This window comes from Miniopterus natalensis, chromosome 7 (genome assembly GCF_054644295.1).
Source record: "Miniopterus natalensis isolate mMinNat1 chromosome 7, mMinNat1.hap1, whole genome shotgun sequence".
Classification (NCBI taxonomy): domain Eukaryota; kingdom Metazoa; phylum Chordata; class Mammalia; order Chiroptera; family Miniopteridae; genus Miniopterus; species Miniopterus natalensis.
This window is the reverse complement of record NC_142087.1, coordinates 65,548,680-65,674,477: the sequence shown is the minus strand read 5'-3', so window position 1 is coordinate 65,674,477 and position 125,798 is coordinate 65,548,680. Positions and strand designations below refer to the sequence as shown.

General features: G+C 38.4%; 3 protein-coding genes across 4 annotated transcripts; 1 reads left to right on the top strand and 2 right to left on the bottom strand.

The window, feature by feature from the left end:
- Positions 1–10,051: 10,051 nt before the first annotated feature.
- Positions 10,052–30,264, bottom strand: POLI (DNA polymerase iota). 2 transcript variants are annotated; one of them, XM_087819102.1, is made up of 10 exons: positions 30,156–30,264; positions 28,610–28,732; positions 26,272–26,436; positions 23,710–23,862; positions 21,310–21,546; positions 19,537–19,715; positions 18,668–18,759; positions 16,015–16,145; positions 13,646–13,851; positions 10,052–11,346 (listed from the first exon to the last, which is right to left on the bottom strand). In XM_087819102.1, exons 1-10 carry the CDS (start codon positions 30,262–30,264, stop codon positions 10,528–10,530), a joined length of 2,214 nt encoding a protein of 737 aa, XP_087675228.1. In that variant the 3' UTR covers positions 10,052–10,527. The 2 variants fall into 2 exon arrangements, with proteins under 2 accessions (XP_087675228.1, XP_087675229.1); XM_087819103.1 differs by lacking the exon at positions 30,156–30,264 and adding an exon at positions 29,254–29,296.
- A 31,413-nt stretch (positions 30,265–61,677) lies between these two features.
- MBD2 (methyl-CpG binding domain protein 2) lies at positions 61,678–119,914 on the top strand. Its single transcript, XM_016225097.2, has 7 exons — positions 61,678–62,213; positions 74,306–74,465; positions 88,916–89,053; positions 112,396–112,486; positions 113,779–113,956; positions 118,116–118,253; positions 119,440–119,914. The coding sequence occupies exons 1-6, from the start codon at positions 61,678–61,680 to the stop codon at positions 118,240–118,242; spliced, it is 1,230 nt and encodes a 409-aa protein (XP_016080583.2). The 3' UTR covers positions 118,243–118,253; positions 119,440–119,914.
- On the bottom strand, positions 70,596–72,315 carry LOC107546654 (metallothionein-3-like). Its single transcript, XM_087819268.1, is given in 3 exon segments — positions 70,596–70,635; positions 70,637–70,828; positions 72,296–72,315. Coding segments are annotated over 3 exon segments (252 nt in total).
- Positions 119,915–125,798: the final 5,884 nt, after the last annotated feature.

Sequence of the window (125,798 nt, the reverse complement as noted above, 5' to 3'; positions counted from 1 at the left end):
CTTTTTTCCCCTGGAAAATGTTCTGCAAAAGAATCAATAAGAAAGTGTATACAGCCAGAGGTCAGCATTAATTAAAGATTAAAATATATTTTATATTGGTTTTCCTTCACTTACTGTTTAAAATTGATAATTGTAGGAAGCATGAATATAAAAATTGAAAAGAATTCCACTAGAATTATGACCAGTGATATCTAGAATTTAAAACTGAATGAATCATGAATAAATTCCCAGTTCTAGTTCCTCCCAAGTCCTTCCTCTTACAAGTAAAAGACCCTGCACATAACACAACAAACACGCATAGGAAGACAAGCATAGAAGGAAAGAAGGCAAGCTTCCTAGGGACCTTTGGGACTTGAGGCATGACATGGCAGTGAGCTCTCTGAGTTTCCTTATTGCCTCCCGTATATTCTGGGCAGGGCGCTACAGGAGGCTCCAACCTGGAACCACCAATAGGAACAGAAGTTTCTAGAAAAAGCCTGTTCCTCCTAGTCATAGCAGTGGCTATGAATGAAAGGGCGGCCTACCAGAACAAAAATCTTTTTGATAATACCCTACACCAGCCAAACAGCAGCCTAAAAACTGCACCCACCTCATCCTATGGTTTCAGTGGGGCCAAGCAGAAAAGCAGGAGGTGTTGGCAAGGTTGAGCAAGGAGCTAATCTTCCCTCTCCGACCTGCCAGAAGCAGACAGCACTCTGATCACCCTTCCAGGTGGCGCAGGCTGACCAAACAGGGAGCTGATTTTCTACTTTCCACCCAGCAGAAGCAGTCAGCAGTGCTTTGATACCCCTGCTGGGGTAGTGTCAGTGGAGTCCCATGGCAAAGTGAGCTTCCACCTCACCTAGCAGCGACAAAACTTAACCAGCTAGTGCAAAGCAGGGCCACTCACCATCCAGCTTCACTGCCCTCCTGATCCCCAGTGTCACCCAGGCCAAGCAGGATGCTGAGCCTCCATCCCAACCAGCATCAGTGTTTTCCCATCTGTAGTATGTTGAATGGTGCCCCCTCCCCCCAAAGATATGTCCGTGTCAAATCCCTGGAACCCTGAATGTGGCCTTATTTGGAAAAAGGATCTTTGCAGATGCAAGTTAAGGACCTCAAAATGAGATCATCCTGGGTTACCTGGGTGGGCCCGAAATCTAATCACATGCTTATGAGATGCACAGTGGAGAGATGGGTGGAGAACACCATGTGGCAGACACTGGAGTTCTACAGCTACAAACCAAGAAACACCTAGTGCCACCAGAAGCTGGAAGAGACAAAGATTCTCCCCTAGAACCTTTAGAGGCCCTGATGACACTTTGATTTCAGACATCTGCCCCCCAGAACTGAGAGAGAATAAATTTGTTCTTTAAGCTACCAAATTTGTGGTAGTTATAGCAGTTGTAGGAAACTAATACACCCCTTTTGGTGTCTGAGCAGAGTTCAGTGGCATCTAGACCTCCACTCCCACCTGGCGTCAACAAGGTGAAACGAGGTAGTGGGGCATGGCTAGTCAGCACTCTACCCCCCCCCCACCCCCGCCCAGGTGTCCTTGGGACCCTGTAGCAGACTTCAGTCTAGGATCCTGTGATATATGTCGGGTGCAAATGCAGCTCCCTTTGATCCAGAGACCTATGAAATAAAAAGGCAAATGATCTGCCCTTCTGCGCGCGCGCACACACACACACACACACACACACATACACGCACGCTATACAATTATAAAAAAGGAATGGGATAATCACAGTAAACACCCACTGGAAGGGGTGAAGGATGGGAAGCCTACGGTCACTGGTTCGTGACAATTCCGACATCCCACTGGGCCGCCCAGATCCTGGAAACGGGGAAATGCTCCCAAATGAGACAGGGCTCCTGCTCCCTGGGAGCTGCCCCCGACTCCGTCCCCACAGCTTTCCGTGACACGCAGACCTCCTCCTCCTCCCTCCTCTGCTTCGGTTCCTTTTGAAATGATCCCTGTTTGCAGCTGATGGACGTTTTCAGGCTGCTTCCTACCCAAAACAGTCAAGGACCAAGAGGCAGCTCTATAGCTTCATCCATCTCTTAGGCTAGTACCTCTCTTTCAAACTTCAGCTCTCTGTATCTGATTAGGGTCCGCGACGCACCCCAAAGCCACACCTATAAGCGGGATCAACATACACCTTTCTAGATTTTCTGACTGCCCCTTTGATCAGGCTTCTGTGGGACCACGGCCTTAGGCTTTGTCCACTTGACAGGTCTGCTCACCACCTTAACTCTCAGAAGTCTCATCGAAGTGTCTGATAGTCACAATCTTGATTTCATGCTGGGCATGTGCTCATGTCTTACTTTGAGACGCTGCTATCTGGGAGGCTAGAGGTAAGACAGAGGTTTTATTTTCCAATTGAGTAGCTCTGGCTTTCTCTATTACCTTCAACTTCTGCTTGCGACTGAACCAAGGTTTTTTTAAAGCTCAGCTCTTTTGTGCGGTACTTCAGCCTATGCAGCCACCAGGGGGCGCGTTCTACACTTTACAGCAGATACCTTTGCCCAAGGCCAAAGTTCTTAGGTCTATTTTCTGTTCCCCAAGGGCACAGGCAACTGTTTTATCAAATGTTTCATAACAGCTTTTTTTTAATATATATATATCTTTATTGATTTCAGAGAGAGGAAGGAGAGAGAGAGATAGAAACATCAATGATGAGAGAGTCGTCATTGATCGGCTGCCTCCTGCACGCCCCTGACTGGGGATCCAGCCTGCAACCTGGGCATGTGCCCTGACGGGGAATCGAACCCTGATCGCCTGGATCCTAGGTCGATGCTTAACTGCTGAGCCACGCCCGGCCGGGCAGCTTCTTAATAAAGCAGTTTCCTTACCATAATTACATTTTCTGCTAACAGTTTTCTCAACTCCCTACTGCTCAAAAGCCAATACTGCCCTGGCTGGTTTTCCCAGCGGTTAGAGCATTGGCCCTTTTTGTTTTTGAGGTTATAATCTGTTTTTTTAATTTTTAAATTTTATTTTTGTTTAAAATATTACAGATGTCCCTTTTTCTCCCCAATGACCCATTCCACCCCGTCCCATCCCCCTCCCCAGTCCCTCTCCCCACCACCGTTCATGAAGTAAGCCAGGCAGAGAAAGACAAACATCACATGATCTCACTTATACGTGGAATCTAAAGAACTTAATAAACTGATGAACAGAATAGATTCAATGACATGCAAGCATGGATCAGACTGACAAATGTCAGAGGGATGGAGGAGGGCGGCTGGGTGGAGGGAGAGTAACCAAAGCATTGATACGCATATATGCAAAACCCAAGGACACGGACAGTGCCTTATTTTAATGACTGGGATCATTAACACTGATTAGATACGATGGTGGCCTATATAATCACATGACTTCAGCGATGCCACAAAGGATCCTGAACTGATTATTCAGCTACCCAAAAGGCAAATAACTGAATCTGGCTGAGTACCAAGAGTAAAGCTAAACCTCGGTGTATCCCTAGTTAATATGCAGGTATTAGGAGTGTGTACCTCCCAATTCTTCTCACTGTTAGGATGTTACATCAAAAAAGTTGTTTACAATGAACTAGAATATGACAGTCTGGCTAAGTCTATAGATGGAATATTCTATTAATATCTCAAATTTTTCTATCAGTATATCTGTATCCACATTAGTTTACATAAATTAAATGCAGGCTCAACTGTATTACAAATTTGTAATATAGGACAAAAAGAAATTGCCACTATGACACAAATATACTGTAATAACCACTTTTAAAAATTCCGCAGTAATTTTATGCAGACAGGCTCACACACACACATATAGTTGACAGCTTGTGTATTGGCCGCTTATCTCCATTCTACCTTGCTTCTAGTTAGAGGGGATGGAAGCCTGAGAAAACACGCATCCCAGGGGTGGATTGTACCTCGTCTTCTGGTTGCAAATTAGGTTATACCTATTGGCAAAGTCTTGTGTCAGGAGGCAGAGACCATTTTTCTTGTATTTCTTGTTTCTGCTGGCTATCAAGGACAAGGAAAAGTGAGGCTTTTTCCCCTGTGTTCGTGTCCACCTGCCAGATTCTCGTATGCCAAGGGGTGGGTGCGTAACGACAGAGGGAGCAGTAGCTTCCTAATTCCTAGTTCCTGATTCCTGGGTCACAGTGCTGGGTGACTGTCCTCCAGCCTTCTACATGTAGAGCAGCAGTGGCAGTGGTGACAGCGTATGGACTCCAGCTTCTGGAGTTCATAGTTCCGCTGATGGTCTCAAGAGACAGCTCACCTGGTACACTGGTTGTCTAGTCCTCAGATTTGTTTCTGGAGTCCCAGCCTAGAACCCACACCTTCAGCTTCCCCATGATTTTGTAGGCACTTAATTCACTATATTAAACTTCTCCTTGCTTAAAATATCTATAGAAGTTCCACTTTCCTGACCAAAACATTTGAAAGTTTACAGTTTTCTCAAAAGATCTTAACATATTTTAAAAATACTTTATTAGTAGTATCTTAAACTTTGGTATATCTAATGTGTAATAAATATAATTTAGGAAAGGAAGGATACCCCAAGGATCACCAAATTATGAGAGCCCCACCTCTATATATCAAAAGCAGGACTCTCTTTGTGAACAAAAATGACACATCATCGTTTACATGAGTCAACTTTATAGAACAAAGTTATAAAGATTACAGGAAAAAAATAGTGCAAATAATACTGTGAGGTAACAGGATGAAAGTGAATTTCACACAGCTCAATAATTTATTTACAAGTGGTGGTAGTATGCAAAACAGAGGAATGTGATAAATAAGAAAACAAAATAATTAAATCTAAGTTTGTAGGCAGAAGACAAAACCATGGCCTCCCACAAGGTAACTTGGATGAGATTGACCAGGAAACTCAATGAACTAGTCTCTCAGTAAAATGGTGAACTAGAAAAAATAATCCAACCACAAAATAAAAGACAAAATTAACGGGGTCAGTGGAGGGGACAGGAGTATCCCCTGGGAATCTCATCCCACAGTCTGCCCAGATCTAGGGTTTAGTTTTCAAGATGAGAAATTAAAATGGTCCAAGCTGTAGTTCCCAAAATGCTGGCAGAAGCAAGTGCAGATACTTTCTGGAGGGACACATGGTATGCAGACCTTATGCGAGTCCCACAAATAAAGCCCAGCAAATATGAGCCCACACTCCAAAACCACAGAACACATGAAGGAAACAGCCAGCATGAATTAGTTGCCAGGAGAAATAATAAAGACAAAAAATTAGTCTTCCACCCAAAAATTTAAACTTATTACCTAATACAGAATAAAAATGTTTAAAATAATAAGTAAAACAAAAACATGACTAATAAACTGTGTTTAATACAGATAGCATAAGAAAAAGACCCAGTAGATTTTTAAAAAAATGAAATAGAACTTTGTGTCATTCTAGGAACAGGGCAGAACAGACACAACCTAAGTGTTTTAAGCAGAAGGGGACAGATTTAATACAGCTAATTAGACACGTAGAGCTTTGTTGGAAGAGTAGGAAGGGTGGGATCTAGGCCATCAGGGATGTCTACCAGAATACTGTGGAGGCGACTGGCCAGGAAAGATACTACCTCTAAGTCTACACTGGAACTGTTATATGCAAGAACATATATTACAGCTGTAATCCTATTATCAGGAAATCATTACTTTTACTTCCATAAATACTTCTTGACATCCATGAGCTAGTGACCAGGCACCATCACCCTAACAATTCTCCCTCCCAGAGAATAGACTAAAAAATGTTATAAAAACGGCTCATTTGCACAACCTTGTCACCCCAAAAAAGTCAGAAGTGTCAGGAAGATAGACTTCATCTCACCTTCACTATGTAAAATTTAATGCACTTTCACCTTTCAATAATCATGGGAGCACATCTAACTGGCAAAACCTAATTTCCCCCCACAGGACCCATGCTATACTAATGACGTGAGGCAACATGAGGAATGGGTGAAACTAATTGAAAAATATATTCCTAGATTCTCTACCCAACTCCAACAGAAGACTAGAGATTTATTCTCCAGAGAAGAATAAAACAAGATGGTCTTTGAACTGGACAATGCCAAGTACAGTTGAGAACGTAGGAAGTGTACTAAAAGGAGGATTGAATGACTATATGTATACTGAATGGTGAAACTTCCAATCCCCTTCCCCCACTCTGGTCCCACAACACAAGAACATCCATAATTCACATAGGTTATCTCAAGCATCATCATTGAGAAATACAAACAGTCCAAGAGGAAAGACCTAATGATACTGACATCAGGAGTTTCCCCCCAAATGGCCCAGGCAGATCATCCTGCATGAAATTTAAAGTTGACAAGTCCTTTTCAAGCTACCAGAGCGTCCAATCAGATTTTTAGTCACACACTCTTAATCGAACAACTAACAGCAAATTCAAATACGAGAAATCTTTGGAAGTTCTATGACTAACATCTTTAGAGAGATAATAAAATATTGTATCCAAGAAACAGGATGCTATGGAAAGGAACATTTAGAGAACAAGAAATTACCTGTAAAAGTCAATGAATGAAAAAGACACGCGCACACACACAGTCTATGAATGAGCCCTATCTGGTTCTGCTCAGTGGTTAGAGCGTCAGCCCGCGGACTGAAGGGTCTCGGGTTCGATTCCTGTCAAGGGCATGTACCTTGGTTGCAGGCTCGATCCCGGCCCCGGTCTCTCTCACATTGATGTTTCTCTCTCTCTCCCCCTTCCACTCTCTCTGAAAAGCAATGGAAAAAAATATCCTAAGGTGAGGATAAAAAAGTCTACGAATGAGGTCCTACAATTCCTTAGTTCACTCATTTGAAGAGTTTCCAGGGTGCAGTACTGGGTGGAGAGAGCCAGAGAGAACCTAGCAGTCTGTGAATTGAGCAGACAAGAGCTAAGAGTCTGGAGACACCAAAGTGGCCAGAGTTCATAGGGCAGAATACTGGAGGAGAGAGGCTGCCCAGAGAGCTGCAAAGAATAACCCTCGAGTCTTCAGCGGAGTACTGATTAGTACAAGAAATTACCCAAGTGTGGGAAGGAACCACTTGAAAGGTGCAAAGGGAAAAAAATCTCCTGAGACCACACAGGACCAGAAATATTTCACGCTATGACCAACCAGAGTAAAAAAAAAAAACAACTCACAAATCACAGGGCATGTGTCTTCAGGATTTTGTCTCAGTAGTAGGGTAATATTGTTCCTAGACTAAATGCTGCTTTGGTCACATGTAATAAAGTAACCTTTTAAAGCACAACTCACAAATACTTATAAAACAGAAACGATTATCTAACAAGTTAAAATTCACAATGTCTGCAATACAATTTTAAAAATTACGAAGCATGCATAGAGCAGAAAAATATGACCCATAATAAAAACAAATCAATAGAAATACATGCAAAAATGAGCTATAGAAAAAGACCTTGAAACAATTACTAATATTTCATATGTTCAAGAGGATAAAGAAAAACTGAGCATATTAAGTAGAGATATAAAAGATACAAAAATAACCCAATTCAGGTATCCAGAGAAATAAAATGTCTGTAACGAAAACTAGTGAAAAGAAATAACAGATGATACACTATGGAAGAAAAATTAGTGAACCTGAAGACAGAGCAATAAAAACTATCCAAAGAGAAAGAGAGAGAAGACTGAAAAAGAAATGAACAGAGCATCAATGAGCTATGTGTTAAAAACATGATAAAAAGAAATCTGTAGCAGAGTAAAAACTGCATAGCTCCAAAGATAAAAGTATTTTAAAACAGCCAAAGAGAAGTCCACAGTTCTAAAGACATTTCAGAAAGTAAAAACAATTCTACTTTGAAATGTCTGAGATGTAAGAAAAAAGGTGAGCCTAAATAAATAAATAACGTGAGCAAACTTAATGACTATATAACATACGAATACTATCCAATTTGAGGGCTACATAAAGAACTAGAGGAATTTGATTAGAATTAATATATTTGAACATCCTCGTATTTGCAGAGAGGGTACAGGTATTTGCCATTTTTAGATGTTAAACATGTTAAATTTTTAAAGGTAATCCAAAGTGCTTAGACTGTTTAAATTTCACATCAGTAGAGGTAAAACATGATGAGTAGAAAACCCAACCAATCTGAAAAGAAGGAAAGGGGATGAGGGTGGGAAAGCAGCACAGAACAGGGAACAATTGGGAGTAAAAGATAACATGGAAAAACTAAATTCAAATAGACTTGTACTTCCACACCGTGGTGGAAGAGATATGCTTAATACAAAATAGATCTCATAATTCATTGATTGGTTTTACTATATAAATCTCTAACCAGGAAAGGAGCAGGAAGCATGAGGCAAGAAGCTTGGAAGGTAGAGTTTATTCTAAAGGCAAGTGGCCTGCAAATGACCTCTGGAGAGAAAACCTTAGGGCAGTAGCAAGGTCAGGCAGCTCAAAGATGACTCCACTGCCAGGACCTAGAAGGGGTTCAAGTGGTGCCTGTGGATTGTTGTTGCCTCACTGCAGCAAATGCAAATCATACCTGAAGGGAAGCACCACAGTTTAGTCCTCTGTCCTCCCACAGATTAAGCTGGGCCACACGCTCAAGGACACAAGCCAAAATGGTACACACCAATATCAGAAAATTTAGACTTATGAAAACTTACACTAGTACTGAAATAATCAGAAATAAAATATAAAATATTTATGAGGTTTTTTTTATAAGAGACCATAATGAATAAACAGGAAGATTAGAAAAAGAATCAAGTGAAAAATATACTTACTAAAATTAAAACCATCATTAGTGTTTCAAATAGTCTATCAGACACAGCTGAAAAACAAATCAGTGAAGAGACAGAACTGATGAAATTAGTCTAAATGTAGCAGATAAACAAGATAATGAAAAGCAGCAGAGATTAAGGGACATGAAGGATAGAGTAAGAAAGTCCGTGTGTGCAATCGAGAGTCCTAGAATAGGGAAACAATACTCCAAGGGCCAGTGGCTAACAATTTTTTTTTCCTTTAGAAATTAACATGAAATATACAGGATATGAGCATATATCAAGAATAAAAAAAAAACATTCACAATTCCAAACATTATACATTTGTAGAACACTAAAGAAAAAAAGATTATCTTATTAAAAGCAGACAAAGATAAAAGATAACTTAAAAAGTCAGATACTGATTTCTGGCTGAGATAATTATAAGGATTATTAGAACTTTTTAAAAAATAAATTATCTAAAAAAATAATAAACTCCGTTTGAGTTTAACAACCTTATCAGAATACTACATATAGAAACTTCTATAGTTATTTGCATGATGAATAACTTCTGATGTTCTTGCTACAAGTTGTTTTTGATAACCCCAAATTCCCTGTTAAAAATCCTTGGTGGTTAGGGAATTTTCAAATTTCAAGGAATCTGAAACTAAGTTCACACTTCTTACCTAGAAGAAAGTAATTTTAAGCTACTCTTTATGTTTGTATCCTTTATTTTTATTGTCTTTTCTTTAAGTTATATCTGCAAAGGTTATAAACAGGACTCCTCCAAACAGTACTAAGGGATACCGCGACGTGTTCTAGAAACATCCTCTACCTCTTACAAATTAAAGGTGTCTACAATCTTATATCCAATTTTTAATCTAGCAGGCAAAAGATGAAGGCAGTAACATGTAAGAAAGAGGACATCCATCAGTTTAGTAACTGTGCATATTAGCTCTGGGTGTGAAATTCTTAATCTCACCTCCAAAATGTAGAGAAGATGCAAAAACATATAATGCACTGCTTTTAGACCCTACAGACTGGACAGAAAGAAATGTTCTTCCAACTATCTTGCATTCTTAGAGACCCACACCACCTTGCACTTCTGGTGTCCATCCTTCCCTTAATCTTTCTGCTTAGAGTTCCTTCTAGTTTTCTACATGTATATACACTCCCCTGCCCAGCTCCCCATCTGGCCCCTGCCACACAATTCACTTATTCAACAGTTATTGAGTGCCCTCTGTGTGTCACGCATTGTGGTAAGTTCTAGGTGTAATAAGAGGCATTAACTGAATTTGCATCACTTTGCTATTTTTAAAAAATTAACTTAATAAATGATAAAGCACTTCAAAGATATCTACATTTTTAATAGGTGAGTTGGCAGAATTTCTTATTTGGCTGCTTCTCAATGGGCTGAATTTCATAAGCCATTCCATATTTCAGAAAAAAAAATTCTTTGCTATAGCATAGTAATGATTTGGTCAGTCTATTTTTTTATATGTAGGCATATACAGTATACCTTTCCCCTCAATTTATGGAAAATGAACTAATGCTGACCAAGATATATTTTTATTGAAAAGCATTATAAAATAGTTTTAGAAATAAGAGGAAGGTAATGTTTTACATTATTTCTTCTATTATGAATTTTTTATACTTTGTGCCAGAATTTACTTCCCATAACTATTCTTGCTTTATTTGGAATATTTTATATTGGATTGTGACATTATTGAATATTAGTGTTTAATTTAGATGAGCTTAATAAACTGCTAATCTGAGAACAATGGTCTTTCCCTTGCTTTTTAGACCTTTCTTCTGAACATGCTTATTTATGTACAATGTGGAAATCTGATCCTGTTCTCTTCCAATCAGCCAACAGCTCTTTTTGTACCTCTTCTGGTAGTTCATAGAAAACTTCAGGATCAACATCAGAAGGAAAGGTAATTTTCTCAGCAGAATCTTGCTCTATATTTTCTGCAAGTCCTTCAGGATGAGACGCTGTTGCTGGTGGTTGCTTATGGCTATCTGATGTGAGGTTTTTGGAGAAAAGCTGCTCACTCTGCAAATTTGGAAATGAATGGAAAACAGACACAGTGGGGTTTGTATTTGAAAAGTGGAATCCTTGAGATTCTGTAGGTCCTTGACTCATTCGTTCATCTTTTAAACTATTGTCTAGATAATGTGAATAATCCTTTTGGCTAGACAGGTAAGAGGAACTATTGCTATTTAAGCCTGAGGTTCCAGGTTCACATGGAGATAACGACGGTATCTGTTTGCTATTAGATAAATGATCTCTAGAACTTAAGGGACTATTTTGCATTTGTTTTGTAGAAAAGAAAGATAATACTCCTCTAGAGGCATGTAATGGACAACTCAAACTTCCTTTCCCTTGAACTTTTTCTCTAGATTTTCCAGACAGGATTTCTTCTTGAATATCTACTGGAAGCTGCTTAAAGACTTCTTGGTCAATACCCTCAGGAAGTGAGCAGGGTAGAAATTCATCACTGTTTTTATCTTTAGAAAAATTTAGAGTATCTAGTGGAGACTCCCCAGTTCTTGTACTTTCAATTCTTCCAGTTGGTAGGAAATCACAATTTGTTTCTTTGTCTTTGGAAAAATCCTCCATATGAGTATCTTTCATTTTCTAGAACACAAGGATAACATAATAATTTAGATATCTAACATCTTTAAATATTCATGCTGCTAAAGTGTGAATATACCTATTATCTGACCAATGTTTTTCTATCCTACTCAATAACTTCAATCCTTCTGGCCAATTCCCAACAGCTAGAGATGACTAATCCACCACAATTAGTCACACTATTGTGTGGATCTTTACTCACTATTTCAGGCAGAGATTCCTTCCTAGACAGCTCTGAGCCAGAAGATAAGTATTCATTTAGAGACCTGGAAAGGATCTTAACAATCATGTATGCAAACTTCCAATTCTGTGGATAAAAGAATGATGGCCTAGAAAAGGAAATGACTCACTGAGCGGTATCTAAATACTTAGATATATTATACAAGGTGTCCCAAAAAAATGTATACACACTTTAACAGCTGATAGCTCAATTTTGAAAATGAAAGGTATTTTAATAAACGCTGACTTTATAATTATTCTAAGTGTGTGTATACATTTTTCAGAACGCCCTACTTGTATAAATATATATAGACAGGCTTATCTGTATGTGTGCATAGAACATCAAGGACTAGTTTTCTGAAAATCCTTATTCTAAATTGTAACATTTAACAGAAAGGAGAAAAAAAACTTCTTCGGTAAAAATCCAACAACATTATTAAGATATAACACTTTTTTAAAAATTAAATTTACTGGAGTGACATTGGTTGGTAAGATTATATAGGTTTCAAGTGTAAATTCTGTGATACATCATCTATATACTGAATTGTGTGCTCACTACCCAAAGTCACATCTTCTTCCATCACTATATATTTGACCCCCTTTTACTACCCCTTTTATATATACATGAAATAAAAATTTAAAAGCACCTTCAATTCTAAGTTGTATTTTTTTTGCTCTTAAAAAATTTCTCTAATTTTATTGAAATGTAATTGACAGATAAAAATTCTACATATTTAAGGTATACAATGTGATGTTGATTACTTTAATCAGGTTAATCCACATATCCATCACCTCACATTATTTACCACTGTGTGTGTTTGGGGGGGGTAAGAACACAATATCTATTCTTATAGAAAATTTCAAGTATTCAATACATTATTATTAATTATAATCACCATGTTGTACGTTAGAGCTCTAGAACTTTTTTATTAGCATAACTGAAACTCAATACTCTTTTGGGGGGGCAATTTTACATAAGGGATCTCCTTTTCTTTTTTAAACTTATCTTTATTGTTGAAAGTATTACAGATATATTTTTATGTAAAACTTTTCACTTAAATTTTTAAGCAGCATAAAAATGTACACACAGTCAAATATAACTCAGGAAACAACAACACAATAACTTCAAAAAAGTTAAAGAAGTGATTCGTGTCATTGTATTTATTGAGCACCTTTTGTGTGCCAGACACACACAAGGCACTTTCACTTATATTTACCTCTCTAATACCACTGTAAATTAAAGACCTTTAATTCTCATTCTACAGATTAAAAAGTAAAAAGTCAACACTTTTTTAAAATTTCAGTTAATAAATGGAATAAAATTGGTCAGAGAAAAAAAGTAATTTGAAGAGGACACTAATTCATTATTTCTATAATACTATTCTGTTCTCATTTTAATCTTAAATGTAAATAAAATATTACTAAAAGTATACTGATTAAATAATAAAAAATAAAGAAAATAAAACACTTTTGAATTAATTGTAGGTATGCACAATTTACTAGAAGATGATATTTTTAAAAAAGAATCCCACATTTAGTAAATACAGGTTTGCCAAATGATCATACACAGGGCTTTGTTTTAGTCATGTGAAAATATGCCTGACCTTTGCCTCTACTGCCACACTCTTATTTCTATAATTGTAAAACGAGCAGTCATATTCTATCAATACTGCTATCCAAATTCAATTTAATTTAAAAACCAAGAAAATTTAAATACTTTAACAAAACACTGAGGAAGTGCTGGTAGGTTATGTATAAATTAACAGACAAAATAATTTGATTTCCAGTGTCTGAAAATACTTTCATATTTATGAGCTAATCATCATATTCCTGTATATGGTTATAAATGTTTCAATACTTCCAAAACAGGGAATCTCTATAATGATTTTCTCTTTTACCCAGTGATGCTTATGCTTTTTTCTTGATCACAATACAGTATACTTAAGGCTGGCAACTATAATATGATAAGTATTAAATACATGTAAGTCATTCAAAAAATATAACCCAAACTCTAAATTGTATCAGTTAAACACAAACTGAGATTTGTAATTTAACTACACAAATCCAATAACACTGTACTTACAAAACTGCGTTTGCCAGAGCGTGAAGTTGTTGATAGTGATGGTGTTAAATAATAATCAATAGTCCCTTTCTTAGCAGTATTTAGTGACTTAAGGTTGCAGAAGCACACACTTAAAAGGGTTAGGTGAAATGGCATCTTCACATTCACCATGTTGCGAAAAAGTTTCATAAGTATATCAACCATTGGTGTCATCGCATCATAACTTCCTAAATAAAATGTTTAAGAAGACAGCATCTAAACACATTATATAATAATTAAGAGCTTAATCTAATTTAAATTAAAATCCTAAACAGATATCATTAGGACTTCTTGACAGTATATATAAAACTAGGACATCTCAATGCTGATACTAAATGCAAATGAGTAAAAGTTTTGAAAAGATTTGAAATATGAGATATTGGTCATGGTAGAGTGATGACATCAGAAAATCTCCCCCTGTGCTATGCTCTCATGTCGATGTTTCTCTCTTTTAACCCTTCCTCTCTCTAAAATTCAATAAACTATTCTTTTTTTTTTTTTTAATATATCTTTATTGGTTTCAGAGAGGAAAGGACAGGGAGAGGGAGAGATAGAAACATCAATGATGAGAGAGTCACTGATCCGCTGCCTCCTGCACGCCCCCGACTGGGGATCGAGCCTACAACCGGGGCATGTGCCCTGACTGGGAATCGAACCCCGATCGCCTGGATCCTAGGTCGACGCTCAACCGCTGAGCCACGCCCAGCCGGGCGCATTAGGTTTATTTTAAGAATAGTTTAGCATGGCTCAGCGGTTGAGCGTCGACCTAGGATCCAGGCGATCGGGGTTCGATTCCCAGTCAGGGCACATGCCCCGGTTGTGGGCTCATCATTGATGTTTCTCTCTCTCTCTCTCTCTCTCTCTCTCTCTCCTTTCCTCTCTCTGGAATCAATAAAGATATATTTTTAAAAAAAAATTTTTTTTTTTAAATAAAAATAAACCTAATGCAAGCAGAAAGAAGAAAACAACAACGAATCAGAGCAGAAATAAAAAAAAATAGAAAGTATAAAAGCAGAGAGAACAATGACAACAAAAGTTGAATCTTAAAAAAGATCAACAAAATTGGCAAACCTTTGCTAGAATGACAAAGGAAAAAAGAGAATACACAAGTTACCAAAATCAGGAATGAATGAGGAACATCACTACACCTCATTTCTTCCCTCAGAAGAATTATAAGGAAATATTAACAACTTCGTGACAACAGATTAGACAATTTGGATGAAATGCACGCATATTTCTAAAAGATACAACATACTGAAGCAGACTCAAAATAAACAGAAACTCTGGATAAACATATAACAAACAGAGAAATCAAATTCCTACTTTAAAATCTTTCTACAAACAAAAGCCCAGGACAATGAAGAGCCAAAACAATTTGGAAAAATTAACGCTGGAGACCTTACACCACCTCATTTCACAACTTACAACGAAGTAGTAAGATGGTAGAACTGATATAAGGATAAATGTATAGGTCAATGCAGTAAGAATGTCCTCAAAACACACTTTTACATTTATGGTTAATTAGGTTTTGGCAAAGGTACAATGACAGCTCAATGGGGAAAGAATAGTCTTTTCAACAAATTCTGCTAGAACAAATGGATACCTACATACAAAATAGTAAATTAAGGCCCTTACCTTACACCACACATAAAAATTACTCAAAGTGGATCTAAATTTAAAGCTGAAAACTTAATATTTTTAAAAGAAAACATAAGAAGTAAGATCTGTGACCTTTGATTTTGGCAAAGAATTTTTAGATATAACACTACAAGCACTATCCATAAAAGAAAATACAAACACAATGAAATACCACTATACAGCCACAAGAACGACTATCATATAAGAAACTTATAGTACTAAATATCAGTAAGAATATGAAAAAACTGGAATGCTCATACACTGTTGCTGAGGATGTAAAATGTTATGTTCACTTTGGAAAAAGTTGGCAGTGTCTTGGAGTTCAACTTACCATACAATCCAGCAGTTTCACTTCTTGTAACCCACACCCAGGATAAACAAAAGCATACATCCACCCAATGACTTGCCAGTGTCATTTTTCATAATAGCGAAAAAATTGGAAACAATCTAAATGCTCATAAAGAAGTTATCTCATGCCATATAATGATAGTTTTGTTTTCTCTGAACTTGGGAAACATTCTTAACTGAGTCTTTACTTTTATAATCTATTAAAAAACAACAAAGTTTTTCTTGTGAAAATTTCTGATAAAGGGATTTAATAGCTCACTAACTCCCTGTGAAGACCCTCTACCTATGGATTGTATTTCTAATTCAAAGTTTGCTTTTTTAAGAGTCCAACCTGCCAATTAAATTATTAGGAAATTAGTCCATACCTGTCCCTAACTTCTGAATTATGTGGGATGGAATAGGGCACTGACGACTCTCACGGCTACAGTGCTTCCCAGATGAATACCGACGGATTATTAATCTCATTGTATGTGGCTTCCTTCCATCTTGGCATACTCTAAAAATAACGAGAAAAGGGAAACAAGCAATTTGAAAAAATATTACCTAAAGATTTTAAAAAGCGTCTAATCCACAATCTATCTAAGGGTGTCAGATTTAGCAACTATAACAATTATAAACACAGTTGATAACTAGGCAGTAAGCAATAAAGGTCCCTGAAGAGCCCAAATAAATTTTGTAGTCTACATAACAAAGCTCTAAAATTTTAAGTGCAAGGCTCTCAGGCCTCACTCAAAATTGAGTGCTATCAGAAAAAGAACAGAAATAAGACATAATTATAACAAGCCATTTTATAATCCAAGTCCAAAAAATAAAAGCAAAATATTAAAATCAGCACAAAATTAAAGAAACAGAGAATCATTCACTGACAGAAGCAAATATATGAAGTGACAAATTTTTTACACATATTTTAAAAATACAAGATTACAAAAGAAAAAAAATTAATATGATTATTTTTGTCAAAGAGCACTCCTCCCCCAAACAGACCCAAGAGAGCCAGGAGTAATACCACCACTACGTGGCGTATTACAGCAATAACTTGAAAGACCAATTATATACTATACTTAGGAAGATAAGTATATTTACATGTATTTTAAAAAGTGTTCCAAGAACCCTGGCTGGGTAGCTCAGCTGGTTACAGTGCCAAGGTTGCAGGTTTAATCCCTGGTCAGGGCACATACAATAATCAACCAATGAGTACATAAATAAGTGGAACGACATTTCAATGTTTCTTTTTCCCTTTCTCTCTCTCAAATCAACAAGTAAAAAATTTTTTTTAAAAAGTGTTCCATTCAAATGGTCTTGGTTTTGGGGTTAAAAACAAAGTTTTAATGATATAGAAAATTCACTTAAAAAGCAGAAAATCTAATTAGGAAAAAAACAGGTCATTAAAGAATAGCATTTTCCTTTTTATATGTACGGCAATGCATTTAAAATCACAAATACAAAATACAAATACTGTACACTTAAACATACTCAAATTGAAAATTTTGAATTAGAAAATTTAGATTTTTATAGTAAATAATTTTTTCTTTTACTGCTTTATCACAAAATTTCTTGATTGCTGCTTCACTAAAGTAATAAATATCTTAAATAGTTCCTGTAAACCTGTTACTAGATTAAGTATCTTCCAGTTAAACTTATTTAAGTCATTATGCAATTCAAAGACAATGATGTGGCTCCTATAATTAATTAAAACATACTAGAAAAAGTTTATATTCTAAGCAATCTTAAACTATTGCCCAGATATTGGATTAAAAGTTAGATGATTTTATACTTCTTACATACCTAGAGTGTCGTCATGTTCTCTAGAATGAAAATACATTCACACACGATTATTTTTTGCTGGTCGCTTAAACAGTATTACACCTCAACCACTGAAATAAAGGACCGTGGCACAGGAAAGGCAATGGCAAGCAGAGATGAGGACAGTGGTTAATAGTTGGTACTCCACAGGTTTAGAGCACCTATTCTCACTTCTGGGTTGATTCTTAAAGAAGAAAACCTATAAAGTTTATAATTCTTGTCATTTTCCTATGGGCGGAACTATTACCAATGACAAGGCTTTTCATATTAGACTTATATTTAGTTGCTACAAAGCAGATGTCTCTGTTTCACAAGCACTTTCACAGCCCAGCCTGAGTCATATCACTGGAGCTGGGTCATACAGTTGGCCTCAGTTGCATGCAGCAAATGAAGAGCTGCATGGCTTTGCTCAGGACAGGAGAATCACACTGCATGTAACAATAAAGTTGTAGGAAATTTCACTTCATCAGTTTCTGATACTTCAAGTCATCCAAAAACCTTTTTCTCTAGTCAGCTAGCCACTCAGGCATCATTACAGAAACACACCTATCCAAAACTGTTAGATCCCTGACATCATTTTGAGAAATCAAAGAAATGAGAAGAAAAGAGATAATACTCTTACGGAGCATTGAAAATAAATATATGATGGCAAAGGAGCATCAGAAACATGTCTTGTTCCATTTATGCCATGCTATTTGTATAGTCATAATCCCAACAGACACTGCTCATGTACTTACAGACCAGTTAGCCTGCACATACCCATAATCACTCTCACTGTTCACAAATAGCCCCATTTAGCTATTCTTTTGTCTGACTCAATTTTCTTGGACATAGTCTATGGCAAAGGAGATTTAATGGTTCTTCTGCTTTCTCCATCTTTGTTGCTCTTAGTAACTACCTATCCTCAACCATTATAAATTTATAGGTGTAAGGATTCTAGAGATATTCATAAAACCCCCTTAGGTAACTATCAGCAACTTAACATCCATAATATAACCACAATGTTACTAAAAACCAATGGAACTAGATGGATTAAATTTAGTTAAGAGCATCTGTTACTACCTTTGCAATAGTTTATAAAGAAATTTAGTAATAAATGATCTACAATTACACTGTTTAGACTCCAGTTAATCTGTAGGTTCCAAGACAAAACATTTAGTATTCTTTCCATATACTATGTACAGAATATATAGGATATGGCAAACAGAAAATCACCTGTTCAAAAGACTAGAAAGTAATTCTTCGATCTTACTTTTAGCTTCAACTTCTGATGAACATTTTCTAAGTGACTCTTCTTCACTGAAGGACTACCAAAGAAGCACAAATAAGAATTACTGTAAACCCAAATAAGCATATCCAATTATCAGTGTATATGTCAAGTAAATCAACACATTCTTGACTAACTTACCTCTTGTGCTTAGTATGAGTCATTTAGTTCACTTTTATACTAACTCTTTTTATCTACAAGTTACTGGACTCCACTAGAAAGTGCACTATATGTCAAGAAAATTATAAAGCTCTAGCAGCAACTCCAAGCTTTACTGTATAATTACAGCTAGGCTCTTAATCTCCTAAGACTTGAATTTGATCTTGGGTAAGTTATTTAAACTTTCAAAAGTACAGTATCCTCACCTTAAAAAAACAATGAGGGAAGGGGACAGAGGAAAACGTACAAACAATAGAACCTACCTCAAAGGTTTGTGAAAATTAAAGGGGCTAATGTATATAAAGTACTTAGTAAAGTGCTTGTCACATAAAAAAATAATCGATGTGAACTGGGCAATTATACTTTTCTCCATTTCCTAAATCATTAAACTACTCTAAAACTAAGACTTTTTAAAAAATTAAAATATTTTGACTCATATATGTAATATAGGCTATGGCTAACTTGAGATTTAAATACTAATTCTTAGATTCAATTTAAGAATACTTTTAATCTATTATAATAAATTAGCCTCCTCATAGGAAAGGGATCATATACTAACCTAACAAGCAAACTAGAATAATAAAAACAGCAATAAACTAGAAATCTTTATCTCAATTACTGTGACAACCACTATTCAAGTAAAATCATTATCATGCACCTGAGGTGGTCCTGAGGGTGTTACAGGAGAGTTATCCTCTCCAAAACTGAGCTGCTGGATACGCTGAGCAACTGAAAGTCCTAATTCCTTTTCTAATATTTTGGATGAAAAGGTTTGAAGATCATGCACACTACTGATACCCAGAGCTTCAAGGCGTTTGGTAGTTTTATAGCCAATACCTAAACAAAAAGAAAGGCATAATGTGTTACAATAGTTTTTCTCCTTAAAATAAAGCTAATTAAAATATTATAACTACTATATCAACCATATCTTTAAATTCCATAATTAATATTTTGCTAAGATCAAACTTTATTAAAAATTAGATTTTTCTTCGCAGATTGTTCTGCTCAAAGCCTGTGAGTTACATGAACCACTTTGAAAACCTAACAGCCCTAATGTACCTAATAAAATATAATGAATACAAAGACAACCGATAAATTCGGTCTTGATAAAACGAAATGTTTACCTGTTATACACCACTGTGGAAGTACTCAAGAATCACGGTGATAATTCATGTAAAGAACAACTGTCACTAGGCAATTAAAATTAATTAGCATGCACTTATTAGCTAACATAACTGATTTCTATACACAACATGACACATATCTGGCAATATTTACCATCTGAATACAACTAAGAGCCAGAAAACAAACCAAAAAAAAGTACTCTCATTAGCAAAACTCGTATCATAAAGTTTTGTGCAGGAAAACTCAGTCATATTTTATCACAGGAAAAATGCTCAATTTAGGGCCTCTTTACTCCTCTCACTTTTAAAAAATTAATTCTACAGTTATCTGGTTTCCTTGAAGAGTAAAAGAAATAAATCAAAGGCGATGGGTGTGTAGGGGAAATTATTAAAGTAGAATGACAGATATTTTCACAGCTGTAATAAGAGGGTTGGCAAGCTGGCAATAAGGAAGGAAAGAGAAAGCCTGTAAAAAAAAAACCACAACAACAACAAATACAGTAATTCAAAAAGTAATGCCAAGTAATGGTGTTAAATATCAGTATACAGTCCTCAACGTATTACAACCTGACACAGTAATTGTTCCTCAGAACACAGACTCAGGTCATTCAAAAGGTTACAACTGTATTACTTAAGGAAGGCAGGGCAGTGTGTAACACATTTGGGCATCACATAACCATGGGTTAAAAATGTGAAGTTATGACATCTAAAGGTTAAGTTTCAGTTGTCTTAGAAATTCACTTCCATAGAATTCTATTATAACATCTTTATCCCCAACAATGCCATAGAAATGAAGTTTAACATATCCATTATTGATAGTCTATAAAAGCGTAAGTATTTGATCTTCAATGATACAAACATGCCTCATGACCTGAACAGCACACTGAACCCTTCAAGAAAATCAGTTTCCTCATCTTTAAAATAAAAACTAAGCCTAAATACTTTGAAAGGTCCTGTGTAGCCCTAACATTTTATATATAATCCCCAAAATAGAGTTAGTAAAAGACCAACTCACCTCTTTAGATTCAATATACAGTATAAGAGTATGAACCAGGGATTGGAAATAAAGGACTATATGCTTCCAGGTTATAACTTTCATCATCATATTCAAACTACACAAAAGTAGATGAAACTAGAGAAAAGTACTTTTATATATTTCCTCATACAGATTTACCTCCAGAAAACATTAGGTTGTTTAGTTTTCTCCAAATGCCAAGTACATAGGCTCTAAGAATAATTACATGTATCTATATAATTTTTTAAATTAAAGAAATACAATATATACTTTTCAAATATATTTGTCTTACCAGGCATTTCCTTTATGTGTTTCAAACTATGAATGAGATCTTGAGAACTTTCAGGTAATAAGACTGTTTGTTGATTTGGTTTAAAGATGCCAGAAACTAATTTTGCCAGTAGTTTATTGGAAGCCACTCCAGCACAGCCAGTGAGACCCAGCTGATTGTACATGGCTTCCCGCATCTCTGCTGCAATCTGAGATCCCACAAGCAGTCTGATGTGCAAGACATCATGCAGGTTTATAGCTATAAAAACAGCCAATGTCATTAAAAGTCACCACAAAAAAACTTAATTTCCTTTTTTACAAATAAGTTTTAAAAGGGTAACTGAGTTTATTTATTTAACCTATATTCAACGCCCCCACCACCACCATCATACTGCCAACCCACTTAACTAATCTGTTTCGTTCTTCACCGGAATTTTGTAAAGTAAATAACCAAGGGAAGTGAACTCCAAGGGACTGTGAGAGAGAATGCACAGGAGTGCTTAATGATGAATAGATTATGAAAATTGACCTCTCATAAAAAATTCCTACTGACATTGGTAAAATTTTTATTCATGTTTACTTGTAAGCATAAAAGTATCTTATTACATTAATAAGAAAGCAAACATTACAGTTTTAAATATCTGAATCTAAACTTAACACACTAGCTATACGAAAATTTTAGATCTGTCCATATTTAAGAGATCCTTTATGAAAAGTGTAGGGAAATTATCTAGAAACAAATTTTCTTAGGTGTGAAAATGGCATTACAGTTATATGAGACAATCCTTATCCTCAGGAGTATTTAAAAATGAAGTATCATATCTGCAATTTACTTTCAAATGGCTCATCAATCATGTCAACCAATCATTAAAGAGCAAGATAAAGCAAATGTGGAAAAATGGTAGCAACAGATATATCAACAAGGAGAGTATAATGAGTGTTCTCACTGTATTATATTTTGTCAATTTTTCTGTATGTTTAAAAATTTTTTAACATAATCTTGTGGGGAGGAGGAAGAATTCATGAAGAATTAGACATTTTCTTTTTAAGATATAAAACCTAGCTCTCTGTACTATGTTCTATCCAAAGTCTGAGTTTGCTTTAAAAATTACATAGAAATATATCTGCAATCTTCTTGCTACTTAGTCTTTGTGACAAGAGACCACAGATACAAAAGACAGGGAAAGCTTCATGTCTTCTTCTAGAAGAGAATTTTAGGTCCCCCCTCCCTTTTCTTTAATAAGGGAGATGGAGAACTAGATGGGAGAGTGATCATCAGCTCTCAAAAAAGAGGGATAAGAGGAAGCATGTGCTGAGACCCAGGAGCAGGATGGTCAGGGCCAAGTCTTTTTTTTCTTTTTTTAATATATTTTTATTGATTTCAGAGAGAGGACAGGAGAGGGAGAGAGAGAGATAGAAACATCAATGACGAGAGAGTCATTGATCGAGCCCGCAACCTGGCCATGTGCCCTGACCGGGAATCGAACCCCGATCGCCTGGATCCTAGGTTGAAGCCACGCCTGGCCGGGCAGGGCCAAGTCTTACACAAAAGCAGAGTAGCCTGTTCTCTATGTGGTATGATGTGGAAGTCACCAGCAGTCACAAGATGTTTCAAAGTCTAATTGCAAAGTCACTAGAGCTTATTGCAGCTTATTTTCAAATGCAAATATCCCTGGAAATACCACCAGTCATTTAAACTTTAACATGAGAAGGAGATGAACCATTCTGCTTTCATGCTAAGAGATGGCAAAGATTATCTGAACTAATTAACTAGGAGCTTACAAAAGATGGAAGGTGGGCCTGGGCAAGCTTCCACAAGGGTTAACTGGGGAAGTCAGGGGGCAACAGGAGGGTCTTGGTGCCTTGGGGGAATAGAAGCAAGAGGCAACAAAGTTAAATTTAGTCTACCTCAAAAGGTTGCTTAAAGATAGTTTTAAGAGAATCAAAAATTATTCTAAAAAGCATATTATCAAGCCAGCTCCTCTAAATTAAGGATGACTTAAGAGAGGTATGACACTTAAATAATATTGGACAGACTGTGTCAGAGAAATGAAAAGTGCACAGAGCATTGAGCTACATAAGCAACACCTAATTTTAGTCATCTTAGATTATTAAATTTGGCTATACCTCCTACAAAAGCCATAACATTTTTAGAAAGTCAATTAATTCACTGAACTCACAGAATATTAAGCTAAAGAATGTATAGGCATAATCCATAGACACAGACGACAGTACAGTGGTGATGGGCGAAGGGGGGGCTTAGGTGCAGGAAGGCAAGGGGGGGGTGTAATGGGGACATCTGTAACAGTATCAACAATAAAAAATAAATAAAAAGTAAAAAAACAGAAGGTATTCCAGAAAAGAAATAAGAAAAAAGAAATGTATATACTTTAAAATACTTAATAGATAAGAAACCACTTACACTGATTATTGTACACATGACCAAACACAGTCAGTGCTGAAAGTTCATCACTCTGAAGCTGCTGTAGTCTCTTCTCAACCACTTCTGTTAGATCCACAAAATTTTCATCAAATCCAAGTCTCTCGACAACTGGACTAAATTCCTCCAATAACTCTAAATTTAAATAATATTGGAGCACAGATGTAACTAAGGTTATAACTAGAATAAATTGAACTATTTTATGCTTACCTCAAATATGTTGTTAAAGGTTTTACATATATTCACAGTTCCACAATACATTTAATAAAGTCCTCAGTTAACTGGGATTTTTTCCCCTGCATCACATTTTGAGTGAAGACAACATTTTTCCAACAAAATAAATCCAAAAATGATATTCCCTGGGCAGATACTCATAGCAGTAGATTTAGCTCAATCTCCTATACTTACAATTTCTGTATTTGTAGTACATTAAATATCAATGCTTATAGTTAATTATGATCTTGAAGCAGTAGGTCAAAGAATAAATTATAGTCTGCCTAGAAAAGTAAAAACAAGTAATAATGTATTCTAGCTATATTTTCCACAGGAGTTTTTAAAGGCAAAACAAAACAAAATTTATAATTTCCAATTGTTACTGAGCCAAAAAGAAAACTTACTTAATTTTCAAAATATACAATTCAATGTTTTAATTAGTCATTTCCCCAGCTTATTCCTCAAGGGCAGAGATGGACCATAATTTACATGAATTTCAATGTCTGGCATCTAGCACAAAACCTAGTCCTTAAGTAAAATGTTCACTAAATTTAACTGAACCAAGATTTGATATCAATTCAACAGGACCATCAACTCTCATTTTTAGGATTAATACTAATAACTTTGAAATCACTGAAAAATTTCATTTCTCTCTGTATTACCTATTGATACCAGATGGATGGCAGAAAACATTTACTATTTTTTTCACATGAGGTAAATCTTTACCATCTGAGAATAGCTAACACTCTCATATATACTAGCAATATGTTGGGAACAAAATCAAGTGCAACATATAGCAGTATTCAAAATTTTAAATGCAAATTACCTCTGATCTAGCAATTAACCTCTTTCTTACCTTATGGATATCCCCCAAAAAGTATGCCAACATTTCCATATGAAAATGTCTACTGAAGCATATATTAGTAAGAGCAAAAAGTTGCTAACAGCCTAATAATCCATTACTATCAGGGAAACCATAAAATTTATCATTCAAAACAAGACCTTTTTTTTAAATAAAACGAGCTGCTATTTAAAAATATGCAGGGGCATTAGGCATAAAGTGGGACATACTATATTCATACCACTCTAGAGGACTGGTTAAATAAGTATGAAACAAAACGCAATGGAATACTGCAGGCATTAAAAACAATGAGGAGCTATATGAATGACAAGAACAAAGGCAAGATGCACAATTCTATGTATCATGTAATTTCTTCTGTGTACACTAAAAATCAACTTAATATCAGACACACACAATTTTGCATAGATGCACAAGTGCTATTTTGAGAGTGTAGTATTGTACCGCCTCTTCCCCTACAGAAGGTAACTAGTATTAAAAACTTAGTATATATCCTCTCATGTGTCTATTCTTGTTCATGTACACACATATACATATATATGAGGGAGGGTTTGTGCTATTGTTTTATACAAATGGAAAAATGTGTTACACTTTTTTGCATCTTAGCTCTTGCTCACTCAACAACTAACAATGTATATATCTGAGTTCTCATCCTGATGACCATTTGTTTTCATTCCATGCTTACCAATCAGGAATCATGATGCAATATTCATTTTTGTAAGCATGTCCATACAATTTCTTAAATTCCCAGAGGCTGTATCACTGGGTTAAAGAATATAATATGTAACTTTAACTTCAAAAAAAGTTTCTACATTGCTTTTTCAAAAAGGCTGTAATACTTTGTTTCTACTTTTTCTCACATTATTTTTTGCAAGTCTGATGGATATAAAATAGTATCTTACTAATTCAAATTTCCTTAGCCAATAATGAATTTAAGTTTCTTTTTTTCAAGATAATTATTGGACCTTGTGTTTGCCTTTTTTGTCAACTGCCTATTAATATTCTTTGTCCATTTTTCTTGAGTATTTTTTTCCTGTTAATTTGTTACCACTTTTGGTTATTATACTTAACCCTTTCACCTGAAAACTGCTACAAATAACCCAACTAACATCAATGCATTAGCCTATAGTATATTTCTTCATAATTCATTTAAACTAAAAATTAAAAATATTTGGCTTTCTTTAGTATATCTTCCCATTTTCTCACTGTTAAATTTTGTTTTACATTTTTTCCTATATTTACATGACACCGGTCATGACAGACTTCAAACTCCTTCTAACTTTACATTTTTTGTCAATATTACTTATATAGTCATCCTCATAAATATTTTAAAAAGTGGGTAAGACCCAAAATAAAGTTATTAGCAAAAAGGAACTGACTTATGGCATTTTACATTTATTTAAAAATTCATGTAATGAATAGGCATCCTATATAAAAAGTAATGCTAAAATAACGTTGCCTATAATCTGTACCTGTAACCTTATATGACATCTCTCTGTAACGAGTCAAGTCTTCTCCATTAACTAACACCAGCTGTGGACACTTTTCTTTTGCATCTCTAACATTCATAAGTTTCTTTACTCCAAATTCCCTAGCTTCATAGTTGCAGGTAACCACCAAATATTTCTGTTGAACGCCTATAAGAAATAAATATTTTATGAGAAAACTGAGAATTAAAGAAACATCTTAAAAATATAACTTACTAATTCCATCTTATAACTGTAAGTTGTAATTCAATCTGTTTTGATAAAAATAAAACGCTAGCCCGACTGGTGTAGCTCAGTGGTTGAGTGTCGGCCCATGTACCAGGAGGTACTGGTTTGATTTCTGGTTAGGACACATGCCCAGGTTGTAGGCTCAATCCCCAGTAGGAGGCATGCAGGAGGCAGCTGATAGATGTTTCTATCACTTTATTCCTCTCCCTCTCTAAAAAACCAGTAAAAACATATTTTAAAAAAATAATAAAAATAAAAAGCTTTATCTCAGTTAAAAAATATAACATCCATTCATCAAAGTTCCATAAGTAAAATTTAACAGAAATTACCACAAATCAATATATTCTATGAAGTCTTCACCAAAAAGACACATATAAAATTGTTCTGGAATTCCTTTTCAGACAATACAAAACCAGAATAATCTATACTGAATTAACTCTATACAATTCTATATATAACTCCAGACCATGTTTTACCAAAAAATAAAGCAGATAAAAAGTAATTGAGTACAATTACTGGTTACTGCTAGAAAAACTCACGGATCTTCTGAGTAACTGTCCAATGAATATAAAGCAATGCTCTGTTACAAGTGCCAACCTATAGCAATTTTCAGGGATCTCTCCCAATAAATGTTCTAATTATTAAACTACTATTTCTAGAAATCTGCAGAAAAGATTAAACAGTGAGGAGGCATACTGAGCGCCCTCCTTGTCAAATGATTAAATTATGATCTACAGAATGTATAAAAATTCTAGTTGACTGGTGGCTTAAGATAGCTAAAATTTGCTATTCTCTTTAAGCAAGTTGACTAGTTTACCACTATAAAAGTAATGTTCACCTAAAACATGTAAACACAAACATGTAGAAGAAAAAAAGGTTATATTCATTCCCATAATGTAAGACATGTTTCTAAAACTTTAATATAAATAAGGCAAAGAAAGATTATTTCACATAAAGATTTTTGACATATCAGATTATGCCCCAAAATAGAATCACTGGGTCAAAAATAGTAAGATTCATTAGTGAACTACATACAAATTTAGATTGACAAATTTAGATTGGTAAATTTTTAAATGCAGAATTAAATAATATGGAATCACTACTATGTCACCAGCCCGAGTTATGTAGTCATATATTTGAGTATAAATAAAAAACTATTTTGCTTTCTCCTAGAAACTTTCAGCAACACACTTCTCACTTCCCAACTATCATTTATTCCTGTCTTAAATACTCAATGTCTTTTTATTAAGCATTATCTACAGAGCACCTTGTGTTACAATGCTACCAATTGAAATGCCTTCAGGAGAAAACTTAGGTCCCCTAATCCTAACTCCTTGACACCCTCAGGAAAGTTTAAAGATTCTACACCAACCTTGGCAGACCAAAAACTTAGTTCTTCAGTAAATCAACTAGGCTGGGTTGAATTAGGATTTATCAAAACCAAACTAAGCACAAGAGGGTAGCAGCAAGTGAACCAAAACTGCTCTTTATGCTTATACTAAAAGGTAAATCCTTACTACATTTATAAAAGAAATTTGGGTGAATTTACTTTTTCCGATTTAAGATATAACAAAAATGTTAAAATGAGCTAACATGTTAAAAGAGAATCCTCAAAGTAAAACTTCTTTTCACCTTGTATTTAAAAAGATATTTGTGTTTTTATGGAAAGTATGCTATATATGCCTTAGTATTTACGATTCTGTTCAAACTATTTTGTCAGACGTTACACAAATCAAGAGTTGATTTCAAAAAGGGGAGGACAGATGAAAACTTCTATTAAAATGTAATAAAAAGAGGATGTTTTGAGATAAGAGGGTTGTAAAATTTCAAACATGGAGAAAAAAACGAAAAGTTTATTATGGGCTTTCTGTTCATCTATTCAGTTGTTTACACTACTTGTGTCAAATTCATCATTTATTAAATGAGGCTTATAAAGTTTACACCTGGTAGTGAAGCAAATATTCTGTCTATAAAGCACCTTAAGAAACTGCTTCCAAAACCTTTCTTAATGGTTAACACATCAGAACACAATAAACATAATAAACGAGTGCTAATCCTACCATACAACAAAAACACCATCAACGTTCAAAATTACCTAAAGGTTTGCCCTTCAGTTCCGGATTTGAGATCATTTCTACTTGTGCATAAAAGCAATCCAGATCCACGTGTACTATGACTCTGGATGAAGAGCTTCCTGCTGGCACCACCTGATCATGAACTGGTGCACAATATGCAAAGAAATACAAAAATATATTCAGGCTGCTTATCATCTCTGAGCAATGGCCAGTTCCTTAAAACATGGTAACTGAGAAAAAGAGAATGCAGAGTGATTTTTAAAGCTTTTCCCTGGATTTATTGTATCTGTCAAAGCACCTAAAAATTACAGGCATAAGAGCAACTCCTCCTACAGCAGGGTCATCGGTCCTGTTCACTTAGCATTTCTTTGTCTCATAAAGTAATAAATTTCGGGGGGGGGGGGAATCTTGATCAATAATGAAAGATGCAAGAGGCAATCCTCTCACTTGGAAGTTGATAGTAAAATTTAGGTAAACAGGAAGGGGCAGAAAAGTTTAAACACTGATTCCAAACAACTTAAAAACTATTCTAAGTTGGCATGTCCTTACATTTTAAAAAATCAGAAACAGGAAACTGCAGAAGACAGAACTATGGGTTTCAGGGGACTGACTATATTTAGCTCCCATATGAAAGGGTTATGATTCAGCGCTGAATCACCAGTACCTGTAACAGTGCCCGGGCATACAATCGACTACCAATAAATGCTAAGTTGCAAGAATGAGTCAATATTTCTTGGATTTTTAAAAAGTAGCTCATGTCTTGGGGAATGGGGAGGTGGGGATGGAGACACGAGAAAGATGAGATTCCAGCTGTTAACACCAGTTTAAAAATAAGGCCAGTGAAATGCAATACGATATTCTGGTTTGGATCCTGGAACAGGAAAAAAAAAAAAAAAAAATTTATATAGTGGGAAAAAACTAGTAAAATGTGAATAAAGCTTGTCCTTTAGTTAACAGTATATGCCAATGATAATTTATTAGTGTTGACAAATACACCATGGTGATGGAAATAACATTAGGGGAAACTATCTCTCCCACCTCTGTAAATCTAAAATTTAAAAGTTAAAAAAAAAGGGGGGGGGGGGGGAGAGCCCAGGGCTCGGGCGATACAAGGTAAAGCGGAGGCTGGAAGGGGTTCCCCGCAGAGGCGATCCCCGCACACGGGCCTCGGCCTCCGTTCGAGCCCGGCCGCGCCTTCCAGGCCTAAGGCCGGGCCGCACCCCCTGCCTGGGCCACACGGCTCCCCGCTTCTGAGCGTCAAACCGCCGGGCGCCTCTTGGGCTCCCACTGGGCCCTTCGAGGGGCTACTACACTTACACCCTCGACTAACGCACTGACGCGCCTCCCGACTCCCCCTGGGCGAAGCGCCCCCTGTCCTAGTCTCCGCCACAGAGCGCCAGGCAGCGCGGGGCCGCCCTCCCCGCAGAGCCAGGAAGACGAAAGTAACCCAGCGGGGCGGGGACGGTCGCACCCCAACGGCCGCCGCCACCGCCCGGGGCGTCCGCCCGCCCCGCCCTTCTCGTGTACACCAGGAGAGGCCGCCAGGCTCCTCCGGCCCCGGCGCACCCCGCCAGCCGCCTGACACCCCCGCCTCCGCGCGTTCCATGGCCCGAGCCGCGTCCTCCGCCTCGGCGCAGCCGCCTTCCTCCTCCGGCTCCACCCCCAGCTCCGCCATCCCGCGGCGGCCAACCGCAGCGCAGCTTCCGGCGGCTTCCGCCCGGTCTCCAGGGAAACCGTGGGCCGAGCGGCTCGCGCCTGCGCAGCCTCGGCCGACTCGCCAGTGGCCCGGATGGAAGCGCGGGCCGGGAATCGTGTGGGTCCACGTGCGGAGGCTTCCTGCCCCGGGTCGAGGCCGGAAGTGAGGGGTTGCCGCCCCAAAGCGCGCATTTTTTTCTCGAGCTCTGCGCTGCTAGTCAAGGTTGTCGTTACCCGGAGGACGGCCTGTTCGCCCCATCGATTGCTAGGAAAGTCAATAACCGTTAGACACCAAGCGATTTATGGTGATGGGGGGGGTGGGGAAAGGGTGAAAATTACGGTAATAACAAGGCAGCCATATAAACTAATATGATTAGAAAGTATGTTAAAGTGCATTGCATTTTGTTCGTTTTATGAGTCAACGAAACTGTGCCAAACTGGGCCCCTGAATTTTTAATCATCTAAACTGAATAGAATTTTAATACGTGAGTTTTGGAGTCAGATAAAATCTCTAATAGAGACCCATCAACTTGCTGTGTGACTTTGGGCACCCTGTGTAACTACTCTGAGCCTCGGTTTCTCCACTGTAAAAGAAATAAAGCCCTGCCCTGGTCCAGTGGCTCGGTTGGTGGAGCGTGCCCACCAGAGGGTTTCAGCGGGTCCCGGTCAGGGCACGAACCCGGGTTCAGGTTCCGTCCCTGGTGGGGCCCATTCAGGAGGCACCCGGTCATGTTTCTCCCTCTCTCTTCTTCTCTCTCTAAAATCAAGAAACATATCCTTGGGTAGGAATTTTTTAAAATAATAAAAGTGAAAGCCTGCCCGCCGGGGGGTGGCTCAGCGGTTGAGCATCGACCTAGGATCCCGGTTCGATTCCCATCAGGGCACAGGCCGGGGCTGCGGGCTCGATGCCCAGCAGGGGGCGTGCGGGAGGCAGCCGATCAAGGACTCATCATGGATGTTTCTCTCTCTGCCTCTCCCTTCCTCTCTCTGAAATCAATAGACATATATTTTTTTAAAAAATCCTTAGAATAAAGGAGTAACGAAATGAAAATTAGCATATACTTTAAAATTGCAATGTCTATAACACACCTGCCTTCTCCTAGATGTCTTGTGTGCCTGTGTGTGCGTGTGTGTGTTTCCTCCAACAGAGGCAATTTGGAAATTTCTCTGTGTGTGCATACATATATACATATATTCAAACACATATGTTGTCCTTTTCACAGGATCCTGCTCTTACAAATAGGATGTGAGAACCTCCAGAACACCTTTAAAGGCCGTGTGGATAGATCCATAAAGGAGAAGAAATAGCAGGCAGAGCCGGGACTCCGTGGTTTGGAGACCAGGTCTTCCTCTTAGACCTCTGGACCAGTTCCCTAAAAGCCTCCAGTCTAGGACCTAAGAGACTCATTAAAGCCCTGCTGCTTTCCCTGTGAATGCTGTTTGATACGTCTAGATAAAGAGCTTTTGAATTAAGTGCCTTCTTGGCCACTAAGTGCTTCTTGGGCTATATTCAAGGGTCCAATTACTTGTAGAAAACAGTGGTGTGTGTTTTTTTTAATTCCTCCATGTTGCGAATTATCCAAACCATGGAAATACCATGGCAGATTAAAACTGGTCCTTTGTGAGATCCTTATGCTCACAACACTCAACAGCCTCAGGAAAAATGAGTCAGCATGAAAAAGCAACACACATAATAAAGCCCTCCTTAGTTTCATTTATTTACCTGTTAAGTGTCAAACCGAAGAGTGGCTTTTAATTTAGTAGAAGAATAGGCACGTAGAACCTGGACAACCCTAGGGGAGGGAGCAGGGCTGGCTTTATGAGTGTGTGACCTAGGCAGGAACACAGAGCCCCATGCTGAGGAGGGCCCCACGTTTGGTTTAATGTTCTGCTTTAGTCATCTTGAAATTCTTAATAGTTGAACAAGGGAGGCTGCGTTTCCATTTTGCACTGGACCTTGCAAATTATTTAGCCAGTGCCAGGAAGAGAAGTGGCATAGAAAATGACAATTACAGAAGACCTGCATGTCAGGCACAGGGCTCAGAGCTTAAAACAGATCCTTTTATTCAATATGCCACAGACAATAGATATCGTCATTCTCATTTTACCAAAGAAAAAATAGGCCAGCAGAGCCTAAGCTGCTTAACTCAAGGTTATGACTCTAGTAATGATAGATCCACTTTTCAGTTTTCCATAGAAGAGAATTCATTAATAAGGTTTCTTCCATGAAGGGAATCATCCCCTCTGCCCATTTCCATTGGTGCTTGAAACACGAGACAACCTGGAGTAGGGAGAATTAACACCCCTCAAATATATTAAAAAGCATAGAAATAAAACTCGTAGAAGCTAATATGTGTTGTTTTGTTGTGGGATGAATTAGGGAAAGTAGGGGGCTTTTTGGTTCATTTATTTTTTTTAATTCTATAACCTTCCTCCAGTTTAATTAATAGGCTCTAATCTAAGATAATTTTAGGAAATATTTTAAAGCTGGATCATAATTGTATAAGTGCAAAAACAATTGCAAGGCAGAAGACTGTGAGGGTATTTAGGGCGTCTGTATTTCATGTTGGTAGGTCGCTAGGTAGGTAGAGGTTGTCCATGGGATCAAAGGAACAATTTGAATTGGCAAACGCACAAAGAGCTTGGTGGGGTTTTTTTCATTTTGTTTTATTTTTTAAATATATATCATTATTGATTTCAGAGAGAGGAAGGGAGAGGGAGAGGGAGAGTTGAAACATCAATGATGAGAGAGTCATTGATCGGCTGCCTCCTGCATGCCCCCGACAGCGGATCGAGCCCACAACCCAGGCCTGTGCCCTGACCGGGACTCGAACTCCGATCTCCCGGATCCTAGGTCTATGCTCAGCCACTGAGCCACGCCCAGCCAGACAGAGCTTGGTTTTGTAAGGTCTTTGGCCTAGTTGCAGTGGTTCTCAATCGGGGTCAGTTTTGTTCCTTAGGAGACATTTGGCAGTATCTTGAACATACCTTTGGTGATCACATTGGGGAACTGAGCTCTGCACTGCTGGCACCCAGTGGGTGGAGGCCAGAGATGTTGAATAGGCTACAATGCACAGGACAGCCCTTCCTTCACTGTAAAAAATTATTGAACCCAAAGTGTCAATGGGGCCAAGGTTGGGGTGCTCTGGCCTAGTAGTGTTTATGCCACCCTGCTCCCCATTCCCTAAATTCCTCCTCAGCTTAAGGTCCCCAGTTGTAATAAAGAATTGGTCTTCAGATATGTGTTTTTAATTATAAATGACATTTTTTAGAGAAAGAAGTATATAAGAGAGGGAGACAAGTGTTATTTAATTGCTTTTCACTGTGGGAATCTACATTCTGAGACTAAAAAGCAAACGAATGCATTTGCGAGAAGAGATTTAAGAAAAATATGCACATGTTTATGGAGCGTGTGAGTTGCCCGTAGGGGTGAAAGGCTAATGAGTCAGAAGTAATTTATAAGGCTTAGACGCAAAACCCAGAAAGCACAGGAAGGCTTCGGATGGTGGAAAGCAAACTATAATTACGATACGCTGTTGTACAATGTACATGTCATGCAGTATTTAATAACTTTCATCCAAGGATATGAAACCCTTTGCATAAAAACTTCAATTGTCCTGAAGAACCTCCCTCCCTCCCTAAGCCCCCCTCTTTCCCCCTCTCTCCCCCCTCCCTCTCCCACTCCCGCTCCCGCTCTCGCTCTCACGCTTGCTCTCCTCTCTTTCTCACCAAAGCTGCAGTTTCAAGCTTCTCGGTGCAACCTAAAAATATTTGCTGCACACCGTGTGATTGTGGCTAACAGAAGGTGTAGGAAGCTGGAGTTTTTCTAACAGTCAGCTCCTCTTTGCTTTGACCTTTTTGTGGTTCTGTAGTTCTGATGAAAAGCCTGCCTAGTCACTTTAGTATTGACATTTAAAATGTTGCTTGTCAAGGTGTACTCAGTAGAATTTGCCTCATCATTTTGGATAGAGAGAGGTGGGAACCAATGTGATCACAATACAAATCATTTAATCTCAGCCTGCAAACTTCAGTCATTGAGAAAAAGAGAACTACTTGATGTCATATAGAAAGTGCAGGCAGCCCTGGCCCGTTTAGCTCAGTGATTAGAGCGTCAACCCACGGACTGAAGGGTCTTGAGTTCAATGTTGGTCAATTCCCATCAATGTTTCTCTCTCTCTCTCTCCGCCCCCCCCTTCTACTCTCTTTGAAAAGCAATGGAAAAAATGTCCTCAGGTGAGGACTGAGAAAAAAGAAGAAAGTGCAAGCAGATTAACATAGGTCAGGTATAGGGTGTTAAATTATAGACACCTAACTTTAATGTAGCAACTTTAAGAACGTCTTCTGATTGCAAAAGTAATTGTGGTTATTATGAAGAATTTGGAAAAGATAGAAAGGAGGTAAGAAGCAGTGGAAATAATCACGATAATCCATAATCTTGGTGCTCAGAGATAAGCATACTTTGTCTTTTCATAAAGCACAACTTACAAGAAAGTTTTTGTTTCATTTCAAATTTCTGTATCTATTTCTTTACCAAACCACAAAACCACTGAGATGCATTGCCTGAATAAATGACATAGAAGATAAAACTTTATATACTTGTTTTTTATGTTATTTGAAGGACATGAATTAATATGGTATCAACATCATCTTGGAAATGGTAATTTCAATTTAACCAATAATCTCCATTTTTTTGGTTTAAATTAATATAAACTCCCTATAAAGGAAAATAATATTCATATTTATAGGATTTATTTCTTAAAGTTAACCCTAAAAGTATTTGCGTATGCCTCTGATAAAACAAAACAATTTTGTCATCCATTGTTTAAGACATTGTAGTGAGACAAAAAGGCATCAGGTATAAAGTGAAAATCCATCATAATTCCCCACTGCACTTATAATACTTAACACAGGTGGACATAGTGATAGTCATTTCTAATTCACAAGAGTGGGATCATACCATGCAGACTCTTCTCGCAGACTCTCCTTCATCAGGTTTTTTCATTTACTTTATCCTGAACATCATTTCTTTTCCCTGCAGGAAAATCTGTTGCATTCTTTTTAACGGAGGCACTGTTTTACCAGTTCCACACTGATGACACTTATCCCTGATCTGCTGCTGCAGTGAACATCCTTGTACACTTTGTATATCTTCCTGCCCTTCTTCAGGAGTTTGACCCCACCCTTCTCTAGGACAAAGCTAATCTCCTAAAATTCTATAAGAATATTATTTGTAGCTTTTTCAATTAATGAAAACCACAGGCAAACACACCACATTACAGGAGTCCTGCGGCTCTTCTTCCAATCGTTCTCTCAAACGCCTCCACTTCTCTGCATCTGTGTAGATGTATTCCTCAGCCAGGCCACACAAACAGTCATCTCTGGCTTAGCCTACAGCAGTGGCTTCCTAAAATCAGCCCTTACCATCTGTGGGCCCTAGAGTGATCTTTTAATAAGGTATGACATAGTGTAATTTTCCTGCTAAGAATCTTTCAAAGGCTTTCAACAAACAACCTTTGGAGTGAAATTCAACCTCCCCCTCTTGCTAAGATCCTCAAGGCCTCACCGGGGCAGGCCTCACCTTTCTTCCCTACTTCTTCTCATAGCAGTTTATTATTGTTCCTTGCACTGGGCCACACCAGAAGCCAGCCCCCTTTCTGTTCTGCTGATATATATTTAGTCTGCAGGCAGCAAGCTGAAGACCCAGGAGAGCTGATGATATAGTTCCAGTCTGAGCCTAAGACCTGGGAACCGGGAGAGCTGATGGTGTAAATTCTAGTTCAAGTCCGAGTCTGAAAGCAGAAGACAGGCAGAGAGAGTAAATTCTCCGTTATTCAGCCTTTTGAATCTATTCAGGCCATGAGCAGATTTGATGAGTCCCAGCCACATTGGAGAGGACAATCTGCCTTACTCAGTCTATTTGAATGTTAATTCACCCAGAAATGTCCTCATAGACATACCCAGAATAATATTTAAACAAATATCTGGACTCCCTGTGGCCCAATCAAGTTGACACATGAAATTAACTACCAGAGGACAGTTTCCTGACTTCAGACCACTCTGTTGTTCAAAAGGTCCTTCACAGGACTGGCTTGCTGTCTTTCTCTAGTTCTCAATTCAAATGCCAACACCTCTAACTGACCTTTCCAAACCACACTCTCCCAGATGGCGTCCCCCAGAATCACCACATTCTCTCACGACATACTGAGGATCACAAAACATATTTCAATAAGTAATGTTATATTTGCTGTTTACTTGTTTTTAATATCTCTTACCCACTAGAATATAAACTGTATTAGGGCAGGGACCTCATATCCCTTGTATTTTATTGGTATCTACCAAAAACATATATGCAATAAATAAATAGCATTATTTCAAAATCTACTGGTTAACTTAATAAGGTTAGATTTTTAAAGTCCTCTATGGACACATCTTCCTGATGAAGTATTCCAAATAATATACAAGTAAGTAGATAAGATCTCCTCCAGGAAATGGAGCTTATTCTTCACGCTCTTGCATGTGGACTAGACAGTGACTTGTTTTCAAAGAATAGAGGGTGGAAAGAGAGAAGTATTAAGCTTACTATGGAGACACCCGGCAGTGACTGTCTTAACCGAGTTATGTGGACATCATGTCTCCCTGATAGGATGCATTCAGATGGGCACATTGTCACTTCTGTGGGATTCTTGCCAAAAATGCATAACCTGAGTGTAATCCTAAAAAAAAACCTCAGACAAATCCACCCAATTGAGAGGTGTTTTACAAAACAGTTAACAAGTATTGATCTAAAGTGTCAAAGTCATGAAAGACAAGATAAAAGCAACTGTCACAGGTTAAAAGAGACTAAGGAGACATGACAACTAAATACAATGTGGCACCCTGGATTGGATTCCAGAACAGAAACAATAGAAATGAAAAACATTGGTGAAATCCAAATAAAATCTCAAGTTTATAGAAATGTATCAAAGTTGATTTCTTGTTTTGACTAAAGTACCATGCTAATGTAAAATGAACAACAACAGGAAAAACTGGGGAGGGGTATGTGAGAACTTTTATTATCTTTGCAACTTTTTGTAAACATAAATTTATTCCAAAATACAAAGTCTATTTTAAAAATAGGTAATCAGGAACCAGAAACTAAGTAAGTTGCAATATTTTTTTCTAATCTTTATAAATAAAAACCCCCCAAAATATGAAAATAGTCCTTTACATTCACCCACACTCATAAAGAAGGTTACTAACTATGTGAGGTAATGAATGTGTTAGTTAACTTGATTGTGGTAATTATTTCACAATGTTTATGTATAGTAAATTACCTCAGTGTATACCTAATTGTATATAATTTTTATTTGCAATTATACCTTAATAAATCTGGGAAAACACTTTTTTTTATATTGTTTACTTGAGACTTTTTGTTGTTGTTGAGGTAAGCCTCTATTGCTATGAATTTCCCTCTTAGGACTGCTTTCACTATGTCCCATAGATTTGGGGTTGTTGTTTGTTCATTTTCATTTGTTTTTAGGTAGCTTTTGATTTCTTCCTTGACCTCATTGTTAACCCATTCATTATCTAGTGACATGTTATTTAGCCTCCATGTGCTTTTGTGTTTTTCAGGTTTTTTTCTTGTAATTAATTTATAGTTTCATACCATTGTGGTTGGAGAAGATGCTTGATATAATTTCAGTCTTCAATTTATTGAGATTTGTTTTGTGGTCTATCCTGGGAAAATGTTCCATGTGCACTTGAAAAGAATGTATATTCTGCTCCTTTTGGCTGAAATGCTTCAAAAATATCAATTAAATCCATTTGGTCTAGTGTATCATTTAAGGCCCCTGTTTCCTTGTTGATTTTCTGTTGAGAAGACCTACCATTGACGCCAATAGGGTGTTAAAATCCCCTACTATGACTGAACTACTGTCAGTCTCTTCCCTTATGTCCATCAATATTTGCTTTATATATTTAGGTGCTCCTACGTTAGGTGGGTAAATGTTTGCAAGGGTTATATCTTCTTGTTGGACTGACCCCTTTAGCATTATGCAATGTCTTTCTTTGTCTCTTATTATAGCCTTTGTTTTAAAGTCTATTTTGTCTGATATAAGTATTGCTACCCCAGCTTTCTAAAATGTCCATGTGCATGAAATATCTTTTTCCATCTCTTTACTTTCAGTCTGTGTGTGTCTTTCAATCTAAAGTGGGTCCCTTGTAGACAGTATATATATATATATATATATGAGTCTTATTTAAAGCTGGGGAAAAACTTAAATGTTGCTACTGATATTCAAAAGTGCAATAAAAATTCTTTTTATTAATTAACATGATTGATAGGTAGATAGGTAACTATTAACCTTTGAATTATGTTTACAAAATTTTTAAACCTCCTAGATCGCAACTATTATTTTCCATACTTTAAAATCCTTAAAAGATGCTGTCTTTGCAGTTAATGCCCATTTAATGTTTATAACTGAAGGATATATTTTTTAACAGACTGCTACCAAAGAGATAATTACTGCTGTTAAAATCATCACTCCTTAAAAAAGAGTTTCTATGTGAGATGATTCTTACTTGTCTGTAAGATTTAGCTTATTTTCTTTTGAATAAAAGCCAGAAAAAATATTAAGAAATCAATGGTAATGATACTTGAAGTCAGAATTGCTGAATCTCCCATCCACGTGACGTGTTAGAAGTGGAGCACCACCCACAGGCTCTCCCACCAGTGTCGGACAAGGCTCCTACCGGATGGCAGTAACTAGAGCAAGAGCACGTTGTTCGTTTTGGTATCACTTGCGCAGTTACATTCACTCAGATAATGGCATCTGTTACCTTCACTTGTGTAATGACAAATTGACAAATTAATAAGTAACCTGCTGGAGAAAATATTCTGGTTTTGGATTTACACAGAATTTCCTAAGAAATCAATACCTACTTAAGACTTTTTAAAAAAATCTTGACTTGATACACTTTTCTCTGCCTTCATGGAATCACAGACCAAAGTCATGAGAGACAAAGAAAGACAAGCAGCTGTCACAGATTGCAGGAGGCTAAGAAAATGTAACAAATAAAAGAAATGAAAGGTAGGATCCTGGATCAGATCCTAGACACTGGCAGGAAAGGACAGTGGGGAAAAACGGGCAAAATTTGAATAAGCTTTGTAGTTTAGTTAATAATTTTGTACCATGTTGTCTCTTGCTTTGGATAATTATAGTTATGTAAATTGTTAACATGAGAGAAACTGGGTAAAGAGTAAACAACAATTTTCTGAACTATTTTTGCAACTTCTGCAAGTCTAAAATTATTTCAAAAGATTTTTAAAAATTGCATTGGAAAATTCCTCAGGAAGTTGTTACCTCAGAGAGAGATATAATGTTTCTCAATAACTCCAATAGAGCCAGTTTTCTCTCCAGCTTTGAAACAAAGCACTGTTTCTCCAGTTGAGCAGCAGATAAAGTGCAGCTGTTGGCTTGTGCTTCAGGAATGTTTTGTACAGAAATATATATTTTAAGATACAAGAATTAAACTTTGTACAGCAAAATGTTCATACTGTGAGAGGTCCATTGGAAGTGAGGCTAATTGAGAAAAAGATTTACATTTCTCATCTTATATTTGTGCTAGAATATTTGCTCATTGAGTGGAATATTGAGCTAAGTTGCCTCGATAATTTAAAATTGGGGATTTTTTTTTTCTCTCTTTCCATTATTTTTCCTTTTTGTTAAGTGCATATAGTTAAATTTGAATGAGTAAAATGTAGATATCATGTGACTTCACTGTAAGCCAATGGAGGGAGTAAATAGTAGGAACTTTGCTAAATAGGTGACAGGGGAATTCATTCTTTGAGATTACCTTGTAATTGATAATTATTCAAAGGAGGGCCTTTCATCAGTTCAGCAATTATACCCTGTTTTATAATTACCATTTAGTAGTCATCTACCACATGCTTGCCCATTTGTCTGTCTCTAGCCTAATGCTTAACTCAGCAAGGACATGTCTCTATTTTACAGTTGAGGGAATGGAGGCTCATAAAAGTTCAGTAACTGGCTGGAACTAGGCTTCAGACTCAGAGTGGGCTGCCTCCAAATGTCTATTTATATTGGTTGACCTACCCTGCAACAAATTCTATGCTTTGTGAATTATGTTATAGTATGATTTCAGTATATGTCTTTTGACATATTTGAAATAGCCTGTTAATTTTAAGAGGAAATGTGGTATTTCATTTGAAAATCGTCATCTATAATTATATTTTCTTCAAAATATAGAAATATATAAGAAACTCCAATGTCTTCTAGTTATTAAGTTATTAGGTTTTGTTAGTAACAGAATGTATTTGGCTAATAAATTATATATTTTGTAAGTACATTAACTTAACTATATCAAGACCCTAGAGCTCCTTTTAATAATGTATAATAATGTAGTACATTAAATGTGATTTTTAAAAGCCAGAAAAAAATCAGTAATCTAAAGGAGAACTCAAAATTTACTTTAAAATGTCTACTTCTTGGGCCCTTTATTTACCATTCAGAACGATAGTGAAAATCTTATGATAATCTCCTTGGCACAAAGTTACCCTTTCAAAACAGAGATAAATAATCAACCTTATTCTGATCTCATTGAGAGGTCTTACTAAGAAATTTAATTATGGACTTCAGGTATGGAAAATATCATTCAGATGAGCTTTTATTCCAGAATACAGATGCTCTGTAATTGGATTGGTATACAAAGATCATTCACTTGATAAAGAGAAAAAGAAAACTTGTGGCTGTTGTTGCTTTCCCCTTACAATTAAAAGTGAAATAATTAGATACTGTACTTTAGCACCCTGTTATAAGATACAGGTTTAAACCTATCCCTTACATCATGAAACCAGCAAGTTTCATTCCGTGTGCCCCAGCAGCTCTTTTCAGTGAAGCTGAAATGCATTAAAGGGGTTCTGAGACCTTCTTTGCCTGAGCAGACAATGTTCTCTCAAGCTCTCTGATAAAAAGAGCACAGCAACAATTCTCATTTAAATTTTCAAAACTACAGCATGATCTAGCCTAGATGATCGTTTCCTAAACTTTCCTAATCATAGGAATCATCCAGGTACCAGTTTAAAATACCTTTTCCTAGGCATGACATCTATAAATTCTTATTTAATAGATTGGGGTGGAGCTTGAGGGTCTGAATTTTAGACAAATATCAGGGGTGAGCAGGCATATTTGAGGCACACTTTTTTTTTTTTTTTTTAAATAAAGCATTTGTTACTCCTATGGGGTGTTATTAATGAGTACTGAAAAGAGTAGGAACTATGCTATGAGACGATTTTCAGGCTTCCTCACTTGCAAATTTTTTAACCTCTCAATGTCTGTTTTAAAGGTAATAACAATATCTACCTCTCGAATTTATTGTAAGTATTAAATATGAGGAAGCTACACTCTTGCTACAAAAAGTGTGGTCTGGGGACCAGCAGCTAGCAGTCATCGAGAACTTGCTAAAAATGCAGACTCTCTGGGGTGGAGGGATTGAGCAAAAAAGAAAACAAAAGAGAGAGAAAGACAACTCGTGGACATGGACAACAGTGTGGTGTGGTGGGGGTGGGGGTGGAGGGCGTGCAGGTGTAAGAGGGCATAGAGGGGATAAACGATGTTGGAAAAAATAAAATAAAATAATAAAAGAGAACAATATGTAAACACACACACACACACACAAAACACCCCTGCATAATCTCAGGTCCTGCTCCAGACCTGCCGAATCTGAATAGACTTGTTAAGAAGAAAAAAAATGTAACTATGTATGGTGATGAATGCTAACTAGACTTACTGTAGTGCTCATTCCACAATATATACAAATATGGAATCATTTTATTGTACACTTGAAACTAAGGTAATATGTCAATTATACCTCAATAAAGGGGGAAAAGCAAATTAAATCTCTTCCCCAAAAAGAAGATGCTCTGGGTGATTCATATGCACATTAAAGTGGCCAAGTGCTGACCGGGTCAATGAATAAGTGTTCAGGAAATGCTAGATTCTTCCTTTTCATTATATTCACTGTACTAATAATTTCTACTCAGCTGGGACTTAGTAACTGTCACCACCACTTCACACTGTTGGTTTAAACCCATCAGGTACACTTTCAGCCTCTGCACAGTGAAAAGGCATTCACGAACCAACAAATGCATGAGCTGGAAATCGAGCCCCTGCAGAAGGTAACAGGATTTCACGTTCAGGCCTTTGCTCCTGTCCAATGCCACAGGCGTGCAGATGACACCATGCATCTTTCAATCTTCTCTAACGATTCTTTCTGAGCTGGTGTGTGCCTCACTGATAGTTTCCTACACAGCTTTCATACCATTTAGCAATTGTTGCTAGCAGGGGAAGCCTACATCTAACAACTAAACTGGTCACTGCTTGAACAAAAATTTGAGAAAGGTTTTCATAAAAAGGTTTTGAGGGGTTTTTTGGTTTTGTTTTGTTTTATTTTCACTTCAAGAGTTTATTATTGAACCCTGCAGAGTCAGAAGAGTAGAATTAGGTAGAACCTGTCTTACTGCATCAAAGGCATTTTCAGTAATTGCCTGCATCGAGATGTACACTACATGTTGGTACATGACAAATGAAAGCGAAGACTATTTTAAATGTTGGGGGTGCACTCAGGGAACCATGGGAAAGGCTGGTTGCTGCAATAATATTTTAGCTGGAATGCTTTTGTTAAAACAGCAAATATATTAGGTTTAATGTTTAAAAATATTTATTCTTAGAAATAGAATTTATAATTCTAATTTGAACTTTATAATTTTAATCTAATTTGAAGATTTTATTGCCCTTATACTTTATTATTGAAATCTCACATTTACAGATATTCCAGCCACAAAAAGAGAAACTTCTTCAATGTCTTGTGTTTTTTAAAATGTGTGCTCCCTGCAAGAACTTATTGAAATCTAGTATTTGAAGTGTTCTACTGTTATCATCGTAATTAGCTAGTCAATATTAATAAAGGGAAGAGAGCAAAGGGAAGTCAGACAAAGTAAGCATGGTCACCTGGGAAGCTTCACCAGGAAGCTACAGCTTCACACAGCATTGTTCCTCCCGGGGAATTTACACCCCTCCCTTCCCCCATCCAGTACAGGATTGCTGGGGGGAAGAAAGGGGAGAGAGGCACATGCACAGTAGAAGTCAGGGTGGCACTGGGGAGGCCCTTGCCTATCAGCCTAGCCTGGGGAACGATGGATTGGCCAGGGGGCAAACCCCATCAGAAGCCCGCATGACCTGCACTCACCTGTGTATTCTCGAAGTTCTCTCTCCATAGCCATGTGGCCTTAGCAGCCACATGGCCCATGGCAGTGGGGACTCTATACACAGGATACTAGACTGGACTGGACTTTAATATGGAGCAGAAACTATGGCAGTGGCCTTTATTCTGGCCCTGCTGAAGACAAGATTGAGCTTCTTCCATGGAGGGGTGGGGAATGGAACATTGGAAACCCAGGGGCTTATTTCCTCCTGAATAAATATTAGCCATCCTCCTGGGCCAGTCTCAGGTAATTCTTTTCCTCGTGACATCTCAAGAACTCTACCCTGATATGTTCCTTATACAAATATTTGCTTTGATTTTCCCTCTAAACTGGTGAATACCCATTCTCCGAGGCTTCTGAGTACACTGTATTCTGTAGCTAAGCCATCAGCCTGGCTTCCATCACAACCACACCTCTCCCATTTCCTGTGCTCTTGGAGAAAGTGGTAAAGTGTGTTTTCTCCTATTGTTCCTAACTTCTTGGGGAAAGATCTGTGTCTTGAAACAGTTGAACAGCAAGTTGGGTATCCCTGGAATTCCACACAGTAGACTGCTGCATTTACCGACCATTCTTTGCAATATTGCGGAGGGAAAGCTCATTCTTCATCTCCAGTTCAATGAGAGAGATTTGACAAAGGAAATGAGACATGCTTTGCTTGAAATCGAGAAAGTAAAAAAGGAAGATGCTTCTTTCACTAAAATCAATGGGTCTTTGAAGAATTAGGTCTTCAAGAAAAAGGGCTTTGTACCTAAACTCACAATATAAACCATCCTTCATGTTATCGGTTGAATTGTGTGGGTCCTAAATTCAAGTTGAAATCCTAACCCCCAGTATATCAGAATGTAACCTTATTTGGAGATACCCTCTTTACATAAAAAGCAAGTTAAAAAGAGGTCACTAAGCCTGGCTGGTGTGGTTCAGTGGGTGAGCATTGACCTATGAGCCAGGAGATTGCTGTTGGATTCCCGGTCAGGGCACATGCCCGAGTTATGGGCTTGATCCGCACCCAGTGGGAGGGGGATGCAGGAGGCAGCCGATCAATGACACTCTCTCATCATTGATGTTTCTCTCTCTCTCCCACTCTATTCCTCTCTCTGAAATAAAAAAGATATTTTAAGAAAATAAAAAAAAATAATAAAAGGTCACTAAGGTATGTCTTAATCCAATATGACTAGTGTCCTTATAAGAAAAGGGAATTTTAGCACAGACACTCATAGAGGGAAGACAATGTGAAGAGACACAGGGAGAAGACAACCAACTATATCCCAAGGAAAGGGGCCTGGAACAGGTCCTTCTCTCACAGAAGGAACTAAACCCCGTTGACATTGATTTTGGGCTTCTAGCCTCAAAAACTGAGACAATACATTTCTATTTAAGCCACACAGTTGGTGATATTCAGTTACGGCAGGCCTAATGAACAAATCCTCTTCATGAGTCACTGGGAAAGGAAAACAGCAGTGGATGTTGTATCATCAGGATTAGGGCAGCTAAGCTGTCTATTATATGCTTAGAGTGTAAAAAAAATACAAGACTACCAATTTAATGATTTTCTTTCAATTTTAACCTTGGCTTGCTTTTAGCTTAATAATAACTGTGCATACATTATAGTTATATTGCCACAGTTCAGGAATGCTTTCAGCCGTATAATTTCATTGTCAGTATGAAGTACTTCCTCATTCATTAACTCTGCTGATCTTCAAAGAAACCTTGAGCCAGGCAGGAGCTTATCATATCACCCTCAAGAATGGGGCCAGGTACCAGGACAGAAACGCCACTGTCACCTTCCGCCTGTCCCCTCTGCTGATCTCCCACATCCTTATGGAACTGGGTGGGGTTTTATTCGCAGTCAGGAGTAGTTGTGTCAGACAGCAACAGAAAGCAGAAAGTATCTATTCTGGTGTGTGCAGAAATTGGCTATCTGGCCAGTCAAAGAAGAGTTGGAACTAAGGCCAATTAGACATGGAAAAGGTGAAATCTGAGGAGCACACCACGGATGTCACCTCCTTCCGAGTCTCATAGTCCTGCCCAAATGCCTGAAATTCCTACCCCTGGAAAAAGATTCTTTTAGAGCCCTTCTACAGTGCAAATATCCCTGGGGGGAGTTACAGAGTTGACAATAGAAGTTCCTTTTGACACTCTACGGGAAGAGGCAAAGATCTGGGAAGGAGCACAGATGAGCTAGCTGATCACCACCAATTTCAGAAATGAAACCTCTAATGCTAGAATTAGTAAATGCAGCTCAGGATTGGAATCAAGGTTTATCCCAGTTAATCTGACCTTTCTTAAAAGGCCATTTTCTTTTTCAACTGCATATTTACACAGAAGGCACTGAGTTTTCTGAAATGTATAATTTATACTTGCTTTTATATAACACAGGAGCTGGCAAACATTTTCTCTAAGGGCCAGATGATAAACATTGAGGTTTCCGGACAGAAAGTCTCTTGGTGTCTGTCACAACTATTCGGGTTTGCTGTTGTAAGTGAAAGCAGTTATAGACACGACATAAACATGGCTGTGGCTGTGTTCCAGTCAAACTTTATAATAGATACTGAAATTTAAATTTCATGTAACTTTTATGGGCCAAAAAATATTATCCCCCCCCCTCAACCATTTAAAAATGTAAAAATCATTCTAAGCTTGTGGGTGCTATAAAACAACCTGTAGGGTGAATTTGGCCAGTGGGTCCTTCTCTGCCAACCTCTGATATAACGTAGTTTTCCACTAAACAACCGAAGCTCATGAATTCACTTAAAATTTTTTTTTTATTAATTTCACAGAGAAGAAAAGAGAGATAGAAACATCAATGATGAGAATCATCAATCGGCTGTCAATGATGAGAATCATCAATCGGCTGCCTCCTGCATGCCCCCTTCTGGGGACTGAGCCCTCAACCCAGGCATGTGCGCCACCAGGAATTGAACTGTGACCTCCTAGTTCACAGGTCTACGCTCAACCACTAAGCCACACTGGCCAGGCCATAAATTCATATTTTAAATCATCCTTAAAGGTCATCTAGTTTGATGGCTTTGGGGGAAAATTATTTTGAAGCAGTGGGGACCTTTCTTCAAATAAAACTATGCGGTACATCCAAAAACAGGGAAGCTACTCTGGTTGAATTGGGACAGGATGGAAGGCATTCTGAGAGCAACTCTTGCTTTGCTCTTTTGGGTCTGAAATACTTTTCCAGAATCCACACAACAGTCTTATAATCACTAATTTAGTCAAAAAGCACAGTTTTTCAAAAGAGTAGTACAAGATATCATAGCCACTTAGAGGACAAACGGAGAATATAATTTAGGTAGATTGATCTGTTTATGAAATATAATATGAAGTCTTTCTCAACTCCACTAAGAATCCTGCTACCCCGCTTAATTGCTAAGTGACTATGCTCCTATTACCCCCCTTTTAATTAACTTTTAATTGCGAAATAATGTTAGGCCTACAGAAAAGTTGTAAGAATAGTAGTAGCTAGTAGTCTCATGAGTATCGTAGAAAGTACTCTCATATATCCTTTACCCGGATTCATTGACTTTTAATGTTTTGCCACATACATATACACACACACACATTTTTTCTGAACTATTTGGGAGTAAGTTCCATAAATCATGCCCTTTACTCTTTAATATTTCAGTGTGTATTTCCTAAATTTTATCATTCCTTTTGGCATATAATTTTTCAGTTACAAACATTTTTTTATTGCAATCCAACCATCAAATTTATAAACTTTCCTAGTCTTAATTCTTTCCAACATAGTACATTATTTATGTATCTTTTATATGCTATTGATTTTCAAATATTTTTAGTCTATGAGCCTCTCATTTTATCTACTTACGTAGTGAGAGCTTCCCAATTCCTTGTCCTCATGGCTTTTCCCGCTATTGTCCTTTGACCTTATCTCTACATTTCTGGTAAGGAGTGGCCATATGTGAATCATAACTTTGCTCGACACTCACTACAGTCTCAAACTCACCCACTCAGAGCTCAGTTGTAATCTTTCAATCCCTCGTAATTACCCCTATTTTCATAACACAATAGAGCACTGGTCACTTGGTTACTTTATTTCTGTTATTTACTTTTAGTTTGAGTTTAGAGCACTTTGAGTAAAGGAAATATCAGTAGTAGATGTAATTCATGCTTAGTGATTCCAAACAGTTTTGCTTTCTTTTCTGTCTTTGTGTGGTTTACACAGGAATTTGCTGAGGTCAGAAGACCTGAGTTCATGTTCCAGTTCTGCTATGTATCTGATAGGTTATCTTTGCCAATTACCTAATTTCCTGCAACCACATCTAAAATGATACCTAGCTTCTCCATCCTGTAAGGACTTGCCTTGTATACTTCAGGGATTCTTTTGAAGATGAAATGATTTTATACATATATATATATATATGTGAAAGGGCTTTATAAGAGACATCAGAGTATTTTAAAACAGTGTATATTCAAGTATTCAGAGTTGGAAGGGGTTATAGAGATTATCTAGTCCAACTGGATCATTTTACAGATAAGGAAACTAAACACCAGAAAGATTAAAAAACTTGCCCACTGTTTTTGAGCTGTTTGGCAGAACCAGGCTTCCTGGTTCCTAAACCAGTGCTTTTTAAATCTCAGCAAACTGTCTTCCTAGACAGAGTCTATCTCTTAGGATGCTCTCACTCATCCACCCTACAGCATGGTTTGATGTTGTGAAAACACAATCCCAGGAGTCAAATATTTTTGAAGTGCCAATTGTGTAGAGTATAAATAGATAGACAAGCTTAGAAATGCTGAGACAATTTAAAGAAAATACACAAGGATTATAGGTGACTTAGAATTTGTTTGACCTTGTTGGAAATATCTATTTAAAACCATTCTTGCTCACTGAGGTACAGGTTTTGTAAACATGTCAACAACTAGTATCTATGTTAAGTTTGAACAGATTGGTCCTTAGTTCAAGGTCAATAAGTAGCCAATATAAACTGTCAACAATAATCATATTTCAATGGATTTCATTATAAAGACACTAACACAGTGTAACAGGTCCATAGTGGAATAGTCCTGCCTAAAGCTCAATTCAATATTTATCTAAGAATTTAGACTTGCAATTATTGAAGCATAATTTTTCGATGAACTAGGCAACAAATTAATTGGCTTGTAGTGTTGAGGTTTGGAAGAATATCCTCTTGGACATTGGGCTGAATCGACTCTATGTTCATTCAAACAAAATCTCATTGGTAGAATTTAAGAAAGGTAAGAGGATGGCAAAAGCTGGAAGCTCACATATCTAAGATGATTTTCAAACTGTTCTGATAGCAAAAGTCTTCACTGTTTATTTAATTCAAACTGTTTTCTCAAGAGAATTATACAAGGAAGTATTTCTAGGTTTTAGTTAGAAAAAAAAAAACTAATTACAAAGTCCAGAGCAGTTGTTCTAGGATACTAGAGCGGAGAAAGCCACCAAAATTTCTGTCCGGGCTGGGGCTTCTGTTACCTCATACAACAGAGATATGCCACTCTCCTCAGTGGAGATGTGACCAGCCAGATCCAGGATTTTACACACATATTTACGGGTAATAAGTTTATAATAAAACTGAAAATTCCTGAGTTCTCAGGGAGCCTCATCTGAGTTTGTGTCTCCAGCTCACTAATCATGCAAGTTTAAACATGAGAAGAATAAAATCAGTTTTAGGTTGTTATTGACCTGCCTTTCGCTATCTGAGGTAAATTTTAAGAGATAAAAGAATTCGAATGCCCATGGTTTTCAACCAGGTCATTTAATTTTCCTGTCTTTAATTTGATAAAAAATTTCCCCCCAATATAAAAGCAATATGGTAATCCTTTATCAGTCACAAAGGTAAAATTCTTAAAAATCACTGGTTGGTAAAAGCGCTATTGCTACTATCCCTATCACAAACAATAAACAGTGCGGGGAGAAAAATGCAGGCCAGAAACAAATATTGTGTTTTTAACTCAGTGAACAAGAGTAGAAGGCATCTGCTTTAGAAACAAACCGGATTTGCTGACATTAAACACCTGGGCCGGTAGGCCACCCTTTTCCTGAGTCACCTTTACTCATCGCTGAGAAAAAACTGCTGAGATAGATTCTCGTAGTAACATCATGTTATCAGACTGTAAATGCAACTATTTAATGCTTTCAAATCAGCCTTTCTACCTTGACATTGACTGTTTCTTTTACTTAGGATTTCCTTTTTTTTTTTTGCAAATGCTTGTGTAACAGCCAGCCTTTTGCTATCTCAATAGTCAAGTATTAGGGGAGAGGAGGCATGAACAGAGAGGGTGGGGCAAAACACAGAGCTCCCCAGGATTCACATTTCGTGCATGCCCTCCAAACTGGGTGATGCTGCCTGGAGGGGAACAGAAGGGAGACACACATTCACATAACTCAACGGAGCTTTTCAATTGTTTTGAATCTCAAAGCCCATAGGTCAAATTCCCCCCAGATTCTATACCTCGCAAATAGACCCAGGAGACAGAAGATGTTTTGATTCTCAGCGTTATTAGTGATTATACTAGGGTTGAAGGAAAAGCTTTTATCCCGAGGCCTCTCCCCTACCCCCTGCTTTGCTCTACCCTTCCTGGATAGAAGATAAACAGCCCGATGTAAACAGTCGACCTGATTTTTGCACCCAGTAGCAGGGTGAGAAGCTGGCTGTGAAAGATCGGAGGCCAGCGGAGGCCTGCAGGGGCCTGCAGGAGGCCTAACACACCCGCCGGTTTCCCCGCTGGAACCTGGGAGCCCAGGGAGCCCGCAAGGCCCCGGGGGAGGGGTCCAGGGAGCACTCTAAGGGCTGAGCCACAGCACCACTAACCCAACCTGGCTGATGATTGTTAGGCTCTTCTCCTCACTAATTAAATACATATATGTTCTTGCCTTGGGGAAAAGCAAAGAGAGCATGAAGAAAGAAAGAGAGAAAGAAAATAAATACATTGCCTCTGGGACAGCAGAGCAGAAGTCCTCCTCATTATTAAAATATTAAGAACAAATGTTCAACACCTCCCCCCCCAACCTGCAATAATTGGAAAAATATAGGGTGTCCCAAAAAATGTATACACACACCTTGTATACACACACTTTGAGTAATTATTAAGGCAGTGTTTATTAAAATACATTCATTTTCAAAACTGAGCTATCAGCTGTTAAAGTGTGTATACATTTTTTGGGGACATGCTGTAGATAACTGCTATTGTTTTTGATGTGAGTCTATATTTTTATCTGTATTTTGTTTTATCAGGCAGTATTTATTTCGAAGACCAATGGTGCACACAACTTAGCTTGGAGACAGACAGCTAGCCAAGTTTAAAGAGATAATCCTTGCTGTCTATTAAATTCCAAAATATCTACCCTGAAGATGGTAGTGAGCCAAGAAAGCTTAATTGTTTTCAATTAACCTCTGGTTTTAAAATGATAATGCTAAGTCTAGGGATGAATATAAGGTTCCATTAGATTTCTATTGGCAATATCTTATTATGTATTGATGTAGTTAGAGGAAAGTTTTCTGTTTAAGTTGGCATGCTCTCCCTAGAAGGGTAACCATAAAACAAAACACAAGAAACCTGCTCCCATTCTACACTGGTTGCCAGGAGGCTGACAATAGCCCCATGCATCAATTTTTGTGCTCACATCTCCAATAATATCTGTCACAGGATATGTAAAATAAAGAGGCCACCAAATGTAGCTGAACACTTTAACAGGCAGTGCATGCCCTGGCTAGAAAGATATAAATGCAGAGGTAAAGGGCATATAATATCCTAGGTAATCAGATTAACCCAGAAGATATTCTTGTTATATGGAGAGGAAAGTAGCAGTCCCCTAGAATTAGGTGGGGATCAAGGTGATAGACTTATTTCCTGAGCCAAAACTTTCAACATGATGACATGAGTTATCTGAATGTCAAATCTTTCCCAGAGACATTCATTAAAAATACATTGACAACCTGGGAAGAAGATGGGCAAAAAATTTGAACAGATACTTAACCAAAAAAAGACACTTCACATCATTGTTCACTGGGAAAATGTAACCTAAAACCACTACATATCCATTAGAAACACTTAACTCCTAAAAATTGACTATATCAAGAGTAGATGAAGATGAAGAGCGACTGGAACTCTCCTATATTGTTTATGGGAATACAAAATTGTGCGATGACTTCGGCAGTTTGTTAAAAAGTTAAACATAACACCCATATGTCGTTTCCTTTCTAGATATTTATCCTACAGAAATGAAAACACAACAGCATAAAGACTTGTATGTGAAAGCTCCTATCAGTTTTATTTGTAATAGTAAAAAATTGGAAACAACACAAATGTCCATTAATAATGACTGGATAAATAAATTGTGATACATCCACATAGTGGAATACTACTCAGCAATAAAAAGAAATGAATGACTGATGTTCACCACTACATGGATGAAAGAAGCCAGGCAAAAAAAAAAAAAAGAGCACATACTAGATGATACCACCTACATAAAGTTCCAGAAAATGTTAATTAATCTATAATGACAGAAAGTAAAGCGTTGGTTCTCTGAGGAAGGGGGTGTAAGCAGAGAGGGATTACAAAGAGGCAAAGAAAACTTTTGATTGTGGTATGTGCATGTGTTTAGATGGATCAAATTATACTTGCTAGGTGTATGTGGTTTGGTACATTTTAATTATACCTCAATAAAATGGGAGGAAAACACCTTGAGAAACCTAACACTTTAGGATATTTAGATTTAGGTTCTTTCCTGGCCTCATTCCAGGAGAGGAAATTTTTGTCACTTAGGAAGCATATACCAAGGAATGTACTGAGTTTGGAAAATTGTACCATAGATTTTATGCAGCCTACAGTTAATGAAAACTGTAGTTGACAGTTGAAAGAATGACCTTGTCTGGTAAAATGCATATAATCAGATCTTGGTGGTAGGAGACTTAATTATTCAGATATAAGTCTTACTCAGTGACACAAGATGTACTATTGTGTATCTCTGAAGGAGAGCATGAACAGGGTCTTGATAAAGTGCAACAAACCCTTAGCTGGAGGAGGTGATGTCAGACTGGGTGGATATACAAATGGTCAAATTACATATCAGCTCCGTAAGTCCTGTTAAAGAAAGAGGTGAATTAGATTATTACTTGATTAGGCTCCTGAATTTCCTAGATTCATTCACTAGTTGTAGATCCAGCCTTCCCAATACTATCTTGTTCAAACTCTTTTGTGACTTTCAAACTCTTTAAAAGTCATAGACACTTTAATCAAACAAAATTCCACTCACAGCTTCACCCTAGTCACTGCCCCTTATGTAGATAAAAAAATGAAGCTGGGGACCACATATGTATTTTATAAGGTTATGTTTTTAATTCGTATTGATAAGTGCAATGTAACTAGAGAATGTAGGTTGTGTGGATGACGCTTGCTGATACATCAACTTCAGCATCCATTTCCGTACTTTGTTTAGTTTGCAGAGTCTTCAGAAATTCCACATTCATACAGATAAGCAACTTCAATTCGCATATTTTTAAAAATCAGTATCCATTATAAACTGAATATACACTTCAATTAAACTGACCCAGAAGCTTGAGAGAATGTTAATAAATGTTTGCCTCTAAGAGGAATCATTAACGATATCAAATAACTGATTTCATTTCTTACCAAAAAAGGGAGGCGAGAAGCACCAAAAATATTCAGTAAGTGTTAAAAGGTTTTCATATGAATGTATCACAACTCAGTCTGCTGTGCATTCACTTGTTATTGCACAACTTTTACTCCATGGTAAGCACACAGAAAGCAGACATACCTGAGCCTCTCCTGATATTTCACAATGGTGAACACATGTTGTAACTGTCTTTACTTGTACGATTTTATGTGTTCAGACATGTGAAACTCTAAATGAAAACTGAATAGAGAAAAAGCTGAGTCAGAACCAAGTAACGAACTCAATAGCCAGTGAAGCAAGACAAGAAGTTCAGGTATCGAACCTGGATGAAGGTGAAGGGGTTTTGTAAGTGGAATTAATGTCCCTGATTAGTTGACTTCGAGTTCATCAAAATGGAGATTTCTCTTGGTGGGCCTGACTAAAACAGGTGAGCACTTTAAAAGAAGGTCTAGAGATCAGAAGCAAGAGCCAGAGACTCTTCTGTGGGTCTTAAATAAACAAGCCATGGTGAGTTCTACAGCTACAGGGACTGAGTACTGCTAAGAACCGCGTGAGCTTGGAAGAAGACCTGAGGGTCAGACTGAGACCCTGGCCCCAGTCAATGCCTTGAATTCTCCAAGAGCAGAGGACCCAGCTAAGCTGTGTCCCATGGCAATTGGGTGATAATAAATGTGTGCTGTCTTTAGATGGTAAATTTGTGATAATTTGTTATCCAGCAATAAAAAATGAGTGCATATGTTTTATTCCCAGGGCTAGCATTTAGTGTTAAAAATTCTTTAAGCTCAGGGGTATAGCTGAAAATAGCCTCAGGTCAGAAAACTCAAGTCAGCTAAAGGAAAAAAAATACAAGAGTCATTCAAAATTATAAGAATCGGAGGAAGGTAGTAACATCCTAAGCTCCATGCAAATATGAGGTAAGCCACCAACTTAAAATGTCCTCCATGAGACCTGACAGGAGTGGCTCAGCGGTTGGGCATTGACCTATATGATCCAGGAGATCTTGGTTTGATTCCTGGTCAGGGCACATGCTCCGGTTATGGGCTGGATCTCCAGTAGGGGGTGTGCAGGAGGGAGCCGATCAATGACCCTCTCATCATTGATGTTTCTATCTCTCTCTCCCCCTCTCCCTTCTTCTCTCTGAAATCAATAAAAATATTTTTTAAAAAGATTTAAAAAAAAACAGAAAAAAGTAAAATGGCCTCCAATGAATTAAAAGTTGATTTATAATGTATTTGACTGTGTTTTATTATTGTTAAAAATCTTTTAGCCTATTTACTTAAATATATATAAATTACGAGGCAAAAGTATAACTTTACAGTGGAGGAGCATGCCAGACACTACCTTAATCACGCGACCAAAGCTAACATCACCAGTAATGGGACAAATTGAAACCCTGTATCAAGGAATAGGATGTAATGAGAAGAACACAGCATCCTGAATTTAATTATGAGGAAACATCAGACAAATCCAAACTGAAGGACATTTTACAAAATAAAACCGACCTGTAGTCTCCAGAAGCTTCAAGATCATGAAAGCCAACAAAACACTGAAGAACTGTTCCACCGCTGAAGGAGACCAAGAAGACATGATAGGCAAATGCACCGTACGATTTTGGACTAGCTCCTTTTGTGATAAAGGACGTTGTTGGGAGAAGTGGCAGAGCTTGAAGGGGGGTCTGAGGATTGTGGTTATGTATCAATGTCAATTTCTTGATCCTGATGGTCGTTTGTGATGTTAAGGGGGAGAATGTCCTTGTTTGTAACAATTACACATTAAAGCATTTGGGGTTATAGGACATCAGGTTAGCAATTTACTTCCAAATGGTGAGGCCAACTTGGTGAAGCATTTGACCTGTAACCAATCAAAGGGCTTTGTCTGAGTAAGATACAGTGAGAAGGCACCATAAGAACCCAAGAATGGGATTGTCTGATCAAAATGATAGTGAGCAAGCGAAAGCACCTGGAAGTGAGTGAAGAACAGGCTGTGTGCTGAAGAATCTAGTGATGATTGTATCATGGTGGTTCAATGAAGAGAAGCCAGTAGTCTGGGTACTGTGCTGCTTCTGTGGGGGTGAAAATGACATAGGGCTTGATCTGCCTCTGGTTTTGAAGACAAGTTCAATACTGAAGTACCAGTGAGTAAAAGAAATATTAAAATTGGACAGTGTGATCATCTCTCTTATTACTACAAAACAATAATTTCAGCAGGGACATGCAAAAATTCCACCTGCACCAACAACCCCTCCCCATTCATGTGAATCTTGAATGATTAAATAGCACATGCTCTAAAATGATATTTCTCTGGCAAAGAAAATTCACATTCTCATGATGATAACAAGAGGTTTACATTTCAAAGTATGTTCGTAGATTATTCCCTTATCTCAACTGTGCCATGATAAAGAAGGTCAGGCAAAAATGAGACCTGAATAAAATTACATTTCTTTCCAATCAAATTACTGACTTTCCTTGTGTTCCCCCCTACCCCTGTAATATACACCCCAGTGAACCAAAACTTGGTTTACTTTATAGAAAAATAATATCAGTAATTTATCCGTCTATTTTATTAGGCCATTCAGTTCTTATAATCTAGTTATTATTTTAAGTTTGGAATTAACTCATTTGAATATTTTCCAACTTCTCAGCAACCCCCCCCCCCCCAAACATTAACATGATTTTGAAACATGTAATAGGACAATTTTCAGCACTTACATGATACTACTGTTAGAAGATAATGTGTCTTTTCTACTCTTGTTTTTACACAGAGGGGTTTTTTTTTGTTTGTTTGTCTGTTGTAGCAGCTTCCTCTCTTCTCTTCCTGTTTGGCAGCTTGCTGCCTACCTAGTCTATATATTCTTGATTATTCATGGCCACATTATAAAGATAAGAGTAGAAACCAGGCCTGGGGGGGCGGTGTTGAGGGAGAGACTCTGTGTAATCAAACCCTAATCAGGCAGGTTAGTCGATTCACTTCTGGGCTTCAGTACAAGCCCATTAAACTCTTACACTATATTATATCCTCTGGCCCAGACTTTCTCTTTGATAAAGGAGTTACTGTGGACATTACCTTTCTTATTCCTTTTCTTGTTTCTCAACTGGATTCATGACTCAAGAATGATAGAGGGGTGCCAGGCTTTGAGCCCCTCAAGACTTCAAAAGGAGCCAATGAATGTGATTTTCTTTTTCGTCTGGAGAATTGCTCTGGGCTGTCTACAGCAGGCTGATCTTGCCAATGCTGCCTAAGCTGTGCTGGCATTGGAGGGCAGGAGTGAGCTCCTGCCACTAAATCTTGCAAGTAGGTGACATCGCCAAAGGCAGGCGTGTAGAATGGAAGACAAGGCACCTCAAAATAGAAACTCAAGCCCTGCCAGGCGTGGCTCGGGGGTTGAGCATTGACCTAGGGTCCGGGAGATTGCGGTTCGATTCCCGGTCAGGGCACATGCCTGGGTTTCGGGCTCGATCCCCAGTCGGGGGCGTGCAGGAGGCAGCCCATCAATGACTCTCTCATCGTTGATGTTTCTTTCTCTCTCTCCCTCTCCCTTCCTCTCTCTGAAGTCAAAAAAGATATATTTTTTTTAAAAAAGATAGAACCTTGACGAACACCATCATTTGAGGAACTATCCAAGGAAGAATATACATGAAAGGAATTGGAAAGTAATAGACAGAAGGAGAATCAGAAGCGTTTGATGTCTTCTAAGCCAAGGAAGAAAGAAGTTCAAGGAGTGTGTGTATGTGGGGGGGGAGGGGGGTGTAGCCAGGGATGAATATTAATTTCATTGCATAGGAATAAAGAATATGATTATGACAGTGCAAATTAGGGTACTTTTTCTCAAACTTGAGAAAATACTCCTTTTACAAGGGAAAAAATCATTAAGGCCCATCATCCCTCCATGTTGAGTTAAATTATTGTTCTGATGTTACTTAAACGTGAAAATACGAAACTTGTTTTAACCTCATTATGCTTATGGTTTTTATGTAATTAAATAATTGAACAAATTTATAAGTTAAAAACAAGTAAATTATCAAATAAAAAGTCATAAAATTGAATCAATTTACTATTATGAATGATTTCCTCCCTCCCACAGAAGCCAAATCGCTGATCCCAAAGTGATTATGGTAAAAATTGCCACTAATCAGATAGTTTAACTATTCATCAGTTCCTCAAAAATTTTGTGGAATATATATCATGAAAAACTTAATCACAAAATGAGACTATTTCTAGACAATTATTTCTGAATTTGTATATTTATCTGCATTTATGTATCTGCTCTCTGACTTCAGATAATTTGACTCTTCCTGATATTCTATGAAATTGTATACACACACATCTATTTCAATGTCTTTTTGTTTCTTTTGGAATCTTCAAGGTTTTTCTCATAGTGTTTTCTTTTTGGCTCTGATAATTTCTAATTTACCCCTAATCTGTGGTAATTTTTAGCATAACTTAAAGTTACTTTCAATTCATATAGAAGAGACTACTCTAAAGAAAACATTATAACTGTCTTATAGTCAAACATATTTGTAAAATGAGTTTAAGCCTCATTTTTAATGAACTCAAATTTATTTTTAAATATTTCTTGGGGCATAGAAACCTTTCTACTTTTTCTAAGACTAGAGGACCTGTTAATGCTATGATTTTATATAATCCATGTGATTATATACTTCCACTGAGAAGAAAATATACTTCTCATCATTTTGAGAGTACACAATTTTTACAAAATGAATTAATTCAATTTATCCATCAAGTATCTAATAACACCTCCTATGCTCCAGGCAAGCCCAGTAATAGGCACTGGGGATGGAATGGTGATCATGAAGAATAACCTTCTAGGCTGGTAGGGAAAGAAAGACGATTAAACAACTAATTACAATAAAGTATAATTGATGAATGGGGAAAATATCTAATGATAGTATGGTGCAAGGGGACACTGCCCAGGAGGGTGCAGCAGTGAGGGGCTGGGAGAGGTCAGGTAAGGCTCCTTGGAAAAAGCATAAGGGAGACCTAACAGATAAGTAGGAATTAGCCAAAGAAAGGTGATGGGGTGGGGGTGGAGGTGGGAACAAAGGAGCTTTTTCCGTTTAGAGAGAGCAGCAAACACAGGGGTGAAGGAACCTGAGACAATAGGGCGGTTTGAATGCAGTTACGCAGACAAACTCTAAACTGAGATGCATGTGAGACACTGGGAAAGTCACAGCACGAGGTGTCCAGACAAGGTTCTTTTCTAATTTACTCAGTTACCCCTCCTCCTCTATGAACAGCAGCCATAGTCAGCCCTTATGTCTCATGGATCATGTGTCCTAGAATTCTGGTGTTTTGCCGACACAATTAAGGTTAAAAACCACTGTTTATCCTGTTAAATGGTATCTTAGGGCTTTGAAACCTAAAGATCATTTTCTTTCTACTGGTAGTACTGTGTTTCCTATTTTAGGAAGTTAGGTAAGCATCTTCCCATCCTTTAATCCTAAACGCTTAGTACTAGCTACTTGTCTATGGCTACTGAAACAACCTGCAGAAAATTAAAAAAATATCAGGCGCTATCTTCTGAAACAATTTCCTTTGGTTCAAAATGTAACTCTCCTTGTTTTCTCTTGCCTTTCACGTAATTAACTCTTCTCTTCTTAGTTTGAACTATGCAGTGTAAGATTCTCTGTAGTCACTCCAAGTAAAAGGTAATTAAAAACAATCTTTATTTATACTGCAAGTACTTGAAAGTGTCATTCGGCCTCCTGACATGCCACACCAGCAGCATTTCGTTTCAGTTGGGAATTAGGTGAACAGTAGTTGGGCCAACTCAGTGAGTCATAAAATCTGCTAATTGGAGCTGGAGAAGTGTTTTGGCTATGCCTTCGTTCTTACGTAACGTCTTGATAAATTCTGACCATACTGTTTGGAAAAAGTAAGTTTTTCCAACATTTAAATCCTTCCTTTATTTAGTATCTTATCACACTCAAAAACTCAAATGCAGGTTATATATTTGTCAAAATATACAGATCTCAAAACCAGCCATTATCTCCCAACAGTTCTTGAATTTGTTCTATTTTTTCTCAATAAAAATTCAAACTAACACTTATTATTTCTGAAAACTACTTTTTCTTCAATGGCTTAACCTCAGCTTTACTTGGTAAACAATAAAAAGAGCAATATTTTTTACAAACAATAGTCTTCCACTGGTGACAGTTGGCGTTTCAGCACCTGCTTTTACACCTGGGAGGCAGAGATCAGAGGTGGTTAAATCTCTATTGTTTGTTTAATGGACCAGATTTCAAACATAATTCTCTCTTGTTGTCTTTCACTTTTTCCATAAGGTGAGGCCAGCAAGAACTTTTTCATTGTAAAAGAGAGAAAACTGAAAAATCTCATCACAACTTTACTGCCTGAGACAAGCAGTGTTGCTATTCTTATTGGAGGACTGATATAAAATGCAGCTGTCCAGAATTACAGAAGTTTATTATCTGTCCAGTATTTTAAGGAAGACAAAGGGATCTATCTCCTGTATTTAGCATCTGTTCTCATTCAGTACCTTCAGGGTCTCAGTCTAGTACCTGCAAGAATTTAATCTGTTTTCTTCTTTAGCGGGAGAATAAATAAGTGGTGTTGTGGTTGTTTTTTCCTTTTGGTACGTTGCTTTATGATATCACAGCAGAAAAATTCAACTGTGACCAAAAAAAAAAAGCTTTTGAAATGTCTAAATGAGATTTTTCTTAACAGAGGGAACGTTGAACCAGCTCTACTGAGACTTAGCAAATGGCATCTGGTAGTAGGAGTCAAAGCAATTACCTTAAATTGATAGCGATTTATTTAAACATGCTTTTATATCCACTGTATCATTTGATCTATGTGGCCTTGGTAGACATAGCATGGAAAGGTAAAAATTTCCAAAAGTGTCTCTCCCATCTTTTGTCTCAATTACTATTTCTACTGAGATTTTTACTCATGTTTACCCTTTAGTTCAAATTAGGTGTGATCATTGAAGCTCTTTCTCTTACAGAGTGTTTGTCATCCAGACTTTGATCTTGTATTTCTCACACTTCACCTGAGCCTTAAACGTAGACGTTTTTTAAGATTCAGTCATTGGTTCCCTATTCCTGTCTTTTTCTCTCTCCTTCAATTGTCACTTTCACAGGGTGACTTCTAAGTGCACATCTCCACGACTGAGAATAACTTGACTTTTCAACTCTTTGCTGGATACATTTCTAGATAGATTTCCCGAAGTGTATTTCAGGCCACAGACATGGAAGAAGCTAAGGTCAGGCTCAGAGACAGACCAGTCTGCGTGGGTGCGCTGGGGCATGCGCGAATTGCAAAAGCAAATCAAATAATTCTTTTATTATTTTATATTAATCCATTTTTTTCTACACATTTAACTTGGCCCTCAACTTTTAGATTGTATGTGTCCAAACACTGAAGATAATCTATTATCAATCTGACAAAATGTATTTTACACGTTTCAGTCTTCCAAACAATTCCTAATATATCACCTTGGATCTCGATAAGCACACTTCTATAAATGCTAAACAACAAACAGAAAGTGTGCTTCTCTAAAAACTTAGGTCAGTTTTCGTAATCAACTTGGCATTTGTTCTTTAAAATCACGTCTGAAGGACGAGTGGGCAGACCCAAGCCAATTCCACACGGGTTCCTAGCAGCGGGTGACGGGGGGGCGAGCGGGGCTCTCAGCCCACGGGAGCGTTTGCCACGGCGGCGGCCACCGGTGCTGCCACGGCCGTCAGTCGAGGAAGGCTAAATTAAGAAAAGGTCCTGAAATTCGGTATCTCCTAGATGGACTCAGGGGTTCTGGTCTTCTACAGGAGCGTTTAAAGGTGAGCCGGGCACAACTGGAGAGTGTTCTCAGCGACCATCTTGCCCCGGACGCCTCACGAGGTTCGAGGACCCCCAGTCCTGGGCGCAGGCCCCGCGGCCGGCCTTCGGCGGGCAGCGATGCCCACCCGAAGGGACACTGGCTCACTCCCTCACCCGCGCTCGCCGCAGGCTGTGATGTGGAGACAAGAACCGGGGCGTCCATTACCCGGGTATAGGAATAATGAGTTAGTGAACATAACACACGAGCTCTATTTCGTTTGTTGTTCACGAAGTGGAAAGCAAACGCAGACAACGCCACACAGCGGGAGGTCGGTCCTCTCTGAAGCACCCGGCCACCGTGTCACCTCTGACTTTTCTCCACAAGCGCGTCGGCAGCGACCCGCCTTCCGGGACCCGCGCGCGCGCGCGGTGGGAACAAGGGCCGGAAGGGCGCTGCTGGGGGCGGAGCGGGCGGGGCCGGGGGCGTGTCCTCGAGGGGCGGAGACAAGATGGCCGCTCAGAGCGCTTGGAGGACCTAAGAGGCGGTGGCCGGGGCCACGCCCCGGGCGGCAGGGCCGCTCTGTGCGCGCCCGCTCTATGATGCTTGCGCGCGTCCCCCGCGCGCCGCGCTGCGGGCGGGGCGGGTCTCCGGGATTCCAAGGGCTCGGTTACGGAAGAAGCGCAGCGCCGGCTGGGGAGGGGGCTGGATGCGCGCGCACCCGGGGGGAGGCCGCTGCTGCCCGGAGCAGGAGGAGGGGGAGAGCGCGGCGGGCGGCAGCGGCGCTGGCGGCGACTCCGCCATAGAGCAGGGGGGCCAGGGCAGCGCGCTCGCCCCGTCCCCGGTGAGCGGCGTGCGCAGGGAAGGCGCTCGGGGCGGCGGCCGTGGCCGGGGGCGGTGGAAGCAGGCGGGCCGGGGCGGCGGCGTCTGTGGCCGTGGCCGTGGCCGGGGCCGTGGCCGGGGACGGGGCCGGGGCCGGGGACGGGGCCGCGGCCGTCCCCCGAGTGGCGGCAGCGGCCTTGGCGGCGACGGCGGCTGCGGCGGCGGCAGCGGTGGCGGCGGCGCCCCCCGGCGGGAGCCGGTCCCTTTCCCGTCGGGGAGCGCGGGACCGGGGCCCAGGGGACCCCGGGCCACGGAGAGCGGGAAGAGGATGGACTGCCCGGCCCTCCCCCCCGGATGGAAGAAGGAGGAAGTGATCCGAAAATCTGGGCTCAGTGCCGGCAAGAGCGATGTCTACTACTTCAGGTACCGCCCTTGGGGGGGAGGGGGTGACGGGGTGACGGGGTCAGGCTGGGGTCAGGGGTCAAGCGGTGACCCGGGCGGAGGTAGTGCGGGTGAGAACAGGGTGCCCAAGGCAAGTGGCAAAGTCGGGCTTGCATGGTAGTAGAAGGTCCCTGAGCCCTTGGGTCAGAGAGTTGACCCCGGTGCAGTGACAGGCATTGTGTCTGAATGGTGAGAGCCCAGAGCCCGGCATCTTAGGGCGAAGGGGTTGGAGACAATAGTTGGTGAAGAAAGGGTTACTCTGGCAGTCCACTGAAGGGTTAAAAGAAGGTGTAATTCATCGAAACTGTAAAACCCAGTCGGTGTTGGCTCCTTTCCCAGCCGTCCAGACTCATCATCACAAGGGTGTTTAATCACGCACATGTGCAAGAATTAGCCACCTTCAGTAACAAGGTTTCAGTTACTTTCGGGATCCTGGAAAGTTTCATATAAAGTAGCCATTTGGAATGCCTGAAGTTTCTTAGAACTCTCTTTGGTGTTAAAAACTAAACACTGTAAGTTGTTAGAGTCCTAGACCAAAATTAGCCTCCCAGGGGACATTTGGCAATGTCTGGGAACATTTTTGGTTGTCACACCTTGGTCGGGGCAGCAACTGGCATCGAGTGGGTAAAGACCAGTGGTGCGTCTAAATATTCTACAATACACAGGACTGTCCTCATGAGAAAGAATGATCTGGCCCAAAATGTCACCAGTGCCAGTGTTGAGAAACCTGGGTCTAAATGATTGAAGCTTTTCAGCTTGATGTGATCTTGCAATCCTGTGGTCACGCTGCTGTCCATGTCATTAGTTTGGATGACCCAGTAAGATCAGGAAAGTGCCTGTGGCTGTTGATACCAGTGGAATTTTCTTATCAACAAATTTACTAACATTTCTTATAAATCATCCCATTTACAGAAGAAAATATAAATGTGTTATTTTCAGTGGCTTGCAGACTGTTTATGGGCTGATTGAATCATTTTCCAGGGAATATATTTGGGTGTTACAACTAGTTGTCAGCCATTTGGCCGTTGAAATAATATTATGAAGGGTTTCCATTCTTCTGACCTCAAGCTGGTTAATACATTACCCCGGGAAAATATATTTATGTGTATGTGAATTGCAAATACTCTTAAGTAGATTTAAAAGGTTAAAGAAATATACACACGTTTATGTGTATATGTATATATATATGCATGCACAAGAATGTGAGCACTACTGGTATAATGTGTAAATACGAGTACTGTATATTTCTGATAGTTGCTCAAAATATGGATGAGTAGTTTCAGTAAATTTATTTCACCTCTTCAAGTAAAATTAAATGAAAGTGGTGTTTTATTAGAGGTTTATTTGAGACCACTTATCTTGAAATCTTAAATGATAAAATGGAAAACTTAAACATGCGAAGATGGTTATCTTGTTTTGTATTTTCCCATCATTAAATATTAAATTTACTTGACTAGTACTGAGAAAGTTATTGTGGAACAAATTGTTACTCCTCTCAAGTTCACTTGTTTCACGTAGTGCTATTCACAATTGTTCCTTTTTGCATATTCTTTCATTAACAGCTCCTACTGTTTCACTAAGCAGGTAGTATGCAGAACCTTCTTTCTGTGAACTTGTCTTGTAACCACAGGTATTTGACAGGAATATCCTGTATCTGAGATTGAAGATGAGGAATAGGAAACTAGTCTATTCTCAGTAGAGCGTATTAAACTATGAATTTCACTCTCTGTGATATTTCTCCTGAGATACGGTTTGTTTGATTTTGAGATGACGTATTTGTTCAAACTAACTTTTGGTTATTGTAAAGCTTTTGTTGTTGTTTTCCTTGCAGTAGCTGGAAAAATTATTTCGAAAAGGTAGATCGCTGTATTCTGACTTGTCACTTAGTATTTTTTGAACGTTTTGTAAATTTTTGATGTTTACTTTTTTTATGCAAACAATATTTTATGGTAGAAAGCTGATATAATACATTTAAAACAAACTCCTCAAACATTCATTGAAGACGAATCACAAACCAGTATAGTGATAATTACTCTCTGAAATTAGAGTCTTTTTATGAGGCAATACAACATAATATGCTTTTTACTTGTTCATGCAAAATTAAAGGACAGTCGCACAGATTTGTGCCACATGTGCTTAGTTCAGGGCTGGAAGGAGTGTTGTCTGTTGACTACCTACAAAGTGTTAGTTACTATGCAGGATTGTAACACCCAGTCTTAATTTCCTTCTGAGAGGTTACATTCTGAGGCAGGAGGACACATGTAGCATGTGATACTGACTTCCACTTTCAGTGATGAATGATGAAGGTCACCTACTTATAGTGAAGGTGAACAAATTATTTTTCAATTCTCAGTGTAACTGCTTTTCATACTAGCACTCCCATATGCACCTGACCCGTTAAAAACCAGTAGCTCAAAACACCCACCGTATCTGTTAATAGGTGGGTTAAGCGTTAACTCCCCGGTGGTAATGTGAACACCTGCACCAAGTTGTTCACACTGATTCTAATAATGCTAACTCCTGAATTAGCCTGCCCCTTGGGAGATTAATTTATAGAACTCTGTCTCTGTTAATGTAGGGTGACTCTTATACTTATTAATTGGACTTAAGCTCATCAAGAAAGCCTTACATTTTGATAGAACGGTGTTTTGGTGGTTTTCTGAGACTGCCAAATTCTAATAGGAAGGCATGCCTCTAGTTGCCAGTTAAGCAGTATAATTATGCCTTCTCTCAGGACTACTGATAGTATAGTGGCAGTTCATATATTATCATCCAAAGTTTGCTTTTAAAAAAGGTGTGGTTTGATAACGTGTTGGATTCACTGGTATAGTTTCTGAAAAAGTTCGTTGCCATTATATGAACCCATTATTTGAACAATAATTTGCCAACTGGTCTACTTCTGTCATTTCAAGTTTTTGGTTTCCTGCACTTGCAGATTAATGTTTTTGAAAGATTTTCCTCTACATAGGAACCTTCAGTACCTATCTCATGCCTTTATTTATTTTTATGTATTTATTTATTTATGGTAACCCTCACCCAAGGATATTTTTTCCTTTTTTTTTTTTTTTTTTTTTTTTAGAGGGAGTAGAAGGGAGGGAGGCAATGGGAACACATCCATTGGTTGCCTCCTGCATGTTCCCAGTGGGGCTGGGGATCAAACCTGCAACCCAGGTATGTGACCTTGACTGGTAATCGAATCTAAAGCCCTTCATTGCATGGGCCAGAGCTCTAACCACTGAGCAACACCGGCAGGGCACCTCATGCCTTTTAAATCAAGTCTAAACTTGTTGGGTTCTAGACTTTTGTTTATAACTGGGTTAAAGACCTGGGAGACATGGTCCGCTGTTACAGCTGCTACCATAATATATCATCTGGTTGGATATTGGAAACATAATAGTAAACATTTTTGACTCCTATCAAAATTATGATGTATTCACACCTGATCACTTCTCTCAAAAGAAAAGCCAGTGGAACTAGAGAACATCATTAAAATAATCATAGGGAGCCAGGTGCGTGAAGAGAGACTAAGAAGATTTCACTTTGATATGGATAGAAGAGGACTTGGACACAATATAATTGAGGCCTATAAAATCTAGGGAAGGCAGTAGAGCACAGGAGTAAGTGGTATGGAGTTGGTATTCTAACTGCACTTACCAGTGGTGCAACCTTGAGCGTGTCACTTACACTTCCCAGTGCTGTAACTTGTTTCTCGTTTGTAAAGGGTATGATTGTACTTTGTTATAAGGATTCAGTTCTAGAACACAAAAATCAATACATAGAGCTCTTGAAGCTTTAGATATACTTAAGGACCAACTAAGGAAAGCAATTCAGAAACTCAAGCTCAAGTTTTATGGGCTGAACATATGTAAATAGATTTTTAAAAATGTATAATAATGCCCTGGCTGGGTAGCTCAGTTGGTTAAAGCATCGTCCTGGTATGCCAAGATTGTGGGTTCAGTCTCTGGGCAGGGCACATACAAAAAGTAACCAATGAATACATAAATAAGTGGAACAACAAACCTCTCTCCCCCTTCCTCTCTCTAAAATCAATTAAAAAATAAAAAAGGGATTGTAAAAGTGTTCACTGAAATTAGAAGAAATCAATTGTAACTTAACAGGCTAAATGTAGCTCATTGAGATAGGTTTATATGGTTCCTGCATAAGACTCGTATGCTTCTTTCAGAGTTGAGATACAGTTGAAATGTGCCCTATAGACCAATTAGTTGGAGAAAGGAAAGAAATGCAATATTTATTAAGCATTTATTGCATAATTGAAAATTTGACTTGCTTTTAGTCTTTTTTTCTTGATATTACCTGATTGAAGCCTGGACCCATAAATAAAAGACATAGAGGTATGGTGGAAATTGTGCTCTAATTCTCCTTCAGCAGTACCATTACATCTTTTTGTGATGTGCTGGAGGAAGTTTTGGTAGGGTGCAACATTGCCATCCGTCCTACATCTGATTTTTATAATCTGACATGCAAAGTTTTACCTGCCAGAACACCCACCCACAATAACTGCAGCAGAGGAAATACATAACTCAAAGGGAACTGATACACATACACTCTAAAAATTATCTCCAACAAAATTGAAAGATATCTTCAAATTGGTTTAAAAATTCCATTTGTGAGACATCAAGTCATAATTTGGTTTTCATTAATGCAACAGAAACAGGTGATTTGCAAAGGAAGTGATACTTTTTTAAAGTTTTATAGTGGGACTAATAGAAAATTCATAACCTTTTACCCTGTGTTTGAGGTCTTCTCAGACTTGCATGATGAATTAGAAATAAATCATTACCTCTTATTTCATGATTTACTGTTCAGCTAGGAATGTTAATATGCCTTTGAGCTCTTGTTTATTGATCTTTTATTGCTGTTGGCCATTTCCAAGAAATGGCGAGGTGAATTGTAAAATGAAGTTGTACTTAATTTCATCAGAACTTCAAAAAATGAAAACTTCCCAAGGAAGGATGTTTTACTAAGTCCATACCTTTTCAAGTTTCTAATTTTTATCATTAATGTTGAGAGTATTATAGAAGGACAGAAAGCTTTTTTTCTTTTTTAATGTTAGAGACACAGCTATTTTTTAATATTAGAGATTTAGTCTTCATAGCAAATAAGATACTCATCAGAGATAGTAGATAAGATGCTATAGGGCACAGACACAGTAAAAGTATGGAATGGAATGAAATTTGAATAAGATCTGTGGATCTTATGATTTTCCTTGTTTTATAATTTAAATTCAAACTAATTTGGGAACTTGATTACATAAGCTGTGTATGGATATAAATAATGATCTATAGTAAATGTAATTAGATTTAAAAATTGAGCACTCAGCATTTTCCAGGAACAATTGTGAGTGATTTATAGATGTGAGGAAGAAGAACATCATCCACTCAAAGATTTTTTTTTTTTTTTAATATATCTTTATTAATTTCAGAAAGACGAAGGGAGAGGGAAAGAGATAGAAACATCAGTGGTGAGAGAGAGTCATTGATCTGCTGCCTTCTGCACGCCCCCTACTGGGGATGGAGCCCACAACCTGGGAATGTGCCCTGACCGGAAGTTGAACCTGCATCTCCTGGATCTCCTGGATCCTAGGTCAATGGTCAGCCACTGAGCCATGCTGGCAGGGCTCTTAAAGATTTTTGAATAATGTATCTTGATATTTTTTTCCTAATACTTTTTATACTGGAAGAATCCATAGATTAATGAATGTCCTTAAAATTTTTTTAACATGTATGCAATGATGTATGCATCTCTTTAAAAAAGTCTATCTTGGAGGCTCCTACTCTCGTTTTTTAAAAAAATATAGTCTGTTTTGGAGGTATATTTAGCTATTTATTTTGTATTATGGAGAAGTACAAACATATGTAGAAGCAAAGGTAGATAGGAAAGTGTAATGAGACCTCCATGTGCTCGTCAGCCTGCTTTAACAATGAACAGCTCCCGGCCAATCTTGTTTCACCAATATCCATTCCCCCCTCCCAGTGTATTTTGAAATAATTCCCAGGCATATTTAACTTCTGACTTTTCCATGGCAGTGACCAGTCTCCAATTTAACCAAAATAACTAGTGTTTTTCCTTTTTCCTTGTTCAGAAAGTGAGTGTCTTAAGGCAGTTAGAATTCTACATTCATTCATTTTTAAATTTTTTAGTGGATCATACTGGCTTTTGTTTTTAATCACGTTCTAGAGATACTAGAACTTGCTACCAGTAATACACTGTTTGTATGTAGTTTTGGTTATATAAATGCTAGTTTATGGAATGAGAATGATTAGTACAATTTGAATTATACTTAAGATCTTTTATAAATCGCAATACCAGAGTACCTAAGTCCAAAAAGATAAGTGTAATTTCAGATTTTTAGGCTCAGCTGAAATTTGATTTCTGGAGACAGTTGTTATTTAATGTTAGAGAAGTCTCTTTCTTTCAGTACTTACTCTTGTCAGTAACAGGTAAGCTTTAACATTTAAGGAGTTAGAAAATGATAGAAAGTTGGTGTTTCCTTATTGTCAGACTTTCTAGTGCTGGAGCTTACAGCATTTTCATTGTGGACTTTTTTGTTCCCCACAAAGTTCTCCCTAATGTTGGAGAATGGGGCACCTCTGAACATGCTCTTTAGCCTCGTAGTTAACCACCTTCCATCCACAGTGCTACTTGCCACTCATTGGTCACTTCATCTTACTCCACTCCGATTACTGCCACCCACAGTTTATCCTGTTATAAATTTGTTTGAAGATACACTTGTGTTTACTCAGACCTCTGGCCTCCTCACAATGGTTTGACTAAATATCATGATTATCCATACCAAAATAACATGAAAAAATAGGTTCTGTTCTATTAGAGGAGTGTTTTCAGAGTGCAGTTTCACATGCAAACAGCAGGCCTTCGTAAGAGTTAATATATCATAGACTGGCACAGCATGTGACAGTTCTAGCTCAGATAATTAGGATTACAGGTGAATTTATAGAGTGACAAACTGTGAATACCATAAAATTAAGGTGACCATAATTTAAGTATTACTGGTATCTCAAGTTTTTTAAATTTTAATTTAAAAGCCATACACCAAATAAAATTTTTTCTCATAACCTACAGTTAGAAATGTCTAAGATAGAGTTTGGTTTAAAAAGTGCTTTAAACAGTTCAATCAAAATGAAAGCAGGCAAAGACATAGTTCAAGTGATGAAATGTTCTTATGAACTGGAAAAATTTAACTCATATTTTTGATTTTCACTTGATTATTACTTTTCTTCAGGGTACTTAGTGGGTAGAAGTTAAAGGTGAGATCACAAGTTGGTTTAGGATTGGCATATCTAGGGGGCAGTCAGTAGGGAATGTTTTTTGTGGCTGAAAGTGAAATATTAGAATTTCATTACTGGGATTAGAAGTAGTCGCTTTGGACAGAGAAAACTGAAAATGACTAATACTGTTCATTAGTCTCACTAGAGTTTTTTTAAAAAAAAGTAATTTCCCTGAGTTACACTTTGATGCTTTTAGTCACGTAAGTCCTGGTGTGTCTGAGACTGGGACCTACAACAGCTATCTTAAAAGTGCAGACAGATGATTATTTTGTCACTCTGGGTAATACCAGAACTTAAATGACATACCGTTTTTTGTTCATCCAGCATTTGCTTTCTCAGCCACTTCCAGGGTCATGTTACCACTGGGCAGATGGTCTATATGTGATGGGCAGTAGTCTTGCTTAACTATTCCCTTGGGGCCTAGTCTTTTCTATATGATTGCCTTCACCTTCTGCAGAGGAAGGTCTCTGGTCTCAAAATCTACCGGGCAGCCAAGCTAACTTTCCTTAAAGCACCAAGTACAAGCCATATCAGGTACGGAGAAGCAAATGTCTTGTATACCACTTTTCTGAAGGCAACAGTGTGTCTGACCAGTACCTGTAGCTACTCAATATAGATGCTTCGTAGAAGTCCATCTTTATGACAAGGCATAGGGATTTGGTGTGGGTCAGATCTGGCCGAATACTAGTTGATATTTCAACTTCCTTTTGATATGCTGACTTGATTTCCACCATTTTCCTTCATTGCTCATTTGGTTTATCAGAATATGTCAGGCCTTTCTTATAATACTTCTATTTGATTTTTAAAATCACTAAACATAGGAACTATTTTAAGCCATACTAAATTGCTAATCATAAACTACCATCACTTTTCATGAGTATAGCCTCTGAATTGAGTTTGTTTTTTCATACCATTCATCATTCATAGGATTTATTGTCACCTGCCAGCAGCTAACAGGGGTGGGGGATACACAGCCAAGAGTCCCCACAGGGAGAGGTGGTGCTGTGTCACCCAGCAGTATTTGCATGTGTTTCACGGAGGGCAGGGCCTCATCTCATTAGCAGCAGCTGCACTTCTGAGCCTCAGCCTCCCCCCCCTCCACCTTTGCACACACAGTCCTTGGCGCATTTCTTGCACTCTGCGCAGCAGCAGCTTTTCTTGCAAAAGGTGCGTTTGCATCCCTCGCACATGCAGGAGCCAGCACAGGTGCAGGAACCACCAGTAAGGCAGAGGCAGGTTTCAGGGTCCACTCCAGTGGAGATGCTGCTGGCTTCTCTGGGCAACTGGACGCTAGATTGAGGATTTTTGGTGTGTTTTTTTAATATATCTTTATTGATTTCAGAGAGAGGAAAGGAGAGGGAGAGATAGAAACATCAATGATGAGAAAGTCATTGATCGAGCCTGCAACCCGGGCATGTCCCCTGACTGGGAATCGAACCCTGATCTCCTGGATCCTAGGTTGATGCTCAACCGCTGAGCCACTCCCTGCCGGGCTAAATTGAGTTCTTAATGTCAGATTTCCTTAATTTGTGGGAGGGGTATCTAAAACGGATAGATCTCGATGAGTTTTGTTCTACAGAGGAATATTACAGTGAGGCTCTAGTATGTAGATACTAACATCTAGTATGCAGTAGGTAACTGGCATTTCACCTGTTACATAAGGAACTACTTATTGCAGGATTAAGTTATGAAATTAAGTCAGTTGATTCTTTGAGAAATGACATTTTAGTTATCTCTAAGCTGTATCCTAAGAAAAATAGTGCTTATCTTTTTAGTAGAAGTTGCTACCTTACTATTTTCATCTTTTGGAACATTAGTCCATGAAAACAAAGTTCATTTAGAACTCAGCTTTTTATTGCACTGATGAGATCTTATTAGAGAGATACCTGATTGAGAATTTTAATTTTGTTTTTTGGAGAGATTTTATTCACTTCTGAGGTCTACTAAATAATTTATCAGAATCTTTTTTACCAGTAACTAGAATATCCAATTATAAGGACTATATGGCTATTTTAACCTAATTTAAATTAATTGTAGTTATATAAGTGACATAGTAGCAGACAAATCTTCACCAATTTTTCAAATTAATTTGAGCCTTTCAGTAATATTTATGTAGTATAATAGATTAATTATGAAAATATTTCGCAGTTTAATTTTTTAAATTCTATGCAATATAACTTTTAAATAAGCATAGAATTGGCCATTTCAGTGTGTCTGCAAATGAAAACCATATTCTTTACTGTTCAACTGATACAAGTTTTTTGCTTTCAGAAAGTTACTTTGTTTTGTGCTAGCCTATATAAATTGTGTTGGAGGGTTTTAAAGATTTTTTTATTGATTTTTAAAGAGAGGAAAGGAAACAGAGAGAGGGAGGAGGACGAGAAGGAGGGAGAGAGAAACATCATGTGAGAGAAAAACATTGATCCGCTGTTTCCTCCATGCCCCTTACTGGTGATTGAGCCTTCAACTCGGGCGTGTGCCCTGACCAGGAATCAAATCGAATGTGGGATAATGCCCAACCAACTGAGCCACACCAGCCAGGGCTGTCTGAGGGTTTTGAAAAATGGCATTGTAATTTCTGGTTGGTTGACTCATCAAGAGAATGTATAGGAATTGTAAAGAAGTAGAATGGCAAGGATAGCAGAATTATTTCTAATTAAGATTGGAGAATCACGAACACTTCACAGAGGAGCTGACATTTTAGCTGGGCTTAGAGCATTTAATAGTTCTGTGACAGGCAAGATTGCTCATGCTAACCCTTCCGTTTGGAAAGACATGGCTGGAAGCCAAAGGTACATGGCATATTTTGGTGACTTTGAGTTTGGAATGCAGGATACCCAAGGCTGGTTGGTGTTAAAGGGTCAAGGAATAAATATCTAAACAGATTGAAGAGTTTTGATGTGTTTTTAAAGAGGTGAAGCTGTTCCGTCAGCATTGAGGAGTCTGAGCATTTAGAACTGGGTACTGGATGTGTGGCTGAGGGACTGGCATTGTGATGTGCCTTCTAGTTTGAGGATTAGGTGCTAGGTGGGCAGTGATGCTGCAACAGAGGGCAATACAGGAAGATTGGGTTGGAGGGTGGAAGTTTGTGATGGGCAGAGATGATTTAAGTTTTGGACAGTATTGAGGGTTACAGACTATTTTATGATACTGAGCATATTTTGAATGGCAGTTGAGGTTTGCTTATACATAATCTTACGTCCTTTCCTCTGCTGTGTTCTTGTTGTCTGCTTCGTTCTATTCTGCTAAGTCTGGTTGTTATCTTCATCTGTAGGCCGAATTCTGTACTTTGAATTGTGTTTCAGGAATGCTTATGTCATCTGATTGTGGAAAAAGAATGTTGATCTGATCTTCTGTTGTCCTGAAGTTGGTCGTGGCAGAATACCAGAGTTTGTGACAAAGAGGGGTGTGTTGGTTTGAGCTTGACCCAGAGAGAAGAAATTTTTCTGTTCCAGGGGAATATTTTATTGCTTAGTTTTCCAGCCTTTTCTCTTTTGCCTTCCTGTTGAATTATTTTTCTTTTATAGTAGTCGGCTGGTACAACGTTAAGTTCTAAATATAACATGTTGGCTTCTTTGAGAGGTATTGTAGAATTCTCACAATCCCCTCTGGTTGTGTATCTGCTGATTTTAACAGTTTATTCTAGCACATTTGGCTCAGAAAATTTAGATAAGACTTTGGGGCAATGCCACACAGGAAAAACATTTTTTAGAACACACTAGTTTAGCCTTCTGTGTAATTCTAGCAAAAGTCGAACAAAACTAATGTCAACATTGTATAAACACATTTGCACATGTTTGCCTTAGTTTTCTCCTCTCAGTAGTTACCATAGGGAACATTTAAATATTGTCAAAAGTCAAAAAAATTTTTCCTATTATAATTGAGTTCAAATTGGTAGCCCAAATACATATGAATTACAAGTTTGTTTTTTTAAAATATGTTTTTTATTGATTTCAGGGAGAGGAAGGGAGAGGGAGAGAGACAGAAACATTAGTGATGAGACAGTCATTGATTGGCTGCCTCATGCACGCCCCCTACTGGGGATTGAGCCTGCAGCCCAGGCATGTGCCCTTTCTGGGAATCGAACTGTGATTGCCTGGATAGTGGCTCTACTGAGCCACGCTGGCTGGGCTATATATATATATATATATATATATGTATGTATGTATGTATGTATGTATGTATGTATGTATGTATGTATGTGTGTGTGTGTGTGTGTGTGTGTGTGTGTTTAACAAGGGTGTTGACTTTATATATATGTGTGTGTGTGTGTGTGTGTGTGTGTGTGTGTGTGTGTGTGTGTGTGTGTGTGTGTGTGTTTAACAAGGGTGTTGACTTCGGAAGAATTTGTTCTGAAGTTCTTTCTGGTTACTTCTGACATTGTGTTTATGTAATATATGTAAAACCGTAGCATTTCAAAAGTCAGTTTGGAAAACAGTGAGATTGAAGACATTTGCAGGGTGCATGTTCTGCTGTGCATGTGGTTTGTGTTGGGATTCTGTTGTGGTTGCCGAGTGAGTGACCAGTGGGATTGCTGTGTGCTCCAGTGGTGGACCTAGTGAAGTGTTACATTAGATGGCTCATTCCCTTTTTGTAGTGAAGTTACCAGGTTCCTTTAAAACTTGAACATTTCTTTGAAAAAATAAACATGCAAAATTGTGATGTGGTAACAATTGGGACCAGGAAGGACAGGATGAAAAAAGGTTTATGTAGAGTCTAGGGTAAATTTTGCTGTCTTTTGTACAATTAATGTTATCTTTCTTCTAGTCCAAGTGGTAAGAAGTTTAGAAGCAAACCTCAGTTGGCAAGGTACCTGGGAAATACTGTTGACCTCAGCAGTTTTGACTTCAGAACTGGAAAGATGATGCCTAGTAAGTTACAGAAGAACAAACAGAAATTTCGGAATGATCCTCTCAATCAGAATAAGGTTAGTTAACTTATAACATCTGTATGTTATTTCAAGAGCTCTCCAAAAAATATCTTACATTTTAAATATAACACTGGAAGTTTGATTGTCTGAATGTCCAGTTTTGTTTTGTTTTGTTTTGTTTTGTTTTTTTCCCTCTCCCTGCTAAGCATTTGACTTATAAATATGATTTATTTTCTGGTAGTTGGCAGTACTTCTAGAGGGGAAGCCTAAGTAAATTGTACACAGTTGAAAACAACATTTCAGTATCTCTTTAGGTCATACATCACACTTTTGGCCCATTGGGGTTATTTACAAAAGATTTCTTTGTTGATGATAATTCCCTCTTTTTTTTTCCTTCTTAAAATAGTTCCTGTTGCCCCCAAAGAGGCAACATTTTAATGTGGCAGGTATTCTTACCATGTAGTTTATAATTACCTATTATTTTCAGGATTAGGGTTTGAGAAAGGGGAGTTTTTATTTTGACTTGTGATCATGTTGAGGATAATGACTTTCAGGAATAACATTCTCATCCTAATACTGTGATTGGAGAGTTTTCCATTAGCTTTATGTTTTATTGAGCTGCTTTGCTGATGATTTGTTGAATTTAAACAAGTACCATTGGAATTATAATGCTAATTTAATTGTATTAATGCACCCAGTATCTTTACAAAGACACCTTTTAACCACACCCCCCAAGGGCAACTAATCTGATAACCATTTTTTCTCAATTTTTCTTCCTGTAAATTTCATAGATATATGTGTATGTATGTTGCCACCACCATTGTCTCACACTGAGTGAAAATGGTGAAGGGAAAAGAAGGGCTTTTCTTTCTAGGGATATGACTGATGTAACCCTGCATGCTGGAGTGTGCGTCCATTTTAGGAGCCCTGAGGCAGTGTAGTAGGGGGGGAATGGCTTTGGATCCAGGCAGGCATGGTTTGATGCCCTGGCTCTGCCACTTAGGAGCTCACACAGTCATGGGTAACTTCTTTAACATCTGATGACCTCAGATTTCTCATTAAGGTAGTGAAATCTGTCCCTTAGCATTGTGAGGAATAAATAGGAGTTTACATGAAAACATCTAGCCATGTCATTAGTTGCTTTCCTTTCCCCATTTCACCTTCCTAAGCACTAAGCTACCTCAGTGAGCATTGTTGTCTGGCCAGTGTAGGAAACCTTTGGCCCCAAGCTGTTTTCTTCCTCTTCATTTTACTTTTCCTGAAAGAGATGGAGTCTCTGTTTCATCTCTTTATTTAGCTTCCAAGTTTGTTTGTAAGAATTTAATTCCAAAAATTGTCATGGAGGTTAGACTGTATACTCTTTCGTCATCTATAGCATTGGTTACCTTGCAAAGATTTCCATGGGACATGGGTAGGTTCCTCGTTTAGAGAGGCATAATGAGAAGGGAAGGCTGAAATTGTCTCTGTAATGCTTAATTATGGTGTTATTTTGGATTGATAGTTAAGAGGTGTTAAGATACTAGATAGTGTTAGGAGTAGAGGGAGCTAGCAAAAGTTGGGACCTTGAGTGCAACGCTGTGTGATTTCAGCTTAAGGAAACCTTTATTCTAGGTTTATTTTGCTTCTTAAATATACAGAGGAAAATTAGGATTTATTTTTACTAAAACTGCCCTTTGAAAACCACAGTGCTGGGTATCTGTTGAAGGGGCTCAAACATTTATGAAATGATTGGAATGCTTTCAAACTACCCTGTTGTTAACAAAATCACAGTTAAGCTTCACTAAGTGTAATGTGAAGATAAACTTCCTGATAGTTATGATTCACTAAAAACCGAAACCTAATTCGTCTCTTTAGTTTGTGTGCACCTTTACGCTCTAGCCGCACTGGACTGCTCCTCATCCTGCACCATGGCATGTGCTTCCAAGACTCTGCTTGCTCTTTGCTGTTTCCTCTGCTTGGAATGTGCTCCCCCTCCCCCTCCATCTGGCGAACTCCTCCTCATCCAGGCACAGCTCCATTGTCTCGTCTCTGTGAAGCTTGCCCTGCACTCTCCAGGTGGAACAGTCCCTTCTCCATTGTGCCTCCCTGGTGCTTTGCTGTTGTATTTGTGGTTGTTTGTCAGCGTCAGCAGACTGTGAGCTCCATGAGGGCAGGGACCATGTCTTCTTTTTGTTGTTTTTGTACATATCGTCCAAAGCCTAGCACACGGTAGGTACTTAATAAATGTTTGCTTTATGTTTATTTGATTAAATATCCACCTCATTCCAGAAGTTTATAGTGGTCATATGTTTATTGAATAAATTAATGTACTGTACATTTTTGGGGAAATGCCATTCATTGTCATTGTTTTCTAAAGCTTTCTGTGTGGGTTTTTTGGGGCATGGCCTTATTTTGCATCTGGTTTTATTTTAGTTAAGTAGACAGAAAATGTAGTTTTGCATTTTTTAAAATAAGCTCTTTTTTGGAGTAACACCAACATGAAATATCTCTATAAAGCAGAAAATGTATTTGTCAGGAGTTAATAATAACTGAATTATGTCTTTTTAAAATAATAACACAGTATAGAGAAAGTTGGGAGATTTAAATTGATAACAGGAATCAGAGGTAGTGTTTTCCTATGTGGTTGTAAACCTGGCTAAAGTGCTTTATTAATTGCGTTTTGAGTTTTTAGAAAAATTCTTATTTTCAAAGATTTAGAAATGTAATTAACAAAATAAACTTTGAAATGGGCTATTGTAGTTTATACTGACTGATTATAAACTGCGATTTTAATACATCTTCCATATCAAAGGTGAGTTTACTGGGTGAACAATACATTCAAGTAGGGTTGGAAAGATATCTTTTGAATATCTCTGCATAGTGGCTTTTAATTATTTTACGATGAGTGGGTACAGTGGAGTGGGAATTATCTCTTGATTAATATTCACTTAGGTTTTTGCAGTACCTGTTCTCATTTGTCTCAGTCTCAGTCTTAACCTTACTCTGAAAATGTATTCCATTCTTTTAGACATTGTACTTTCTGATTTTCTTACCACTGCCATAATTATTTCCAGTCAGAACCTCCATCTCTCCAGCTGATAAAGTAGAGTTGTGATATCACGTAGAATACTGAAGATATTCCAGTAGGTTAGTGGAAAAAGACTAGAGAAAGATTTGGAAGTCATCAACATCAAGTTGATATTTGAAGTCAAGAGCAGCTTTCTGAGCTTACTTGAAGGGGGGAAGTATAGAGCAACACTGTCCAATAGTAGTTTCTGCGCTGATGGGATGTTTTACCCACCAGTCACATGTGGCCATTGAATACTTGAAATGTGGCTATTGTGACTGGATCACTGAATTTTTACTTTTACTTAATTAAAGTTTAAAGAGCCACACATTCCTAGTGGCTACCATATTGGACAGCACAATTTTAGAGCCTCAATATATGCATAAGACAACAAACCTTTGCTTTGAAATCTACATACCATTTAGATATTTATGCAAGCTTTTCGTTTTTTGAAGAGGAGATATTTCAAAGTTTCAGAGATACGATTCTCAACATTTTGAGAAGGAACTTTGTTTCTTAAAAAAATAAGTTTCTTTAAAAATTTACTTGGAGAACACTAGGATTAGATAAAGAAGAGTATAGTGATTCTCAGTGCAAGATATGTTTAAGGATCTTAAGAAGCTTGGTTTTGTTGCTAGAAATTCCTTTTATTTTAATGTTTCAGATGTGTAAACACTAAACTTCAATTCCTGTGTTTCTAGCTCTCAACATCACCACCAAAATATTTATCAGTTAAAACTACAAAACTAATAAAATTCAAGCTCCCTAACGTTAACATAAGATATGATGTATTTTACAAATTTCTTACAATATGAATATAGTATGAAACAAATTATTTTTTTTGCATGGCTTGTCAGTGCTACTAATACCTTGAGAAGAGTTAATTCTTTCACAACATTTCTCTATTCACACAAATTTGATACATTTTGAAATAAAGAGCATCATGTTCTCTTGAATGGAGTTAATTGTATAAGTCTGTCATTATACATTTCTCAAATTACCTTGGTTTATGGTAATATGCTATTGTGATTATACACACAGCCATGAATTCTGTATGGCTGTCTGTGTCCTAGGTATTCAACCAAATGATCTAGCAGGTATTTGTTTTTATTATTTTCAACAAAATACTAAAAATAAATTCTTGCAGAGAGTTAATATCTGTACAGTTTGAGAAACAAGTGAACTGCTGTGATGGTGGGATATAGAATGGGTGCAGTATGGAGAATGGATTGGGAAAAGGTGAAATGGGGAATAGAGAGCGCAATTTGGGCTGATGTAGTCTTGGAAAGTAATGATGTCTTGAAGTAATGCAATGGGAGGAGGCATGGAAAGGTGTGAGACTCAATCAAGAGAATTAGTACATATAAGTACCTGATTAGTGTAGAGAGGGAGACTTGCTACTTGCTACAATTCTGTCTTGAGCCATTTGGGGCAGGGGTAGTTAGGGCGTAGGGGAAGATGAACAAGTTTGGAGAGGGGTGAGGAAGATTGAGTTAAAATAGTTGTGTTTCTTGGACCTCTGAAAAGATCTTGTGGATTCAAGGACTCCCAGGTCACATTTTGGAAACTCCTGTCATTGTGGGTGGCCATAATGAGATAGTCCAAACATAGGGGCAAACAGAAGAAAAGTATCTTGTCACCCTGTAAACAATGAATAAATTAATCTTACGGGAAGTAAGAAGGAGCTTCCAGAAAGGTAGTGGGAGAATCAAGAGAATGGTGTTATAAAAGTCTACAAAAGAAGATTTTTGTTAAATGCTGTGGAGAGATTAGGAAGGACTTTGAAGTATCCATTGGATTTCCGGTTTTAGAAGGCAAGAAAGGTAAGCACATTTGCAGTGTAATAATGGTGATGGTGGACCATGGAGCTGTACTGGGTAGGGGGAATGTGAGAGGAGTTACGGAACCGTGAGAGAATCAGACGGTCAGTGGGTAGGAGATACTGATGGGCTTAAATTCAGAGGGCAATGCTGACTGAGTTGCGAGGATAGGAAGTGGAAACGGGCCCACTCGATGCTACGTTAAGTGTTAAGATATTGGAGGTTGTGTAGTTATTAGGTTGACAAGCCTGTGACTAATGTTAGGTGGGTGAGGTTGGGTAGAAGAATAGGTCAGAGCACTCAAGATGTTGGGTGAGTTATCCACGTGGGTATTGAGACCTCTAAGAATGAGAACAAGAGCGGGATGGAGAGGAAGACAGGAACAAATGAAAGTCTTCAGTGAGTGAAGGACAAAGCAGAGGAGGGGTAGAAAGTCCTATAGCCAGATCCTAAGAGCGTCAAAGGAGCCTGAGTGTTTGAAGGACCAAACATGGAGAAATGATTTGAGAAAAATAGGGAGAAAGGAGGAAACCTATACCACTTCCTGGACCTTAGATATGTAGTGATAAGAGAGAGAAACACAGGGAAAGCCTTCATTTGAGAGAAGGCTAAGGGAGATACTATCTTTGAAGGACAGCCAAGTTTCAGCAAGTCCAGGGACTGGAGAGAATGTTTAGAGAAAATATTGAGGATATAGGAAAGCCTGCTGATCAGTCATTCAAGAGTGTACAGTGTTAAGGATTGGAGGGTGGGATGGGCAAGGTAAGGGGATTGGCTTTCAAACTTCAGATCATTAAATCAGTGAAACTGTTCATGACTAGAATTTTTAAAAAATGAAATACAAGAGGATTAGAAAACTGCACATCACATTTAGTAAGGGTGAGTATTTTAGGCAACTTGTGTTCACACTTGTGTGTACTTAGTCATGATGTAAATTATATTTCTACTTTTAGTTTGAGAGCCACTGTGGGTTGGAGGTACGATGGAATACTATGGGATGAGTGGTGGGTGAAGATGTATGATTTGAGAGACTTGGCTACTTGGTTATTACCGTGGTAGGGATTTCAGGTGTGATGGGATTAATTTTGATAATTGCTAGAGCAGGGTAGGCAGTTAAAATGTTACGGTCCTGACTTTTTAGAAAGGAGGTATGTGTACCTCTGCTGGGTTGCTGTTACAAACTGACAGTGATTTTGCCCAAAACACCATCTGTATCGACTGAGGATTATTTTCCCATGGGATGCTTGTATAGGGCTAGCTGTGTGACTCAGAGGAAGATGCTGGCCATGTATCTGTAAGCATGACTTTGTGTTAAATAGTAATAGAAGTCTAGGGATTATTTCTCTCACATAGATAACCTTGAGGCAGATAATACAGATGACTCTATACATAATAATTTTGAGATGCATAGTGCAGACTACATGAATTATATTTTCCACTTACGTAGCACCTGTAAGTTTAAGGCAGCAAATTAGACTATTTAAGGGTAAGGGCTACATAACACAAGATCTAACATGTAATAGGCATTTTATGCATCATGCATTTCACAGAATTTTTTTTGGCGCGTTCTGTGTGCTCAAGCATTATTCCAGATTCTAGGAATATGGCAGAGGAAGTCACTATGTTTATGAACCTTATATTCTAGTGGGATGACAAACTAATACACAGATATTAAATACTACACAGTGAATTAAATAAGAATTACTGCGGTTGACTGGGTGGCTATTTTAGGCAGAGTGATCAGGAAAGTTGTCTTTGTGGGGGGTCACTTTTAGGCTGAGATCTGAATGGTAAGGAGTCAGCTATACAAAAACCAGAGGGGAAAGCATTGCATGTAGAGGGAATAGCCGGTGCAGAGTCCCTAAGGCGTGGCGCATTGAGTGTAGAAGGCAGAAGGTAGGCCACAGCAGCTGGAGTTGAGTGAGTGGGAGAGGGGTAGTAGGTGAGGTCAAGGAAGTAGACCTCATCACGGGGCTTGGCAAGGCAGCTTGAGTGGTATGGATTGCTATTTGCAGATTTTGTGTAGGGAGCAATATGAGTACTTTGGCTACTGTGTGTACAATGTGTGGAGAAGTGGAAGCCAGGGACCAGTTAAGGAGGCTATTTGTCTAGGCAGGGCTAATGGTGACCTGGGTGGTACTTGTTTAATGAATGAAAAAAGGGTAAGATGTAGCAAAGGACACTAGAACTGCTTAGTAGCCTCTTGTCCAAAAAAACACCTAATTTTCTCATTAGCAGAAGTAGCCTTAATAAATAAAATATATTTATCTTTAATAAATAAAGATAAGTTATCAGCTAACAGCACTGTTCCTTTTTTTCTTTCTTTCATTTAAGCCAGGTATTTAGATGTTGATTGGCTAACGATTGCTAGGAAGCAAAATGTGCCAGAAGAACTTTAGCCATCTTCGCAAATAGGCTTGCTGATGAGAATAGTCTGTTCAGTATTCTAATAGGTTTATCATATTATAAGTTAGTGCTTCAATGTGCCCAGGTATGATAGATAGACCTTTTGAGATGGTCTGGGCTTGGCATTCATGCTGACGATGAAGGTAGATTTGGGAAGGTAGTTGCCCATGGCATGGCTTTGTCAAGAATTTACTTTGGATGCCCATGTTTCTGTCGACGTTAAGGTCTGTTTCATTAAGTTTTATAGGTCCTGAAGAGTGCCTGACTTTGTAGACTCTAGTTCAGCAAAAGAATTAAGCCCTACAGAAAACAGTTTGTGTGACAATTTCTACAGTTCTAAAGATGTGTAGTCAGCTAGTGCCAACCCAGATGTGAAGGAGATAATGAAATCCAGACAGTAAATGCCCTAGTTTGAGTACAGCTGCTCTAGGTATCTGATGGAAACTCATTAGCATCCTTTGCCATCAGTCTTTTAATGACCTCATATTAACTAAAGCTCCAAGAAGTTATTTTTCAAGTGGAACTCTTCAAAACTTGTTTTCAGTGATGAATTTCAGCTCTCTTCAATTAACTACAAGTCCTTTTTTAATGAGTTCAAATTATAGTCCACTATTCTATTATGTTTAAAATAAGATCCATTGTGCCCTAACTGGTTTGCCTCAATTGTTAGAGCATCGGCCCATGGACTGAAGGATCACGGGTTCCATTCTGGCCAAGGGCATGTCACTTGGTTGCAGGCTCAATACCCGGCCCTGGTTGGCACATGAGCTGGAGGCAACCAATCAATGTGTCTCTCTCACATTCATGTTTCTCTCTCACTCCCCGCCTTCCACTCTCTCTGAAAAGCAATGAAAAAAATATCCTCAGGTGAGGATTAAAAAAATAAATAAAATAAGATCCAGTGATCTTAAAAAAATATATATATTTTTAAGGATATTACTTGAGTGGATTTTCAGTACAAAATCATAGATCCCGGATATGTGTTTCTTTACTTTTTGCAAAAACCTATGAAGGTTGTACAACCTTGTGAATATATTAAAAACCGCTTAATTGTACACTTTAAAGTGGTGAATTTTATGATGTGTGAATTGTGTCTCAATGAAAAATAAAAAACATGAAGGATTGTAAAGCACTTTGCATTGTTGGTTTTGATTTTGTGGGAAGGCATTAGCTCTTGGCTACTGTACATATTCTGAAGCAAATCTGAAATTCCTTTTTTAGGATAATCCTGGTTTGATCCAAAGATGCCACTCAGGCTCCCTTTGTGTAGACCAGGGAATGGTCTTCCTTCTGGGAAATCATACTAGGTTAAGTTTCTAAATTTCAGTAGCATGATCAATAACATGTTAATAGAAATAGCTGCTGTTTATTCAAAATTTATGTTCCAATATGACTATAAATTATAAACCTACTTTGTTAATTGCCATCTTCCTTCTGTCTTCAGAATGTAAGTTCTGAGGCAGGGATTTTGTTGTTTTGTTAATGGCTGTATACCCAGCATGCAGTGAGTGCCTGACAGATAGGCACTCAGTATTTGTTCAGTGACTGAATGAAAGCTGCATTAGCAGCAACAGCATTATACATGTGTCATCTCATTTGATCTTTATAAGAACCTTATTAATAGTTATTGTTACTCTCATTTACAGATGAGGAAAATGGCCTTAGGAAAATAAAGTAACTTTGTTTCTCAAATTGGGGCATGAATATCCCTTGGGGGTATGTGGTATATGCAAAACCAGAGGATTAAAATGATATTTGAATGATACTTGGAAGTGTCAGTTTTATTAGAATATTTTGGGTAAGTAGAGCAACATTTTTACATTAAAACAAACATGGCTCATTTTTAAAGTGCAAAAATTGCATGAATTTTAAAGATAAAATATGTACATAGAATATATGTACAATTCTGAACTGTCATACAGTTCAAAGCCAGGCTGAGAAATGTGGTATTTAGAATATATAGTTTAAGTCCTTGCTGTTCAAACTGTGCTATGTGAAGGCTTTACATGGTATCCACCACATGAATGGGTTTACAGGAGTTGTTTCTGTATCCTTTCACATGTATATACCTCAATTGATCTGACAATGTAGCTGAGAGAGGTACAGGTTCTTTTTTCCCCCAGTTTCCCTTTTATAGTCAACCTTCAGTTTTACAGAAGAACACACTTCTCATTTCTCTGCAGTATTACCATGGTACAGAAAGTTTGACCTCCAATAAAGGGACAACTTGAAATACTGGTGTTACTATGGAAAAATGAATGACTTGGTAACAGTGATGTCTTTCTGCTGGTACAATTCTTTGCTTGCAACAACATTTAAAGAGGACTTAGTGTAGGTGTCGATTATTAAAAATTTTGATGGTGCACATTTTGTCCTGTAAATCAAAAGAAGTTCAAAAGAATTGAGTGAGCAAGGTTTCTTGGTGTTAACGTTTAAAAAAAAGAAGAAAAATATGAATGGAGTTGACACTAAATCTTGACCCCTTCTAGCAATTAATAATACTCATTCAAGGCCATAAAGTTATTTTTAAATAAAAAATACTTTTCATTAATATATTTATCTAATTTTCATCTCTTCCTTAAAATGTAATTTGCCATTTTTGGTCAGTTGTATACTAATCATTGTAATAAACCAGAACAGATTTATTTATTTTTATCATTAAGAGCTCTGTGGTCACAAAAAGTTTAAAAAAATAATTTCATGAGATAAATGATCAATTAAAGGTTTTCAAGTTTAAAATAGGAAATAACTCTGGGAATGGAGTTATTCAAAGAGAAAAAGGAGAGATAAAATACATGACTCGAGTTTGTTCATGTATAAACAGTTGTTGGTGGGTATATTTAGATTCTATTAGATATATTTTGAAGTAATGCAACAGTTTATTAAAGTGTCAGTATTTAAAATACTCTAGTCTAAAGTGGATCCTTTGAAACTATTTACATTAAAATATGAAATATTCTTGATGTCAACTTTAAAATGTGGGTGGTGTGGTGTGTATGTATGTTTTCAAAAAAGTTGTAAGAGTTAGGAATGCAAAAAATGTTTGAAAACTACTGGTTTTATGACACATGCTGTTCATGCACCTCTTTGGCTGTTCTGTTTTCCAGCCTTAATCAAGTCAGGTCACGGACAGGCTGCGCACTGGTTTTGTCCCTTTCAGAATCTCCTTCACCGGGTTGTCCTTTAAATGTTCTTTTCTTGGTTTTTATGGAAGGTCATTGAGAATAGAAAAAGCATTTGAAATCTGCTTAATATTTTTTCTAGAGTTAATGTCAGGACAGCTTTTTTTTTTTTTTCAGCTGCAGATATTTTTTTCCGTTGTTTTTCAGAGAGAGTGAAAGGGAGGGAGGGAGAGAGAGAGAAACACTGATGTGAGAGAGACACATGGATGGGTTGCCTCCCGTAAGTGCCCAACTGGGGCTGGGGATCAATCCTGCAAACGAGGTATCTGCTCGAACCTGGGGCCCTTCAGGCTGAGGGCTGATGCCCTGACCACTGGGCCAAACCAGCCAGGGCAGAACAGCGTTTGTCTTCTTCATTAATTGGCATGTGTTCTTTCTGCCCAGGATATCTATATAACTTAATCTCTTTTCACCCAGGCCCCTAGAAAGTGCACGTCCATATTTGATGCTCGGCTCTATTGTCAATCACTATTAACCTTTTCAAAAGGAAAGTTGTTCTCTCTCTGTCCTTGATTTTCCATTTTTAAATATTAATTTTTGCATATTTGTTCTTTCTGAATGTAAAAGAGCCATCTGAGATATTTATTGGAAAGAGATGAAGTAAAAGTAAAAAAAAAAATAATAATTTTTTTTTGGTATTCTTAGCACCTAGGGGGATGGAATAGACCCTAAAAATGATTCGAGTTATCCGTATACTTCCAGCCTAATATATACACATTTTTATAAAATCCATTAAACTTTGATAGTGAGAAAATTTATTACAGGTTGGAAACTTTTCTAATATTAAAATGTGTGTTTGCCAGTTTAATTTTTTAATATAAGGAATTTCTTCACTTTTTCTCATATTGAAAGGGAGGGGAGATTTCAAATATATGTATGAACAGCTTTAATCTTGTCCCATAAAAAAGTGTCTTTTTTATAGCTCTTAAGTTTACTGCAGACTGGTAGTTCTCAGAACTCAGACACACAACTGGGCATGAATGAACAGTGAATCTTTGGCAGTCTTGATGGGAGAATGGTAATAAAATTTGCTGTTTTTGTGACAGTTTCTGGGAAAACCAGTTAGTCCAGCTTTTCACATTACCCCACATGATACTGTTTTGGAATACAAAATTAATTAGTTAAAAATTCTTTCTGTCTTCAGAGTTTTGAAGGCCAATTAAAAGCAGAAAAAATAATAAAAAACAAAAGATGAAGAGAAAAGTAATAGCATACTCTTGAGTAATCTCTTTATTTCATGCCACTGGGGAATGAATTGTCTGTCTCCATGCCAGACAAAGGAAGTTAATTGTATATTTTGAATATTTTTAGCCAGCTTTCCTAATTTTTATTTATTGAACTAAAAACATAAGTTAATGAAAAAAAGATCAATCTTATTATTGTGGCACCAATAGTTTTACGTTTCATGCTTCCTTCCAGTCTTTGTGGATTCAGAATTCATAGTTTGGAACAGTCTGTGCTGCCTCCAGTCATCTTTTGTAACAATGAGAATCTTACAGGCGTGACTGTGTTTGCCCATACAAACAATTGCCATATATACTTTTGTTTCTACTGATGCCATCTTTGTTCTAATATGAGCAGAGTATATTGTTTTTTCCTGAAACAACAAAAACAAAACCAAAGGTATTGTTTAGAGATACATACTAATTATAACCAACTAGTGACAGGCAAAGTTCTCCATAAGCATTTATGTGTGAAGCTGCTTTAGGATTGAATATTGACTATTTTATAGGTTGGGTGGGTTCACTTAGGGCTCAGGATGCTCTAGATGTCATAAATCAGAGGTGGCCAAACCGGTGGTGTCACAGAATTACCAGGACAGCTTTTAAAAGTACACATTCCTGGGCCTCACACTTTTTAGAAATGGCATACTAGGTGGTTATTTTTCAGCCTGTTGGCCAAGTTTGTACACTTCTAAATCAAAGTTGTGTTTTTTTAATCCTCACTGGAGGATATTTTTTCCATTGCTTTTCAGAGAGAATGGAAGGGCGGGGGGAGAGAGAGAGGGAGGGAAGAGAGAAACATCGATGTGAGAGAGACACACTGATTGGTGCCTCCCACACACGCCCTGACTAGGGCCAGGGTTCGAGCCTGCAACCAAGGTATGTGCCCTTGACTGGAATCGAACCCCAGACCCTTCAGTCTGCGGGCCAATGCAGCCAAACCAGCTAGGGCTCAAAGTTGTTTTTAATCCATAAAGATAAGGCTAAATATCTGGTAAATAATATTGTTAGTTATTTAAGATGAATGTATCTCTTAAAGGTAAGCACATAAACTGGGAAAAAATTGAGATAAAGGAATGACAAGCATGCCTAGTATATACAGAGAAGAGGAGCGTGTGTTGGGGGGTTAGGAGGAGGGAAGTGGAGACTCACATTTAATAGTGGGTCCAAATAATACTGTAATAATTGTCAGATTAATTTATTGTGATGCTTATTTTTCTAGACATCGCTAATATTCTTTAAGCAGAGGTCACCAACTCCATCCCCACAGGGCTCAGATAAGTAACACAAATGTGAGTTGTTGAGAAATGCTGCAAAAGGAGAACACTTGACACCTCCAGGGGCAGCCACCACTAGTTACTTATGGCCTATTGTGATTAAATCAAGTCCAGTATTTCTAGATATTTGCATTTTTAAGAGAAGCTAGAATTCTGGATTTTATGTGAAGTCTCCAGATTTGTAGCTGTTGGCTTAATTTTTTAAAGACCCTAAAAAGTGAGCAGAACACATCTACAGGTTAGTCTTCGTTTGCCTGCCACCAATTTGCAATCTTTTAGAGCCCGTGGTTCTCCAAGTGTGGTCCCTGGGTCAACAGCAGCAGTAGCAGCAGCAGCACCTGAGAGAGAGAGACCTTAACAGAAATGCAGATTCCCAGGCCCCACCTCAGACTCACTGAATCAGAATCTCTGGGAGTGAGGCCCATTGACCTGTGTTTCAGTGAGACCCCTGGGCGATTCTGATGAATGCTCAAGTTTGAAAACCATTATTTAGAGTCTGGAAGTTGATACTACAATTTTTACCTGGAGATAGTTGTAAAGATAAAAGTTCACTGACTATCCTGTACGTTTATCAAATATATTTCTATATCAAAAATATCAGGTACATATTGTTTATGGACTTTTATATTTTTTGCCATAATCACATTTTGTTCTTTCTCACCTCCCCTGGCTACCCCATCCCGCCACCCCTTGTTAAGGTAATGCAAATGAACTTAATAGTGGTTCTCTGCCACATTTTGACTTCACTAGAGCACATCTTACATTTAATTACTGGTTGATTGAAAGTAGATAAGTATGTTGCTTGACTTTCTGAAGCTCAATTTTAAGTCTCTTCTTTAAAAGTATTAAATGTCATATGAAAATAAGTCGTATTTCCTTATTTTGTCACACTTTTCTAAATCCAGTTCTGTTTGCTAGAATTAGAACTTCCATTTCTAATTATCTTTAGTAGGTGGGGAAGGTTAATCTAAGTGGCTTTATGTGAGCCTGGCCTCCTAACAGCTGACTAGGTCGTTTGTATTTTAATGGCCAAGAATGCCGTTGTTTTGGTTCATCTTCAGAATGTAGAAATGCTCACTGCCCTGTTTGTTGTCATGAAAGCTCTCCTTCCTTTTGTGTAACCCAACTTTAAACTTAGTTGTTCACTTGAAAGTTCTTAGTATCTTACTAATCAAATTAATTATGAATTCTATATACAGAATTTTCTTACATTTAAATGTATGTAAAGAACTTTGTGTTATGAAAAAAGCTTTATATAGAGGGTGGAGCAAAAGTAGGTTTGCAGTTGTGAGTACACAAAACACGGAGCTTATTCTTGTGTTATTATTAATTGTGTTATTTTCCATACGAACAACTGTATACCTATGTTTGCCTCTCCCTGTATGTCTTACATAATAAAGTACTTAAAATGTACTTCAGAGTATTTAAAATATTGATATTGAGAAATTTGGAATAATCTGATTTAAAGTAGTAGATACTGATTTAGTAAAAAGAATTCATATAATTGTATTTATGTATAACAATTATTAATGAAAACATGCTTAAATCCACAGGGTAAACCAGACTTAAATACAACATTGCCAATTAGACAAACAGCATCAATTTTCAAACAACCAGTAACCAAAGTCACCAATCATCCTAATAATAAAGTGAAATCAGATCCACAACGAATGAATGAACAGCCACGTCAGGTAAGGATCTAATTGGTTCTCAAATCTTATTTTTCAGAAAATTCTGGTATTTTTACCAGATATAGTTCAAATCTGGTTAAAATGGAATATATTTGAAAGAAAATTGTTTTATGTCCTAGGCGATTACATGAATGCCGGAGAAGACCTAATAATTCAATATTTAGGTAAAATGTTTTAAGAAAACAATTTAAGTTAATTAAAAATGAATCTAAATTAACTTAACATTATAGACTACATTTTTCTGCTTTTGTGTGGTAATGTACGTCAGACTTGATTCTGCTAATCTTAGTTTTTTAAAGATTATCTTTCTAGGGATAGTATTTCCTAAGGGGATGAAGGATGCAGTTTGTGTTGCTTAGTTTAAAAATACTTTATTTGGAAATGACTTTTTGTTCTGATTTCTGATTACATGAAAGCTATTCCTCCCCTTTTGAAAAACAGAATTAAATAAACATTGTAAATATGGTCTATTGTCCTGTGACTTCCATTTTTGTATGAATTGGCTATTTTATTCTCTTTCTGTATTGCCTCAAGCTGTATTCGACCAGAATCTTTTCTTAGGAAGAAAGTGTTGTTTGAAAGGCCTCCCTGTTGCTTAATAATGCCACATAGCCAGGGGAGGGAGACTTGACAAAATGCTTAAACTTTCCAAGTAATCTTGCTTATTCACTCCCTAACTGCGGTCAGAAAGTTGAGGTACTTTGTGAATTTTTAGTAGCAGTTGGGGTGAGGAAGTGGAGGGAGAAACCTCTGTGCATTTTTTCCTCTCCTTTCTCTGCCTCCGCCCACTTAGGATTACCTTGTGCTCTCGTTTTCCCCTTTTAGATGCCTCACTCCAGCTTTTCATTTGAATTTTGTTTTTCGCTAGTCCCTCAAGTGTCTCATCTCCAGACTTGATAAAGGATTGGGCCAAAACTTTCAGACAGTTGCTCTAGAAGAAACTACATAAAGAAATTCAGTTCCCACATCCTCTGTAGTGTTTTTTCCTCTTCAGGTGAGCCAGGAAAACAGAAGATATTTGGAGCCACATTGGATCAGCATCTTGCTATAGATGTCTCAAGATTTGAAGTTCTAAACTTGCTTTACTGTTGGTCCCCAAGAGATTCAACAGGGGCCATGTAAGTGTATCACATCCAATATAAAAGATGCGTACCTGCATGTGCCTTTAGGCTCTTGTCACCACTCAGGTTTTCTTTGAGCCATTGAGCCTTTTGTACCAGGCTTTCCCCTGCTGTACCCAGAGGTAGTCCCCAGACCACACCAGCAGGTGTAGTGTACTCATTACAGCAGGGAAGGAGTTCTGCCGTTCTGAGCTTTGCCCACCTTGGTAAAGCCATTCCCTGATTGTATTCTTTCTTATATACTTTCTAGTCTTGAACATCTTGTCCTTTGGTTTTTTGGTGATTTTAAAATCGTTTTCTTGTAAAAATTTTTGTTGGAAAATTTGAAAGCATGTAATTGACTGAGAGTTTGCTTCAAAAAGCCCAAAAGATAAAGAGAGTAGAATAACTAAAGTACTAGTTCCATGCTGGAAATCTGCGTTGTCTTATTGAGGATAGATGTATTTATTTAGTAGATTTATTCTCATCTTTTCTTTGCGAAATCATTCTCAATGTAGTCTGTAAGTCCACATGTTTTGGTTAAAGACCAATTGAGTAGCAAATCATGGTCATTTTAACAGTAATTTAATTGTTTCCTGCACCTAAGGTCAGTCACAGATTTTAACAACTGCAGTAATTATACTTACTGTTTATCTGGGTGTAGAGATATTGGTGACCTAGATTTTTGAAGTGGAAGAAACCAGATCAGTTGTTCCTTAGTCTTTGGTATGTTGAGTAGTTTCAAGTTTTCCTTCTTTTATTAAGGTTTATGAGATTATTCTCAAATGAAAAGAATGTATAAAAAAATAAAAAGCTAAGTCCACCTCCCCACCCCCAAAGCATGTCATTTTAACCCAGATCTTTTGAGGGTTTTACCGACCTTGTAGCTTGCATAGGCAGGAGGTGTTAAAATTATGTAGGAGGTTACTTTTCCAAGAGTTTGGACTGTTTTTCTCTTTATCCTCATGTCACCTGACAATTTTTACTGGACGTTTTTGTTATACTAAAGCCACCAGTTGTCTTTCCCCTTCTTTACCCTCAACGTAAGAATTGAGGTGATATTTTACTACTCTGTCTCATCAATGGGATTTCAAAATATCGGATTGTGTATTGAGCAAATACAGGAAAATAATAAAGAGACAACTTTTGTATTAATGTTTTTAAAATTATGTTCTGTCATTCTGACTACTCCAGTTCAGACTCAAGTTTTTTAGTAAAGGAAAGATTTTGATTTTAATTATATGTTTACATACATATGGCAGGTGACTGCTAATCAACGATTATTGTTGAGGAGATAGCAAAAAATACATAGGTAAAAATGGTTCTTCCAATTTTACTACATTTTGCATAGCTTCATTGACTAGATTGGTAATATAAATTGCCCAATAGTCCATTTGGAGAAGTTGTTTTGATCAGAGAGTGAATAAATTACACAGTGAAGTTTCTATTTTTGAGGTTTCTGTAGATAAAAGTTTTTTTTTTTCTTTAACCATATCACATTCTCTTAAGATATTCAAGGTAGTGGTATTGTAATTCCATTTATTTATTTATTTATTTATTTATTTATTTATTTATTTATTTATTTATTTATTTATTTATTTATTTATTTATTTATAATCCCCACCCGAGGATATTTTTTCCATTGCTTTTTCAGAGAGCGTGGAAGGGAGAGAGAGAGAGAGGAACATCGATGTGAGAGAGACACATCAATAGGTTGCCTCTCGCATATACCCCGACTGGGGCCAGGGATTGAGTCTGCAAACGAGGTACGTGCCCTTTGGCCGGAATTGAACCCAGAACCCTTCAGTCCATGGGCTGACGCTCTAACCACTGAGCCAACCTGGCGAGGGCTCTAAGTCATTTTAAAGTGTTGAATTTTCAGACCTAGAACTAGGATTAGATTTTTGGATCCTAATTGAGGCTCTAATATGAATAGGTTTGAAGTGCTTAATTTAATTTAGATGAAGCAATCATGGAAATTAATAATTCTGTCTTATATAACGGCTATCCTATGCCTAGGTCATTATATGGCAGTCTAATTTGAATTCTGTAAAGTATATTAATTATGAATTTCTAATGTCCTGAGTCCTTGGAAATGCATTAGTTTTAAAAGTACAAATTAGGGTATATAAACAAAAGTGCATGAAACAGAATTCAACAGTAATTTTTGCCTATAATTAAAATATAAAGTAGAGATGGAATTTGTTAAACCTGGTTATGGTAGTCTAAGTAACCAGACATTTTTATATATATTATCATTGTATTTAATGAATGCCTGTCTTTTCATTAGTTTAAAAAGAAACCTGGAGTGGGGTGGAGGGAACTCTATCAGCTATAAGATTATTGTCCCAAGCAGTAAGGTCATTATCTTCTTATTTGACCGGATATGTAAAAACACGTCAAATTCTTTTAAATCTAGCTGATTATGATTTTGCTGTGAAAGGTGACTTTCCTAGTGTTTTTCTTTCTACATCTGGAGAACTCATTTCTGTTTCTTCCATATTTCTTTGGTGCTGTCATCTTCGATACTTTCTGGTCGATTGTTATTTTTCTCTTTTATCCTCAAATCAAAGAAATTTCATCTTTGACTCATTACTTTTCCTTTTAATTATTAGACTATAGGGTGCTGATAGGCTTTAGGTGTTTTTGATAGTCTTTGAATGTTAATTACATTTCTTACAGAATATTCACTTTTTTTACCAAAAAGTAAATATTTAAATCAGTGAATTGGATTTAAATTTTCCATTTGATCCTAGTTTTTTTTTCTTTTATTTTGTTTGCTAATTCTTCTTTCAAAAGACATGAAACTTTCCTTTACTCCCTTCCAGAAGTCTGCCTTTTTTAAGGATGATTTTTCCCCAGCTTTATTGAGATATAATTGACATATAATATTTTGTAAATTTAAGGTATACAACATGATGGTTTGATACATGTATACACTGCAAAATGATTACCACAATAACATTAGTTAATACATTCACCACCTCACATAATTACCATTTTGTTGTTGTGGTGGTGGTGAGAACATTGAAGATTCTCTTAGCAATTTTCGAGTATACAGTGCAGTTTTGATAACTATAGTCACCATGCTGTACAGTAGGTACCCAGAATATATTCATCTTATAACTGAAAGTTGGTACCCTTTCACCAACATCTCCCCACTTCGCCTGACAATCACCAGTGTACTCTCTGTTTCTATGAGTTTGGCTTTTTTAGATTCCATGTATAAGTGAGATTATACAGTATTTGTCTTTTTCTGTTTGACTTATTTCACTTAGAGTAATGTCCTTATGGTTCATCCAGTTTGTCGCAAGTGGCAGGATTTCCTTTTTTTATGGCTGATAATAATCCAGTGTGTGCGTGTGTGTAGGTCACATTTTCTGGATCTCTTCATTCCTCGATGGCCATGTAGGTTGTTTCCATTTCTTGGCTCTTGTGAATAGTGTTGCAGAACATGGGGGTACAGAGGAAACAAACGACTTGTTGATCTGTAATACTTAAAAGCATTATTCTGGGCGATGTTAGAAAGATGTCATGTATGAAAGGTCAAATAAATAGTACAGACAAGTGCTATAGGTGTTCAAAAAGGGTGAGATTACTGTGGCTAGGAGGTTTGGGGAAATGCTTAGAAAAGATGTGGGAATATGTTGAACTGTGCAAACTGAGTGGGATTTAGAAAAGCAAATGGGAGGGAGAGGACATTACAATTAGGGAAAGCAGTGTTTGGAAAGCTGTTATATGGAAATGGGTAAGGAATGAGGAGACAAGTTGGTTGGAGATCAGGGTTTTCATGGGAAGTAGTGGGAGCTGAGAATGTTGTCAAGGGTTTCCTTAAATATCAACCTTTTCAAGTTCTAAAAATGTTATTTGCTTTACTTTCATAAGAAAAAAATTTGGGATAGGCAAAAGAAAAAATACTCATAATTCCTTTTTTATAATTATAGTAGCATTTTTATATTCTTTCAATATTTAATGCATCTTTTGAAAACATGGTCATAATATATGTGCATACTTTAAAAAGTTTTACTTAACATAACATTATATACATTTTACCCATGTTTTATATAACTTGCATGCATTGTTTCAATAACTCTGTGTTGTGCTAACATGATTTACTTAACCATTTCCATATTTTATTTCCAATTTTTCACTGTTACAGGCAGTACTTCAATGAGTATCCTTATGAATATAAGTTCCTTCCTATGTTTTACAATGTTCCCTTGGCTAGATTCCCAGAAATATAATTAGTTGACTATTTATGATTTTTGAAACATTCTGGAAAATTGATTTTCAAAGGGTTGTACTAAGTTAAAAGTCTATTGAAAAGTCATGTGCATTCCAGTTTCAGCTTACCTTCTGTGGCACTGAGCACTATCAATACTTTTTTTTTTTGTAATTTAATATATAAAAACATCATTTCATTTTAAATTTGCATTTATTTGAGTACTCGTGAATTTGAACAGACTAAAGCATTTGTGTTTACTTTTGGAAATCAGAAATGTTTAGAGGATTTTGAACAAGGGAATCACTTTCTTATTACTCCTCTGAACTTTACTTGAACCTATCTCTTTACTGCCTTTAGGGATTTTCTTTTTTTTCCTTTTACAGTTGTACTTATTGGAGTTGTATTTATTTACATTTGCCTTGCCTCTTAATTTTTATATCTCTGAAATGTAGCTTTTGTTTCCATTATGTCACTTGGACTGTTCTCATCAGGACTGATGATGTTCCATATTCATTGGATGGACAGATTTCAGTGCTTCAGTTACTTGACCTGCTTTAGCATTAGGCACTGTTACCAGCCCTGCCTTCTGAAATACTCTCTTTTATTCTGTGACGTTGTACTTGCTTGGTTTACCTCCTTCCTTCCCCCCCCATCCCCCTTCTTAGCTCCTTTCTGGGGTTTCCAAGGGAATACTATGCTTTCTTCTGGGTATGTAAACCCTCCATGAATGATTTCATTTATTCTCCGGCTTCAGTTATCTATACGTTAATGTTTCCAAATTTACATCTGTATCCTGAGCTTCATTTGTGTGTATCAATCTGCCTGCTAACTACACTGTTCACTTGGGAGTCTCATAGCACCTGTGATTTGTCTTACTAAACTCCGTCATCATCCCACCAAGCAGGCCCTTCTCCTCTGTGCTTTAAATACTGCTGTCCACGTGGCTGCCTAAGCCAGATGCCTGAGCATCGTTCTTGACTCTTCCCACCCTTTACCCCAAAGATCTAATTAGCCAGCAAGTCCTCTTATCCCTGCCTCCTAAATACTCACTCCATCTCTGTACCACGTAACCATCGTTTCAGTTCAGCTCTCTGCTTCTTGCCTTAGTCTCTTCAATTCTTTCTTCATAGTGCATCCAGAAGATCCATCTGATATGAAGAGCTAATGGTGTTACTGAAAATCTTTGGATGCTTCCTGTTAGTTTTTAGGTCAAAAAACCTAAATATGACTTATAAAGTCAAAACCTAAAGTTACCGACAAAGTCCTTCGTGATTTGGTTTCTGTTTATCCCTTCGGCCTCACTTCTTTCTCTGGTTCTGTACTCAAATCACACTTTTTGCAGATTTTTGAATGTGCTGTTCATCTCCCTCCTGCACCCTGCCCTTGCATTCCCTGATCATATTTCATGCTGTTTTCTTTCCCATCCATAATTAGCTCTTTCCTACTCATCCCTCAAGTCTGATCTTAGCTATCACTTCATCTGTTCGAAAAACCTCTGATTCATCAAGTCTGGCCTTAGTGTTTCTCTTTTCTGATCATGACTGTATTAGTTATTCATTGCTTTATCTACATTCATTGCTCTGTGATGTCAGTGCTTAATATGTATTTGTTGAATTAATGAATTAATGAATGTTTTTAATTTCACAAATTAATAATTTGTGCCAGGCACTTTTCTAAGTAGTGAGGATACTGCAGTGAGCAAAACATAGTTCTTGTTCTCATGGAACTTATCTCCTAGTGTGACAGAAAGAGAGGCAGACAAATAAATACAAAAATATCGGGAGAACATCCTAGACAGGTTTTAATCTGGCTTAATGTGTGTAATATGAGGATTGATTTAAGGAGACCATTGAAAAAACTATAGGAAGTTAGAGCATAAATAAGATTTTTCTCATGTTGGTTATAAAACAGTTGACAAAATTTATTAACTGATCAGTTGTGCCTGTGAGAAGAGTCTTAGAGTTTAGGTAACTGGGAAAACAATGTCATTAACAGGCATATGGAAATATTGAGGTGTAGCTCAGTATATTTTTTAAATAATAAAAAATATATATGAGTATTAGGAAATTTATACTCTTAAAGCAATTGTGGGTTATCCAGGTAGTAAAACACGATGGGTCGAAGCCCTGGACAGAAAACTAGTTTGGAAACTTGTCAGTCTTTATGGAGTTAAGAGTTGTGGCTGAAAGATGATACGTGAATTTTTAAAAAAATTATTCGTTCGTAGTAACCTGTAATCATATATATTATTCTAGTCCATTTAAAAATATTTCAGTTATCATGTGAAGAAATCTATGACATTCTTTGAAACTTAAAAATTGTCTAACATAGTACTATAGGAAAAAAAGACTAAAAAAATATATGTTTCAAAACAGTAGTTTCCTACTTTTATGTCTTCTAGTCCCACTTCCAGTAGAATTTACTCTTAATTCTCGTTATTTCCCTTTATAATTACCTCTTTATTTCTAAATAACATACTTATTATGCTATTTCTTTGTTAATTTTAGACATTATTTCTTGACTTCCCACAAGGGTAGATGAATAAATAGTTCTCTCCCTTGCTCTTATGCTTCCAACATAGTTGTATTTCAATTTTAGTTAAGTAGGTTAAATAGTCAAGGTTTATTTATTATGACTGAAATTAGTTAATGCCCTATCATCATCACCAGAATTACTTTCATAATTATTTATTGTTGTTGTTAATCTTAAGAATTGTGAGGTTTTCTTTATAGTTTTAGTTAGTGTTTCCTAGCACTTTAACATTTGTGCCACATGCCCATCATTAATATTTTCCTTATGTTGAAATCCATGGGGTTCATTCTTGTGTTTTTCCTGGAGTCACCTCTGCTCCCCTTCGGTCTGGATCTGTCCTCTGATCCTGCTGGGTAACCGTAGCTCTGGGGATCTCCTTTGCTATGTTTCTGTGTTGGAATTTGTTTTCTGGATTTCTGTCTTCCTCTATCTTAGCCATATACCCACAGTTTGTAACAAGTCCTTTAGTTGCTTCCTAATAAAATATAATGGGAGGTAGAATTTTTGAAAATCTGCACATTAGAAATAACTTTATTCCACCTGGACCCAATCAAGTTTGTCTGGGTATGAAATCCTAGATTGAAAATAATTTCCCCTGGAGTTTTGAAGGCATTGCTTCATTGTTTTCCAGCTTCAGTGTTGTTGAAGAGAAGTTCAGTGCCATGCCAAATCTCTCTTCCTCTTTGATGGTCTTTTTTTTCCTCTCTGAAAGTGTTTAGTATATTTATGATTTTTAAAAATTAACTAGTATGTCTGTTGTAGGCCTTTTTTCATTCACTGGGCACTCGGTAAGTGATAGAGATGACTCCTATCCTTTACATGACAAATTTTCTTGTGTCATTTCTTTCCCTCTTCTGAAACCCCCAACTTTCTATTCTCTCTTTGTGTAAGTTGGGTCTTAGCCATCTTAGAATTTCCCTGTTACTACTTTTGTATTTTCCATCTGAATATTGTTGTTGTTTTACTTTCTGGGACATTTTCTTGATTTTAACTTTTAGTCTTTTATTGAATTTTTATTTTTAATTCCAACAGCTCTTTCTTGGTTTTTATATGTAAAATTTTGCTGTTTTTGTTTTACCGATACAACCTCTATTTTTACCTCTTGGAATATATTAATTATAGGGATGTTTTTTATTTGTTTGATGTTTGGTTTTTCTCTGCTTCCCACATTGACTGTTTTCTTGTTGTTTATTTTAGGTTCTCTCTTGTTGGCTATTATGAATATTACTTCAGTGAATATTCTAGTACATGTTTTTAGTTTTGGGTTTATACTTAGGCATAGAATTGCTGGGGCATAGAGTATGCATACTTGGGCTTTATTCAGTAATACCAAATAGTTTTCCAGAGTGGTTATATAGACTTACACTACTACCAGCTGTGTACAGTTCCTTCAAATCCTGGCAACACTTGGTATGGTCAGTCTTTAAAATTTTAAACATTTTGTTACATGTTTTAGGAGTATTTCATTATAATTTTAACTTGCATTTCCTTTATAACTAATGATATTGAGCATTGTGTGCACAGTTATTGTCCATATAGAGCCCTTTCTTTTGAAGTACCTATTCAAGCCTTTTATGGATTGTTTTATTAGGTTGTTGGTCTTTTTTCATTAAATATGGGAGTTCTTTATATATTCTAAATATGAGTCCTTTGTTAGATATACTTCTCAAATACCTTCTCCCAGTTTATGGCTTACCTTTTTTACACTTTTAATGTCTTTTGATAAATATAAGTTCGTAATTTAAAGAATTGGGAGGTGGGATAGAGACTGGGAAGGTACATGGGTGGGGGCTTCTGGGGTGCTAGTAATAATCTATTTCTTGATCTGGGTGGTTGTTATATGAGTGTTTACTTTGTGAAACTTCAGTGAGCTCTATGCTTGTTTTTTAAATATACTTTTGTGTATGTAAGACTTCAGTACTTCAACTTACAAAAAGTAAAGAAATATAATTTATCAATCTCTCCCTTTGTATTACTGTGACATGTTTAAGAAAAATTTTCCGTCCATCTATGTCTTGTGCATTTATTTCCTTTTGACCTCGGCTTAGGCATGGTTGGGCCCTTTCTTGCCCGGAGAAGGAAATATATTCAAATACAACCGCAGTTCTTGAGGAACTATAAAAAAACAGGAGATGTTCTTGTTTATTTTAATCACTTTGTGGTTTTTTACTTGGCTTGACAACAAGTCACATCGATTCATTCGTGACCAATAACTCAGCCCCTCTTCCTTTTATTCTACTATCTTAAAACATTACGGATCCTCTTATACTTTTCTTCATCGCTCCAGTGCCTTGTACAAATTAAACATTGTAAATAAAGTATAATAGATAGCTATTGTGTGAGATCAGTGTCTTTTTGTCTCCCTCTGTTTGGAACTGCTGAGTTACTTTGTGCCAATAAACTCTAGTTCATCATCATTACAAAAAAAAAAAAAAGGAAAGAAAGAAATTTTTGCTTACGCCATGGTTATCAGTATATTTCCCTGTCTTCTAAAAGATTTGCTTTACTTTTGCATTTAGCTCTGTAACCCACCAGGGATTGACTTTTATGTGTGATGGGAGGTGGATTTTTTTACCATATGGATATCCAATTGACCCAGCACCATTTACTGAAAGACCATTCTTTTCCCGTTGCTCCACATTGTCACCTCTGTTATATGAGAGATGTCAGATGTCAAATGGGAAAGTGTAGCAGTCCTGCGAAAAGTCAGTGTTTTGGACCCTCCGTTCCATTCCTTTGGCTGGTTTGTACACGTGCATCTGTTTCTGTGCTCTGTTCTGTTTCATTGGCCTGTTTGTCTTCTTTCCCCATACCGCACTGCCCTAATTACTAGACGTCTGTAAAAAGCCTTGATATCTGCTAGTGAAAGGTTTCCAGCTTTGTTATTCTTTCTTCAAGATTATCTTGTTGGTCTTGGCAGTTTGAATTTCCATGTAAATTTTGGACTTAGCTTGTCTCTTCTCCTCCAGGACTGCTAGGATTTACATCTGTAGATCAGTTTGGGACAGAATTAGCAACATTAAGTCTTACAATTCATGAATCTTGTATAGTTCTCCAGTAGAGCTCTTACACACCTTTAATTGATTTCTAGATATTTGATGTGTTTTGATGCTACTCTAAGTGATTACATTAAACCTTTAAAAACGTTCCACTTGTCTGTAGCTAATATATACAAATAAGTTGGTTTTGTATATTGACTGTGTATTCTGTTATCTTCCTGATTCGCTGATTACATAATCATTGAGTCTCTTTGGCCTTATACGTGAACAGACATGTCATCTGCAAATGAATTTATTTCTTCCTTGCTGATGCTTAAACTTTTTTCTCCTTGTCTTTTTTCACTGGTCAGGATTTTTACTGCAATCTTGAAAAGAAGTGAAAACAGACGTACTTATCTCATGTGTGATGTCAGGGAACGTTTTTAGTGTTTCTTCTTTAAGTATGATGTGTGCTGTAGGTTTCTTTTTATAGATTTGTCAGATTCAGGAAATTCACTTCTGTTCCTAGCTTTTTACTAAGAATATTTTTCATGAATGGGCACTGAATTGTGTCAAATTCTTTTCCTCTACCTAATTAAATGATAGTGATTTTTATTCATTAGTCACTGTGAATTACAGTGATTACTTTATGCGGTGAATTATACTGCTTAGTTTTTTGTGTGTTTTTTTGTTTTTTAATGTGACACAAACCTTGAGTTTCTGGATTCAGCCCAATGTGGTCATGATTTATTATCATTGTTATCACTATTTAGATTTGCTGTTATTTTGTTTTGGATTTTTTGCATTTATAGTTATGAGAGAGATGGACTTGCCTTTTTCTTTTCTCATAATCTTCTCCTCAAGCTTTAGTATCAAGGTTTTGCTGACCTTGTAAAATAAGCTGGGAGGTTATCCCTCTTTCAGTATTCTCTGGAAGAGTTTGTGTCACATTGGTACTTTTCTTTAACTGTTTGGAAGAATTAATTATGAAGCCATCTCAGCCTAAGTATTTTTTTTTAATGAGAAAGCTTGAAATTACAGATTCAATTTAATAGATACATGGATGAATATTCATATACCTATGATTTAAAGCTTGAATTTACAGATTCAGTTTAATAGGTACATGGATGAATATTCATATTTTCTATTTCTCCTTATACCAATTTTGAGAACATGCTTTTTTAGGAACATGTGCATTTCATAGTTTTTGGATTTAGCAGTATAAGGTTCATAATATTTTCTAGTAGTATTTTTAATATTTGTAGTCTGTTGTGATACCCCCTTTCCTCTGATTTTGGTAGTATCTAGATGAAAGGTAGAATGAAGTATGGGGGAGAGCTTTCTTAACAAGTTTTGAACTCATTCTGTGCATTCACTTTTCCCCATGGAAATCCAAACTCTAACTTTATCATCAAATTTGCTGCGATAACATTTATTATATAGAAGTTAGTTATAATGGGTTTTGCTTTGTCTTATTTGACACTTATTGTCTTGAAGTAATCTTATAGTAATAGTGGGACCTTTTTTCCCCTCAATGTCTGTATATGCTTATTATTTCTTTGCTCTTTTTATTTTTAGCTTTCTGAGTCCCCGTATTTTTACATGCTTCTTGTATAAAACATATCGTTCATTTCCCCCCCATCTGATCTGACAGTTTTTTTCCCTTTTATAGGTGAGTTTTCCATTAAATTTATTGATAGTATGGACATGTTTGGTCTTGATTCTATCATTGTGTTTATATACTGTTTTTAACATTTTATTGTCATTTTCTAATATTTCTATTTTTGTTCTTTGGTATGGATTTTTCATTTAAATCCATACTTCTGATAATTTTGAGGGTTTGTAACCTGATTTTAGTTCTAGTAGTTGCTTAATGTATTTTAAATAATAAACATATACTTTTATTTCTTGATTTATTAATATTAAAAAAGAAATATTGATGTCCCACTATTGAAAAATGAGGAATTAACTTATATTATTGAAATTAGTTTCAAGAAAGCTTTTCTGAAGGCCATCTCTTCTGATAAACAGTAATGATAATGAAAGCTATCTATTACAGATCAAAGTTCCTGCTGTTGAGTGGGTTCTGAAATCATTTATTTATTCAGCAGCATTTATTGCAGGTTATATTACAGGTGCTGTGTAAACACAAATGTCACACATGCACCCTGTTCTCATAAAACTTTCAATGTAGTAAGGAAAAAAACCACTGAACAAATAATTCCAAGTGTGTGGAAATGTGACAAACAAGTGAAATGAAGGAGCATACCTAAGTCCCTCCGTGGATTGATTATGTATTAATAAGAAAATTACTGTTCAGACTTTCCCTGTGGGAGAAGCACATGGGAAACATACAGGCATCACGGATGAATGCTCTTACTCCATGGTTGTCCTAGGATAATGGTACCTTAGGAGGCATCTGGCGAGCGTTGTCTGCCACTCTGAGAGAGGTAGCGTCGTGACAGAATTTAGACAGGCAGCCACAGCAGATGGCGACTGCTCGCCTCTCCTCCTCACCCCTGTTGTGCCTTTTGCTTCCTTCTTCCATCCTCTTTACCCCCAAATGTTATCTTTCACCTTAATAAGAGATCTTACTGTAGTTTGCAAAGCCACATCAGTCAAGTTTGTCCTTGATTTACATAATAAGTTTCTTGTCATTGTCTAGCCCTTTCTTCCCAGGCCACTCTCACAAAATAAGAGGGTAGCTCCTGTTTGACTTTGAATGTTTGCAGGCCATGATGGTATTTAAGTTAGTTTGGGTTTTGTGGACCAAAATTAGACCACTGAAATGTCATATGGGGTTGATCTGAAGAAGAGCGGTGTATAAACTGGACAGGGAGTTCCTTCTGGGCAGGAAACTCCTTCCCTGCTCACAGCCCTGGCTCAGTGTCTTGCACATTTAGCTTTTCATGAGTCACTGCCTATGAAGTGCATATATTCTGGGTTTTGCTTTAGTCTACAAATACATGACAAGTTCCTTTGTTTCTTTGATTGGATTTAGCAAATGCCTTAGGAAAGTGGATAAGGTGTTCTTTGCATTTATGAAATCTTAAGATGAGATTTTGCTGAGCAATTCAACAAAAAAATTTATATTCTCAAAGAATTTTCTCATTTATTTGTCACCATTTTGATAACCTTCTGAGATAGATTAGGCAGTTGCTAGCATTTCTGTTTTGCTGGTGAAAATACAAAGAGATCAAGTGACTTACCTAAGACAGCATGTCTATATAGTGGTTGAATCAGAAATAAAGCTTCCAAACTAGTGTTCTTTCTGTTACCCTCCACCTCCTCTGCTTAGCTACAAATTCATGATGCAAGCAGAGTGCCAACTGTGTGTCTAGTATCGTGCTCTTGACAGAGACAAAGTCTGTGCCTATTAAAATGGTGAGATTTGAAAGGTAGTTTTAGTTCTTCTATTTTTACAAAGTATTAACACTTTTGTCTTCACATACGTTAAAAGATGTATCACATCTTAGGCATTTTAAGTATTTGTTTTCATTAGAAAAAATGCTAATAGTCTTATTTCTGTAAGTCTTCTGACAGCTGGCAATTGCAGCAGTGAAGTGGGACAAAGCGGGCTTGAATCGGGCATTGGATTTGGCAATTAGGTTACTGTGACCTTGGGCAGTCAGTGTTAGTACAGTAGTAGGAGTAGAGTCCAGGTTAGAAGGGAAAAAGTGAATGGAACGTGAGGAAATAAGAGGAAGTTTGTCTCCTAGTGGAAGGAGGGAGGTAGCGAAGATTTGAGGGAGAACAGTTTTTAGGTTATCAGTGTTCGATCTGTCACTTCAGGGGAGGAGCCCCAGGAGAGGAAGGGAAAATGTGAGGAAAAGTTGGCAAATTGACGAGAAGATCAGGAGGAAGCAAGAGAAGCTGTGACCAAGAGCCAAGTGTAGAGATAGTCTTAGGAGGTAGCGGAATACTTCCTCCTCAGAGCCAGGAGGTAAGCAAGGGAGCTGCGGTAAAATGGTTCGGAGGAAGTCTCAGGTAAGGAGGGTATTTGAAGAGGCTCAGGGCTTTAGGCTGGAGCTCCTGGATTTTCTAGTCTGCCATGGAGTCGATTATTACAGGCTTCTTGACTTAGGAGCTAATATTCTGTTTGTGGTATTTAAAATAAACAATAAGAGACAGGCGTTCAGGCATATAAGAGGTTTAGATGAACTTTACCTAGTTTCATGATTGAAATTTCAGTGTTTCTTTATAATCATTTGTTTTCTAATGGAGATTATAATTTCAGAAGGCAAGGGAAGATGCACTTTAAGACGATAAATGAGGGCTAAAATTAGTTTTAAGTTTTTGTGTGGCTCAGTTTGGTGAGATGCTGCTTCTCGGGGCTTTTAGCTTAGCTACATACTAAGTAGTAACAAAAATTAATATGTTCAAGATCAACCCGTCGGTTCTGTTTTGTTGTGGTACCTGTCCTTGAACACTAACGTCCTCCCGAATGGAGCTGTGCCTTTCTCAGTATCAACCATAGATTTGCACATGTTTATGTTCTCAGAAAGCTTCTACTAAAATCTGTCTGTACAGGTACTTTCTAGCATGCGGGGTAGAATATAAAATGTCATGTTTCAGTTCGGAACTATACATCTTCCAGTAGAAACGACATAAATGGTTCTAGCACCCCAGATCAGCCCACAAAATTGAATCTAAAGTGTGGCTAAATTATTAAAAATAATTACTGTGTATAGCCATGTTCCTATCAGGAAGTCATTCAATTTCAGCTCCTAACGTAAGAAATGTTTTTCCCACTTCTGCTTTCTTACTCACCCCCTGCTTGTCTGACAGTTGTCCGACAGTGACAAAGAGGCACCCAGCTCCAAGCCACTTAGGGTGGTTCTTATAAGGCCCAGGAACGAGGAGCTGGTACAGGGACTTTCGAGAGTGGATAGGAGCTGGCTGCAGTGATGGCGGGTACCAGTGGAGGGGCCTCCCTTCCGACTCAGCTGTGAGACCTGGGCTCCTGCCACTGGAAGCTTCCTGTCCTCCTGTCCTCCTCCTCTGGATCTGTGGTTCTCAGCCAGACCTGACTTTGTCCCCTCTCTCCCTCCCTCTTCCATATGCCAGGGAAACTTGGCCATGTGTAGAGACAGTTTTGGTTGTCACAAATGGGGTGGTGCTGCTGGTATCTAGTGGGTGTAGGCCAGGGATGCTGCTAAACGTCCACAACAAAACTGACGCAGCCCCAGGTGTCAGCACAGGTGGAGAGACTGCGCTCGGCCGTTGCTGCTGGCCTCGCCTTTATGCCCCTTCTTGCTTCGTTCGCTGCAGAACAGATGTAGCGTGTGTTCCCTGACTCTCTTCTACCTCCTATTCTTGAAAAACGCTCAGAGCCATTTTGAGGTTTTTCTAAAGGCTTTACTATCATCACAACATGGGAGTAGATGGGGTAAAAATAACAAGAAAATTACAGTTTCAGGAAATCTTAATTAAAAGCTATCCATGCTATCCACTGGACTTTAAATAGAACAAAATTCTGGTCCTTCTCTCGGCTTCAGTCCATGCTTCCCCATATGGTTTCCTCATTCCCTGGGCTTCCCTCCTTCCTTACCCATATTGCTCAGCTGGGGAGAGCTTGGGCTGTGATCCTTCAGCAGTCCTCCAAATGAGGAATTGACAGATGGATGAAAAATCCTTGGGTTATTTTAACAAGGAGTGAAGGGAAGGGAAGGTTCCTTTGTATTGCATAGATCCAGTCAGAACTATATCCTGTTGCCTTCCTTCTTTTCAGAAATTCACAGAATGAGATTGAATCACAGCACTTCCCTAAGTACTGCTGCAATGGCACAGGGGCCTGTCTCCTTTTCACAGCTGTACTGTCCTTCCACCACTGCAAACTTCATGGGCAAGCAACTTGGTTGCACAAGGCCCTGTGCTTAGAAGGGCCCCATGCCTGGTTGAATGCTCTGCTGCTGCCACCAATAAATTCTTAATACTTTCTGAACAAGGGGCCTCACATTTTCATCTTAGACTGGGCCCTGAAAATTATGTAGCCAGTCATGGGTACCAAAATTCTTCCAACCTTTGGTCCTAGGGAGAGGCAGTCAGGTTTGGATCAGAAGAGGTAGAAGATGAGCTTTAAGATTCTTGTAGTAGCGAGAAAACCCAGCTGAAGTCTGGGCGGGAAGGGCAGACTTACATGTACATGCTCAATCTTCACTTGTAAATGCTCACCTTTCAGAGGTGATTGGTTTTTGCTTTGTTTGTATTTAATAATTTTAATCAGGTGACCAGCTACTTGTTACATGCTATTGCAGGATCAGCCGTGTGCTAGAGGCCATGGGTGAAACTGAGTAGTAACATGGTACTTGCTCTCCACTGGGCATGTTCTAGTGCTTATCAAACCTCCTTTAGTTTCCATAACCCTTCGAGGTTGTTTTTATTGTCCCATCCCATAGGGTAGGAAACTGATTGGCCACAGGTTAAGTTAGTTGTTCAACTTTATAAAGCTAGTGAGTGACAAAGAAAGGATTTGAACATAGGTCTGTCTGACTCTGAAGCCCAATTCCATTCATTGCTACTCAGGAGGTAAATCTTCCCACCTGCTGAATTGACTCTCAAGTTGAGATCATGAGTATATGTACAGAGAAGGTCAGTTTCTTTTCATCGGGGAGCTTTTTAAAAACTACACAGACACATTAGTGCTTTTCAAATTAAATATAATGGTGGAGGAAAATAATCATGGCAATATTTGATCTAGATGCTTCTCAATGTTTTCATGAGAAATATATGTTAGCATAATTGACCTAAAACAATATTCTTACAGAAAAATTCAAAAGCCTTCAGTTATATGGGCTTTGTAAATCACTCCCTCTCTCCTATTTTATGAAACATCTGCTATCACTCCATTGTTAGTGTGACGTATCTGAAAGTGCTTCCTTGGAGTAGGGGTCTCTGTCTTTAATATTCATCTACCAAATAAAAATTGGGTTCTCAATGCAGTTGATATTTGCAATTAATTCTAAGAAAGCAAATTTGCAGAGAGCATATATTATATCAATTCTTTAGTTTTATCAAGTGAGCTATGCCAGATTATGGTTTGAAAGCTTCTTAAAACTTTTGCCAGCTTTAGCCTAAGTATATTACAAGCCTGGGTCTCATAATTCTGCTTGAGGAGGAGCACAGATTGCCTACAGTCGGGGACTTACACAGTGCGACTTAGTAGGTAAATGGACTAAGTCGATGATTTTCTTAGCATGTATTAGCTTTCATCAGCCTTTGGTTTTATGGATAGAAAGGTCTTAAGCCTGTTAATAGATGATCTGACACAGAGCTAAAAATATAAATGCTCTTCTGGAGCTTTTCTTGTTAAGATCAGGCCTATTGAATCACACTGACCTGAGTGTTAGTTCCAGCTGCACCACTGACTAATTGTGCAACCTTTGATAAGTTACTGTAAATGGGACATCATACCCTCTTCAACATGCCGCAGGAAAGATGAACCAAGTTGCTGTACATAAAGAACTTCACACAATGCCAGGCCCAGGAGAAGATGGTAGTTGTTTCCTCGCCTCTTCTTACTCCACCAAGAGAATGTGACTAGGCAGAAAGAGAACTCTGGGTGAGCCCCTTTCTCTGTTTACCTAAACAGATTGGTAACCTCTTAACTAGACTTTAACCCAAGTCCTCCTGCACTGAAAAATAGAAAGGCACATGTCCTCCCCTAGCCCTCTGCACGGAGAGTGGAGTAATATTTTTTTTATCTTCTGGTGTAATCAGGAATGAAACTCTGAGATCTCGGTGGTCAGCTTATACCAGCTCTATGTGTGCACTGCCATTCTCTCAACTCAAACCAACCAGTCAAACTGAGATCCCTGGGCCTGCATCAAAATCACCTGACACTTCCAAAAAAACCTCAAAAAACTAGTCTTCTAACCTCAGACCTACTGAATGGAATCATCTCTGGGGCTGAGGCATTAGAATATACATTTTAAACACTCTGGTTGTTCTGTATAAAAAATTTAGAAATACTGGCTTGTTCTCTCTCCCACCTCCTTGCCTTTGCTCAAGTTGTTTCCTTGGCTTGGAGTAGTCTTTCCTCTATTGAATTCTTACACATTTTTCAAGAGCTACCTCTTCCTAAAAGTCTTCCCAGATTCTCCGAAGTTGAAATTATTTTTGTATCTTTATTATTGCTCTTATTACGGTCTTTCTTGTAGAGTTTTGCTAGTTTTCCACCAAACAGTAAGCTCCTGGAGGGCAGTAATGACCAGCTATCTTCATAACCAGCAGAATACTTTGTATATAACAGGCACTAGGAGAATATTGGTTGGATTTGGATCTACCCTCTAATTCCTTTTTTCCACTAATCCATCCTGCCTGATCTCCTCAAATGAGTGCAAATCCCTTCGGAGCAGGTATGATTAAGCCCAGGGTGACAGAGGACAGAACTAGTAGCCACGACCAGCCTGAGCTCCCGGCGCGTTGCAATGGGATGTGTGTTGGTGTGTGGTTGGAAGGGTTGTTAGTGACCCTTCTTCCTTCCTCACCCTCTCGGCTGTCCTCTGTCAGGAAAGCTGAAAAGATCCCCCAAGGTCCCAGTTAAATCCACAGCAGTGAAGACGTGGCTACAGTTGCACTCTGGGTTGGTTTTCCTGTCTGGAAACAGATTTTGACCATTCATCTCACTAGAGAAGCACCTTCGTTTTGCACCGTGTCCTCTGCGACTCTAAGACAAAGTATGGCTGGCTGTGCTTCCACTGATGCCACAGCGGCACTCGCTGCATCGCACGGGGAGCAAAGGCCTAGAGATGAACTCCAGTTCCTAGTAGACGGTTCCTCCCAAGCTGTCCTGCCTCCGTCACTGATACTTTGGGCATTTTTGTGGTTTTGGATGGCTTTTCATCCCATCGTGTGCGTCTCCATCAGCTGACTGGATAGCTCGTTGCCCAGACCATTGGCAGTATAAAGTGATACACAGAAGAGAGCTACCCAATTTTCTTATGTACTGGAGAGCGACAAGGAGAACAGGTACTAGAGACACCTGTAGGGTCTGACTAGGGGGGTGTAGTAACTGAGGGTGATAGCACATTTTGGGAGTCTCTCCAAATATTAAGTCATTGCCGCTTGAAAGTATTACATTGGTTATTTGGCCTCACACCAGGAAGCAGGATTAAACTGAGAAAATCATTGATTTAGCAGGCAAGACCAGATTTTCAGGGGGTAGGTTAGGATTTATGAAAGCGATAGTGTGGTAGAAGAGACTAGATAGCTATGGTAGAGGGGTCTCCTTTCAAACTTAGGGGGACCCACCTTTTCAATATTTTTGTCTTTAGATTTGTAATGTTTAGGGAAGTAATGCATTAGGAAGAACTCCATATGCCCACAATTAGCCACTGAGTGGAAACATGGAATTCATAAATGAACAGATTAGGAAATTTTAAATTTGGGTAGAGGAAGGCCTCTCCCTTCCTCTGTATCCCTCCAAAGCGTTCAGAGCTATAAAGTGACCAAAGATAATGAGGAAAGGTCATTGAATTTGATGAGAGTTGCTGACTGACTTTTAGAGTAAATTTAGTGAAAATTCCTGGGCAGGGGATGGGCCTGAAGGAATGGAGACAGTGCATGTTGATCATTCCTTTAGTAATTGGCCTGGGGGAAAAAAGAAGACGGTATTTGTATCAGCTGGATAAAGTCTGTGTTCAAAAAAATAACAGAGAATACAATTCCAGGGACCCAAGGAATTTCCTGTGCTGACCCTTTGTGGTCAGATCCTAACCCCTGGCGGCCATCCCTACAGTCATTCTTTTTCAGAACGTCATATAAATTGAAGCACATAGTATGTAAAAGACGGACTTCTTTCACTTAGCATAATGTCTGCTCTAGGTAAATTTAAAAAATACTTTAAAATGCAATGACCCCCCCCCCCCCAAAAAAAAACCCCAAACAAATAGACAAACAAAACTGGTGGGGACCTGAGAAGATGAATGTCGTGAAGGTGTGTTAGGAACATATGGGGTGGGGCAAAAGTAGGTTTACAGTTGTTCATATGAAAAATAATACAATAATTAATAATAACACAAGAACAAATTCTGTTTTGTGTACTTACTACGTGTAAACCTACTTTTGCCTCACCCTGTATTGAGGTGTAAGCATGAAGGTGTAAACATTATCTCTTGAAGAAAATCTGATGAGATTAACTTGGAATGAGTGTTGGAAAGGATGGAGAAGAGGCCAGTGGTGCCCTTGACTAGTCAAACGTTCTCTTTTTTTAAACCAGCCTCCTTTCCTTCCCTGACCTTTCCCTCTTTCTCCCTCTGGGGGTGGAGGGGTGAAGTGCATATATACACACATACACATATATAAATACATATATGTGCATTTTCACGATAGAAGCATTTCTGTTACAAAGAGGTCATTCATGCATGTCAGATTCAGCTTCAGATTTGGTGGAGGGCTGTCTGATGAGTGCTGGTACCAGGATTTATAATCTAGAACTGTGCATTTGTTTCTCAATCCAAGGTTTATTTTGCAAAATTTTTCTTCCTCAGTTTTGTTTTCATCTTTTTTTTCAAAGTAATAGGAATTTAAAAATTAAGAATTAAAATTATAGAAAGTAAGAAATTTAACTTTTGATATTTTAGAATTGGAATATCATTAATGTAAAATGTCACTAATCACATCTGTACATAATTTCCATATGTCGTTTCTTGGTAGTGTTGATTCATTTTTTGCAAATTAAATTATGTATATATAAATTTTATTATAAAAGTACTTACTAATCTCATACTCACTGATTCCTTTGGATATGTTTTCATTAGAAATTAACTGGCTTTTGTTTTCCTTGTCTTTCTCTATAGTTGTGATATTCAGCTATAGAAATGCTGTTATTCCCCTAAAGAGAAAATAGAAAGCAGGCAGGGTTTCTTGGGACATTTATCACATTCACGAATTAGAACCTTCACCTAACTATTTTTCACCTGTGATGATTAATGTATTTGTGTCCTCATATATGTTAACCATATACTCAGCTGATGATGTAATTTGTAGGGAGACGTAAGGAGATCTTACCATATACCAGAGTTCTTCAAAGGAGAGCGAAATGTTCTATTGCAGGTTACTCTTGGTGCTAGCATTGAAGTTATTGTAAATCCACCATATTACTATTCTGCTATAAATACAGTTATTTTACTGTATCTTTGCATTTGTCTGGGGGGAGGCAGGGGGCGGAGGGAAGGCAGTTATCTGATACTTTTTGTATATCCGGAAGTCAGAATCAGAAGTCCAAAAAGTAAATATAACAAACCTGATGTTTACTCTGTGACAGGTGCTTTAGTATTGCCCTGTTTAATCCCCACAATAATCTTATGTGATAGTCATTGCTGCCACAGTTTATAGAAGAGGAAATTGAAGCTTCTGTAGCTACAGAACTTGTCCAAGGTCATACATCTGGAGCTGGGGTTTCAACTAGGGTTGGTGTGTCTCTCAAGATCCTCATTCTGAGTGCAGTGACTCCCATATTTAGTCATTCACAGAAACCTTTTTCAGTGCTCACTATGTGACAGGCCTAAGGGATCTAAGATTAAAGACAGATATATGGAGTCCTAAGGAATTCCTTTATCTGTTTTTTGGGCTGCAGTAGATAGGAAACAGATTAGAAAAAGATGAAGGCTTGAGGACAAAGACACTATGTTATCTACTCTTACATCCACAGGATAAGCACAACACATAGTAGGAGCTCAATAAATGCATGCTGAATGTATTGATGGCAGTAGTGACAAGTAGTAGCTAACTAGGAGAGAGAATGAAGTATAGAAAGGATATAAAATCAAACAGCAGAGCTGTCTTGGACCATTTTAGAGTTTGGATAAACATTTGGATACTCAGTATCCCCAGGGAAATGGAGATCCTCCTGTGTGCTCACTGAGGCCCAGAGTGATGACCTGGGCCACTGAGTGGCTGAGGTGACCCAGGCTCTGTGCAACAGGGAGGCGGTCACTCATGAATGTGGCATCTGTTTAAAAAAAGCAAGGAAGTGTGTAAAACATTTTAGAAAAGTTTCCATAAAAAATGGCCTCTCCGCCCCACCCCCTTAAAATAAGTGAAGGGGCTAAACTTGAGTGTCTTGGAAAAACCACATAGGTGGAAGAGCTCTTTCCCTGATGATACTGGATAAAGAGGTGTTACATAAGGTAATTTGTTTTCTTTCCCCTGATAAAATATAACATTACATTTTCATGCCAAATGAATCTTTCAAAATTTAAGTTATGTTCTTTGGGAGATACGTTATAAAGAACTATATATAGTATATAACATAATCTATAGTACTGTAACAAGTGGACAGGTTGCATAAAATAGCAAAACATTTTTTTGAGTAATATCATTTGAAAGAATTATGATGTGTTGAAGTAATTTCTTTTTCGGAGCACCATTTAGCTTTTTGTAAGGAAAAATATGGGGAAATTAGGAAACCATTGAAATGATTTCATTTTCATTATTCAACAGCATCGATGCGCTACTTTCTTGTTCCGAGAATGTATCTATTAACGGTGATGTTTTGCTTTACAGCTTTTCTGGGAGAAGAGGCTACAAGGACTTAGTGCATCAGATGTAACAGAACAAATTATAAAAACCATGGAACTACCTAAAGGTCTTCAAGGTATTATCTGAGTTCAGTTGAGCAGTGCCCACTGTGTGCCGGGCTCTGTGCTAGAAGCTGTGGAGTCAGAAGTGATTGAGACAAGGTCTTTCCTTGGGGCATGGTATGGCTTGCTGGATGACCGACCTCCTGTGTAAACCCAGGCGGAAATGCACATGAAACGCTTGTATTTGGCACAGATGCTTTCAGTGTATTGCCTAAGCTTTAGGTTAGGTTTCTCATATAAATTAACCCATATGCTGCTTTCAGAACCAAGTGCAGCTGAGTGGCAGACTTTCCCTAGCTTCCAGTTTAAAGCAGCATCTGGCCCCGCCCCAGCACTTCATCTTTCTTTTCTCTGATCTAAAGAGCAGCTAGCAGCTTTCCCTCTCCATCTCCCTCCACAAACTGCTGCTGCAGATCGCAGTGGGAACCAGTGCACCTCAGTCCAGTAACAGCCGCAAGTGGGATCTGGGCTGGAGAGCTCAGTTGCTCGTGTGCCTTTCATCATGTTAATTCCAAGTTCTAGAGAAGCATCATTTTTGAAGTATGAGAACTTCCGCTTCTAAATCTTGACGTATTGTGGATTGCTTAAAAATCCTCGTGATTCATGGTTAGAATATCATCTCATTCCTCTCTCTGTCCTTGGAAATTGTTGCGTTAACTGGTTTAACAGGGTTTAACAGGTGTTTGACTAAGCAGTGCATTTGAATGTGGCCATAGGGGCCAGTCTCCTAAAAGTAGTCAAGGTGTGCAATTATTAAATGAATTTGTGAACTTGGATATTTTGTTTGAAAAAACTGTAAAAGCTGCAGGTACAGGATAGTTGTATTGACTTCTTTGAAGTATTGAAACAAAGAAGATAAGTGTCGAGATATTGCTAGAAATTAATGTTAAAAGCTACAGGAGAAACCACGCCAGGAATAGTTTAGGAATACATTAATGAGCATACTTGAGTATAATATGAAGGGACTTTAGAAGGGAATTAGATCATTAAAATAATTGACCTTGCTTGAGGAAATGTAGCCAACATTTAAAAAGTTGAGAGAAAAAATTGGAAAATGTATTTTAAAAGTGATGTTAAAGTTTTATTGAAATGCTCTGCTGTTTTTTTTACTGTTTACTTAATGTTAATTCTTTGGTGTATAATAACTATTAAGTCGATATTATATAATCCTTTGATTCTTTGGCTTATATCAGTTTTAAATATATGATCCCAAATGAATATAAAAATATTGATTGTTGTAGGTAACATAAGGTTTGCTTAGCACATCTAGGAATTTCCTTTAACAAGTCCATTATTCTGATTGCAGGAGTTGGTCCAGGTAGTAATGATGAGACCCTTTTATCTGCTGTTGCCAGTGCTTTGCACACAAGCTCTGCACCAATCACAGGGCAAGTCTCCCCTGCTGTGGAAAAGAACCCCGCTGTTTGGCTGAACACATCTCAACCCCTCTGCAAAGCTTTCATTGTTACAGATGAAGACATTAGGTAAGGCGGTTCGACATAACTTCAAAAACTTGTTTTTTAACTTTGGTAAATTATATACTGCCTGTTGGGTTCAGTGGCACATCTATTAAGTGATGAATCAATCAGAAACTTACGTATATATATATTTACAGAGCTTTTGTGAAACCAGTGGAAGGTGATATAAGACATTTAAAACAAGCACATACTTGAAAAAGGTGGAAGTGTTGTGGATAAGGGTCTCATTGTGGTCAGTTGTACACTCTACTCACCGTTTTTGTAGTGTCTTTTGTAGACTGGGGCTCTTTCATTTGGTTATGCCTTTTTTAAAAAAATTGATTTTTAGAGAGAGAGGAAGGGAGAAGAGAGAAACATCTGTGTGAGAGCATAACATTCATAGGGTGCCCCCTGCACGCCCCCTACTGGGGATTGAGCCTGCAACCTGGGCATGGGGAATCCAGCTGAGCCATACCTGCCAGGCCTGTTTTATGCCTGTTGATTGCTTCCTGCATTGGTTTGTCTGCAAAGCAGTCTCTAAAGCAGATCATAGCCCTGCTGCTTTAAGCTCAGTTGTGTTTTAAAAGTTCCATTTACTTATCTTGATTATGTTTACCTTACTTTTGGTCAATTTAGAGATTTACTTTGTTATTGTTTCTTTGTTTCAAGGGAAGATTTAAGGTGGCTCCAAAGAGAGAGAGACACAGATACTCACTCACTCACTCACTCACTCACTCTAAAGCCCAATGAGAAGCAAAGGTGAAAGGTGAAGCAAAGGGCGAAGCAGTAAAACAGAGCCGGGAATGAGGAGAGTGCAAGAGCTGCATTTATCTTTTACTTTTTCGGAGGCTTGGCCACGATTTAGTTTTTTAGTAGCTAATAGGGAAAGGAAAGCATACAACTCAAGTTGATAATGCCCAGAAAGTATAAGCAGACTATTGCTCAGGAGAAGTAAAACTATTCTCGATACTAAGACCTCAAGGACACTCTCACGAGGGGTTTGTGGACTGTCGTATCCTTGCTTTATAAAGGTAGTGTAGAATACTGTGTTTTCTTCATACACAGGGCAGGGTGTATGTGCTCCCCTGTGTCTGTCCTCTGGCTGTGTAAATGGGGAAGATCTGCTGGGTAGTCTTCCTAAACAAAGCCAGCAGATGGCACTTTAGAGTCATGTAATTGACAAATACGTTTTATATTTGTATTTTTTTCCCTAAATCCATTAAAGTTGGCGTGAGAATGTTTTTAAATGCGTGAATCCAACTAGGTTTATAATTGGGTTTAAACCTTTCTGGGTTTATAAAGCTGTAGAGTGGTTCAGAGCTGCATTCATTCAGAGGCCTTGGTTACACAGACTTGATGGTCAGCATTATTTTTTAAGAAAAACAAAATGTAAAATCTAGGAGAGGAATCAGCTTGCTTTTTTGGTTATTTTTACCCTTAAGAAAGGAAATTAGGAGTTGTTTTCTGTCTTGCAATGAGTAATCGGCAGGATTTCGCCAGGTCATTATGGGTGTTGACTGAGGCTGTCTGACTGATGGCTTGGGAATGTTGATGGCTTCAACACCAGATCTTTTGATAATGGGGGAAACTCTCAAAGCCAGATCTGGGTGATTTCCTTTTAAGGCAGACTTGTCTAATGAATTGCCTATTTGATTCAGTTGTCATAACAGAAATTATTAAGCAGACGTTTCTTGTTGAATTAGTACAGGTTCAAAATAAATTACCGCAAATTGAATTGTTGCCCTTTCTCCAATTGTGCAGCCAGTATTATGTTTATAGTAAACCTCCAGTTAAAGATCTCAACATTAAGTATGTATTTTTTCAGGATCTTTGATAATATTTTCATCCCTGGGCATATTTGTTTTCTAATACTAAGTGACAGATTCTCATAAACTTAGCAGCCTAAAACAAAGCCTGTTTATAGCTCACAGTTCTGTAGGCCTGGAGTCTGGGCGAGGCTGCACTGGATTCTCTGCTCGGGTCCACAAGCCTGAAATCAAAGCGTCTGCTGGATTGCACTTCCTTCTGGAGCGTGGGGTCCCCTTTCAGGCTGCGATGGCTGTTGTAGAATTCTTTTCCTTGTGATTGTAGGACTGAGGCCCCTGTTGTCTTGTTCACTGTGGGATGGGGGTTGTGCTCAGCAGTTAGAGACTGATGGTAGTCCCATGGGTCCCTCCATGTTCCCTGTCCAGCTTCTTTCAGGAAGGGCCAGCACCTTTCAAGGGATCCTCTTATTAGGTCAGATCCTCTATGATAATCTCTTTTGATTAATTTAAGGTCATTTGATCAGTAACCTAATCTTGGAGTTTTATCCCATCCTATTTGCAAGGTCTGCTTGTCCTTCAGGGGAGGGAATTATGCAAGGAGTGTATACAGGGGTGGGACGGGGGGCACCTTGGGGACTGTGCTACAGTTCTGCCTACCCCAGCAGGCAAATGCTTTAACTTCAGCTTTCATAAGTGTGGGAAGTAATTCTCAAGATGAAAGAGAATCGTGGCAAATCTTAGAGTCTAAGATATACTTCGCCAGCCAGCAGCGCAATTCCCTTCGTTTTCTTTGTCCACCTAATGGGATTCTCTGGGGCAGCCGAGCACATTCTCAGGCTCTGTTATTAGGAGTGAGAGGCTGCCAGTGAGACCCGTAAGTCATTTGTCATGGACCTCGAGTCACTGAGCCGGAGGCAAGACCAACTATATAAGAAATAAACAGTGTGTTCTTCTTGACCTTGCTGCACTACATGAAAATCTGTTGAACTCCAGTTTCTTTTAATATGACAGCGGCTGTGGATCTCAGACTAGCTCAGTGACAGCCTCCCTGTTTTTGAAAATTTATTTAAAAAGTGGAGGCCTGTACCTTTTAACTCTTTGTTGTGTTTTCAGTTTAATAAAGATGACATCTAAGGCTTTTGTGGCTGCACAATACATGTTAACTTCACTACCCAGGGGTAGTCCCATGAGATAAAGAGACTTGTGGCCTGGGATAGATAAATCTAACTTTACAACTGGCTGAGCGCCCAGGGAGTGAACGCTCAGAGAGCCTTAGTGGGATCTTCTGGAGCTTTGGCTTCCACCCCTCTGCTTCCAGGTGTGGGCAGTGCTGCAATTTGTCTTCCTTGATTACTGATAGAGGAAAATCGCTTTTTTTTTTTCCTCAGTAGAGCCTCAATATACTCCTTGTTGCATCTCTTGTCACTGGGCTTCCCTCCCACTCGCCATCCATCCTTACCACCTTCCCTCTGGTCTCAGGAGGTGGTGGGTTCTGTTTTCTGTCACAGCCAACCCTCCCACCTGTGCCTTTGTCTCTCCCTCGTCCTTTCTTGTTTTCTCTAAGGCTTTCATGTATCGTCTCCTCCCTCCTCCTGTGTTGCTTCAGCCATTGCCTGTCCACGTGGTCTGGATGGACACCGTCCTCGCTGGCTTCGGCTGTTCTAGGATTCCCTCTCTTGCCCTGTCAGGAAGCCACTCTCAAATTTTCTCTGCTTTTTTTGAGATAAAGTGCATACCAATAGCCTTTCTTCTATGCTTTGTTTTCCATCTAAGGGTTCAGAACCTTTTTATTTTTTTATGGCTTGGCTTCACACAGACACAGATACACCTGTGGCATGTTCTTGACCTGCTCACCTCAGTTGAAGTCGAGCTTTTCCGTTTCTGTCCTTGTATAGAGGAGCATGTGGTCTTGGTTCCTTCATGGTGGCCTGTAGCCAGCAGGCCTGAGAACCAGGAGAGAGCTCAGCTGGCTCCCTTCTGAGGGCCGCAGAATGCCAGACTGACTCCAGCTTACCCTGCTCTGTGCCTCCACGCTCTTCAGGGCTTCACCGAACACACTTCTTTCTTCTTTATTTTCCATATTTCTTCCTGTTCTGTCCCTGCTGCCAAGATATTTCTAATTACCCTTTATAGGAATAACCCCATAGCTTCACGTATTTGAAATTCTTCAAGTTGAAAAAAAGGCCACTTTGAAATAAATGTACCCCTCCCGGAATTCTCTGTGAGATGAGGGATCCCTGCTTATCCCCTGTGGGTGTGGTTTTGTGAGTATAGGAGCAACTTTTGCAAAGTGTAAGGAGAAGGAGATGTGTTTTTCTTGGGAACGTTCATGATTCTGAAGTAAAGCTGACCTTTCACAGAAGCTTCATATTTCCATAACTTACCAGTGACCTGAATCTTTTGATTCTGTTGTTCCAAAGGAAACAGGAAGAGCGAGTACAACAAGTGCGAAAGAAGTTGGAAGAAGCCCTGATGGCAGATATCTTGTCACGAGCTGCTGATACAGAAGAGATGGACATTGAAATGGACAGTGGAGATGAAGCTTAAAACATGACCAGGTGAACTAACCTCAGAGAGAGAGAGAGGGGCTTGGGACTTAGGACGTTCTCTCTTCTTGCTCTTGCCTTTTGCCTCCTGCCTGAGCAGGGAATGAAAAGGCTTCCCCCTCGCAGAGGTCCTGCAGGAGTCTTGTTTGCCCCTCCCTAGAGTTAAGGACCACATCAGTGATTGTGTGAAGGCAGAGGTCCTGCAGCGGGGAAACCTCCAGGTGTCCCTAGAGAGGCAGGGGAAGAACGCAGGGAGGTGTGGCCACAGGGGGCGGAGGTGGCCGTCATCTCCACACCCTAGCTTTCTGGGGTCTATTGTCTCCCCTTTGAAATTATGGCCTCAAAGTGGGCAAAAATCCCTCCCTCTTTTCTTGATTCTCTCCAGCATAGATTTGATGCTGGGAGAAAGAGGATTTTCAAATTCTAATAAATACCTTCCCTTAAGACAGATCTTGATCCTGTGCTCATCTCACACAATAGTTTCATGGACTTTGTCCCACTGGGTACATGTTCTCTTTAAATGATTACACTGAAATCTCAGAGTGTTTATGGGGCATCCGTGTCCCAACTGTTATCCCACTTTGTTCCTTTAGGCTTTGTCCTACTTGCTGCACTCATAGCTGATCCTTTGTTTGTGTCCTTGGAAGCCAGAACAGGAGGGGGGAGGAAGGATTGGGGGCGGGAGGGAGGGAATGAGCAGAGTGAGTTCAGAGTGGTAGCCCTGAAATTGGCTTAGCGCCCTTCAGTCTGGGGACGTGTACCTCGCTGACAGTCACCCTTGCATTCAATGCCAGGTCCTGGGGACACAGTGAGGGACACAGTCACACACTTCCTGTGCTCATAAAACCGTACAATGTAGCCATCTTAAATAAATGCTCACAGAGCTATGTAGTTACCAACTGTGTTATGTGCTATATATAAAAGGAAAAACAAAGGCCCTGTAAGAGCTGATGGCAGGGGAGCCAAGGTGATGGGAAGGGTCAGCAAACCTCCCTGAGGCAGTGACATTTCTTTGAGCCTGAAAGATGAGGGGATGTGTTGAGCACTTTTTATGTTCAACATGCTATAACGAAATGCTAGTCAAGGCTTTAAAAATGTAGTGCTAAGTGGAATTTAGCCTCTAATGACTCTTTCAAGTTTTGCTGACCTCACCTACAAAATTATTGAATTAATTATGTTTGTTTGTTTTTTCTTACAGGCAACTTTCAGCCGACGTCCCCCAAGAAGAAATTCCTAGAATTGAACCAAAACGTTTCCACTGGGTTTTGCCTGTAAGAGAAAAAAAATGTATCTGAGCACTTAGAAGCTTTTTAATAGCACTAACCAATGCCTTTTTAGATGTATTTTTGATGTATATATCTATTATTCAAAAAAAATGATGTTTATTTTGAGTCTTAGGACTTAAAATTAGTCTTTTGTAATATCAAGCAGGACCTTAAAGTGAAGCTGAGCTTTGGATGCCAGGTGCAATCTACTGGAAATGTAGCACTTATCATACATATTTGTTTCCCCCCAGTTTTAATATGAATGGATCAGGAGTACCAAATAAATTTCCCAATTAAAGATTATTGTGACTTCACTGTATATAAACAGATTTTTATACTTTATTGAAAGAGGACATCTGTACATTCTTCCATCATCACTGTAAAGACAAATAAATGATTATATTCACAGACCGATTGGGGTTCTTTCTGTTAAAGAACACACACAATGAACAGCCTGTCCTTAGCATTCCCGGGTTCCATTCAGCTGTGCTTCCTGGGCCTTAGGTTCGACGTGGAGGTGATAGGAAGTAGTTTATACATTGGCAGTAGGCTTCTAGATAGGGTGAGAATCGTGTGTTCACCAGAATTTTTTTTTTTTAATATATCTTTAGTGATTTCAGAGAGAGGAAGGGAGAGGTAGAGAGAGACGGAAACATCAATGATGAGTCATTGATCAGCTGGGCTGCCTCCTGCACGGCCCCTGCTAGGGATCGAGCCCACAACCCGGGCATGCTCCCTGACCAGGAATCGAACTGCTCTCTCCTGGATCCTAGATTGATGCTCAGCTGCTGAGCCACGCCCAGCCGGGCCACCAGAATTCTTAAATTGTCATCCAGCACGTGTACTTTTTCCCCCTTGCCTGTGACTCGTGCTTTTGTTAGTTCTTTAAAAATAAGTCATTTTCTTCCCTCGGGCAGGAAATTGGTACACAAGTACCTGTTGATGTTACTGGAAGCCCATGTCTTGTTTTTTCTAGATCATTTTGCATTTTTGAATGTCTACTAGCTTACTAAGTGAACAGGAGTAGGTCAGACTCTGCCGCAGGGAGAGGCAGCTTTCTAGGCAGAGTTGCTTAATGAACCAGATTGGAATACTCTGCTAGTCAATACCTGGCCTCCAAAGTATTAACGTTTTTTTTCCCTGTTAAAACTTGTAAGTGTAACTTCATTACCACTTAAATTCTTTGATATCTAATTACTAAAACTAGCATAGTGTTATTAATGAATTTTACAAAGCAAAACATAATTAAGTTAGTTTGATGCCAAGGAAAGGAGGCAGCGGTTATAAGCAAATTTAAGCACATTTGGAGAAATAGAGCAAAAATAATATCTTTTTATAGGATGGGTTTATGTACTCCTTAACTCTGGATTCTTTTAAAACTAGCCCCAGAAATGATGTGGTCAAGGATGTGACCGATTCCATGTGACTGTTACTTGTACATTTGATTACCAGCACCCTCAGTTCCCGAGGAAGGGAAAGGAGAAGCTAGTCAGAGTAATAAGTAACTGGCTAGGTTTGGGCTGCTGTCTCTTTGGACCTTACGCCAAATTACATAATAAGCTTTTCTTGGAATTCCTGATTTACGTTAAACTTTGATCTCTGGGCCGCAGGCCATGAAGGTCCTTGGAGCAGTCCTGCTGGTGGGTGAACAGGGACACTTGCAGACTCTGGGAAGACTGCTGGCAGAGAGGGCTGCTCTGGGCCCACGCTGTCCCCATTGGGGTGGCCGTGTGAAGTTCATGCTGATTTCTTTTTAAGAGCTGGTATGACTAATTAGAATGATGTCTGGAGGCTTTTCCTAGCCTCTCCTAAGTCCATGATTCTTTATTTGCAGTCGGGCTTGGGGTGCCTTCATCTTGGTGATAATATGTTTTTCTTACAAAGCAGTCCTACCAAGATACATGTGCTTTTATGGACAGCCTTTTGTTAAAGCAAAACCATACTGTACACACATATAAACCTTTTATTTCATTCTTGTATACTTTGCTCAGGTAGAGAACAGGTATGAAAGCCATTGCATGGTGTCCAACCGGGGGGCATCTCACAAGTCCAGGTGTTCCCAGTAAGCCCACAGGATGACACGTCCCACATTAAATTCATTGTCTTATCCTCACAAACCTATCACCACCTTGCATCCCTAACTCGTGTAAAAGCAAGTCACCGGGCCCAGCTGCCAAGGCAGAGCCCAGGAGGGACCCCAGATGCCACTCCTCCCCTTGCCTCCAGCATCCCATCCGCCCCGTCAGAACTGGTAGCCGCACTTCCCAGGTTGGCACCTCTTCCCCATGCCCAGAGCCACTGCCTTCACACTACCTGTCCCTCTGCACTTGCAGTGCATTCCTTAAAAACAATGTACATGTTTCTTACCTGTCCCCCTCCTTGCCCCTTCCCTCTCTGTCCCTCCTCCATAGTCATCAGAATGGTCCTCAGAGCAAATGTGACTATCATTTCCCTGCTCACAGTTCCTCGCTTGTCTGTATATATAGTTTAGAATGATTTTGCAGAGTGAGCTCTTTGAAATGAAGAGAACCTGTGTTTGAGCCCTGGTTTGCCACGCGTGTGACTTGTCAGGTTACTTAATCTTGAGCATGTTCCGCGTCGGTGACATGGGAATAATAATCCTACCTCGTAGAGTCGTGAGGACTAAAGGAGATGCTGTTCATAGGTGTTTGGCACACTGCCTGGTGCATAGCGAGTGCTCCTGTTGGAGCACATCAGTGTGATCCCTGCAGGTGTCATTTTTATTACTTCTAAGAGGCATTTGCTGATAACCCTAAATCCTTTCAACCCTCCCAACCCCAAAATACTTATTTTCTGCCTCAGCACTCTGTTTATTTCCTTTGATGAAACCTTCTAAATCTGTATTTTATTTAATTGTTGACTTTCTGTCTCTCTCTCTGCTAGAATGTAAGCTCCATGAGAGCAAGGGTTTGTCTGTCTTGGTCCCTGTTATGACCCCAGCGTGTAGCCTGGTGCCTGGCACCCAGTAAGCACTCAGTGAATGTTTGTTGAATAAATGGAAAAATGATCAGCAGGCTCTTCATGATCTAACCTCTGCCTACTTGCCTAGCTCCTTCTGCACTCTCCTCATTGCACCTTCGGCTCAAGAAAACTGCATAACCTGCTCCTTCCAAGTGCCCCTTGGGCCTCTGTGTCTTTGCACCTGTCATTCCCTTTGCCTGCCGTCTACGTGGCAAATTCCTGATCATTGGTCAAGTCTCAGCTCAGTGGCTACCTCCTCTGTGAAGCTCTCCCTGATTTCTCCAGGCAGATGATCTTTTCCCCTCTTCTGAGTTCCCGCTGCACTTTGTAAATACCTCCATGGAAGCACTTTACTGTATTGTACTGTACGGTTTTTTTGCATGTCTGTTTCTACTTTGAGACTGTAAGCACCGTGAAAGCAGAGATTGCATCCTTTCATCCTAATGTCCCCAGAGCCTAGCATAGTGCCTGGCACATTTGTCAATATTTGTTGATTGGATTTGTGAATGAACAAAGAGTCTTGCAGTTGGAAAAGTGTTGCAAGATGTGTGTACTATCAGGGAAAGGAACGTCCCTGGTGGCTTCCAGGGTAACTTTGTTCTGGAGAGGAGACCTAAAAAGCGTTATGTAATCTCTTTGGATATAACATTACTTGTTTGAATTTTAAAAGTAAGTTGAGTAATCTAGATCTTCATAATTGATTGCAAAAGATCAAAAAGCTTTGTGATCTCTCACATGCTACAAAGTCCAAAATAAATATTTGCACTATTAGTATTTCCATAGTGAATGCTATGCGAAAATGTACAGCAATAAATTTTGAAGCTTTAAAAGTGTTTGTGTAAGTCATCTTCAGTGACTTAATTCGGGGAAGACATCTCTGGCCTGGGTTTCCCAGACACAAGGGGATTCAGACTTGGGTGTAGGGCCCCAAAGCTTTTGGAGTTTATCCAATGACACTGCTTTGATCCACTACTGAGGCGACTGCTCAGTCGTTCTGTGGGCATTTCTAGTGATAAAAGGCCTGAGGGGTTCTCCACGGAGTCAGGTGCAGGCCACGCCAGACCTTGGGAGGCCATAGCCTCCAGCCCCCCACCAGTGTGGCCTAGTTCGCTCTCCCTTCATCCCTCACTTCTGGGATGCATATGTGTCTCTGAGACAACATACACTTGAATGGCCTCTGCCAAGTCCACAGGTGGGGCATGTACATGGGTCACTTACAACAGGATGAGCTGGGGATGGCCGAGGAATTGGGAACCGGAGCAGCGGGCTGTCAGTCTGGACCTCTCCAAGGGTCTGGGGTGGACTTCAATACTTCGAGTGACACACCAGTTTCTCTAGAAGGGCACATGTAAGTCACTTTGTGAATTATTTGACTTTTGTTTTTATGGCAGGAGGGCAGAAGTGTTTATTTCCTCTCATTTACGCAGCATTTTATAATTTACAGAACACCTTCACCTCCAATGTGGTGTTTGAGTTTTCATCTGTTCTAAGCCATGTAATAGGCTCATGGTATTACCCCCATTTAAGAGCTATCTCAGAACCAGACAGGCCAAATGACTTACTCAAGCTATGGCAAAGAGAGAATTTGAATGGAGAGGTCTCTGCTTCTAGGACACCATGGAACCTTCCAAAGCTCTTCCCCCTGAGGCCTCACGCTGCCCCTCTGTGACAGAGAACAGCAGTTTGGTTTATCAAGGGCCGTGTGACCATGGCTCATAGAGGGCAGAGCAATTCTTGGTAGGAAACCTGGTTCTTTTATGTGAAAATAGTCAAAGCTTTTCCAGGGGCCTCTTGTGCTGAGAAATCTTCACTAGGGTTATTTATCTTTTCTTAGAGGTGGGAATGGGTGCAGTTTCCCACTCACAAAACGTTGGGAGTTATTTTTATCTAGGGGGTTAGCATTTTTCTTTCTGTTGTAGTACTTGGAGCTTTCCCATTTCTCTCCATTTTCCTCTTTCCTGTTCCTTTGTTAACCATTCATGAGCGTGACGCTGTGAGAAGGCTGGCAGCAAGACAGCTGGCCCACAGACCCCGGGGAAGGGGCCTCATTCAAAGCGGGGTGCATGCACCTAGGGCATGTATAAAAGCATTCCTTGGGGGGGACATACCTGACCTTTTAATATTTGTTTTCATCTTATCCTCAGATTTTAATTTTTGAGTGTTATATTAAGCACGTAATACATTAGTAAGAGTAGTCTGTGCATATAATTTGTAAGTAAATATCCATAAATTTGGAACATGTGCTTCTGTTTTTGAAAGGGTTACTTAAGTAGTGTTGAGACCACTACTCCAGGGCAGGACTCCTCGTCGGAGGTTCACAGACCCCTGGAGTCAAGGAGTCTGCCAACTTGTCACCATGGGCAAAGCTTTGTGAGACGTGCCCTGCTCTTGGGGTGGCATCCGTGGCTTCCATAAAATTCTTAATAGGGAAAATATTTCACAATGTCTGGTGTATGGTAACATATTTCATAAATAGTAGCAACCTCCTCCCCTCAAAAGATAAAAGAACCCAAAAAACAACAACAAACTTGGTGATTTCTTTTGGGATTGGAATCTGACTGGGCAGACGCTGCTCGGACAGAGGGGGAACCAAAGCAGGAGTTGAGTGTGTGCGGGGAGGCTGATGGGCAGCTGTCCGAGGGCCTCCTTGATCACAGCATGATTTATACTAAAGGGCCTCGTACCCAACCGTAGCCAGTTGTATAACAAGAGAAACATCTGGAAACTTAAGGGAAAGAATACAATCAGCCAGTGGTAGGACGTGCTATTTACCACAGGAGCGAATGCCTCCTTTTAAAGCCTTCCTCTTTCCCTCTTCTGTCTCCCACAAAATACAGAGTCACTTAGTATAATGTTATAAACGGGAAAAGCCCAGCCTTACGGCTATGACTAATTCTACTTTTAAAAACTGTGATTGTGGTTTATCAGAGGCTGCTGTGAGGAAGATGAATTTGCCACCTAACACTGAAAACACAAATGCAGTATTTCTCAGTGAGTCAAAAATACACTCAGCTTTCCTGGAACTTGAAATTCATTCGGGCATAGTCACAATCTTTGTTCTGATTTTTTTTTTTTTTTTTTTTAGTGACATCCTCTAGGCACTCTTGCCATATTTTTAAGGACCAGTAGAGAGGCAAGAGGAAGTATGGGTGAGAGTTAAAGAATGGAGATAATTCAGACCACTCGAGGTTGTTTGGAGATAGGCATCTCAGAGGACATTAGGGAAAGAAAGAAATGTGACAGTGAAGAAACGGACTCTTACAAACAGGTCCTCTCAGTACCCTCTTCAGCAGCCATCATGGGAGCAAGC

Excerpts from the sequence above, each read along its gene's own strand:
- MBD2 (XM_016225097.2), top strand. The coding sequence starts at position 61,678 with ATGCGCGCGCACCCGGGGGGAGGCCGCTGCTGCCCGGAGCAGGAGGAG. Across the intron at positions 62,214-74,305 it reads AGCGATGTCTACTACTTCAG|TCCAAGTGGTAAGAAGTTTA; the intron begins GTACCGCCCTTG and ends TCTTTCTTCTAG. Across the intron at positions 89,054-112,395 it reads TGAATGAACAGCCACGTCAG|CTTTTCTGGGAGAAGAGGCT; the intron begins GTAAGGATCTAA and ends TTTGCTTTACAG.
- POLI (XM_087819102.1), bottom strand. The coding sequence starts at position 30,264 with ATGGCGGAGCTGGGGGTGGAGCCGGAGGAGGAAGGCGGCTGCGCCGAG. Across the intron at positions 23,863-26,271 it reads GATGTCATATAAGGTTACAG|AGTTATTGGAGGAATTTAGT; the intron begins GTACAGATTATA and ends ATTTAAATTTAG. Across the intron at positions 11,347-13,645 it reads GCTCTGGCAAACGCAGTTTT|AAAATGAAAGATACTCATAT; the intron begins GTAAGTACAGTG and ends CTTGTGTTCTAG.